The sequence below is a fragment of the Mercenaria mercenaria genome, chromosome 3, assembly GCF_021730395.1.
Source record: "Mercenaria mercenaria strain notata chromosome 3, MADL_Memer_1, whole genome shotgun sequence".
Taxonomy (NCBI): domain Eukaryota; kingdom Metazoa; phylum Mollusca; class Bivalvia; order Venerida; family Veneridae; genus Mercenaria; species Mercenaria mercenaria.
Window position 1 is genome coordinate 14,596,174 of NC_069363.1, and position 144,179 is coordinate 14,740,352.

Sequence of the window (144,179 nt, forward strand, 5' to 3'; positions counted from 1 at the left end):
ATCATTTTATTATAATTAGAACTTATATAAACCCATACCTTTTTGAATTTCTTTACAGATAAAACAAACCTGGTCATAGTTCTCGTCACAAGAAGAAGATATATTTCACAAAGGGAATTAAATGTCGTATCATCAATTTTGCAAGAATTCTTACAGCTAGGGATGAACTCTTCCCGATGCTCCCCCGCCCCCCTCCCACACCGTGTCCAAATGTTTTACAACGTTTTTAAAGTATTCCTTGTATAAAAGAAAGCTGTCACAAAAGTTTTACATATGGTTTCGAATTAGATGTATGCCCTTGTATGTGGCCAATATACTTTCCTAGTCATAAACTCTATGATCAGTTTAATGAATTCAAAGACCTTTCAAGTATGTATAGGTTTATATAATATTTAAAGTGATAAAATGGTTTGAAGATTTAACGACTAAACTTCCATAAAGTTTCATATACCACCTTAAAGCGAAAGTTATTAAACTGAAATCATATATGTAATTAATGTCAAGTATCAAGGGCCATGAAATGAATACATATTGTAGTATAAAAACTGAATGCTTTTAAAATCCCATTTAAACGTTTGATAGATTGCATATTTAAAAATGACTTTTATCTTTTTATAATACCAAATTATTATTATTAGTGTATTCCGACTGCAAATACGACTGTGTATACGACCAATAAATTTCTAGGAATATCCTTTGGAAGCATAAAATGTTTTCTTGTTTTACGGCTTAGCATCACATAAGCATAATTATATGTTATATGGCGGCTTTATTGATAATAGTAGGCCTGGTTTACCATAGACAGCCTAGGAAAAGAGCAACACTCATATTTCCCCAGCATAGCAAAAAAGGTGGAAAACTATTATAAAAGAACCTTGAACGGACACTATGATCGCTAAGCATAAGATATTTTAACATTCATGTGTAACAGTAAGAGGAGACTTTTAAGGCCGCTATATAAAACATAAAGACTGTTGATTTGAGATTTAAATAAATATATTTAATGTGTTGATTGCATAGAATATATTAATTGTACTTGATAGAATATCAGTGAAGGCTGTCATTCTTCTGAAGGTGAGTCAGTGCTCAGTTTAACAGAGTTATGTGACTTTTAAGGAGCTCATAATTTTAATTCATGTATTGATTCCATGAAATTAGCACGAGATTGTTTTCCAAAGATACGATATCTGCATTTACGTGTACATGTACAAAGACTATGTCTCACTCCAATGCTACGACGAGTTCTTTTTGAAAGCGACGACTTGGACAAGACCACTACTTTTTAGAAGAGCCAGGTGTCGTACGTTTTAAAAAAAGCTATTTTAATGACCGAAAGCACAATCATTCCTTGTAAATATAGGATAAAGCGAAAATTACCTTGGGCATAACGTCTTGTTGAACTGTGGTTTGCACACGTCAAAGAAGTTAGGTCTGAGCACACCCATCTTGTTCTTGACGGCGTCAACAACGAGTTCTTGTATGAGGAAGCCAATCATAAACACAATGTAACTCTTTACACAAAATACGATATCCCTTGTCCATTGACATGGTCGTCGGCATTTGGTATCTAAGCAGTTTAAAATTTCGACTGAAACAACCTATGACAAAAAATAACAGATTTTTCAATTAATGTACTCTACATGGGACAGAAATAGCAGAAAAGTTACATTTATTGCCAAAGGTTATTTGCAAACAAGTGTATCCAGATCACTGAAAACAGAAATCTGATGAAAACCAATCAACTGAAATATAACTGAAGGGAACCATAAAAATGTAATTACTATCGCTTCGAAATTAAGTATCCTTCATTAGTTTTATACTTTGTATATGTTTTGGCGTTGTTTTTTTTTCCCACGAACATTTCGTGCATCTGTCAGTATATATAGGCTTTTTCGTGCTTTATCTTCACTCGAGGTTAACATTTGGCAACTAACACAAGTTAATGCCCACCCTCCCTCTCAGTTACATTTGATAATTTGGTAAATTTGTTCGAGGCTTTCAATAAGAGGGAACCGCTTTAATTTTCATTTATTAATCATTATCATTTCCCTATTTTAAAGTGAAATATCTTGCGTTGTTGCACAATAGATGTGAAATAGCTATTTTATTCTATTGCATCTATATTTTAACATGATTTTTACATGCATATTAGTGTCTAGTATCGTTGCAGATTTTAACATTCACAACTGAGTCATGTCAAGAGACAAAGTCGATGACAACAAAAAAAAAAATGACATTTTGTATTGCTGAATATTTACTCCGTGATACATTGTCCGCGATATTTGCTGCCAAATATATACCTAAAGCCACCTATCTATGTTTTTGGTTTTGTTATTAGTTAAAAAGAGATGAGAATATTTAATTTACTCCCAGCTTAAGTGTGAGTAAGTGCATATAAGACTTATAATGTTTCTAAAGTTGTTTATTTAAAAAGTTTATTTACTTTTTTAGAAAGTGTTAAAAAATGTAAACAAGCGATTCACCGTTGGTTTTCATACTGACGTAGTTTGTGAAGGCTTTCCGAGGGACGACTTGAAGGTTGACCACAATTAAATATTGCTACTGCTCTACAATAGAAATACGTACCAGTATTACAGAGAGAGTGAATGCAGCAGCTATCAGAACAGGTGTCGATATGGTTTCTGGTATGGAGGGATAACTTAGAGACCTGTCATCACAGAAAAATCCCGACTTGTAGGGTTTTCCGTACAGAAAAAGGTATATAACGACCAAAGAAACTGAAAATATATGAAACTAACATTATGTTAAATTCAATGTATCCATAATTAAAAGTAATGTGCACTTTAGCATTTCAACAAATAGTACGTACATTATAAAACTTATAGACAGATTGCGAATGCAATTGATTTTATTACCTTTTTCCTTGCCATTCATTTCGATCTTTGCATTCAGTCGAAAAGCTACTAGTATTAGTAATATCTTTACAAAAGACCTTTACAAAAGATATTTCTAATAGTTTTTCAACTGAATGCAACATTTGTACGTTATGTTTTTTTTTATTTGTACGTTCTTAGTATAACCCTAGCCAAACATACTTTAATTATGACTGTATACTTATAACGCATTTCTTTTAAAATGACTTTCAAACTTCCAAAACACGCTTTCAATTTTATGTTAGAATATTTCAGAATGTAACTAAATGGTTAGAAAAAAACACTAATTTCAATACTGAATATGAAATTTTACAGTAAAAGCCATAAGGGATGTATTTTTTATTTATAAATATTCAATTAAAATTCCACTGAAAATATTGCAGCATAAGACAAATATATAAGAAAATAATAATCGAAAATAACATTCAACAAAATATTGATTTTTTTTCTTCTTCATATAAATCATATTCACGAACAAATGTATAGGAAACGATATTTCAGCAGAATATTTAATATCGTGTGAACATGTGTTGTTATTGTTTTTATTTATTATTCTTTTCCTTGTTGCTGTACGTTCAACCGTTACATTTTAACATAGATGGGGAAAATATGGTAAGTAAAGAGAAAGCTAGTGGCCATTGCATTTTACTTATTCAATTTAGCAAGTGAAATATATAAAATCATTAAATGGCATTAGCTGATTCTTTAAACGTACAGATTTAAAGGTATTTGATAGCAAATCAAATACTTCAAAGGGTTTTTTAATTGATTTGACGCATATCCATTGTGTTCCAGTTTATTAAAATGTATACAATACGTAACGATTAAAAGTCATGTAAGATCAGATGAAATAAGACAAGAAATGGTTTATAATACTGGCATGTGCATTTATAATACAATTGTAACAATAATTATAAATACGGAAGAGCACCCGGCCCAATGGGCCTATAAATCACCTTAATTTATTACCAATGTGAAATGTAATTAAAGTATGTAGACCATTTCATAATGATTATGATAATGGAAACATAGCCCACAACACATAAAATGTTAAAACCCTTCAAAACAATACATATATTTACGATATTTTATCAGTCTCTGCGGATAACTTTCAATTGCATTCAATTCTTTCTGTTTCTTTTAATCGTTTAGTTTCATTCCTATTTTGAATTGTAGTTTTATATAATGTACATAAACTTAACTGGAAATAAAATGAAATATATCATATAATTTTGTCAAATGCCATAGGGTTATTGATTTCAAGAAAGTATATACAAAGTATCTAACATTGTACCTGTAAGTGTTTAATTAATTGTTTATTAAAATAAAAAAAGTATGAAATTAACAACAATGGTAGTATTTTCATGCAAGTATGAACATTTAGTGCTTTTAAAAATGTCTATTACACGTTTCCTTTATTGTAAACTGAACGTTTAAATTAATACATGTAATGCTAAAATAAATGCAAATCTGACATTGAATTACAAATCATATAAAATTATACGATTACCTGCAATCCAAATTATAACATCCACAATGATTTGAACTGTAATCCTCCGCCGACTATGCTTTACTCCCGAGTAATTCTTATCCATTGCACTGTTACTACAGGATTCAATTTTCATCACAGCAACTCGATCAGCAGAATACGCTCTTTATATACCTGTGCCACTCTGTATATAATTTGTATACAACGAATTGGGGCTTTACAAATCCTCCTCGATAAACTAAGTTTAAAACTAAAAAAACACCCCACTCTTTCTTCACTGTAGTGTGAATCGGTCCGTATCTCTAACAGGTGATTTTCTAATATTTAACTACATTAATTAGTTCTAAAAAACATCCTCTCGTGAAACATACTTGTTATTTTAACAGCGACTTCGTGCAATAAATTTGACAAATCTGAATACGTATCTATAGAAAATCTGAAAAGATAAGTACCTCAAAACATTACTTCAATCTAAATAACTGTATAGTTTATCCATAATTCCCTCTAAAATCCATTTCCGCAACATGCATTTAATTTATAAGTTAAACGAAATATACTTATTAATATGTCATTGAATGAGTGATACATGAAAGTGTTTCCTCATTTCAAATGTATTTTCTCTTTGATTTGCATATCAATCGGGATTATCTTTAAACAACTAATTCATCATTAAGCCGAAGGTTATACGTTGAAAAACATACCACACTATTAAAATGGCGAGGTATGCGCTTCGAACTTCATTTTTATTTGTAACACTGTGATTAAACAAAGTTTAGGTCGCAATTGTTAAATAAACCTGCTGAATTTAGTTTAACGTATTTCGCAGTCTTTTTATAATAATTCTATAATGCGTGTTATTAATTTCAATAAAGTGAAAAAAAAAGCATACAACATACGTGAAAAATCTTTAATTACTAATTAAGAGAAAAATAATATTTCATTAAAATTGCCTTGAAAAAAAGGAAAAATAAATGGTAATAAATTAATTATGTACCAAATCTAAGCATACGATCAAATCTTTAAATTTGAAATCATGACTGACCTTTAATTTTCAATGTCGCTTGGACCATCTAAGTTCAGACCTATGAAAAACACTATTTGGAATTCAGTTTATATATAAGGGAAGGAGTAAAGTTTTAACCATATAATAATACATTATAAGCAGTTAAGCTACAAGTAGCATTCATATTTACAAAATGTTACAAAAAGCACGCATTACGTTACGCACCGCTTGATCAGATTTCTACCGGTACACATGGGGTATGGGCATGGCTTACAGTGGGATACATTCTAACTATTGAATTCAAATCTCATATTACCGTTTTGTTTTTAATCAACAGTTTATATTTGGTAACTTTGTAAAATACGATATCAGCGTTTATCCTGCTAGCATCACTTGATGCAAACATATATCTTTAAAGCATGCAAAACCCGTCTAATTTCTAAGAGCCTGTAATTTCTGTGTGAGAAACTATAATATTGACAGATGTACTTAGCTGAAACTTCGAAAAGATTCGTTTACAAGACATGGGCATGGGGAATAACAAGAAAGAATACTGACATAGATTCTTGAGTTTTTTACAGTCATTTATCACGGTATTTTGGAATACACGCAGAAGATAACAATAAAATATTTATTAGAATTAAAGTTTCAAAGTTTCAAAGTTTTTATTTTCATTAAACCAGAAGGTCATAGACCCATGTGGTACATGGTACGCTATATATACATGGCAACAGTGAACATTTAATTCATAACACAATAAACAAATGATTCGTATAACAATTGGCAACATCTTCAACAATTCATGTATATTTATGCTTCAATCTGACAAGTCAAAGAGATTCATCAAAGATTTAAATGTTTCCGTATTAACGTATAAAGGCTATCTAATAGTAACTATACTAGATTGTGATATATATATATAACGGTAAAATGATCTTGATTGAAAACAAAAAGAAAACGAAATATCAAGATCATTTTCCTTTCAATACACTACATAATTTATAATATGAATGAATACATGACTAAAGCTATATTTGTATTCCACGGATGACCGTTCTTGTAAGCAAGAAAGCGAAAGGGCCTTACAAGAACCGGCTTGTGGAATCTTCGCCGAAATTGGCAAAACCATTGTAATAACACATTTGTAAAAAATTTGATTCAAATAATGATATTAATACAATGTAGTAATAATAGCGACAACTATAAGTGACAAGCACTTGCATCATTCCTACATTTCAGAAATAAAAATGGTCACTTACATTTTGCTTTAACTTGTCAATTTTATAACTACACAATAACTGTACCAAAACGTTTGATGACCTTTTCTATATGGATATTTATCGGCTATACAAAAGATTTGTTCTTGTTGTAAATGCTTTTTCGATATAATTAGATAAATTCTTTACAATGCGTGGATTTTCTGAATTTACAAGTTCAATAAATTTATACATGCTAGGGCGTCTCCAAAAGTATGGTGGTATCAATCGTTTCCTTAAATCAATATACATATTACATTGTATTACGAAATGATATTCATCCTCTAACAAGTTACAAACATTACATATTCTTTCATTTATAGGTGTACTTACAGGCTGATTCCATCTTTTATTAGAATTATGATTCTACAGGAACAGATATAACAGCGACCGGCGCACGTCGTACCGTTTAATCCATCAGCCACATAATGATATAGCGTCTTGTTCATTCTTATTTATTGCACTTTCTTTGGCACGCAGATACTTGTTGTACAGTTGCAGCATCCTATAATTGATAGATACTCCTTACAGATCTCCTAAAACTTTCGGTTGGCACAAGGGCACGTTTCCTAAACTACCTTTAAAAATTCTGCAATTGCTCTAATAGACTATGGCCCGTGAAGTTATCTGATGCCCTTAAATGTTGCAACTTCTTCAGATTACATGGATGTGTTATTTCGTATTATACACAGAGTCTGATGACTTCCGGTGCGGCGCTGTACATTCCGATGTCGCCATTTTCACAGAGTGCGTTCGATCATTCGTATTCATGAAACGAGTACCGTTCAACAACGTATGATGTCACTTATTTGAAACAGTGCAAAGTGACGTTCAGAATGACGTATGACGTTCAAATTAGTAAAAATACTGACACAATGCATTGTTACAAATGTTCGGTGTACATGTATTGAACCTCAATAAAGAATTAAAAATCATTTGTTTGTAAAGTTACTTTTTGATAAATGACATTTCTAGTTCCTTGGAAGTATACAAATATACATGAGTGTAAAATAATTACAATCGGACGTCAATGAAAATGATTTATTCTAACAGTCTGGGATTTATTGGGATAGCCCTAGTATATGAACAATCGTTATAAAACATTTTGATATATCTGGAAATGATAACATCAACGACAGTTTGCTGATTACAATTGATTTATAGAGATCGTCGAAACAATACACAAACGCACACTTAAAATGCATATACATTTGTATATATATTTTTTCAAAATAACATGATCGCGCACACGTACAAAATTCAGTTACATCAATTACAAAAAAGTGTTCCATATTTTAACATTCTAACTTGGAGTATTAATTGTTCAATTATTATGCTATCAATCGATGTGTTGGAATGTATACTGCATGTTGAGAGCATTTGTATTGAATGATAATAGTGATTCATTAATCGTATGTCAACTTGTCAATAAGTGGAAAAAACGAAAAAACCCAAGACACGCCTAGAACTATATTTTATGATCATGTTTTCGGGGTTATTCATAGCTTCAAAATCATGTCATGTTGCTTGAGATAATTATAGGTTTGTTTCGTATACAAACATTTAATTACCAAAAAAAGGTGGATTAAAATGTTAATGTTATCTTGCGCTGAAGAGCAGTTTTCCTTAATAGGAGGACAATTGTTTTGCTGAAATCAAATGGTATACGCCTTTTTTGTTAGTGTTTTCATAATCGGAATTCATCTTGAAGATCATAGGTCACATCAATATCAGAAATGCAAATCGGGCAAATTTTAGCCAACTTTTGACTTTGAATGCGAGACATAAAATAGTTTTCTAATATCAAATATGAGCTTTACTTTTCTTTAAATTTTTGTTTAGTACGAGTAACTAAAGTATAGGTTCTAGGTGCGCAGCGCGGTGTTTTGAAGTAGATTAATTAATATCGAAATAAAGAAGACCAGCTATTATATTCGTTATAAAACTATAACTCGCATCTTAGTCATATAAAAAAGTTAGTATAGGCATGATTGAGAGATAGTTTTATTTGTTTGTTAGCAAATATTTTATAAATGATGTATATTCGTTATAATCCAAGTAGCTGGAATAAGTGGTTGATAACCTTCGTACCGGGTTTTTATGATATAATACCCCAGTCACACATACGGCGCGGATAGCTACGTCTCGCTACGGATAGAAACGTAGTTATCCATATCGATCCGTACCTGACCCGTTCCTAAGTAGTTATCCGTATCAATCCGTACGGCTCAGGTACGGATTGATACGGATTACTACGTTTCTATCCGTAGCTAGACGTAGCTATCCGCGCCGTATGTGTGACTGGGGTATAAGGTTATATCGCATCTTGTGAGAAAAGAAAATGCACTACAATTTTAAGTGTGTGTTTAGCAATCAAACTTCTCCTTAAATACTTGAACCTTTGCATTTCAATGAAACAAAACGAGAACTCAGGAGCTGTTCAGCACTTGGCACATCGAAATTATTTTAACTGTATGAAAAGATAATCAAATCTTTTACAAGTTGTTTAATACTTTACAGGCGTCAGTGCGAGAAAAATGTGTGCATCAAGCCATGATCTCTAACATAGCTAACTAAGTTTATAACAAAAAGATGTGGAGAATATAAAATGAAAGATGCATTTCGATAATAAAACTGTTGAATCAGAACCATAATGATAAAATTTATCGGTGAAACAAAACCAATATAAGATTATGAGCTTACTGGATGTAGACATCGTTCTTCAAAACTCCCAAATAACACATTGTGCAAGCAGTAATAAGTTAGGTATCAATAGTTCATTTATTTTTATATTTGAATATAGATAAACTCTTTAAGTTATAAGCAAACATTCTCATGATGTACCTACTTTTAGTATTTAAAGCTTTTCTCATTCGTTAAATAAATTATTGCATCTTAGATTTATATAATCCTGGATAGCACTATTTACTCAAGTCTACCTCTTGATACCATCTTAACTGGCTGATAAAATACAAATAAATCTTTTTTTATATGAAAACGCATATTTTAAGTGCAATTTATTATAAACGAACACGTTCGCAAAGCTATCGAGAATGGTTAATATGGCCAACAAAATCATTTGCACAAACGGACAACATTATGGTCTGGTCCTCAATTATTGTTTCGCTATAGATATTTGGTACAAAACATTCTTTGTTGTGTTACGTAAGCACGCTCAGTTGTTTTGTAAGCTGGCCAATTGTCCTTAGTGTTGACAATTATCATTCCGAAGAATCGACTTCAGTGTTGACATTCATTCTGAGTGTTGAATTTTTTTCGACAAACTGGTTCAAGAACATCCAAATCCTTCTTACAGTCGGAAAGTCATGATCTTTCAGTGGTTCTAATTCTTGATATTTAAAAAACATATATTTACAAAATCATGTTCAATTTAATATACGGTTTAAATATATTTCGTGGATGAGTATTTAAAGCATCTCGTTTTCTATATTTTTCCCCTGAAGTGCCCATTTGCCGGTGTTTTGTTTTGCTGTGAGGCTCTGTTGGCGTTGACCATGCTCAATTCTTCGAGGGATTTTTAATTTGTTTTGAAAACAAATTCTGTATGTTTTGTAATAAAACTTTAATGACGAATAAAATTAACAGTTAAAAAATTGCCAAAAGAGCAATCAAATGTTCGTACAATTCTTGCGTTCTCAGCTTGCCAATGCATTTGCAATTTCTTGCACAGAAAGCAAGGTAAACAAGAAATATCTTTAAAAATGATGGTCGGCGAATTGTAATAAGGAAAGAAGTTTATGATTTTTTCATCTAACATTCATCTTTCATCTAACATTTTTCAAATTGCAAAACTAAACACCGCACTTTAACAATTAAAATGGTTCTCTTTAAATTTTTCGCAAAGGTTTCGTAGGGTTGCAATTTTGTTTCGTTTATCCTTAGACGAATAATTACAGCAGTAGTTTGAGCGGTTCATGAGAAGAGGTCATTTAACGTGTTTATATTTTTAGCTAAATTGGTCCCTATCCCCATTTGTAACAAAATAGCAGGAGACCTTACGATATTGTTACACATCGAGTTTGATAAAAATCCATTATATTTTAGTGGATAATGCGAAGAAAGGCATATCTACTTTTAGCTATAGTGGTCCCTAATAGGGCCCAAGTTCCTATATAAATAAATTTGGAAGAGGACTTATAATGATGCTCCAGACTAAGTATGACAAAGATCCACCAAGCTGTTCATGAGACGCTGTATAAAGACATTTCTAGTTTTAGCTCTAGCAGCCCCTAAAAGGGGTCAAATGTCCCAGCTGAACAAAGTTGGCTGCGGGCCTAATAAAGATGCTACAAATCAAGTTTGATTAGAATACATGAAAAAAATCAGTTAAAGGATTTTTTTCATTTATAATTTTTATTTATTTCTAAAATAGGCCAACTGATCCCGCTTTAACAAATGCATATTCGTTATTCATGAATCTTTGGACAATGACGTCACACCTATAAAAAAGTGAAGGTCAAGGAAAACATACAATTGTAATTATTTCAATATTTCTGTTTCATAAGCAAAGTTTGATCGTAGTCATATCACATAGATAAACTGTATGCAGCGAACCTTCATTTCAGTGTAATGAGATTCATTCATTAAATAGCATATATATAATCAAACAGATTTCAACTGAGTTCAATATTTGCATGCCCATACTAAAGAAAAATAGTCATATATAATAAATCAGTTAAATAATTTATAACAAATATATCAAGGCAAACAAGTACTCATTTTAATATGCAATCTGAATAAGTCACAAAATCAAGAAACCTTTTCATATACAGACGACAATTGTAACAAGGAAAATCTTTTAAAAAGCACTTCTCTACATAAAAGACTCTTATCACACTCTTATTCATGTGATACGCAGACCGTATTCAGCTCTTTCTTTAATTTGATATATGTTGGTATTTGAACAGGTTTTTATCATATTTATTAAACTTACTTATCATTTTTAAAGATATATCAATATTCTTGCTAAATATACTGAGCCAAAGTTAGCTTTAAAACTGTGAACAGCGTCGTTTAGGATAAACACTTTGTCTACATTCCACTCAGCGTAGCACAATCAACAGATTGAAAGAAATTGACACTCTCGTCCAATCAGGCAGAGTGTTGCATAAATCTTCCATTTTGATAAATTATCTGTAATGCGTTATCAAGTAGTTTGATTTGCAAACTGAAGTCACGTGGCATAGGTAACGAAAACGAATTTAGACGGCGTTCGCCGAAAAATCCTCGATAGGGTTCGAAAGCTTCGGTCTTTTCCGTTGTTTTTAAACAAAACTCCTTTCGTAATATCGACCCGTCGAGACATCGAGACAAGTCGGAGTAAGGGCGGCTAAGGACAACTGTGACATATTTTGGTTATTGCGAACTACTTGTCTTTTGGCATACATGTATGCTGGTAAAATAATGCAAATGCATGAGAGATGGTAATTGGGTTGATGTTTCTAAATATAAGCATAATATGTCAGTATTCTAAAAGTTTACATTAACCCTTAGCCTGCTGACTGCAAATGATTCTGCCGTTGCGACAAGTGCAGACAAAGATCAGCCTGCACATCCTGATCATGGTCTGCACTGTTCGCTGTTCAGTCAGTTATATTTTCAGAGAACACCCCTTCAAATAATATATGGTACTGCCCAAATTGAATGATGGACCAGTCCATTTTAGAAATTTAGTAGGCTAAAGGTTAGTGAGTACGAAACAACAAAAAATAAATAAATAAAAACAACTAACACGATAGGTATAGAAAAGATATATGCACGTAAACAGACACTTATAAACATGGGATAATAGATTGCCGAAATAATAAAAGAAATTTATATTTTTAGTCTAGTAAAGATTGATGAAGAAGTATGAAAAGAAAGAGCAAGACACAAATATACGATATCTGGTTTGCAATTTATTTTGTAGTTTCAGATAAGGAATCAAGGTACACAACTCACGGAACCAAACCATTGCTTAGTTGGATGTTGGATGAAACAGCCATGGAATACATTCTTTGGTTTTAAAATATGGGAAAACGTTGTGATATGAACACGATTTTCCTAAGAATAAAGATGCATAATTATATAAGTTATCATAAAATCGTATCATGTCAGACTACATCAGTACATACAATTTCTTGCATAAGATAAAAGTGTGACTGTCAAAAACACATAAGCCGCATGCATTGGTAGCTATTAGCTAATGAAAACTTATTAGTCCCCTACTGGTTGAAAACCAGTTTCGGGGACTATAGGAATGCGCTTTTCCGTCATTCCGTCCGTCCGTCTGTCCGTCCGTCCGTCCGCAATTTCGTGTCCGGTCCATACCTCTGTCATCTATGAAGGGATTTCAATATTACTTGGCACAAATATTCCCCATGATGAGACGACGTGTCATGCGCAAAACCCGGACCCCTAGCTCAAAGGTCAAGGTCACAATTGGAGGCCAAATGTCAACAGGGCTTTTTCCCTGTCCGGTCCATAACTCTCCCATCCATGAAGGGATTTTAATATTACTTGGCACAAATGTTCCCCATGATGAGACGACGTGTCATGCGCAAAACCCGGACCCCTAGCTCAAAGGTCAAGGTCACAATTGGAGGTCAAAGGTCAACACGGCTTTTTTTCCTGTCCGGTCCATAACTCTCCCATCCATGAAGGGATTTTAATATTACCTGTCACAAATGTTCCCCATGATGAGACAACGTGTCGTGCATAAAACCTAGACCCCTATCTCAAAGGTCAAGGTCACAATTGGAGGTCAAAGGTCAACAGGGCTTTTTTCCTGTCCGGTCCATAACTCTGCCGTCCAGAAAGGGATTTTAATATTACTTGGCACAAATGTACCTCATAATAAGACACTGTGTCAGGCACATTTTTCAGACCCCTAGCTCAAAGGTCAAGGTCACACTTAGCAGTCAAATGTTAACATAGCATGAACAGGGTCTGTTTCGTGTCCGGTCCATAACTCTGACATTCATTAAGGGATTTTAACATTACTTGGCACAAATGTTTCCCATGATGAGACGACGTGTCATGCGCAAATCCCGGACCCTAGGCTCAAAGGTCAAGGTCACAATTGGAGGTCAAAGGTCAATAAGGTTTTTTTCCTGTCCGATCCAGAACTCTGTCATCTATCAAGGGATTACAATATTGCTTGGCATAAATGTTCCCCATGATGAGATGGCATGTCATGCGCAAAACCCAGTACCCTAGCTTAAAGGTCAAGGTCACACTTTGAGATCAAAGGTCAGTAGGATTTTTTTCCTGTCCAGTCTATAACTTTGTCATGCAAAACAGGATTTAGATATCAGTTGGCACAAATATTCCCCTGGATGAGCAAACATGTTATGCGCAAAACCCAAGCCCAGGGTCTAATGTCAAGGTCACACTTAGAGACCAAAGGTCAGACACGAGAATGACTTTGTCTGGAGCATTTCTTCTTCATGCATGGAGGGATTTTGATGTAACTTGGCACAAATGTTCACCAACATAAGACAGATTGTCATGCGCAAGAACCAGGTCCCTAGGTCTAAGGTCAAGGTCATATTTAGAGGTCAAAGATCAAATTCAAGAATGACTTTGTCCGGAGCATTTTTTCTTCATGATTGAGGGATTTTGATGTAACTTGGACCAAATGTTCACCACCATGAGGCACCCTTGTTTTTAGAATTACGTCCCTTTGTTTTTACTATAAATAGATTTTATTGTAACTTTTTTTATTATTGGCCGTACAGAAAAATCGAGACCACTTTTCTGTGGTACAACATGCATGTTACATACATTTTTTAAGATTAATTTCCCTTTGTTGGTACTACAAATAACTTATATGATAACTTTTTATAATTGGCAAAAACATTTCAATATGAAGACAACTGTGTGTTTTTATATATGCACATTTTAATCCAAGTGTGTTGTTATAACATATTGTATATATAGTACAATATTGTTTATACATCATTGACAGATATCAGTTCATTATGTTATACTGCAGTATAGAAAATTAGATGCCTTCCAGTAGGGGACTTTGTATTGCATGGCAATACTTCATTCACTTGTTTATATTTGATTTGATATAGATTCAGAAGTACTGTAAATGTCATTACACGTATTATGCAAAAACGATAAATACACACATTTACAATAATCTTACTGTATCAAACTGTGCATGTTTTTTATTCACTGTATTTTAGTACTTTTTAAACATTAGCGTTTACACAAAACAAAAAATCGTTAAAACAGAAAGCTGTGAGGTAAAGTGTACATATTGTAGACATACGACAAACAGGTCAATATAACTGCACACTTACTAAAACTGTCAAGTATTACAGCACATGTTCATTATAAAAGCAAAACTGCATTTTGTTCACTATAAAATAGTAAGTAATATTTTGTTTCATTGTCAGCTTGTTAAAATTCTCATTTTTTTAACATAAATAAGCTGACGAAACATCTGAAGCAGTTCTTTATAGGTATATCAAAGAAATATGATTACTGCCTCTATTAAAATTAAATTTATGGAAAGATCCTTTGCAGCATTGAACGCAACCAAACGAAATAATAGCAGACTTAAATGACTGAGTATGTTCATAAGAAGAATTGAAAGGTGCAACACCTCGCACGCACCCTAGCACCGGCAGAATTCATAATAAATGAAAATATTATAATAAAACTGACATGTACTCCATGATCACAAAATACCAGAAAATATAACAAACAGGGAGACTTCTTACAGCCGCCACACGTCATTTAAAGACTGCTGTTGTGATAGTTAGTAAAATCTGTGAAAAAAATATGATAGTGTGTCTGAAACATTTTTCCTTTTCCACTCAAGTGTGTAATTGTAAGGGAATTAAACTAATAGATATCTTTGCTTTTAAATACTTACTTAAATGCAAGAGTTGTCGTTCTTTGTGGTCACAGTGTTAAAATAAACAATAAAACTTCTGTTAATGATATAAACAAAACTTTCATAATTTAAAATTTGTAAAATAATTTTGGTTATCTGAAGAACTTAGAAATCAATGTCTAAACTTTTTTTTAATGCCTTTCTATTTTCAAAAAAAATATGTTCTATCTCTACAAATTGCCAGTAGTCACAATTGCGAATGCGTTAAGTTGCTGTACGAGATTCTCATCCGTCAGAGGTGCGATATAATCCTGTGAGGAACTATGGTAAACAATTGGTTCGCTAGGATGACTCAAGCAAATCCTTAGGATAACTTGTCTGTGAGACTGATAACTGTGACAGTAATCGCCAATGTTGTAGAAGAAGTTAACGGCAAAATTTAGAGCCCACTATTTATTAGTTGTCAGGTGTTTACAGCAGGGTATTCCATCAAACAGTAAAATATTTATACTATCTTTGATATTTGATTTTATTCATCTGAAAGCGAATTTTGATTACATTTCTGCCTATTACACTAAGTTTTTATATGATAGAAATAACTTATAGATAAACCATAGCAAATAATTTTTCTTTATAATTTTTGTAGTTATGATTCAAGACAAAAAAAAAAGAAATTAAAATACATAGCTACTGCTTATGCATGAAGGTCACAAAACTGCACTTAAAAAAAAAATAAAACGATACGTACTCCGATTATTGGTGTTACAAAAAGCACGCATTACGTTACGCACCCCTTGATTAGATAACTACCGGTATACATGAGGTATGGACATGGCTTACACTTCCAGACTCTGTGGGGATATATTATTACTTCAATTCAAATCTCATATCACCATTTTGTTTTTAATCAACAGTTTATATTTGGAAACTTTGTAAAATACGATATCAGTGTTTTATCCTGCTAGCATCACTTGATGCAAACATATACCTTTAAAGCATGCAAAAACCGTCTGATTTCTAAGAGCCTTTAATATCTGTGTGAGAAACTATCATACTGAAAGGTGTACTTAGCTGAAACTGCGAAAAGATTCGTTAATTGTAAATTCTTAAGGTTTACGAGACATGGGCATGGGGAATAACAAGAACAAATACTGACATAGATTCTTGAATTTTTTTACAGTCATTTATCATTTTGGAATACACGCAGAACATAACAATAAAATATTTATTAGAATTATGTTTGCATCAAGTTAAAGTAGAACACATAACGGCGACCGGCGCACGTCGTACTGTTTATACCATCCGCCACGTAATGATATAGCGTCTTGTTCATTCTTATTCATTGCACTTTCTTTGGTACGCTGATTACTTTGACAATGATAAATCGTAATTAGTTATTGTACAGTTATACAGTTGTAGCATCCTTCAATTGACAGATACTCTTTACAGATCTCCTAAAACTTTCGGTCGGATTAAGGGAACGTTTTCTAAACGACCTTTGAAAATTCTGCCATTGCTCTAATCAATTATGTCCCGCGAAGTTAATCCGATGCCTTTAAAGATGTTGAAATTTCTTCAGATTACATGAAGGTGTAATCCCGTATTCTACATAGAGTCTGGTGACTTCCGGTGCGCCGCGGTGTCTTCCAATGTCGCCAATTTCACAGAGTGCGTTTGATCACTCGTATGCATGAAACAAGAACCATTCAATAACGTATGAAGTCCCTTATTTGACACTCGCCACCGTGATGTCAGAATGATTTACGCTGACATATGTATGACGTTTAGCAAAAAGTTATTGTTTGGATAAATGACATTTCTAGTTCCTTGGAAACAGACAAATATACATGAGTGTAAAATAATTATAATCGAATGTCAGTACAAAATGATTTATTCTAAGAGTCTACGATGTATTGAGATAGCCCTAGTATATGAACAATCGTTATAAAACATTTTGATATATCCGGAAATGATAACATTCATCAACGACAGTTTGCTGATTACAATTGATTTATAGAGACCGTCGAAACAATACAAAAACACACGCTTAAAAATGCATATACATTGATATAGATATTATATATAAAATAACTTGATCGTACACACGTACAAAGTTCAGTTACATCAGTAAAAAAAAGTGTTCCATATTTTAACATTCGGACTTTGATTATTTATTGTTCAATTATTATGCTATAAATCAATGTGTTGGAATGTAAACTGCATGTTGAGTGCATTTGTATTGACTGATAACAGTGATTCATTGTTCTTATGTCAATTTGTTTCCAAGAAGTTTTAAATTTGCTTCAAAGCTCAGATAAATATTTAATATTGATACATCAGTTTACATTTATCAGTTCAAAAGAATTGTGCATTTATTCAATCTCGTTGGGGTGTACTATCTGTCTCGAAATCATATTGCTGTGCATTTTCAGCTACTTGACAATAAGTGGAAAAAGGAAACAACCCAAGACACGCCTAGAACTATACTATACGAACATGTTTTAAGGATTGTTGGTAGCTTCAAAATCATATCATGTGCTTGAGATCATTATAGGTTTGTTTCGTATAGAAACACTTAATTATCAAAAAGGTGGATTAAAATGTTAATGCTATCTTGCACTGAAGAGCAGTTTTCCTTAATAGGAGGACAATCTTTTTGCTGAAATCAAATGACAGGGTTACGCCTGATTTTTTTTTGTTAGCGATTCAACTTGAGGATCATAGGTCACATCAATGTCAGAATTGCAAATCGCGTAACATTTTAGCCACCTTTTCACTTTGTTTGTAAGACTTAAAATGGTTTTTCTTACATCAAATATGAGCTCTACTTTTCTTTTAATTTTTAATAGCACTGTTGATCAAGTAACTAAAGTATAGGTTCTAGGTGTGCAGCGCGGTATTTTAAAGTAGATTAATTAATATCGAAATAAAGAAGACCAGCTATTTAACTATAAAATTATGACATAGAACAGAACAGAACAGAACAGAACAGTAATTTATTGATATAACTTGAACATGTACAGTTCATCGTTATAAGAACAAAATATACTAAACATGCATAGCAATGCGAGAGTGAACAAAACAAAAGAACATTCAGTTAAAATTCTTTCAATATTATTTGCAATGTGACCTCCCGTGACAGCCAGAGACATATATGTAATAATTTCTGAATAATATTCCCTCAGGGATAATCTTTATTCAGCGATTGTACAATGTGAGATAATATACGAAGGATACCATGTACGCATTCATTGAATGTAAAAAGCGCGCGAAAAATATTGTCTATCACTTCGTACCGCTGTGGGTCTAGTATAATTATAATTGTATCATAGCTCGGTGTTTTTTCTTAACAAATTTGGTGCAGGTAACTCGTATACTCCAAGTACAGGGTGCGGTAACTAAAAGTGTGCAGGTATATAATACCCGCACGCTAGTTACCGCACTGTTAGATAGGAAAGTATGCCAGCTGTCTGGAACAGTAGACAGCAAGTGTATTTTATTGATTTTCTGCTCTAGCATTGGTTTATTTTACCTGGGCTTTACACATTTGTAAAGCAAGGATTTTAAGTACTCACTGAACTGCTGTATATGGCAATGTGGACCGCCTACAACTACCATATATGGAAGGTTATGATACAAAACAGAAAGAACATTAAAACTCTCGGGTAAACGATTTATACTCGGGGGCTACGCCCCCTTGTACAAATCGTTTACCTTCGAGTTTCAATGCTCTTTCTATTACATATTTAGTATACACATGGTTGAGAGGTAGTTTAATTTGCTTGTTAGTTGAGAGAAGAGAAAATGCTCCACAATTTTAAGTGTGTGTTTAGCAATCGAACTTCTACTTAAATACTTGAACCTTTGCATTTCAATGAATTAAAATGAGAACTCAAGAGCTGTTCAGCACTTGGTACACCGATATTGTTTTAACTGTATGAAAAGATAATCAAATCTTTTAAAAGTTCTTTAATATTTTACAGGCGTCAGTGCGAGAAAAACGTTTGCATCAAGCCATGATCTCTCACATAGCAAACTACCAAGTTTATTACAAAAAGGTTTGGAGAATTTAAAATGAAAGATGCATTTTCGATCATAAAGCTGTTAAATTAGAACCATTTGGATATCGGTGAAATAAACCTATATAAGATTATGAGCTTACTGGATGTAGACATCGTTCTTCAAAACTCCCAAATAACACATTGTACAAGCAGTAATAAGTTATGTATCAATGGCTCATTTATTTTTATATTTGAATATAGATAAACTACTTTAAGTTATAAATAAACATTTCTCATGAAGAGCCTAATTTTAGAATTTAAATCATTTCTCATTCATTAAAATAAATTATTGGCTTTTGCATCTTAGATTTATATCATTACCTGGATAACATTATTTACTCAAGTCTGCCGTGATACCATCTTATCTGGCTGATGAAATACAAATAAATCGTTTTTTTTATGAAAACGCATGTTTTAAGTGCAATTTACTTTAAACAAACACGTTCGAAAAGCTATTGAAAATGGTTAATATGGCCAGCAAAATCATTTGCACAAACGGACAACATTATGGTTCAGTCTTCAAGCATTTTTTCGGTGTAGATATTCTTTGTTGTTTTATGTAAGCACGCCCAGTTGTTTTGTAAGCTGGACAATTGTACTTAGTGTTGACATTATCGTTGCAGAAAGAACCTCTTGAAAAAGATGATGAAGTGTTGACATTCATTCTGAGTGTTGACGTTTTTTTCCGACAAATTGGTCCAACAACATCGTCTTACAGACGGAAAATCCTGATCATTCAGTGGTATTAAGTTCTAATTCTTGATTTCTTAAAAATATATTTACAAAAGCATGTTCCAATGCGCTATCTCTATTTCATATACGTTTAAATATATCTTGTGGATGAGTACTTAAAACATCTCGTTTTCTATATTTTTCCCCTAAGTGCCCATTTGCGGGTGTCTTGTTTTGCTATGTGAGGCTCTGTTGTCGTTGACCGCGCTCAATTCTTCGATGGATTTTAAATTTGTTTTGCGAACAAATTGTGTATGTTTTGTAATAAAACTTAATGACGAATAAAATTAACAAACAGTTAAAATGCTTCTTGAAACTAGAAATCAAATATTACTCGCATGCATATACACAAAATGTAAACAAACTAACTCAATTTTATTGAATAAGTACCATTCTCAAAAAGGATACTGTTTCTTTGCAACAATGATTAATGATCAAAATGACACAGAAATTCGGGACGTGCATTAGACATAAATTACGTTAAATATTTCATAGCATATCGTTGGACTGCAAGACTGCAAGACATATCCAGGGCACAAAGTTGTGTAGAATACAGGTCAGCAAAGAAATTACCATCTCTTTTGGCGACCGTTCGAAACACCATTTAGAAAGAACAGATTATGTTTCATCTTTTCTTTACAACAGTATGTTTTCATTTAGAAGTAGAAAATGAAATACATTTACGGAGAGGGTTTAGACGCTTTTTCTACGGAGTTGAAGGCTCCGGATTCCAATCATGGCAATTTCCAACGCGGTGTGTCCTTGGGCAAGGCACATCGTCATGGACCTAGCTGTAAACAATTTATGGGGGTAATGTTCAGTTGGTTATAACTGTTCAAAAGCTCTACTAAACTCATTTCACAAAGTGACGGTAAATAAAATTCACCTTTACCTTTCGAAGATGCAGTTTCAGTTTTCAGTTTTAATTAATTGAAGTTAACGTTATTTTTTTTATTTCCATAGAAATGTACATTTTTAGTTAAAAGCAAGGACAAATGAAATTATTATGCAAAACAGAAACATTGTTTTTTCATAAATGTCGGTTTTGTGTGGCATTAGATTTACAGTTATACAAAAAGACAGGTATAAATGACTGCAAAAAAGAGCTGCAGAGTTAATTAATGTCAAAGATTATACCTTTTGTCATTTGAATGCATTTTGTAAAGATTTTATCGTTTTCATTTGCAGTCAACAGTTTACACTTAATTTGTCAGCTGTCAGCTTACGGTGAAATAACTAGTGATACACCCCCTTAGATCATAACAAATGTATAACTGACTTTTAGTCGTATTTGTTGTGACTGTATTGGAACTTTTTTCACAGGTTGAAAAATTTTATGAGTAAACCACCAACATTGTTTCGTTTTCCTAACTTTTTCACGTGTTTTTATAATGGCCTCTGTCTGCGATACTTTACATACCCAATGGCAAGATTAGTGTTTGATAAAACTGCGACTTAAAGATCTGTGAAATACATATACTGGTATACCATCTACCTTTTTCACCCCGTTATTGAAGTATTTCCGGGTCGTTTATCCTAAGCAAGTAGTTCTTTGAAATTGTGTAGTTTCGGTTTTGAAGCCATCTCTATTTTGACTGGTTACATTTGAAATGTATTTATTGACATTGTGTAATTCTTGTGTCATTTCTGATGTCTTTAACAGTTGTTTTGTCTGTTTTCTGCAGGACCACATTTCTGTGCGGAAGGATTAAAAAAGTACTCCGGACCAGATGATCGTGACAGATGCGTATGAAGATTTCAACAGTGATTGCAAACATTGAAATGTAGCAAAAAAGTTCATCGTTAATACAAGTTGTTTTTGAGTGAGAAATAACTTGAAAAGCATTTAACTTTAGAAATACAGAGCTGCCATTGCTGTAATTTTGTTGCGAAATTCACAGTTCATGTCCAAAAATGCCTGTTTTACTTTACAACAAAGAAGGGGAAATGATACTGTTCCGATACCGTAATATCGACCCGTCGAGACAGGCCGGAATAAGAGCGGCTAAGGACAAGTGTGACATATCTTGGCCTTTAGATTATAGATGCATAATTATGCAAGTTATCATAAAATCATATCATTTCAGACTACATCAGTACAGACAATCTCTTGAATATGAAAAATGTGTGACTGTGAAAACACATAAGCCGCATGCATTGGTAGCTATTAGCTAATCAAAACTTATTCAATGCATATGTTTTCTTATCTTAATCTGATATAGATACAAAAGTACTGTAAATGTTATTACATGTATTATGCAAAAACGATAAATACACACATTTACAATAATCTATCAGTTCAAAAGAACTGTGCATTTATCAAATCTCGTGGGGGAGTATATCTGTCTCGATATCATTCCGCTGTATTTTTTTCAGCTACTTGTCCATAAGTTGAAAAACGAAACAACCCAAGACATGCCTAGAACTATATTTTTATGATCATGTTTTCGGGGTTGTTCAAAGCTTCAAAATCATATCTTGTTGCTTGAGATCATTATAGGTTTGTTTCGTAAATAAACACTTAATTACCAAAAACAGGTGGATTAAAATGGTAATGCTATCTTGCGCTGAAGAGCAGTTTTCCTTATTACGAGGACAATATGTTTACAGGTATACGTCTGAATTTTTTGTTAGCGTTTTCATAATCGGAATCATCTTGGGGATCATAGGTCACATCAATGTTAGAATTGCAAATTGGGTCAATTTTTAACCACCTTTTCACTTTGAATGTGAGACTTAAAATTTTTCACATCAATTCTTTTAATTTTTGCTTAGTAATAGCACTATTGATAAAGTAACTAACTAAAGCATAGGTTCTAGGTGTGCACGCGGTGTTTTGTAGCAGAATAATTAATATCGAAATAAAGAAGACCAGCTATTACTTTATTATATTCATTATAAAATTCTAATTCGCATCCAGTCATAAAAAAGTTAGTATACATTATTGAGAGGTAGTTTAATTTGCTTGTCAGCATATATTTAGAAATGATGTATATTTGTTTTAATCCAAGTAGCTGGATTCAAGTAATTGATAACCTTCGTACCAGGTTGTTTTGATATCAAGCTGCACTGCAATTTTAAGTGTATGTTTAGCAATCGAACTTCTACTTAAATACTTGAACCTTTGCATTTCAATGAATTAAAATGAAAACTCGAGAGCTATTCAGCACTTGGCACATCAAAATTATTTAACTGTATGAATTTTAAAAGTTGTTTAATATTTTACAGGCGTCAGTGCGAGAACAACGTGTGCATTAAGCCATGATCTCTCACATAGCAAACTTCCAAGTTTATAACAAAAAGGTGTGGAGAATTTAAAATGAAATTTTTGATAATAAAGCTGTTAAATCAGAACCATTTTGATAAATCTTATAGGTGAAACAAAAACTATATAAGATGATGGGTTTACTGTGTGTAGACATCGCTCTTCAAAACTGCCAAATAATACATTATGCAAGCAGTAATAAGTTATGTATCAATGGCTCATTTATTTTTATATTTGGATATAGATAAACTACTTTAAGTTATAAATAAACATTTCTCATGAAGTACCTAATTTTAGAATCTAAAGCTTTTCTCATTCGTTAAGTACATTTTTGGCCTTTGCATCTTAGATTTATATCATTTTCTGGATAGCATTATTTACTCAAGTCTACCTTGATACCATCTTAACTGGCTGATAAAATACAAATAAATCGTTTTAAGTGCAATTTTCTATAAACGAACACTTTCAAAAAGCTATTGAAAATGGTTAATATGGCCAACAAAACCATTTGCACAAACGAAAAACATTATGGTCCAGTCTTTAATCATTGTTTCGCTATAGATATTTGGTACAAAACATTCTTTGTTGTTATGTAAGCTCGCTCAGTTGTTTTGTAAGCTGGCCAGTTGTCCTTAATGTTGACAATTATCATTGCAGAAAGAACCTCCTGAAGAATCGACATCAGTGTTGACATTCATTCTGAGTGTTGACAATGTATTCGACAAATTGGTTCAACAACATCAAAATCCTTCTTACAGACGGAAATTCCTGATCATTCAGTTGTTCTAACACTTGATTTTTTAAAAATACATATTCACAAAAGTGTGTACGAATGAGCTGTCCCTCTTTCTATATTTTCCCCCGAAGTGCCCATTTGCAGGTGTCTTGTTTTGCGTTGTGCGGCTCTGTTGGCGTTGACCATGCTCAATTCTTCGTGGTTTTTTTAAAATTTGTTTTGCAAACAAATTGTGCAAGTTTTGTAATAAGATTTTAATGACAAATAAAATTAACAAACAGTTAAAAATGCCAATATCCTTTGATGATTTTGTATTACCCAGAAGCAATTGTTGTGAGTCTACAAGCAAGAAAATAATCAAATGTTCGTACAATAAACAAAATATAATTAATGCAACTGTTTGTTCTAGTAAATATTAGCATTACAGGCAAAGCTCAGTCCAGTAAAACCAAAACAGTTTTTTCTTTTATTATTTTTTTAGATAAAACATGTATTTCCTAATCGTCAAAATAAAAAAAACGTAGCAAATTATTTTTCTTCATATCTTTTTTGCAGTTAATATCAAAAGCTTCTTGAAACTAGAAATCAAATATTACTCGCATGCATATACACAAAATGTAAACAAACTCAATTTTATTGAATAAGTACCATTCTCTAAAAGGATACTGTTTTTTTTGCAACAGTGATCAATGATCAAAATGACATAGAAATTCGGGACGTGCATTGGGCAAATCTAACACGTTACATATTTCATAGGATAACGTTGGACTGCAAGGCTACAAGACATATCCAGGGCACAAAGTTGTGTAGAATACAGGTCTGCAAAGAAATTACCATCTCTTTTGGCGATCGTTCGAAGCACCGTTTAGAAAGAACAGATTTCCTTTTTAGTATTATGATTCATCTTTTCTTTCGAACAATATGTTTTTGTCTAGAAGTAGAAGGAGAAACACATTGACGGAGAGGGTTACGACGCTTTTCAACGGATTTGTCGGCTCCTGTTAAATCATGGCAATTTCCAATGCGGTGTGTCCTTGGGCAAGGCACTTCGACACGAGTGCCTCAGTGGACCTAGCTGTAAACAATTTATGGGGGTAATGTTCAATTGGTTTTAACTGTTCTTAAAACGTAGTCGTCATTTGAATGCATTTTGTAAAGTTTTTATCGTTTTCATTTGCAGTCAAAAGTTTACACTTAATTTGTCAGCTGTCAGCTTACGGTGAAATAACTAGTGATACACCCCCTTAGATCATCACAAATGTATAACTGACTTTTAGTCGTATTTATTGTGACTATATTGGAACATTTTTCACAGGTTGAATAATTTTATGAGTAAACCACCAACATTGTTTCGTTTTCCTTACCTTTCCACGTGTTTTTATAATGGCCTCATAATAGATCCGCTATATGTCTGCTATACTAACCAAGTGACAAAATTAGCTTTTAGCGGCCCGCTTATTATTCTATTGTTTGATAAAACTGCGACTTAAAGATCTGTCAAATACATATACTGGTATACCATCTATCTATTACGCAAAATAAACTTTCATTTTGCAGTAGCTGGTTTTCAGCTTGCCAATGCATGTGCAATTTCTCGCACAGAAAGCAAAGTAAAAGTCCTAGATAGGGTTCGAAAACGTCGGTATTTTTCGTTGGTTTTAAACAAAATTCCTATCGTAATGTGTCAAGCCGGTATTGAAGTACTTCCGGGCCGTTGTGTCCTAGAAAGTAGTTCTTTGAAAGTGTGAAGTCTCGATTTTTAAGCCATCCCTTTTTTGACTGGTTACATTTGAAATGTATTATTGACATTGTGTAAATCTTGTGTCATTTCCGATGTCTTTAAGATTTGTTTTGTCTGTTTTTTGCAGGACCACATTTCTGTGCGGAAGGATTAAAAAAGTACTCCGGACCAGATGATAGTCACAGATGCGTATGAAAATTTCAACAGTGATTGCAAACATTGAAATGTAGCAAATAAGTTCATCGTTGATACCAGTTGTTTTGAGTGAGAAATAACTTGAAAAGCATTTGACTTTAGAAATACAGAGCTGCCATTGCTGTAATTTTGTTGTGAAATTCACAGTTCATGTCCAAAAATGTCTGTTTTACTATACAGCAAGGAAGGAGAAATGATACCATGCGGACACCGTAATATCGACCCGTCGAGACAGTCCGGAATAAGAGCGGCTAATGACAATTGTGTCATATATTGGCCTTAAGATTTTAGATGCATAATTGTATAACCTATCATAAAATCATATCATGTCAGGCTGCATCAGTACAGACAATCTCTTGTATATGATGAAAGTGTGACTGTGAAAACACATAAGCCGCATGCATTGGTAGCTATTAGCTAATGAAAACTTAATTAAGGTATTAGAGCACTAATAGTAATGTTTACAAAATGGCCTTTGCTTGGTATATTCTGAAAGGTAACCATGTTTTGCACTATTTTGCAATTTTTAAACAACTTTCACCGTGCCGTTTTTTATAAATTGTGTATAACTTAGGCTATCTCCTCAAGCTCAAGTACAAACAAATTTCAAAGTGATAACCACTATCCAAAACGTTTGCAGAGAACTCATTTTACCATTAATTTTAATAAAAGAAACACCAAACTATTGGTAAATAATTATAAAACACAAAATAAAAATGTTAACATCATTTTTTCTATGGTGCCTCAAGTAAACGGATTTAATGAGACAGAATTCATACTTCAACATTGAAAAAATAAGGTCGAATGCTGTGTTTCTGTTTTGAATTTTGCTTACTCCATTTAAAAATAACCTTAGGACAGACGTAAAACCTACCCAAATTTCTTCCACAATATATAATCTAAGAGTGAAAGCAAAATAGAGAACTTTCACCGCGTGTAACTCGATATTTTTGAACATGTGTAGCTCTACCCCTTCTGTTTAAGTAGTAAATTCACTTTGAACACCAAGAAATCGCTTATAAGATTTATCTTTTTCCATTTTTGTACAAGAAATCAATAATAAGTCTTAAAAGAAGTAAAAACATACTAGAAAAAAGGAAAATAAGGGGAAAAAACTTTGGTCCCAGTAGGGCTTGAACCTACGCACCCCTAACAATTGCTGTCAAAGTAGGTTTATGGTAGGAATTGAATACTCTTCAAAAAGGAGGTTCGCTATTAGTGATCTAATACCTTAATGCATATGTTTTCTTATCTTTCACAATAATTCATGTTCATTCACAATAATCGTACTGTATCAAACTGTGCGTGAGCTCACTGTTTCTTATTCGCTGTATTTTAGTACTTTCTTAAACATAAGTATTTACACAAAACAAACAATCGTTGAAAATGAAAATGTAATACCCCCATCACACCAAGCTCGTTTTCAGTACGTTCTAAAAAATGTAGCCGAACGGGCTCAAACTGTGTAGCAACGGAACAGACGTAGTAGCGACGTTCTACAGTCTGTCTAAGAACTTTATGGACTGGCTCGGACGGGGTTGAACGGGAATGGTGCTCCAGAACTTTGAGCCTACTCAAAAATTTCTGCCGATCATTCCGTCCATTGGTCTTCTACTGCTTTAACACTTAACACCCCGTCTCTCTTTGGCTTCACTTTTCTTTGTAGTCATATTGATACTTGCCTATTGCTGTGGATTTTTTTGTGTCTTGAGAGGTTGAAGAGACAAACGAGAATGAGAACTGGGCGAAACGTGATGGCTTTGAATAGCCATCGGGCCAGAACATGATTGCAATTTACGTTCTGAACGTACTAGGGAGAGATGAGGACGTAATCAGAACGAGTTGAACTGTCTGTGAACGAGTTGGCCGAGTTAACAACTAGTTAGAACGTATTTCGACGTACTCGGGACGAAGTAGGACTAGTTACGAACTTCTTTAATCTGTCTACAGACGGACTCGTCTGCCTACAAACGGTGTCCACATGAGGTGAACGGGCATTATTTTCCGAACTGAACTTACTATAAACGGACTTCAGACGGGATAAAGACGCGATGGACGTATCGAAAACTGTTTAAGAACTAACTACGATCGCATTATGGATATTTTCCGGCCAAAGTACAAACGTTCTAGACAGATCGCAGCCCGTTTTACAATATTTTAGGACGGGTTGAGACGTTTTGAGACCTAGTTTGGTGTGATGGGGGCTTAAGGGAAGTAGTACATATTGTAGACATAGAAAGTGCACCTTTACTAATCCTATCTGTCACGTATTACAGCAGCTGTTCATGATACAAGCAAATCGGCATTCACCGTATTTTAGTACTTTCTTAAACATTAGTGTTTACACAAAACAAACAATCGTTGAAAATGAAAATGTGAGGGAAGCTGTACATATTGTAGACATAGGAAATGCACCTTTACTAATCCTATCTGTCACGTATTACAGCAGCTGTTCATGATCTTTATGTATATCAAACAAATATAATTACCTAGTATATTCTTACTACCATTGCTAAATATGTGAAAAGATCCTTTGCAAGCATAGAACGCAACCAAACGAAATAACAGCAGACTCGTTTTGATTGAGTCCGTTCATAAGTGGTAATATAAGGTATAACACCTCCCATGGACCCTAGCATCTACTGAAAGGACTCCGTGATCCAAAAGGACCAGAAAATATAACAACACTAAGTCCAAGAACGGGGAGACCCTTTACAGCCGCCGACTGTTGTTGTGATAGTTAATAAAATCTGTGAAAAAATATGATATTGTGTCTAAAACATTTTTCCTTTTCCATTCAAGTCTGTAATTGCAAGGGAATTAAAGTAGTAAATATCTTTGCTTTTAAATACTTACTTTAATGCAAGAGTTGTCGTTTTTTGTGGTCACAGTGTTAAAATAAGTATTAAAACTGCAGTTATTGATATAAACAAAACTTTCATAACTTTAACATTTTTAAAAATAATTTTGGTTATTTGAAGGACTTCGAAACCAATTTCTAAACTTTATCTAATGCCTTTTTATTTTTTTAAAAAAGATGTTCTATCTCTACTCATTGCCAGAAGTCACAATTGCGAATAAGTTAAGGTGCTGTACGCGATTCTCATCCGTCAGAGGTGCTACATAATCCTGTGAGGAACCATGGTAGACAATTGGTTCGCTAGGGTGATACTAGCAAATCCTTAAGATAACTTGTCTGTGAGACTGATAACTGTGACAGTAATTGCCAATGTTGTAGAAGAAGTTAACGGCAAAATTTTTTATTAGTTGTCAGGTGTTTATTTCGACTGACAGTATGTCAGGGTAGCATTAAATAAGCATTCCATCAACAATAAAGTATTTATATTATCTTTCATATTTGATTTTATTCATTTATAAGCGCATTTTGATTATATTTCTGTCATTACATTCAATTTTTATCTGATAGAAATGACAATTGAAAGCCAAAAAGCTATTTGTATTACAGTAACTGCGATCCATGTAATAGGACTTTAACCATTGGAATATATTGAGACTGGAAAATTGACTCACTTTTAACTTGGAAGTTTTTTTCAAAACGTAAGTCGCCTAAGTAATTGCAAATTATCAAGTCTGACTTCCGTACATCGAAAACTCATCAAAATTGGCATGTTTGGTTATACACCTCTGCTTTTTTCTTTGATTGTGCCCGATGGAACTGGCGACGAAAACTCTATAATAGGATGATCATAAAGCCCACGTGACAGTGCTGCTTTAAAACATGTCTTTTGTGTTGTTCTCTGGGATATCAATGGTGTTTCCTTGTTTCTTTGACTTCAGCAGTGTATAATTCTTTAGGTGTGCTTTTACATACATGCGTTCATTTTAAGCAACACAAAACTCCTCCTTCTTGGACCCACAGAAAGGACACTAATCTCCAACCTAGATAACAACGAGGCATCAGTATCTAAGTTCAAGACGTGTATTTCTTTAAAGAAATCGTTTTCACATGTATGATCTACATTTTTGCATACAAAAACAATTATAACTATAAAAATTCGACCAAATGGAGCATAGAGATACTTCAGCTAAAAGATATAATTTTCTTAAAAGGAATGCTGCTATTTGAAGAATGAGTATCGCTAAAATTTCGTACATTTTGCAAAGGCAATCTGCTGATCATTTGGCAGGTTTTGACATGATGTTCTTTTTTCTGCATCCTAGTATGCAAAATGGATCATTTTATCGGCTGTAACTTTATAGATAATCGTTTAAATATTTCAAAGTCTAAGCTGTCAAAATGATAAATTATTATCAATCAAATCTAGCATATACAGACACCGTATACCATAATATTTGTTGGGTGGTGCTGTTCAATATCATGTCTGTCAGTTAGAAGATAAAATTAAATCATTTTGAATCTTTATGATTTTAGGAATTTTTTGTCATATACAACTATAATTTGCGCTTTTCAAATGCAATTTAAAATTTACGCAATAAATTTAAAACGCACACAAATTCAATAGCGTCCTTGTTAGTGTCTATGCAAACACTTTTCTGTTTGGGGGTGGGGCTATTTATGCCATGTTTATCTTTAAACTGTTTCATTCAAATATGTTTCTTCATTCTGTTTTGCATTTTGTGTTTGTGCAACTGATTTTGGTTGATGTAAAATATACTTGTACTCTATTTCACGTTTCTAATTGATTTTTATAACGTTTCTCGAAAAAAAATAATCTGTACGCCACTGATATGAACTTTATTTGCCCCTTTAAAAAGTTAGAAGCAGATATCAAAATAGTTCAGCCCTACTGGGACTCAGTTCTAAGTCCTGGGACATTGCTGGAAAAAATAAAGCTTAGCTTCAAAGTTACAAAATAAGTTGCCAGTGTCAACTTTTTAATATACATATTCCATGTAACAAAAGTTTTTTCCACGTAAATGGACCCAGTGTTGCTATATTTTCTGATTCTCTGGGATAATTCTGAACTAATAGAATTCCGGTTAAGTCGAGGGTCGTACCTCTTATGAAGAGATTCATTCAAACGGAATCTGCTGTTATTTTTCCTTGGTTGCGTTCTATGCTTCCATAGGATCCGTTTACATATTTTATTACAATATTGCAATACAAGATAATTTCTTAGTTGTTTAGTAAGTGTATATTTTCGCATTTACGGGGAAACGAACATAATTATCATTGGAAGACGGAAGTGTTTGCGTTTAGAAAGTGTTATATTAACTGAGATTATTTGTTCAGCTGAAGTGTTTCTATTAAGTAAAACAATAACATGTCTACCCTGTCGATGATGTTGGGCGGTCGACACTATTTACAGCAAACATCTGTATGATAGCAACACTTTCAGAAATAACTTAAACGTAAATCTATTGTTTTAACGACCTATACCGTTACGAGGGTTTCCTCGATTTCACCTCACATATTGATATCATACAAAGGTACTCTGTATATTTTCTTAATATCTCACTTGTTTTTGAACTTATCGTTAAATATTTTCGGAAGAGTGCAAATTTGAGCAATTTGGGCCAAATGAGGTAAAAAGTACACTTACATAATAAAAGCATATCAAATATTTAGCAAATTTTAGTTCGCAAAATAACAATATGCTTACGTTACATTAATTTGACAGGGATCTTCTTATGAAAAAAAAGATACATATTTGATATTTGAGTTCCTACTACCAACCTATGGAAATCTGTAGAATGATGCATAACTTGTAGATCTTGCGAGGAAAGAAGAAATTCTCGAAAACCTCTGTTGCAGATTTGGTGAATAAAACAGTAGATTTTATACTCAGCTGGCATCATTCACAGTTCGTTCTCTTGACATAATTATTTGATGGATACTTTTCTACCAGAGTAACACTGATTAAATACGATGTACACAAACAAATAAAATGTCATCCAAAGCATGGCTTATATCACTTTTTATTTATTGTGTGGGTTGTTGACAAGAAATCAGTGTGTGGTACATGTCACTACAATAAATTCTTATTTCTTCAATGAAAAAAAAAATCAGCTGTACTTCACAAGACAATAAATAAGCTTCCTTCCATCATTAGTCTGGTTCTTTTGCTGAAGTGGTGTCAGTATCTTGGACAGTATCCAGCCTATCCTAATAAATGTATTTTGTTTTTAAATCTAAAACTTCTTTTTCCAAAGTTACAAGTAACTATTAGTACTTATTTTAAAAAATGGTTAGGAGTTGTATATTGTGGCTGATTTCTGCCATTTCGTGTTGGTGTTGGCGCGGCGAAATCACGACAACACGAAAACTCGACAAAAACCTAATTTGTCGAATTTTCATGTCGGCGGGGCGAGAACACGACACATTTTACGCGAAAACTCGACGTTTAGAGGGTGCCGACACGACAAATTTATCTGTCGAGTTTTTGTGTTGGCGGATATAAAAATGTCGTGTTGGTGCCTTTTATTTGTCGTGTTTTCGCCCGCCGACAGGAAAACTCGACAAATGCCTTATTTGCCGAGTTTTCGTGTTTTCTCCCCGCCAACATTACTTGTCGAGGTTTCGTATTTTCACCCCACCGACATGAAAATACGAAAACTCGACAAATAAGGTATTTGTCGAGTTTTCGTTTTGTCGTGTTTTCGCCCCGCCGACACGACAACACGAAAACACGACAAATACTTTTCAGACATCTCTTACAAAGAGTTATTCTGAAACCAGCGGCATTTTTCTTTCTATTCGAACGAACCGTCAATTCAGAATTTATCTATATTCACTAAAGCTGCATTAGGAGATCTGAGATTATTAAAAATACAATAATATGTCAGATGTCAGTTATCGCTTTAAGAAAACCAAGTGTATGTAAAACAGACCCGGTTCCAGAAACATTTCATTTGTGTGCGGTGAGCGGTAACAGTTAAAGAATGAAGGCGGTATCGGCGAGCCGAGTGGGGTTATAGGTAAGGAAGGTGTTAACCCCTCATGTTAGGTAGGTCAGTGCGTGTCCGCCTGGAAATGCTTGAAATATATGAATAAAATGGTGGCCCCTGCTGCATTTTTTAGTCCAAATTTTGAGGTACGGGGTTAACCCCTCTCCTGACAGTGGAATCACAGTGTCTCTCCCTTGTTATTTTTGAAATATAGGTATGAAATGGTGGTCCCTGCTGCCTTTTTGTCCAAAATTTGAGGTACGTAAGGGGGTCATGCCCTCCTATTTTAGGGGGTCAGATGGTATTCCCACGGACATTTTTGAAATATAGGAACCCAATGGTGGCCTCTGGTGCATTTTTGGGTTTAAATTGTGAGAAAATATTATTTTGATATTCGACCTTCGTCTTTCGATATCTTTTTATGTAACAAAATAGTATTCGGTCGAAATATACATAGAACATAAGTCAATTTTTATTCTTAAACTTATATTTTCTAGCATGCAGTTATGTTGTGTTCAGTTCAGTAATTGTTGTGCGCATGTCTAACGGAAAGTGCCAAAGCGAAAACACGAAAACTCGACAAATAAGATATTTGTCGTGTTTTCGTGTGTTCGTGCCGGCGGGGCGAAAACACGAAAACTCGACAAATAATGTATTTGTCGTGTTTTCGTGTCGGCGGGGCGAAAACACGAAAACTCGACAAATAAGGTATTTGTCGTGTTTTCATGTTGGCGGGGCGAAAACACGACAAATACCTAATTTGTTGTGTTTTCGTGTCGGCGGGGCGAAAATACTAAAACATGACAGCACGACAAATAAAGGGCGCCAATACGACATATTCATACCCGCCGACACGAAAACTCGCCAAATTAATATGTCGTGTCGGTGCCCTCTAAACGTCGTGTTTTCGTGTAAAATCTATCGTGTTTTCGTGTTGTGTTTTCGCCCGCCAACACAAAAACACGAAATGGCAGAAATCAGCCACCATAGAAAATGATGAAGTTATTAATTTTTGTACAGTCTCTTGCCTATTCAAGTTATTCTAATACAGAAGAGTTGTTGGGTTTCAATTTTGTATCTGCCGATAAAAGAATTACACATTAAAACGTTGTATCCGGAATTACCATTTATAATTAGGTTTTTTAAAACATGCATGGCCTGACACAGTTCTATATACAGCGAACACAAAAACTTCACTCATTTCTTTTTTAACATCAACAAACAAGATAACAAAACAACAAACAAAAAGGTTGAGCTATATAATAAAAGGGTCATTAAATCAGTAGCTGGATCTGGGATTTTGTATTCGGCTCTCGTGGATTTTGCAAGGACGTGCGCGCCTCGTGTGTTCCAATCTTGCAAAATCCACTCGAGCCGAATACAGCATCCAGATCGAGCTACTATTATAATAACACTATTGTATTTGGAATAGTACCCATCTGAGAAACTTACTGAACGAGCAACATGCGAGAGCAAGATTTTTTTCCGAAGTGGTACGAGTTCAAATATGTTCTGTAGAGTAAAGAAAAATGTTAAATAATCTTTTTATTGTATGCTTAATCTTCTCTTTAACAATGACAACTTCTGTATATTGCAGGTGATCGAATAGACTGATAATGAAAATGTACTACTAAATCAAACGTAAGCCTTGCCAGGTCTATTCACAAGTACTCCGAATATGAACACTAATAGTCCTTCTTACCTTTCTCGTGGCAGGTTATATAGCTAGAAATAATGCCAGAACCTTAAATTAATTCCAACCGTCGTTACTTCAGAATTCCAGACGCAATATCTCAAAAATGTGCCACGACATGTTTAAGGACTTTTTATGTGAGTTTCTTTTCCTTCAATACCACATATTACACACCAAAAGTTGAAACAAAAAAATTTGTGTTGGAATTAGTCCCCCCCCCCCCCCCCCCCCCCCCCCCCCCCCCCCCAAAAAAAAAATGACAGGCCTATAATAGCATCGTGTTTTTTTTCCCCTCTGCGTTGCAGTAAGTACTTGTAACATTGTTTCGAATTATGCATGGCTCTATTGCATGCTAGATAAAAATGGCGGCGTAAGAACTTTGTTTTGAAGATGCGAAAACGAGTAAATTCGGAGAAGCGAAACTTTCATCTATAAAAGGTAACGCTCCCATTTGTTTTTCTTTTTTGTAGCATTATAGATCGTTATGGGAATACAAGTCATGGAAAATCTGATATTCAAGAAAACATTGAAATGACGTTATTAAATCTAAGTAGATCTTTTTTTTTTTTTTTTTAAAAAAATCAAGTGATGCTTAGCATATACGACAAACGTTTGTTGATGTTGAATTCTATGCGAATATTTGTATCGGTCAACAGCCTTTATCATTCCGTAAACACGGGGATTTGTAAAAAAATTACAACGAAATATATTTGACGGTCACGTGTTACAATTGAATCGGAAGACAAAAAAAATGTTTAAAATGAATTGCACATTAAATGACATTTAAAATTAAATTGTTAGTTTTGTGGAACTTTTAATTCTAATGCACACAGAGCTATATACTACTGATAAATGCCGAAAAATCTCATGCGACTCACACACATTGTTCTTACAGATGTAATAACTAGCAATGTGTTGACGGCTGGGTTTTACTTGTAATCTTTAGTATGAAGTGTTTTTTTTTTTTGTGGTGAGGGCCGGTGGAATTTCAAAATAAATTTAATGAGAGTTGAAAACTTGACCTGTTTGTTCGACTTCCAAGACAAAAAGGAAGAGCCCTGCACGCGTCTCCTTGATGACGTAGATCTTGACCGCGTGCTTGTCAACCAACATAACCGGAGGAGTTACCTTCCATAACATCTCCAGAAATGAGATAAATACATTTATTTGCAGACAAGCCCCAAATAACTGTACTTATTTAACTATTCCAGTTTCAGTCTTTGACTTGTCTTACGCCTTTTCATATATTCGAACGCTTTATAACCTATATAATATTGATTTGACGCATAAAAAACTTATTGTAGAAGTTAACGAATATCCATGTGTTCATGAAGGCAAATAGTATGACTAAATGGAAGTGCAATCATATGCAATAGGTTAAAAGGTACAAAATGTCTTCGCTACTATTTTCTTTGTAAAAAGAACAACGAATGACACCTTTTCATTTCCAGTCTTCACTTCTTGCGAGACTAGTACCATTGTCTTGAAGGTTTAACTTCAGGCAATAAAAATACCAGGATATATGGGGTTGATCATTATGCGATAAAATCATGGTCAATTGACTGAGACGCGTTATATAATGCTAATAATAAATAGGTAGACATCAAGATATACCTATTTTCATTTTTCCTAGCATCTCGGACACAAACTTGGGAGCATATAACGTAGATTAGTATCAGCATAAGACATTCCACTTTCCATTACATGAAAATGGCATTTACTAGGCGGGAAAATGGCACTATGTACTGATATGGACTACATTCGAGTTACCTTTAGGTGGCAGAGGCGTATCCGGCGGATTACTGCCATGGTACCAATACGCCATTTTCTACTACATTTGCTGTCCATATCTGCTTCCGGTACTGAGACATGTTCACGTTGAAATATTAGGTGACACTTTCTTTTCAATCGAAACCTTTTAATATTTTGAATAGTCAAATCACAGAGAGCAATAAAATGTTATTCAAACCAATAAAACAGAAAATTGTAACATTGTTAAAAAGCAATTTGATCTTCTATTCATTTAAAATTTCAAACTGCTTGCGTGTTTCTTCGATTTTAACTAAAACAAAAGTAATGCATTATATTCTCTGATTATATAAGTTTCTTTAAACACGTGTGCAGTAAAAATAATAGAATAGTTTCAAACATTTGATACATGAGTTCACTGACAACAATAGATTCAGCAGCAACAACGACAATAAAACTACAGTTATAATGATAATGACGAATATTGTTTTTTTAGTAAAACATACTGCGGAACAATACTTCTATCAGCAATTCCGCCCAAATTGTGAAATGCAACAAAAAGAGATTTTGTCGAAAATGATGCTGCACATGTAAGCAATATAATGGCAATTTAGATAAGTTTTAAAAAAGGTTATCAATCATTTTATTAAGGGGAAATGATTTCGTGATAAATTTGCATTATGTCGATCATAAATTGTATCAAATGTTAAACGTTTAATTATGGTTTAAATATGTGCTGATAATTTTCTTTTGTTAATATGAATTTTAAAAATTCCTGAAAAATAAAAGTACCCTTTCTTCGTAAGCATGTTTTTTTTTATATATATCTGCTCAACATTCTCGAACACCAGAAGTCTACAAAACCATCGTTCCCTGGTTGAACGTCTCGTGCTTTAGTCTATAGAAAGCCGTAGTTCACCCCCGGAGTACTATTCAGTTTTCTCTATATAACCATATATGCCTGTTCTACTTCCCTTATCCATTGTTGCAGAAGGAGACAGAGAAGTATGGCGTTGAAAAGTTGTTCTTCGTCTCAATTTTAAATTTAACAACCGACGGAGAAGAACACAACATAGTTCAAAGTATCGAAACAAATTCGAGGAAGTTTTTATAACATGCAGTTGGTTGTTCTACATTTCCTTACAAAACTAGACAGAACACAGCATAGTTTAGATAAAACCTATGATGAATGATTGCGCCATGTTATGACAGTGCGATAGTAGGATAGTAAGGGGGTGATGATAGAATAGTAGGATAACAATACTAGGGTTAAAGGATAGCATTTTTAGGATTGCACTATTATCCTACTAGATTTTTAGATTTAATAATAGTTTATTTAACAAATAATCTAGGTCTTCGAGTGGTTTAGCGTCTGATTTACCACGGTTCAAGAGTTCGATGCGTAGGAATTGAACCACGAGGGCGTTAGCCCGAGTGGTTAAATACTGAAGCATCTGAAACGATGAACGTGGTAAATTAGACGATTAAATCACAAGAAGGCCTAGATTTGGTATTCATCTGACATTGCTCATTGATTATATTTTAATAAATATTATGTGGACTTCATTTACGCTGGAGAATGTATCAGACGTCATGCGGCAATTGACGTCATAATTGACATCATAATGCTCTCGTGCGTCACCGTTGTTTATCGCATAATTACAGAGCTTGATTCTTCTTGTTTAATGGAAATCAAACCGGTCTGTAGAATGCTATTTACATGTAACGCGTAACATTGAAAGACAGATTCGAAAAACTAAAGAAAATGGTATGGGCCAAAGGTTTTTCCCGTCGAGCCTCCCCAAAAATGTTACACGAGTTTAACTTATTGTAATAAGTTTGTATATGTTACATGCATATATCTAAGGCAAAATAATTTTGTTTGAAATAATGGTGTAACCGATTACCAAACCCCACCCTCTGAGTCACAGGTAAGGTTAAAGCCGACATTTATGTAAATGGTGGTAAAGCAGAGTTCTGTATATAATGTTACGCGATGCTAGGTATAAGTTTTCTGTATTTTGTATTATTCTGCTGTCGCTATTCCACAGTCCTGCTATCGCTGTCCTATCATTCTACTATCCTATCGTCCTAATATCCTACCATTGCTATCCTACCATCGCCGTCCGATCTTGCTAAATGTCTCCCGCGGTAGGATGGTAGGAAAATAGGATGATAAGTTGATAGGATAGGTATGATAAAATGATAAACTGATAGCGATGCCAGGATGGTAGGGTAGTACTAGTAGAATCGTGGTAGGATAATAATAGTAACATTATATGAGGACACTAATATCATCCTGCCATCCTACTATCGCTAGACTACCATTCCTATCCTACCATCGCATTATCGCTCTCCTTCTATCCTACCATCACCATCATATCATCCTACTTTAGTACTATCCTATCATCTCGTTTTGGTAATTGAGCGATAGGCGATGACATGGCAGTCGGTATCTTTCAAGTAGCAATTTAAAAGCCTTTGGAAACATTTTCACAAGTGTTGAAAAAAACTGTTGAGATATCAAAAGATATAACCTCGACATTATATCAACGTCTCTAAACACGACGTAGAACCAACTATATTAATTTAAGACAAAAAACGATTCGCTGTCAGCGGGGTTCGAACCTGTGAATATCTGCGCAAACAATGCCCATTTGACTTTAACCATTCGGCCATCACAGGGATGTAAAAGAGGACACAGCTGTGATGAATGGTAGATGTAAATTATCTCTACTATCATGTACTACTTGCCTGTACACAAATTTGTCCTAATCAAAACCAACTATGACAAATGGATTCTATACTTATTAGTGGAATAACGAGTAGAATTATGATTTTAAGCCTTTTGACTTTTATAAATATCACACTCTCATTTTTTATGTTACAATCCGTTATATTATACCAGATTTACATAGCACCATTTTCATGGTAAGCATGTTCAAAGGTGCGTTACATACAAATTGCGTTACTTATAAAGACGGCCACTCAGGTTTTCTACACGGACAGATACAGTGTGATCTGACCAGAGGAACAGAGCGAAAGTTAACCGCAAGAAAACATGAAAAATGATGTCCGGTGAACTAAGCCTAGCTCTTTCCGAAAAGAAAGTCTGGCTCTTTAATAAATCCGGTGTGTAGCACCGATACACATGAACCTAAAGTACCAGTACTGGGCTCTAAGTTAGATGGAAGACACCCAAGAGCATCCCAGAAATTTTGGGAGTCAGACCAGAGATATCTGGATTTACAGTCAAACGTTATAGCATTTAGACCTCTAGACCACCGGACCACCTATGAATGTAAATCATTAAGTTCAGTGGTGCAACGGTTGCCTATCAGAAGGTTGCATGTTCGAATCATGTCGGAGTCAAATTTTTTTCTTATATATTATTTTATCTTAGGCTGATGTAGAATAACTATTGTTTAAAAGTTCTGTTATAGATAGAAAATATTTCTTTCTTACTGAACTTTTTTATTTCATTATTTTGAAATTTAGACATATTTAACAGTCATAGAGATTGGTCTTCATCAACGTTATCTTTATGTGCTGATTATTTCAGGTTTTTTTCTTTTTTTATAGACCAGTTATCAGCACACACTAAAACAGCAATTAAATTTGTTTTGAATTTGATACAGTTTATATTGTGTTGATATTGCAAATTTATCAAAAATTATTTCTCCTTCACTCAAAATGATTGATGATAAAATGTTTAACTTTTCTAAATTGCCAGTTTTATGTTGCATTTTTTGAAGGCACCTGAGGATAGAATTATTCAAAGAATTCCGTATCACTGAAAAAATTATTTACGACGGAAACAAATGACCTCCAGTCACCTTGGTTCATATTTTGCTATACAGAATTAAAATCAACATCATCACCTAATATCGATGATCATCGTCGTTATCGTCATCGTCATCATCATCATCTCATCATCATCATCATTTTATTATCGTTCATTTTATTACTATCATCATCATTTTAATACCATCATCATCATCATCTTCTTCAGCAAACGGTATTTTACCTGTTCAAATGTTTTGTTGTAATGATGTTGATAACATATTCTCCTATAATTGAAAACTTATCTTTAACCTTTTTTTGGGTGAAGAAATTATTAACGAGACTCTATACTCAGTTCCAAAAGAAAGTGTGCACTTTTTAAGTTTAAATATTTCAAAAAATTTTCCGACGTTTTTTGTTTCATTTTTTCATACACTAACTCTCAGGTATACTTCAAAATCTAAAATGCCCACCATTTTCTTTACGAACTGATTTAAATTTTGGTACCAAACATTATAAGTTTTCATGAAAATAACCGAGAAAAAATAACAGAAAACTAAGTGCACACTTTCTTTTGGAACTGAGTGTATGTGATTTCTGTGTAACGTTATTAACTTATTGTTCAGTATAACTACATGCATTTCTTAAGGCACATTTGTACTGTACGTAAGGAATAACTGATCAAACGATGACCTGTCCTTCAAATGTCATTCCTTAATGGTTCCATGAACGTCCTGCGCGGCTTCTGTGCTAAATGGCGGCAAACAAGCATTTCGCGGTTTCATTACGGAACTGACGTCATTGCCCGCCATCGTAGCGTCTTTGGTAAGTTTTTTTTATCATTGTTTTCAACCAAACGATATGAATAACATAATCATGAGAAAAACCAAATAACGCACATGCAAGAATATTGAACAACGCAAAGTTTTCCTTTTAAAAAAGAAGGCTATATTACTCCTAGGCAGAGGGGCAGACTTTTTGTAATATGGTTTATTACAGGACTCCGTATATACATCTCCGTTTCAGGGTTTTTGTTATTGACCGTTCTATAGTTCAACAGTAAAGTTTACTGTGCTGGAGTTAAAACTTAAGGAAAAACTATGATTTTTTTTTCTGAATTCATGTGATAAAATGCTTATTGAATGGCTTATCGGTCAATAGTCAAAACTATTGCACGAGGTCCATTAAATGAATGGGTGTGTGTTTGGTCTAAGAAAATCAAATACAAATATTTTTTTTGTAATTTACTCTTTATTTTGCTAGATATAAGTTTCTACAAGTCTTCAGGGGTAGAAGTTGGACCAATATAAATTTGGGAGATATTCATTTAAATTGAATAAACAAAACTGTAATATTCATAATAAAGTCACTATGCAAATTTCGGCAAAAATTCGAAAAACAACTTAAAAGAATCAGTAATTCAGCAAGTTTGTTGCTGTTATTGTAGCAAAGATATTCTGAATGTTCCACATAGATCCGGCATTATGTTGTCAAAACTGCCAATTTCCAAAATATTATGACACAAAATGACTGAAATTTTCAGAGTACTGTAAGAAAATTGGCTCGGTGGTTCAGTTTACCAGCACTGGCTTCCTTTGTCTAATGCTTTTATCTACTAGATGTATTTAAAGAAAAATCAACGAGAAACGTTGTTAAAGAAATGTTTTAACACACTGTGATTATAAACTTCCTACCACTTTGGAAATAAATGTAGGGAAAACGCATGTTTTTTCGTGTTATAACATCTGCAGAATCCAGAGGGATTGGTTGGTACCAGAGCCCGTTAGGGCGAAGGTACCAACGATTCCCAAGGGATTCTGAAGATGTTATAACACGAAAAGAACATGTGCTAACGCTATTCTAGCAGAAAACGCGTAAAAAACAGGTGAATTAATATATGGTCCCTCAACGTCATTGAATTTCCATGAAATGCGCGGTAAAGTCTACGTTGTTTTGTCACGTTGACGTCATTTCATTTTGAATTATCCGTTTTCGGGCCGTAATGCGTTTACGTTTTGCCACGGAACGTGGATATATAAAAAAGTGTTATAACAGCACGTGAGCGCGAGAATCTCTCTGTTAACACACGTTTTCTCTCCTGTTAAAACACCCCCGAAAAGTGACAATAACAGCAGTTTTATGCTAGAATAAAAAAAAAGTATGAAGTCGTGGTGACATAATGAGAAATCGGAACCAAAATCTTGTAAAGCTGATAATTAATTGAAGTGCATACACTTAAAACAAGAGCACACTTCACTTCAATAAAAATGATTACTCACAAGAAGTTTGACACATTGTGGATGATTAAAGCTATAAAAGCACGTGCATGACTGATAAAAGCTTTTCCGTGATACGGAAATATTACATTGTAAAGATTATAACAAGAATTGTTTTAAATTGTTTTAAGAGAAGGTTATTTAGTTCGTTACGAAGGAAATTTAATATTTTTGTGAAAGTTCTTAACAATAATTCATACAATATCTACTTTAATAACCTGAACATCGACTCTGAATAACTGCAATAACCGTGTTAATCTACACATGTGATACTAATTTGTTCAGTGTACACAAAATTAAGCAACGTAGTGTTGCTGAAATAATGTGTTTATATTTATCTGTTAATACTTTCCTGTTATTTTGGTTCTTCAGAATTTAAAGACACTCTAAAATGGAAAGTTTTTCTACAAACAAGGAGTGGAAGTCAAGGATGCTACCCGTAACAGTGCAAGTGTTTATTGATGTCATTCTGTGGATCTCAGGTAAATGGCTTTTTATTTCTGAAATGTTCGAGTTTGATTTAAGGAATTTTCTAGATAAACAAGCTATGTTTTTTTTTCCAAAATCTACTTTAAAGCTAAGAAACAAATCCGTCATATTTGAGTGAGACGCTACTTCATCTTTCCATCCCCTAATCTTTTTATTTGAAAATCGGTGTCAAAATTCGAGCGTCTCACTAACTCTGGCCAGTGACAGAATTGCTGTCTGTGTCTGGTCTCCAAATTTAATTATTTTTTTTACAAACTTGAGGCAAGCTACCCAAAATACATTGAAAAACACTTCTTTACTTAAATCATTTATTAATTTATATTCATTTATCAGAAAGCATAAATGTTTCATAGACTTCCTCCCGACACTCATTCCTCATTGAGGGTCTTCGGAGACCCACAGTTAACCAGAACTCGAACCCGTGATCACCGTATCTGTAATCCGACCCTAAAGCACTACGCTACTGCTTCCTCGGTAATATTTGTTTACATAAAACAAAATGAAATAGAATTACGTATCATTACTAAAGGCTTTATTTATATATGTTATATGTCAATTTTGACTGTTTTTCGTAAATTTAATTAATCAACTGTGTGCCTTCTAAATATATAGAATGGCTATGCAAAGCCGTTAAGGCTACAAGTCATAGGTACTTTGCTCCGATATCAACTGTGCTAAACATGTTAAATACTTTTGATATTGATGGCAAAATATGAAAAAAAAATATATGATAAAAGTACATGATTTTAGTATTTGTCATTATTATTAAACAAAAAAATGCAAGTTTGCGATGGAGAGTTATTGTACAAAAAATGCTGTAATTTTGGTATTTTAAATAATGCAGGTTTAAAACTTTGAATTTATGTTAAGGACACATCTACTGGGTTCCCAGTAGTTTCCGGACCGAAATCGCTATTTTTTGCCAATAACTTTCGAACAAAACATAGTAGAAACATAAAATTTTCACTGAAAAAAAGCTGGGTTCTTCGTTAACACCATGCAGTTTTTCGTATTACGTCATTGTTCGCGGCACGAATGTAGATGAGGCCTCAAAGGGGCAATTAATTCTATTAATATCACAGTTAGTCCGAGTAGTTTTCCGGACCTTCCATTGTAGCAGTTGTAACCTTTCTGTAAGCGAAAATATTTCAAATTTTGTTATATATATTCAAAATTAAAACATAATCCTGAAGCGTGATGATGATTTGAAAAGTCTGTTTCAAGAGTTTATCAAATACTAGATTCATAAATCGCTCAGTACAAATACGCAAAATCACGTTTGAATGACGTTTGCAACGTCACGCTAAAATGATATCGGTGGTTGGGTTTTGAAGATCTGTAGATTTGTAAACAGATTATGTATTTGACTCGAATTTTCAGGAACTGATCATAAAAATCTAATCATTCTAATTTTACATTTATTATTACATTAAGACTGGTTTTCCTGGAGACTACCTGTATACACACTTTGTCCCCATAAAAATCCTGCAGACTGCTATAATTAAGAAAGAAAATGAGTTGGTATCTAATTAAAATGAGGACCTGTTGGAAATACAAAAAAGGAAACACAGGTTAAAATTTATATTCATATGATATCATTAAAACTGGCTCAAACTGAATATCACAGATATGGAATTCAACAATCAAGTCTACTCCTCGTAAAGCCACGGCTTACACCTGTGGCAAAACCACTCCTCCCCATTTTCTAAACTTTCCCAAAGATATTCCTTGGCCTGTTGTGTCAGACAATGCTCATGAAACCATAATCCACATGTCTCTTCGTCGCAGCCGAACCAAAGAATGCCGTTAATCTCATCATCTGGCCTCCCCTTCTCTTTACAGTCGCCACATACATACATGCTCGCTGACATGATCTGCTCCTCAGTAAATAGACGTTTTCTCTTAAGGTCCACCTTAGACAGACGAATATAAAGAATTTGATTATTCATAAAAAAGTATTGAAAAAGTATTGATTTGGTATATCTTTTGTTTTTGCCCAATTAAAGACCACTTGCACTAGATAAAACTTAAGAAAATGAATGAATGGATTTGATAAACATGTAATATACCGTCCTAGTAGTAAAATTAGTATTTAAAAACGTAAATTTGTTATGTAAGTTACGCATATATCACACAACATGTAATTTAGAAGTCCCTTTAGAAAAAAGTCAATACCAAGCAAATCATACCTTCTCCTTCTGTTTTCGTTCTTGCTCTTCCTTTTTTTTCTGTTTCCTAATACTTTTCATTTCTTTGTCCTTTAGCTTTCTAGCTTCTCTTTCTTCTTTTTCTTTCATTCTCTTTATCTTTTTCATCCTATCATCTTCTTCTTTCAGTTTTCTTTTCATTTCCATTTCCGTTTTCCTTTTTTCTGATTCACTCTTCTTTTTTTCAGCAAGTTCTTCCTTCTCCTTGAATATCATAAAGTACAGTTTTTATCCGTATTGATGCTTCTAATATTTTATTTAAATCCTTAGTTAATAGGGAGAAAGGTACGTATGTTTTAAAAATTGCAACTACACTAATTACAGTGGGATTGATGATATGAGTAACAAATTACTAAATACTTTCAAACATGTTTACCTTTAGCTGACTCAGCATATCATTGCCGCTGATAAGTCTGCCCTCGGCTACAACCCGTGTTCTTTTCTGCTGTTTATTCTGTGGTTTTGTGGGAGGGGGTACCAGAATGTTTGCCAGTGAATTTGAAATGAGTCCTCTTCTCACCAATGGGTTAGTAATGTAAGACCCACAGGTACCACAGGTCCTCACCTCGGGCTCATCTGGTCCTACAAATCATATAAATATAACTGCATAGCTAAACTTAAGAGGATTGACATAAATTCTCAATGTATTTCAAATGACGATATGGTTTATTTTCACCGTGAATATGTGTTTTGATTGTGGAGCTAAAAAGGCATTTAGAATTAGCTCTCATTGTACAGATACATAAAACTTAGCATTACAATTAGTACCTCCGTTTGCGTCGTCTCTGAAAGTCGGTTCTACTATCTGTGACGTGTCTATCACAGAAGGACTGAACGGACAGATGCCAGTTTTAGCGAAACCGTTGACTATGGTAGCTGGCGCAATCTTGTCCATTGCATGCTTTAAGACGACCGGAAACTTGGCTTTCCCAACACTGACAGCGGTATTTATGTAGCCAAGACCGGCTGCCACTTTCGTGTACGCGTCTTTCAGCGGTGATATAATCTGAAATAGAATATCATTAATTACAAAACAAATCATAATACAGCTGTCTTAGATTAAATGAGCAGTTTTATAGCATTTATCTGGAATAAATGTTTCGGCATTTTCAATACATTTTTGTATTAATTAATTTACCAGGAACTAGAGGAATTGACGTAGATTAATCGTGCGAGTTTATGTCATTGAATCAAAGAAGTATTTATTTTTTTATAGCAGACAATAAGTTAGCCCACAGATAAAACATTAACTTACATTGACGTCTAAAGGTTGCAGGATATGAGTGGAATGCCCAGGCAGACCAAGAAGCACAATACCTTCTGATATTGCCTTCTCAATGACAGCGATACTTATATGAGAGTCATGGTTGTCCATTACAAGTATTACGGGTCTCTCTCTGCCGCAGTTAGGGACAAACACGTTGACAAACCATTTGTGAAAAAGATCACGGTCCATATAGCCATTTTCACTGTGACCGAAGTGCCATGAGGATGGGACGCTGTCTTTGTAGTGCTGATGTGGTAATGATCCCTGCGAGAGAAAGTATGCCATATTTTTCAAAACATTTTGACCACTTGCATAAATTACACATATTTTTTTCTTTTGAATCAATACAAATTTAAGTGAAAAAAATACTTGTACGATATTAACTGACTGAACATTCTTATATGAAAATATTACAACATTATTAGCACCTTGTAAATTATTGCAGGTGGTAAAAAATGTCCATCTGCTGAAACGCATAGGTGAGCTGTCACATGGTCAGCAGAAACTGTTTTACGTCTGAACAGGTGTCCTCCGCGGGGTCCGATTACTTTTGCCCGTGGAGCTTCTTTCCCTGTGAATCCTGTTTCATCACAGTTGAAAATCTACAAATGTTTAGCATAGCAGAATAGAACAGACAGATATTTATTACAGTAACTGGTTAAATTTAGCAGTTAAAACTGTTATTCTAGAAGAACGCACGGACAAATATTTAGGTTATGCCCCCTTTTATCAATCAAAGTCATACTATCGTTCCTGTGTAAACTCCAGTCTTCCGTACGAAACTGCTTACTTTCTCTCATAAAGAGACATGGTCTGTAACGGGGCTCGAACCCACAACCCTGTATCAGTGAGACGTTACAGTGATTTGAATTTAACAACCTTGACAACTGGACGGTGTTGGAGTGTCAAAATGGTGAAAATCTTATATTGTGTAAGTCTATATTTTTCAAACAGTCCTAGCTGAAAAATAACCCGAACAATAAAATAGGGTGAGTGGATTTTGCCAGATCGGATCTCACGAGGCGCGCAAGCGCCGAGTGTGATCCGACCTTGCAAAATCCACGAGGGCGGAATACAAAGTCCCAGAACTGGCTACTGTTATAATGACCCTTTTATTATATACCTTTACCATTTTGATTCTTGTTTTGTTCTTGAACGAAATCTTCAATGTTTATCGATATTAGATGGGACTTAGTGAAGTTTTTTATGTGCGCTATTTATAGTAATGTATCGGATCATGCATATTAATGAAAATAGTCCGGCAGCATGCAATACGGAAGGTACAATACGGAATTTAAAAGGTACAATACGGATTTTTTGTCTGTCTCTTCATATTTAATTGTGAAATACAAGCCGATTTTTTACAGAATTTATATAGGTATATAATAAAAGTCTATACCCTGTGAGGTTTGTCTCGTATTCCATATTTATCCAGTACACCTTCTAGAAAGGGAAAGAACTCGTCAAGCATCTTTTTTGAAGACATGGACACTCTAGCTTTATCCATATTCTCCGGTTTCCTTTGTGCTAGGTTTGGATGGCGACTAAAAAACTTCACAAACCAGTCATCAGATGGGCCCTTCTGTATATTGAATAACGTTTCTCGACCTGAAATTTCATTTAGTCATACAACAATTTGGTATTTTTTTACTTTTGTATGACAAATTCAACTCTATAAAATCAGTTTTCTTTTAAGACTCTGAACTATTATAAAACATTAGATTAGCCTACTTTTAGGTAGTGTATAGTTCGAACATTAAACTGATTTTGCTTCTATTATAAACAGTAACCTGAGTGAAGAACTATTTCTTGAATATAACATCTCATCATGGCCCTTGTCAACGGGAACCCCTGATTAGCCATGTACAGTAAGTACTGAACCAGAGACTCTTCTTCATCAGGGAGAAGCTGCCTCGCCGGTCCCCGCTGTTTGCCGATGTATGTTCCCTTCACCTTATCAAATAAAGTAGATTTCGGCACATTGTAAAGCCGAGCAGCCGTCTTTATTTTCATTTTCTTTTGCCGGACTGCTGACAATGCCAGCTTAAGTTGGTCCTCGGTGTATTGCTTTGGCATGTTCTTGACCTAAGATTAAGATAAGAATTCAACAGATAGGAGTTTTCAGCTCATTCGTAGGAACGTTTGCAAAACCTTAAAAAAAAGAAAATAATGTGTCCAACGGGACGTTCTGAGCCGACTGAAAAAATGTTTTTAAAAAGGAAATTAACAACTTTCAGTTTAATTAACAAGTTTAAAAAATAACAACTTTCAGTTGCAGTTTAATTAACAAGTTTAAAAAATAACAACTTTCAGTTTAATTAACAAATTAAAAAAAAAAATGACGTGAGTAGGAATCGATCCCGCACTTTAAAATTGCAAGTCCAACGCCTTAACCACTCGAACACCATATCTACTGTCTTTCTCTTTGTGCTAAATATGTATTAACAATAGATACGTACTGTATACGGTATAGGAGGTAAATCTCCGTTCATTTTGGTTCCTATTTTTAATCGATAATTTAAGGTCGTGTAATTGTTGGTCGTTAATTGGACATGGTGATTTTTTCCTGACTTTCACTGTTTTATTTTATTACTCTGTGGATATTTTTAAAACATCGTCTGCAAATACGAGTATCATTTAACTGATAGTTACCTTCAAGGGGCCTCAATTGCTGCGCATGCGCGCTGTAAATGGAATTCCCCAGCTGATGCGAGTCTCTATGTAAACAATTGCACCGAAGTGAGTTGAAACAACCGGGATATTCAAATAATGAATAAAGTCGGTAACGCTAGGTTTTCGCTGCTGTGTAAAGACAACAAACGCCTAGATGATGTGATATTGTTACCCAAATGCTTTACGACGGTGTAAAGTTTATACGGCACGAAATGTAAAAGGTCCGGAAAACTACTTGGGTCCGGAAACTACTGGGAACCCAGTACTGTTTAGAATATGTGAAAAACTCAGTTTCCATAAAAATGTCATTTGGGACCATTTTGTCATGGCTTGTCACATTTATCTATACTGCAATCCAACATATTCAATGCACTAAATCCCCACCAGCGCCGAAAATCTTTCTTTTAAATATATTTCTTGATATTTCGTTTCTAAAGCTTTAGATGACAAAACAGAACATGTGCATCTAAACGTAGGAGGAAGGAGGAGCATGATATATTCAATTTGTGTGTCAAATAAACGCAAGTACATCTGAATGATATCTCGATAATACAGGTGAAAACTTGTGCGAATCGTCGGCCGCCGGTGTGTTTTCCTCCTTGGTAGAAAACAATTGTAACAACGTAAACTGATCTGTTTCGTCTATGTTTTTTCTTGACGTAAGACACTTTTGAAAAGTACCAAAGTATCATTAAATGTTTGTTAATTGAACAATGACAGAAGCAAAAGGAATTTTTTAAAGTCTGGAATGATATTTCTGTGCTTTTATCTTTCTTTTTGGAGGTTGCAAGTAAACTATAAGATAAACAGTAACGTTTCAGTTGAATGTTTAATTCTTCGGTTACACTTGTTAGAAATAATAAATGTAAAATATCAACGGATGATAAGTATCATGACTGATTGCACTTACCAAATAATCACGGTCTTTGAGTGGTGTGTCGCCTGATTTATCACGGCTCAGAGTTCAGATGCGCAGGAATTGAAGTACGAGGGCGTCATCACGAGGGGCAACCGAGTAAGGAACCGTTATAAATCAGGCGACAAACCATTCCAAGGCCTTGATTGTTTTCATTCTTACATACTCATTGTAACATTTTGATAAAATTTATACTGGACTTCATATATTGGAGGAGTATTGAACCGGTGTCAATTGACGTCATAACTGATGTCAAAATGCTCTGTTACCGATTCGAGCGTCAGCCGTTGTTTATCGCAAAATATACACAGTGTACGTTATTTAAGAAATAATTTATAGCAAAAGAGTGCTTTAACACTATTTATGCACGATGGATGGTTATACGTCGGGCGTAATAATTATTGAACGACGTATCACCACCTGAGTGTATAAATAGTGTTAAAACACGCTTGTGCTATAAATTATTTCGTTTCTAATATGCCCTTAATTTAAAACAGTGGATGAAATATAGAAGCGCTCTTTCTTGGTCGCAACAAAAACGTTGACGTCACTGCACGTTAATGTGACGTCATTCTAGCGTAAGAGTGTTTTAACAGAGGCAAGTATATTAGAAAGCTTGGTCTCAAATCTAGCCATGATTATTAGAATCGTAGGTCACATATTAGTTCAAATACACGTACTAAAACACAATCATCAAAAGCACTGGTAATTGATAGAAAACAGTAGCGGGCCTTGTAGTTTTAATGCTGAATATGAAACTACAATGGCTGGTATCTAATTTTCGGGCAATAGACTGAATATATATATAAAAAAAACTGTATTATATTAATGTTAGCCCAGCAATAGAGTTAATAGATCCAGGAACTGACAACTGCATTGTGTTTGTATTACACAAAGACATACAGACATAATACCTGACAGTTGAACAATCGTGCACGAAACTAAAAACTGCTCACTTTATTCCAAAAATAAAGGAATTGTATTACTTGATCCTTTTCTCCTTGGTTTAAAAATTAAGTTTCGTTAACACCCCAATAGCTAGCTCTTGTATTTCACAAAAACTACTGAAACTTATGGTGGCTGATGTCTGTCATTTCGTGTCGGCGTGTTGGCGGGGCGAAAACACGACAACACGAAAACACGAAGACCCGACAAAACCCTAATTTGTCGAGTTTTCGTGTTGTCGTGTCGACGGGGCGAAAACACGAAAACACGTCACATTATACGCGAAAACTCGACGTTTAGAGGGCGCCAACTCGGCAAATTTATCTGTCGAGTTTTCGTGTTGGCGGGTATAAATATGTCGTGCTGGCGCCCTTTATTTGTCGTGTTTTCGTGTTTTTGCCCCGCCGACACGAAAAGACGACAAATACCTTATCTGTTGAGTTTTCGTGTTTTCTCCCAGCCAACACGAAAATACGACAAATACATTACATGTTATTAGGTATTGGTCGAGTTTTCGTGTTGTCGTGTCGGCGGGGCGAAATCACAAAAACACGACAGCACGACAAATAAAGGGCACCAATACGACGTAATCGTATAGACATGTCGTGTTTCATGTTGTCGTATTTTTGTATTGTCATGTTTTCGCCCCGAAAACACGAAATGGCAGAAATCAGCCGCCATAGAAACTATATAAATTATCTCTAATTGGAATTAGGCGTCGCCTTTATTTGGTAAACATGCATTATTTTATCTGAGATTTTGTCATGAACTTCACCAATTAAACGCATTGTGGAAGATGGAAAAACTTGTTACCAAATTGTACTGAGTACAATCCCTGGCGCGGCAGTTGTGATAATTGTTGTTGAATATCTTATAATGATCGAGCCGTAATGTCAATTGCTTGTGGCTTTAATTACTTCCGAATGCCAGTTGTACTGCCTTATGGCACGTGCTTTTTTTTGTGCCATGGGAAAGCTGTAAAATCAAGACTTAATAATGTCATTCGGTACAAACAGTTTGGACCAGTGTCAAATAATTGTGTTTTAAACCAATTTTAATTAACACTGTCCAAAAGTATATAAATATTGAATATGGAAAGATAAACGAATACATGATCGAATGAATGGAAAAACATTTCGTGTAACGGCACAAAACAAATCCGTGATATTTAAATAGTAAAACCAGTGTTCCCAGAAACCCCCAAATGGGAGTTTTTCACCCCGGAATGGTACATTGCACACCCAGTTTTGGAGACAGTTGTTATATGAGCCGTGCCATGGGAAAACCAACATAGTGGCTTTGCGACCAGCATGGATCCAGACCAGCCTGCGCATCCGCGCAGTCTGGTCAGGATCCATGCTGTTCGCTAACAGTTTCTCCAATTCCAATAGGCTTTAAAAGCGAACAGCATGGAGCCTGACCAGACTGCGCGGATGCGCAGGCTGGTCTGGATCCATGCTGGTCGCAAACTCACTATGTTGGTTTTCCCATGGCACGGCTCATATATCTCCAAGTGATGGGTTGCAAAGGTGCAAGAAAAACTCAGTTTTCACCCCCAACTTTAAATGCCAGTGGGAACACTGAAAACAGATCCACCGAAAGCAATGTAATTTAACAAAAATGTTAAGGCCTAACGTAAACTACACTGAAACTTTTTAAATACGAACAGTTTTTGCGGTTCTGTCCATTTTTGTGAACATTTTAAATTCAACATTTGATAACAAGATACTTTTAGACTTATTTACGTAGCAGTTCTTATGTACAATTTTAAACGATTTGACCTAATAGCCATTTAACGTAGTCTATGACAGAAACAAACTTTGAATGTTAGAAACTTTTTAATGTGAAAACAATATTTCCTTTACTAAGTGTAAGAAATAATACTTTTTTTCGCATCCTGAGTGATACAATAATACGCATCTGAACAACAAAAATGATTTTATTCAAGAGAGAAATGGATGTTTGAAATATCTTTTTCCGATTCAAACAAAATATCAAGAGCGATCCTTGACGATATCCACTAAATATTTGCCTATACTGCGACGTTTGGCGTAGTAAGTACGACATACAAGCAGTGATTTTGTGACATTATATCAAACAGCTTCGGTATTCCATGTTAAATAGGAAAATAAATCGATTCGTGTTAGAATTATTTTTTAAAATGTGTGCACGACACAATTTTGAAATTGCAACATCTTTCTTAGGTTCAAATTACACCGACCGCCTTTTTAAAAGATATATTTGTCTGTGTTCCATTGAAAAAATAAACAGTAATGTATGTTGTTTAGTGTATATACCTTTTTATACACATGTAGCTTTAATTATTCTCGAATAGTATTCAAAGTACCATAAGGCTTTATTTTCTTATGTTCAAATCATGAAACAGACAGCTGTCCAAATAGATGTTATACATAATTATATGGTTAGAATAACACTACTTTCATTACTGCATTTGAACTTATTCCATTAGAACCATAAAGGGAGGCAATAAAAAAACAATGAGTTTAATAAAACTTCCTATTGTGTTTATCAATATTCGAACCTTTAACAATTATTAGAGAAACAAATTATCGAAAACAGGATGTTGAACAAATCAATATATTTGATGTTCATAACAAAAAATGCGACAGACCCATTAAAACAAATGCATTATGAGCCTTTAAACTACTGTAATGTAATCTAAACGTAAAATATATGGTTTGAAACATATCAGTGTATGAAACACAACTTGTTTCATTATTATGAAAAGTAAAGCACCTTAGAAACAGCTAAATAACTGAATGGTAGTGAGTAGAGTGTTCGCTTTGAGTGCGGGGGTTGTGGGGTGGGGGAGGCGGACCGGGTCTGGGATTTTAGCCCTGGAAGAGTCATACCAATATAGCCATACTTGTAGTTCTGTTTTAAGAATGGCTAGGTGCAATACTGTTTTATTGTTCCTTCTCTTGAGAAGGAATATTTCAATTTGGTAAGTCACACTTGACTGAGCTACTGATATCGAAAGCTGTTGTCATTACAAGCTGACCAATTAAACTCCGTGACCTTAGAAATAACATCTGACGTTAAACTATTCTTTCCTAATTGAGGCGACTCTCTGACTAAACGCGTTCCGTGGAATACATATTACTAAACCCGAGGATGATTGATTGATTCTTTTATTTCCTCCATTTTTGAAGAATATAACATGTGTACATTCAGTCGACCAGACAGACATATATCAGCAAATTTACATGTAAACAACTAAAGATTATCGTCACCTTCAAATACATGGTTAATATGTGAAAACATCGCGACCCTCTAATTATGCGCAACAAATCCACGCATCGAATCGTAATAGATTGACCGGGTCAATGTCTTATTGCCGTATTTACTCTACTGAAAGTGGTAACAGATTTAACAATTTATGTTAAATAACTAGCGTAAATACGTACTTGACATTTTTGGCAGTATAAAACAGACATTGCAACCAAAGGTTAACAAGATGATCATTTTATATTTATATAGATGTGCCCTAGAAGGAACTTTTGCTATGCTTTAACTTGTATTACCATGCATTTGCTTAACCATTTCTAATCACGAACTACATGTGCTACCTCCTTTAACCATTCGTCACGTGTAAATTCCGTTCAAAAATGTCAAACTATGATAAATTCTATTCTATTTTAAATTATGTCATACATTATTTTTAAGACGTCTTTACACTATAAATGGCCTATACTATGGCGACCATGAAATTTCAAGTGGATAAAACCTAATTTTTTATTTACATTTAGATAACTGTAATGTCAGTCAGTCTGCCTGTGTCAATGATTTATATTAAATACATGACTGAATAAATGTTTCTTCAAATTCTTTATCTACAATATTTTCAAACTTGATTGAAACAAGAATAGTGAGGTAAATTTAAATCTTTGATCTTTGCTAAGGGAGGCCACGCTGGTCCAGATATCGCTAGTTTCATTTATTTCGGCGGTGTCTCTATTCTGCGGCCAAGGACATCCTCTGTAAAAGACTAGTTTTTGGCGCTTCAAAGGTTTATATTCGAATTATCGTCCAATGTGCAATGTTGTATAATCTAAGTATAAGCTGGAAAGATGACCACTGACTTAATTGCAAAAGGGCATAATTGAGGGATGGAGACTGGGAGAGAGGGGTGGAGACCGGGAGAGAGAGAGAGAGAGTGTGTGTGTGTGTGTGTGCGGGTTCAACGTCTTTATAGTGCTGCCTCACTGGAATATCACGTCGTAGACACGCGGCATGATACCCCACCCAGTCACATTATACTGACACCGGGCTGACCAGTCCTAGTACTATCCCCTTAATGCTGAGCGCCAAGCGAGGAAGCTGCTAGGTACCATTTTTTACGTCTTTGGTATGACGCGGCCCGGGATCGAACCCACGACCTCCCGCACTCGAAGCGGACGCTCTACCACTAGGCCACCGAGGGGGAGAGAGGGGTGGGAATTGAATGTAGGCGGAAGAGATGAGATTTGAATATATTTAATATGGAATGGACTGAATGTAATGCGGAGAGGAGAATGTTAACCATGAACAGGCTCAATCAAACCGAGCCTGCAACATTTTCGTTTTTGTCGTGTTGAGCGACCTGTGAAGTTTCCACTTTTCTCTATTTTAAATGCGAAAGAATGAATTTAAGGTTTTAGAACTCAATGAACATAATGCGGCAGTAAAATGTAAAAGAAATGGGGAATGTAATATTAATGCGAAAGAAAAAAAGTGCTGCATGTAAGTAAGGAAGAGAAGACGTGGTGGGGGCGGGATGAGCTTCTGATGATAGCTGAACACTTAATGAACTATTGAAAATATTTTATGTGAAGGAGAAACAATGATAACTTGAAGGGGGTTACATTGTGTTTGATAGACCGCTTAAGGTGAAGGACCGTACTAAGGAGACCCATCCTTATTTTGATCTGTCATCAGTACATGTATTGCTGACCACCATTGTTATCAAATAGTACATCTGTTGTATTTTCATTTGTACGTACGCGGTTATCTCGCTCAAATCATATGTTATCATCAGCTTCAATGTTTTTGTCAATAAACGTCACGACACTTTCATAAGGAAGTTATTTACCTTTTGATACAATATGTTAAGCAATTAACATTTTTGTTGACTTGAGGGCTATAAATATTATTACAAGATTTATATTTAATAATTCGTATGTGTTTAAAATAAAAGCATAGAAGTCGTGACATTAAATTAAGTGATAAAACTTTCATAAGGGACTCACACAATGAAATGCATTTAAGCTTTGACGCTTTAAAAGAACAATAAACACCGATATCCTCTTATAGTGTATTACATGTAATTTGAAATGTTCTTCTACGTGCCAGTTGATAACAGTGCTCTTCGATTTATTTCTAACGTCTTTTAATAAATAACTTTAAATAACCGGATTGTTTTCGTCATTATTTTTCAAACCTTAAGTAAACTTTTTTATAGAGCTTTAGGAATTTACGCTCGTTAAGATTATGTGTACTGATTGTAAGTAACGCAGCTATATAATAGTCTGTCATCTTAATAGTGTGGTTAAAACAAGTGGTTATTAACATGGAAAAGAAGTCTGAAGACGTGCTGCCAATACGGCAGCGAATTACAGCTCAGATAATAGTGGATTTTATTCTATGGCTTTCAGGTGACATTATATTTCTTTCTATTTTTATGCTTTATGATCATTAGCAAGATAGTTTACTTATATGAGACTACACATAAAAACGTATATAAAATAGTAGGACTGCAATTATAATATAAATATAGCGAAGCCATGAACTTTTGTTTTAAAGTGATCTAACTAAAATTTAGTTCTAATTATGTTCTGTACTAAAATTACTAACTCTACTTAATGATACAATTGAAAAATTACTTGAGTGACCTAGACTTAATTGTTCTTTGCAAACATCAAAGGGACTGTCATACAAAGAGAATGTATAATTATATCCATAAAGCATTTTTAAAGAACAAAGTATTGTTAGAGCACTACATGAAACAGTGTTAGTAATATTGTTTTTCAATTATATTTCCGCAGTTTTATTATCATTATTTTAATTTCAGACTTACACAATATATTGTAAAGATGTTTCTCGATGTTTATGTAAATTTGAATTAAAGCCATCTGTATCTCTACAACTATTTGACTCGTTCGTTGGTTCAGTTCTTGAAATAGGGATTCTCCAAGTCCAAAGAAATAGAACGTGTGCATTTAAAGTATTGTAAGGCAATTTTGGGAATCAGACAAAGCCGTATACAGTGAATTGGCACGGTATCCATTGTTTATCTCGACACATTTTCAAATTATTAAATACTGGTTACAACTTCTATCGTCCAATAACATACTACTAAAATACACTTATAATGATTCTTTTAACAAATGCTTAAATCGTAAAAGTAACTGGGCCAGTAAAGTTAAGTATTTACTATGTCAGTATGGCTTTTCTGACGTCTGGAATTATCAGGCCCCGTGTTCACAAAACAATTTTCGGTCTCAGCTGAGTTTGAGTTTGAAATTTTAATATCAATTTTACTAAAACTAAAAGGTTAAATTCCAACTTAGAATGACCATCATTACGGAATAGCCACTTCATCATAGTTATTAACTTAAAAATTAGTTTAAAATATGCTATTAAGACATAAATGACAAATAAAGTTTTATTATCAAACTCAGCTGAGACTGAAAATGTTTTGTGAACACGGGGCCAGGACAGTGTAGATTCCAAAACATTCTAGCCCATATTTAAGCAAAGGCTGATGGACTGTTACGTGCAACAATGGCGGACAGATTTACAAAGTAACAATGCTCTTAACAATTTATATTTTTATGTCAAGGACGAATTAGTCCCAAGTGACTATCTTCTGGTTCTTAATACAAAAACCTTACGTCAGGCACTAGCCAGATTGCGTATTTCAACGCATAAGTTGCGAACTGAAACAGGTAGGTACGGTAGAAATCGTATTGAAAGGGTCGGACGAATCTGTCAGCTATGTGAGCCTCGTATCGAAAGGGTCGGACGAATCTGTCAGCTATGTGAGCCTCGTGACATAGGAGACGAGTACCACTTTGTCATTAAGTGTAAAGTATATGAGCAGTTACGACACCAATTCATAAAACCGTATTTTATAGACATCCTAGTATGCACAAATTCATTCAATTACTCAAGTCAAAAAATAAAGTTATTAGAAATCTTGCTAAATACATTCTTCAAGCTGATAAGAAGAGAAATGAATTATTGAATCAAAAAGCGTAGTACGTAATATGTTTATGTGTGCATGAGTTTTATACTTACACGAGTCAGTAGTAATAGCTTTTAAAACGAGAAAATACTCTTTAGTAATTTTTGACCTTACAGTTCATTCTCCAAATCCTAACAATTTTACTTTAAATTTGCAGTTTAATTATTTTCTTTTCACTGTGCTTGTTACAACAAGAGGCATTTAACTATTTAAACAAGTACTGAAATGATGAAAGATCTTACATGTAATAGAGAAAATATTGTTTGTAAAGACTTATCGATGACACATCTATTTTGAAATGACCAAGTATATTATGAATATTGTATGAATGTTTTGTACAACGAGGTACCTGTATATGTTTACAAGTTGAATAAACTATGTTCTGTTCTGTTCTGTTTATTTCAGTTAAACAAATCCGTTAAAGAAATAAAAAGGAATAAAATTGGATTAATGTTTCATTTTAGTAATGTTATATATACAAAGTTGTAAATCGCTTGATAGTACAGTATAAGCATATTCCGATATCATTTTTATTTCATAAATTTTATTTTGTATGCTAAATTACCGTACTAGATGCTTTCAAAAATTCAGGTGCGCAGAAAAATGAAAGAAAATATACAAACATAATGTATCTGAGCAACATGTTTGTTTGATATTTACGTAAATATATCGTTTACACAAATTTACGTTTCCTAAATCTGCAATGTTTTATTCATTTGTCCTTAACATTTCAAGATTCCTCAAAGTTTATCTAGCAAGTGCTACAACCTCACGCAATTCTGTTACCGTAGCGAAATCTTAATGTAGTGCTGTAAAGAAGCTCTATTTAATTTTTCCGTAATTAAAGATTTGCGCAATAAAGAGTATCATTATTAAACGTGCGCACGACTAAAGATTCAGCAATAAATAGAAATAATTCTGTTCATAAAACGGTCATTTGGCACAAACCTGATATACCGTCAGCTGCAATAAACACCTGGCAGCTCGCAGATTTGTTAACTGAATGTTCTTCTGTCGGCGTCGAACGATTCCAAAAATCTGAATAATTACTGCTATTATTATAATTGTTGCTGACAACTTGCTGTTTTTTACAAGGTATAATATATACGCTATGATTACTGTTGTTCATTTTACTTCACTAGTCAGAGTGTGTCTGTGAACTGATGGGTATACTTTATGGCACATTTCATTACTTCTCATAATTAGACTCAGTTAAACAGATTTCATTAACTATCACAACAGAAGTATTTACGCTGTAAAATTTAATGTTAGGGATGCACATTTCATTACCTCGCATAAACATACTCAATCAAACTGATTTTCTTATTATTTTGCTATTTTGCGTTGTATCTTGCGACAGATTTAATTCAATACGTTTTTTTTTTCAGTTATCGTAAATAGTTCGAAAGATTCGCATACATTTCTTATTCTAAACAGGTATTTAATTAACCTGCATGAAATACTACAGTTGGTCGATTTAAGAAATAATAAGTTCTCAAACGTTGTTTATCGTAGAATAACCCGAGTTTTGAGTTCTTATGCGTAAGAATATATCACGAAGGCCGTAGGCCTGAGTGATACATTGTTTCGCATAAGAACGAAAAACTCGGGTTATTCTATGATAAATCACACTTGGGAACTTATTATTTCGATTCAAACACGACATACTAGTATCAACAGTGTTAGAAAAAAATTGTAACTACTTTTTACGACCGCGCTACGCACCTGGATCGGATGACGTCATTGCACGCGAGTGGTATATTGCAGAATAACCCGAGATAGATTTTGCTCTACATGTATGTAGGTTATTTACAATATTTGCAATATAATATAATATAATAATTTGCATTTTTCAATGTCTCCCGCAGTAAATAATTTAGCATCAATATGGGTCTCAATTTCTAAAAAGCTCGATCTTTCTACACTGAAATAAAGCTAAACCAGTATAGCAAAGTACTAGTCCTAGAGGATTCCAGTCTACACACAGTCTGGGGAAAATGTTCAAAACATCTAAGATGTAACTTACGATAACAAAACATTTAGACCTAATTAGATGCAATAACAGACGTTTGCGGACTAAGTAATTGTTTGGCACAGTTATATTTAAACTTTTGTTTTGGGTGTAGCCACGTTTTTTAACAGCATTTCAGTTATGCAATGGCGGCAATAAATTTAAGATGATGAAAACATTATTATGTATGAAGAACCAAAATTATGGAATTTTAAAATACCGTTGAAGCTAACATCTAAAACAAATTTCAGTTTCTAGACTCCAGGAAACAAAAAATATAAAGCTTTTTTATCATTGTTAACACCGCAAAATATAGAATGAATTAGGTTGAATATTTTTCTAAATATGCACTGTTCAGTAATTCGCTGTCCTGTTTTTGTCAGAATGTGCAATAGAAATTTAATCACATGCAGAAATAATATCAGGACGTGTTAAAACAAATAAAGCTATAAAAATGTCAAACCTTTAACCTTTCCTAATACACAATAAAATCTTTAGAGGTTGGCAAATATTTTGTATCAGTCATATTATGAAAGCATGTTTAACAGTAGATGAGCAAATTTGGTCATTAAATATCATTAAAAAAGATGTTTACAGTCATTGTGGAGCCTGATGTCAATGGTAATTGGTTTATTGTCAACAATTTTATCAAAGAGGTACTAGAATTCGACATTGTCAGCAGTTCAGAACATTTAATACCTTATAAAAAGTATCTAGTTGGATGTGTAATATAATTTTCACTGGTTGTAGCTGCAGATGGGAATAGGTGGTAACGAGGCTCAATCTAGTTAGCGCGTTAACACTTATCCGAGAGCAGGATATTCCCATCCGCACATACATGTGATTGATTTTTTCTTGTATGCCATTTTCAACAAACATAATGAATGAAAGTAATGAAAGTAATGACATTCTTTGTTTTTTATCCACAGCAATATGTTTAAAGAAGAATTGTTATTCAATTGTTAAATCAGTATACGATAATCATCTGATAAAACACATTACAATAATCTAAAGTGATGCATAAAAAACTTCTTAATTTATTAAGAAGAACGAAATTAAAAAAAAAATCCTTTCCAGTATTTTGCTTACTTGTTAAAGGTCAACCTGGAAGGTAAATCTACCTGCTTTGTGTTTGACTATTTCAGGGCTCCATTATGAGGTATCATGTTCAAAAAAAAAAGCGATCTTACTTTTAACTTACTTTCAAGTATGCTGTCCTATAAGTAGAGCAAATTGCACATGGCAGCCACCATGTTGAATAGCACAATCATTGTCTCATCTATGTAAGGAAATGTGTCTTTTGTTTACTTTCCCATAATCGTTTTAAAGTAAACACACGTACCCTAAACAATGTTTATTGTAAATAAGTCCCATCAATTTACATATACACGTTTCAGACTCCAATGATCTACAAGAACGGTATATTACACTAAGTCTTAATCGGTGAATATAGTTTGTTACCTCCCGTATTTTAATACTGTTTATACCCCCACAAAACGAAGTTTCTTTTCTTTTTTTTTTTGGGTGGGGGGTGTGGGTGGGGTGGGGAAGGTATATAGGAGTGAGCTTGGCGGTTGGTCGGTCGGTTGGTCGGTCCGTTTGTTTTCATGGTTTCCGGATGATAACTCTTGAAAGGCTTGACTGATTTAAATAATTTTTGGTACACAGGTGCAACATCAGAAAATACAGGTCAAGTTCGAATTTGGGGTCAGTAGGTCAAAGGTCACAGTGACCCTGAACAGTAAAACGGTTTCCGGATGATAACTCATGAAAGGCTTGACCGATTTAAATAACTTTTGGTACACAGGTGTAACATCATAAAATACAGGTCAAGTTCGACTTTGAGGTCTATAGGTCAAAGGTCACAGTGACTCGGAACAGTTAAATGGTTTCCGGATGATTACTTGAGAACGCTTGGGCCTAGGATCATAAACTTTAGTACACATGTGTAACATTATGAAATACAGGTCAAGTTCTACTTTGAGATCAATAGGTCAAAGGTCAAGGTCACAGTAACTCGGAACAGTAAAATGGTTTCGGGATGATAATTTGAGAAAGTTTGGGTCTAGGATCATAAATTTTTACACAGGTGTAACATGATTGAATACAGGTCACGTTCGACTTTGAGGCTAGTAGGTCAAAGGTCAAGGTCACAATAATACAAAACAGTTAAACGTTTTCCGGATGATAGCTTGAGAATGCTTAGGCCTAGGATCATAAAAATTGATAAGGAGTTTGGTTATGACCAGCAGATGACCCCTAATTATTTTGAGGTCAGTAGGTCAAAGGTCAAGGTCACAGTGACCCGGAACATTTAAACTGTTTTCGGACAATAACTTCAGAATGCTTGGGACTAGGATCACGAAACTTAATAGGGAGGTTGGTCATGACCAGCAGATGACCTATAATGATTTTGAGTTCCAAAGGTCAAAGGTCAGAGTGACCCGGAACATTTAAACCTTTTTTGGACAATAACTTGAGAACTCTTGGGCCGAGGATCTTGAAACTTCATAGGGAGGTTGATCATGACCAGCAGATGACATCTATTGATTCTGAGGTCAGTAGGTCAAAGGTCAAGTAAGATCAGCTTTGACATTGACTTAGTTCTGTGACAAGGCCATATTGTGGGGGTATAATTCGTCACTCCTGTGACAGCTGTAGTTTAACCTGCTATTACGAAGTATGTCGCGTCCACCTACTATATTTATGAATATGGAAATTTATTATATGATAAAATATAACAGGGCTATATTTAAATATATCTAAATACCCCGAATCGGTTGTACACCGCGTTTTGTAACCGTAGTGCTATTATTCCGCAGGCGTATAAGCTCTTTGTATATATATAAACATGTTTCTACTATATATAATTTCGTAAATATAACATATTATAACATCCTGACAATATCCACTCTTTACGAAGGTTTTTATAATTAACATAAGTCGTCAGGATTTTGTTTCTATACAAAACTATGTTGTTGTTTGCAAATTTGGTGGTTTACTCAAACCAAAATTGTTTAAGAAATAATATATCTTTTTAGTGATTTGTCGTTCAATAAAATCATTGTTTGGAGTTCAGATGCAAATGAATTAGACCACGAGGGCTGCGCTTTCGTGATAAAATAATACACATCTGAACAATTAAACACCGATTTCATTCAAGAGCAATTTGAGATATATTAATTCGATTCTAACACGTTATCAATGTATATTATCTTCATAACTGTGTGTGTGCTGCATAATATTACATATTTTCAGTTTTCTTTGTTTAATAGGAACATGAATCAGTCCGTGTTAGAAATTGACACTGGTCTTCCGTCAACAAAAAATATGTATCTTTGAAAACCATACTGCACATTTAACTTTCTGTATATGCTCGTTTATTTACATAATCTGCCATATTTTTAACATTTAACTTTATCTAGTTTAGAAATTATTATAAAGGAGATACTAAAACATAAAAACCATTGACATGTTTTCTCCAGTCAGAATGAATCGAATATTCATGTAATTTGTCCATTTTTTTCAGCTGTTGCACGGGCCTTCTTTTTTAAATTCATATAATCACTCAGCATATTTAAATATTCCTAGGATTACTGAACAAAGCGTACGTATCATCTAACTGAATAAGGTTCAATTGATTTGTTGTACTTTAAACCTTATTTAATGTTTTGCAGTAGGTTAAGTGCGTGTGGGAAAATAGCATAACAGTGACACAGCAGTTATAAAAGTCTCGTAGGTCACAAAGCAAGAAAAATATTAATATTGAAGAAAATTCTGAATGCGGGCTACCAAATTAATTATATTAATCATTTTATTTGCCATGTTTAAAACTTTCATACGCCATTCATGGTTCATAAGCAACACTTGTTATTTTGAAGACATAAAACCAGTAATACAGACAATTTACACTCAGTTCTAAAAGAAAGTGTGCTCTTAGTTTTCTGTTACTTTTCCTCGGTTATTTTCATGAAAACTTATAATGTTTGGTACCAAAATTTAAATCAGTTCGTAAACAAATTGGTGAGCATTTTAGATTTTGAGTTATACCCGAGAGTTAGTGTATGAAAAATGAAACAAAAACGTCGGGGAACTTTTTGAAATATTTAAACTTAAAAAGTGAACACTTTCTTTTGGAACCGAGTTAACAACTTGTTACATTAAAATGAATTTCCAACTATGATAATTAACAAAGCCTTTTAGAGCCAGTCTCGAAGCCGTACAAGGAAAAATAATCAGATTATTACAAAGGTTATCTTTGAGCTGTCTCTTAGTGCCCACATATATATTCCTTCCTGAAAACGATTTTTTTATTGGAACAGGCAGTGGCTGCAGTCACTTGTCAATACCATTAACTGTTTACCGAATGTTTTGTACATATTTTAAAGTCAGCTGTACTTTACGCCACGTTCTACAGACTGCATCACATTGCTTAATAATCTTAAATGACAGAAAATGAATATTTATCAACCAACACAATGTCTTGTATATGCGTTTTGTATATTAGTATGTTTATTATAGACCTTAATCACTTTTGCAGTTGCACTACCCACGCTGTTCCTGTTTCTACAAGGTACACCATATGAGAGAGGATTTCTCTGTGACGACAAAAGTCTTAGCTATCCTTACAAACCAGATACCGTGTCCACGACCGTGTTGATAGTAGCGGGCTGCATCATTTCAATTTTGATAGTAAGTAAACTTTGAAATGTAATTTACAATGTAATATTTATATAATAAAAGCTGCCTTATATTTATCGCTCTTCTATACACGTTTAATTTTTTTATGCTAGGCACATTATATTGAAATACACTAATTAGGTAACAAATTAACAAATCGTGGGTAGTATTTATCCTTAAAACTTTTAAACATTCAGTAAGTTATCGGTCATCTGACAAATTGAATGTATGCACGTCAAAAAGGTGAACCTGCTTAAATTCATTCATAATTATTTTTGTTGTTTAGGAAATTATGTTTTCAGGCATACATGTTTGAATGTACGCTTGAACAAATAATACCATAAACCTGATACTTATAGGAATACAATTAACCAGTTTTATAACGGCTGAAAATGAAAACATAGAGATGTTAAATGAGAATATGTGAAATTTTACAAAATAAAACATACTACAAAACTCATTAAGCAATCAATAAATCTGAAATTTGTAAAGTAAAGCTGTAATAATATAAACATTGAACAATAATACGACATTCCAAGATGAAAACAACTTCCAGTGCAAACTGGAAAGAATCATACATTGGATTCTTACATTGGAAGGAGTCGTGCACATATTGAAGTTGTATCTGAATGTACATATCCGCTCTAATATAATGTTATCTACCCATACAGTTTGTGCTGACGGAAGTTTTGAACTGTGTAGATAGCAAGTGCCGACGACCATGTCAACCTGTAGGGGATATAATGTTTTGTGTGAAGAGTTGTGCGGTATTTCTTGTCGGTTTCGTAATGCAGGAATTACTTGTAGATGTCGTCAAAAATAAGATGGGAGTGCTTCGACCAAACTTTTTTGATGTTTGCAGGCCAAACTTCAACAGGACTTTGTGTCCTGGGTAATTATTTATTTACTTCCGTTTCAATGCTTACACGAAACAGTGTAGCATCTAGTTATCTGAAACATATTTCTTAAAAATAAAGTTGGTAAACTTTCAAACCAATGTAGATTCACTTTCTTGTCACCTTTATTTCTTATAACTAGAACTAAAACATTTTCTTACATTTTGTAAGACTTTAACATTACTATTTCATTCTAGATATATATCTGAGTACACATGTGAAGGAAGCGAGTTTGGAGATCACGCTGTGCGAGGCAGTCGGCAATCGTTCCCTTCAGGACACTCGGCTTTCTCTATGTACATTGCAACTTTCTTTTGTGTGAGTACGTCTTGCTAGACCTTGTTGCTGTTGCATAAGTTCCAAAGTTATTCACTCGGCTTCATGCAGGTTTAATGCTATTTCATTGAGAAATCTGGGAATAATTAAAAAATAACCGGTCCACTGCTTTTAGATATACATGTATGTATAACTGTATACAAATTCCATTTTCCTTCAGCCATGGAATCCACATTTGTTATTTATTTGAAAGGTGTTGTTATATTTTCAGATATATATTCAAAGTCGGCTGCAGATAAAATTTTCTCGGATACTGAAAGTGTTTCTACAATCAGGTTTTATATTCCTTGCTATTCTCTGTGGCCTAGGACGTATCAAAGACAACAAGCACCATCCATCTGACGTCATAGCTGGATTCATTGTAGGGATCACTGTCGCAGTTTTTGTGGTAAGTACTGCATTGTTGGTGGCTTCCAGAAACAGCATAAATTTGAATTTCTAAATAGTTAAACTTATAGTGTATCCTCTTTTTGTATTACAAAATGTATACTTTGGTACATAAAAACTGCAATGTGTACTTCTTTTTTTAAACAGTGCAGCACCATTGGACGAAATATATCTAAGTCACCGAATGCGGACAATCTTCCCACACATACCACAAATACATTACGTGACTGTTGTTCGTCTAGTGAACAGACACCAGATACGGAGCCACAGACACCATCTCCATTATTACCAAATGAATATTTTCATCGCATTAGTAGTGGATTGGAAACATCTCCGCCTACACTTAAACCCATTCAAAATAAAAACATTCGGACTTTACCCATACCAACGAAGCTAGTTCGGCAAGTTGAAGATGATTGAAGCAACTCATCGTAGCGTTTGGTGTGGTCTTAGTTTCGCATCATTGGAATGCAAAAGTCATCGATATTTCAACCTACATATTTTATCAATGTATGTTGTAAACCAAATAGATCTGTGATTTGTATATGTGCAAATTGTATTGAATATCTCAGAATGTCCAAAGGTATACATTTTTACGTGTAACTATATCTTTCTGATGATATATAAATTAAAAAAAACCTCCCACTATCTATTCTCCTAAATCTTTGTTTTGTGAACGGTTTCGTAAGTGCTTTTTGAAAAATGTTTAGTAACACTGGTTGTATATTTTTAGTTTCATTTTGTATTGGTATCGCCGTATTTTCGTAAAAGTATTTTCATACATGTTTGAATGTTTAACAAATACAATAACAACATTATAAACAACAGATTGTCATGTGATTTGTTTACCCATTTTCCGTGTGCAATTGTTTTCTCTGTCTTCTGAAAAGGCATTGAGTACATACGTTTTTGGTTCTAAAGGTTTGCTTATTAGCTCACCTGTCACATAGTGATAAGGTGAGCTTTTGTGATCACCCGTCGTCCGTCGTCTGTGCGTGCGTGCGTGCGTGCGTCCGTCCGTCCGTCCGTAAACTTTTGCTTGTGACCACTCTAGAGGTCACATTTTTTGTGGGATCTTTATGAAAGTTGGTCAGAATGTTTATCTTGATGCTATCTAGGTCAAGTTCGAAACTGGGTTACGTGCCCTCAAAAACTAGGTCAGTAGATCTAAAAATAGAAAAAACATTGTGACCCTTCTAGAGGCCATATATTTCACAAGATCTTCATGAAAATTAGTCGGAATGTTCATCTTGATGATATCTAGGTCAAGTTCGAAACTGGGTCACGTGCCTTCAAAAACTAGGTCAGTAGGTCTAAAAATAGAAAAACCTTGTGACCTCTCTAGAGGCCATATATTTCAAAAGATCTTCATGAAAATTGGTCAGAACGTTTACTTTGATGATAGCTAGATCACGTTCGAAACTGGGTCACGTGCCGTCAAAAAATAGGTCAGTAGGTCAAATAATAGAAAAACCTTGTGACCTCTCTAGAGGCCATATTTTTCATGGGAACTGTATGAAAGTTGGTCTGAATATTCATCTTGATGATATCTAGGTTAGGTTCGAAACTGAGTCACATGCGGTAAAAAACTAGGTCAATAGGTCTAAAAATAGAAAAACCTTGTGACCTCTCTAGAGGCCATATATTTCATGAGAACTTCATGAAAAGTGATCTGAATGTTCATCTTGATGATATCTAGGTCAAGTTCGAAAGTGGGTCACGTGCCCTCAAAAACTAGGTCATTAGGTCAAATAATAGAAAAACCTTGTGACCTCTCTAGAGGCCATATTTTTCATGGGATCTGTATGAAAGTTGGTCTGAATGTTCATCGCGATGATATCTAGTTCAAGTTTGAAAGTGGGTCCTGTGCCGTCAAAAACTAGGTCAGTAGGTCAAACAATAGAAAAACCTTGTGACCTCTCTAAAGGCCATATTTTTCATGGGATCTGTATGAAAATTGGTCTGAATGTTCATCTTGATGATATCTAGGTCAAGTTCGAAACTGGGTCACGTGCCATCAAAAACTAGGTCAGTAGGTCTAAAAATAGAAAAACCTTGTGACCTCTCAAGAGGCCATATATTTCACAAGATCTTCATGAAAATTGGTCGGAATGTTCATCTTGATGATATCTAGGTCAAGTTCGAAAGTGGGTCACGTGCCTTCAAAAAATAGGTCAATAGATCAAATGATGAGAAAACGTTGTGACCTCTCTAGAGGCCATATTTTTCATGGGATCTGTATGAAAGTTGGTCTGAATGTTTATCTTGATGATATATAGGTCCAGTTTGAAACTGGATCAACTGCGATCAAAAACTAGGTCAGTAGGTCTTGAAATAAATAACCTTGTGACGTCTCTAGAGGCCATACCCTTGAATGGATCTTAATGAAAATTGGTCAGAATGTTGTCCTTGATGATATCTAGGTCAAGTTTGAAACTGGGTCACGTGCCGTAAAATACTAGGTCAGTAGGTCAAATAATATAAAAACCTTGTGACCTCTTTAGAGGCCATACTTTTCATGGGATCTGTATGAAAGTTGGTCTGAATGTTCATCTTGATGATTGATATCTAGATCAAGTTTTGAAACTGGGTCAACTGCGGTCAAAAACTAGGTCAGTAGGTCTAAAATTATTAAATTCTTTTGACCTCTCTAGAGTGTTATATCTAATATCTAGGTAAAGTTCAAAACAGGGCCACGTACCTTCAAAAACTAGGTCAATAGGTCAAATAATAGAAAAACCTTGTGACCTCTCTAGAGACCATATTTTTCAATGGATCTTCATGAAAATTGGTCAGAATTTTTATCTTGATAATATCTAAGTCAGTTTCAAAAATGGGTCACATGAGCTCAAAAACTAGGTCACTATGTCAAATAATAGAAAAAACGACGTCATACTCAAAACTGGGTCATGTGGGAAGAGGTGAGCGATTCAGGACCATCATGGTCCTCTTGATATATATTTATACACGAGCATTTTTGTGTTTTACATGCCACGCCTTTTTGTTTCCATTACGTGTGTTAGAGATTCACCTGGAGGGGATTACTTTTATTTACACTGCCCGTGCCTTTGGAACATGGTGGGGGTAAGAGTGAGGTTGGGTGCGCACCATAAACCGGTTTAAGCACCCCAGTGGTGTTTTTGCCACTGACCGTTCCAAGGCGGTGCCCCACTGTGTTCCTTTGTTTGTTCGTTTTGTCCTCTTGTGTTGGCTTTGTGCGTGTGCGCGCGTGTGTGTATGTGTGTGTGTTTGTGGTGTGGGTTTCGTTTTGGGGAGGCTGCGTTTTTGGTACGTGGCATTCCCTGTTTGATATTTGTCTTTGTTTTTTTAATAAGCAATTGTTATAATAGTATGTTATAATAGTATATAAGTCAAAAACGCACTAGTAAAATGATAAAATCTATCAGAAGATCCTTTTAAAGCATAGTATGCATCCAGTGAAAACAACAGTAGACTGTGTTTACTTGTGTCTTGTTATTGGAGGTTAGAGAAAGTTTATTTATAGAAAAATACCTTTCACGCCCAGCGCAGATAATGAATTGACTCCATGATCCCAAAGGACAAGAAAATATCATAACACACCATTCGCATTTAAATACAACATGCAAATGTTGATGTGTTTCATTTAATACAAAGAAAATGAAACACTGAACAGTTAAATTGATTTTTGGCTAAAATTAGATTTCATGTGTATTCACTCTAAGGGTTGTATGTCTCGCGAAGAAATGGTTTCAGACAAGTCTTGGTAACAGATTTCTGAGCAAAGTGTCAAGGATTTCAGAACGATTTCTGTGTTATTTGCTGTTATCAAAAATGAAAGTAGGTCGGCATTTCACAGTTCAATATTTAACCTTTTTATGATAAAATGTTATGTCACTTAAAAAGTGATATCGAACAATATGTAAACAGGACAATAATCCTAATGCTATTTTGTCTCTTAAATGTCATGGATTTGTTGATGACCTACAGATTACTTAAGACATAAAGACATCAAGCATAACTATGTTTTAACATATCGTAGCCGTACGAAAAGGTTTTACGCAAGTTTAATAATTATACAAACGGCGTAACCGATTCGTATTGTTGAGATATGTTAAAACATGGTTCTGTTATAATATATTTCGATTCTGAAGTGTCTTTTAAGTAAAGAAGTATATAAAATAGGGAAGCACTCTTTCACGGCGCATGTATGGCGCCAGATATAGTACGTCGAATTGACTTCAACGTGTAAGCGTGTTTTAACGTTTTTAAATACAGGAAGTAACACGTTCCACGGAATAACTAAGGTGTGCGCAGACGTCTTCGCGCACAATTATCGATTCAGAATGTGTGAATTAAGACGTAACACAGTTCTGTTATATGGTTTTTATGTAAAATAGTGTATGAAATGTGTAGCACTTTTTCTCGGCGCCTGCATGGCGCCATATAATATGCAGACGTGACATCAAATTTCCTTGAAATGTGCATCGACATGATAGAGCGTTATAGGACAATATGCTAATAACAAAGGTAATAGCGATTGGCTGATTCTATAATTGGAATAAGATAAAAGTTGTATAATATGAATAGCATGAATTTATTCTTAAAAAGTTTGTCATTGGAATGAATTTATGCATGCAAGCATAACTTTTACTTTATATGTCCTGAAGAAAAGGTTGTTTTTTTTTTTTAAAAAAAATAGTTAATATAGAAACACAAATAGCTGCGCTATTAATAAGCCAATAATACAGTACATTTTCGCAGGGAATTTTATAAGTGCTGAAAAGGCTTAGAGCTAAGAATGCATTAAATGTTAATCAATTTTACAATATATTGAATTGTGAAATAATATATCAAAAACAGTGGTTTGTCGCTGAATAAAATCATTCTTTGGAGTTTAGATGAGAAGGAATTACATCAGGAGGGGGCAGCTAAACAGCACACGGTGATTTTATTCAAGAGCAAATCACTGTTTGAGATATATTATTTCGATTCTAACACGTTATTAATGATTATTATGTATATCCTTGACGACAACCATTAAACATTTGCTCGTGTTCTGTTGGTTTCTTTTCCAGCGGGCCGCTATGCCTTTTAGCGTTTTACGCTATGACTTAATAATTGTGACGTCAGAAAAATGAATTGTTGCATATTCTAACACGACCTGCAAATAACCTACATACATGTAGAGCAAAATCTATCTCGGATTATTCTGCAATAAACCACGCGCGTGCAATGGCGTCATTCGATCCAGGCGCGTAGCAGTGTCGTAAAAAGTAGTTACCATTTTTCTAACACTTTTGTTACTAGTTTGTCGTGTTAGAATCGAAATAATGAGTTCCCAAGTGTGATTTAGTGTAGAATAACCCGAGTTTTTCGTTCTTATGCGAAACAATATATCACTCAGGCCTACGACCTTAATGATATATTCTTACGCATAAGAACTCAAAACTCGGGTTATTCTACGATAAACCACGTTTGGGAACTTGTTATGTCTTAAATAACACACACTTTTCAGCCTTCTTTGTTTAATAGGAAAACAAACGGGTCATGTTAGAATTCACATTTTTTGTTGCACATCATCAGAAAACTGTCAAATTTCTATCAAGAATGTCAAGATAACAGCGAGATATATGAAGAATCTACTTGCCCTTTGTTAATGGAAGTATGTGCCTTGTCAAGTAAAAAGTTTATCAATACTAAAATCTTGAACAGTTTTTGCTTAAAATTTACATATAAACTGATTTTCGGCTTCACGCTTTTTTCTACGACGTTTTCTATTTAAACACAATTTCAAAGGTGATGAAATGAAACACCCACTTCTTGCAGCGAACATAAAAACGTTATATGAGGTATGCGTTTTACATTTTAAATAACGAAATTGACGATAGATACTCACCAAAAGCTTCTTGGCAGTCTCTGTTAGAATATTTCGATGTTGGTGGTCAACGCACTTATACATTTTCTGTTTAATCTGACAATAAACGCGAACAAAAATTTTACGATTTTATTTTGATTTAGACGTCTCATTTATCGAATATAAAATGGCAAATTATATTCGTTTTAAACATTTTGTTATTTATGATACGTTGATGATAAGTGTATCTTAAGGCCAAATTGCTGCCTATAATTTATAGTAAACTTAATCTACCTACTCGCAGTACGTTAGTTGTTACAGGGTTAATTTCTATGTCATTTAACAAATGAAATGTTATTATTGAAGGTTTTAGGTTTCAAACAGTATACGTGTCGAATATCAAAATAAAGCGACTTTAAATCTCAGTATCTAACAAACATACAGCTAAAGTTATCGCAATGTTTTAAATATCTTGTAAGATGGACTTTAAATATTTTGTTACACCGTGTTGAAATTTTATGATTTTCATGGTTATTTGGAATTGTTTATGGTGTAGATTTTGGATATTTTCCCTCCCTAAACTTAACTTGCTTGTTTATCATTTGTCTAGAAGAAATGACCAACACGTCATGTCTAAAATGGTCCGACATTTATTAAAATCATAGATGAAGGGTTATCAGAGAATAACAATTTGGCTTTCATATTTGAGATATTTTGTTGTTGTTTGGACAACGCAAGTACAAAATAACCACAATTTTTTTGCACTTCGACTGATGATTAATTAATATACGTACATTATACACGTAACAGCCATGTCATTCATGTGATCGATAAGTTATTTTGAGACAATCCCGATCAACACAAACATCAAAAGTGAGACAGGAAAGAGATACTTCTATATTATTAGCCGAGCAATTTCGTCACTAAAGCATATTTATTTATAGCCATCTTGATTTTATCTTGGCTGAACGATAACACCTTTATTCTCATTAATAACAATGTAGTAAATACATTGTAGTAAATATAACAAAGTATAAACCCCGCACGATAACGATAACATGTTTGATAATTATGATTTTTCATTGAAACGTTTCAATACAGAAAATAATCTTGTATAACATTACAGTATGAACTTAACTTCTCTCATTGACAACTTTTTTGAGTTTAACGATGCATGGAAACCATAACAATCGAACGATAATATGAACATACTGTCGTTTAAATTATCGTGCGGGAGTAGTAAATATAATATAGTATAAACACACGCTATAAATTTTCAAGGGGCCTCCGTTGTCGTGTGGAAATGGTCGCCAACTTTGAGTCACTTGCTCTCATCGCTTTGGGTTCAAAACCTCACCCAGGGTGTAGAATGATTTCTTTCATGTGACTAAGTCCTTATGGACAGTCGGTGGTTCTACCTTGTTGCCAGCCCGTAATGGAATAATGTCCTAGGAAAGTCTCCATATCACCTATGATTGTGAAGGTATGACATTTAACACAATACATTAAATTAGATTAGAGTAAGTTTTGTAAAAATAAATGTTTAAAATGGATACATAGTCAACTGTTTCATTATCAGCGATGGTGTTGTTTTCAAACATTCTTTAAGAGTGGTATTCAATACAATCACATTATCTGTTTCCTTATTTTGTGATCCAAATTATCACATTCGAAGAAAATCTAGAAAGGTAACAGCAAAATGTGTATACGAAAGTGCATACTGACATAATATTAAAGGAAGCCATTTTCATAACACAAACTATTTACACTGCGTTGTGCGACATCAGAGACCACACGTTTTTAGAGTATGAAAAACTCTCCATTAGAAGACACTTTGATTACAGTAATTTTTAAACATATATCTGGTAAGAGTAAACCGTTTGCATGCTTTCTAATTCGTTGAATACAGGCTATGTACAATGATAGAGGTATAAATAAAGACCGTAGTCGCATTTCAGTGGATGTCTGTGCTGGTATTAAAATCGGATACTGCAGGTATTCTGAAATGGAAAAGAATTCTGTGGGAGAGAATCACTGTCGGCGGAGGATTACAATTCAAATTATAGTGGATTTTATCATTTGGCTTGCAGGTGATATTTATTTTTACAGCGAATATTTTTACTTTAATCAGTCAAATAACGTAAGATTTTCTTTTTTTAGTTTTGTACATAGATTTTAAAGATAAAACTTTACATACTGAATTTACTTCAGACAACTGTGAATGTATTCAAAATGTTCAAATTGTTTTTGATGCTGGCAATCCCTATTTCCATTATTTTAGCTTTTATTTGTTTTATTCGTAGTATAAATATTTTTTTTATTGAAGTACACATCATTTCACCAGTTTGAGTCATTTGTATGACGATGTTTGACATTTTTGAACATTGTAGGATTGTACATTGATTTGTCTATTGTGGTGCTTTATTTAGCACATTTCACCTTATGCTGTCACCACGTTTGACAGACACTTCGAACTATTTAGTTGCGCCATGATCTGGAGGCAACTTGGTCTTCGCAGGGCTTCAGACCTAGGCTGAGTTGAGGTTAATTTTTTTTTATCATAATACTACTCTGACCGAGAAACAATATCGACTATGTAATTTACATTCTGGGAAATCAAAATTGTCTTTCTGTTGTCTGTCTTTTAGGTGTACATCACAATTTAATAACCATTTACTACAAACATTTAAATAAATGTTATAAAGTTTTGTAATTAAACAATCATTATGATTTTATTTTGGGGCACTTGACTGCCATACACAAAAGTCAGTATAAATCTCCTAATAATAAGATATTTACGGAAAGACAATATCGTGATATCTTTGTGTTCTCATTAGCTTACTACACAGACATTCAAATGTTTTCAGAATTTTTTGATCAGCTTACTTCTTTATTTAAAAGGAATAAATCTGTAGTGATAAAAAATGGCAGTTGATCTTCTGGAGAGGACTTCGTTTCAGCAAATAACATTTCGTTAAACTCGTTGAGTGCCAAGTAAATTGTTCATACATGTCAGTAAAGTATTTCGTTTTAAATTGATAGTTTATAATGCTTCAGAGAATTAAAATTAAACAATATCACTTACCGTTACGGTTTAAGATTTAAGGCTAAATTTTACTCAAACGTAAAATATCAAAAACTATATTATAGACATTTTCTGTTCATACTAATTTATCCCATAAAGCTACATAGAAAACGATTCAGTGCACATCAATCAACTAAAAAGTATTTTAAAAAGATGACAGCACCTATTAATAAGATTTTATCAAGGTCAATATGAAATGTTAACAAAATAGTTTTTTAAAAAAATGTGAAAACATCTTAAAAGCCGTTTCAGATGAAATCAGACTCAGTCAGTTTTTTTTCTTGAATGCCAGTAAAGTTAATACTAATGTCAAATCTAAACACTATTCGTAAAATCTAAACACTATTCATAAAATCTAAACACTATTTCGTAAAAGGGAACAGGTGTTTGGTTGATTCCTTATGTTATAAATGTGCTTTTAAGTCCATATAATCTGTAAAATTTTCATTTGTTTGTAACAAAATTATTTGAAACAAAAATGAAACCATTTTTGCTGTAAGTCCTATTGACCTAAAATCCACATTCAGTCATCCATATACTGGTCTCAAGTCACAATAATGTTATTCCACTTTATATTAACGAGGGTTTGGCTAGTAATCATTAATACACGTAACCGTTAAGTTTTCAGAATGCACGTTATCTTCACAGTTGTACTTTGTTCACCCATACGTGCCAAAATACAACAGATAACGATGATTGCAAAACAAAACCAGTAAATTTATATCACAGTTCTGCAAGATACCATCAGTAATTTGGTAATGATATGTGATAAATTATTGTAATTTACATAACACATTAATATAAATCAGCAAGAAGCAAGTTATCATTGGGTTTAACGTATTTATCAACGTACATCTTTTGTGATGAGAATAGATTATACTTTCGTTGTATTTTAAAGATTTTCAAGGACTTGGTTTTATCAAGAAAGTACCTAAAAGTCCCGACTTTATACAGAGGTAGATTAAATGATAAGCAACAACGTTTGATATGTGTAATAAAGGTTGCTGAAAAAAGTTTTCAGACGAGTTTTAAAAAGTGCCACGTATAAAAGGAACACGCAGAGCAATGTCATTTTTTTTTTCTGCGAACGAGATTATTTTACAAATATATTCTAAAGAAAGAGACAAAAAGTGCAGACTTGTTTTTACAGTTAGAAGGCTCCCAAGTATTACTATTCAGCTTTTTTTTTATAATTTTCATTGTGAAATCGTTATGGCTAGTCATAAATGTTGGAAAGATGTTACTTTACACCAAATTTTCATGAACATTCACAAACAGGAATCGAATAAATCACACAATTTAGTCTTATTATTTTCTATTATACATAATTAATACATAATAAATGCTTTATGATAAATTAACTATCATTATCGTTCACTTCTATTTCAGTATCTTTGCCAGTTGTATACCTATTTCTGAATGGGAAACCTTATCAGACTGGATTTTTCTGTGACGATGAAGCTCTCAGTTATCCTTCTAGACCAGACAGCGTTTCAACACCCGTACTAATAGCTGCCGGGTTAACACTGTCAGTTTTACTGGTTCGTTTTTCCTGTAACTAGAATTCAAGTAATTTATTTGCGATTAGTCATATTTAATATTAGATCCTTCGGAAGCATAGAACACAACCAAGCAACACATACAACACTATCATGGTAAAAATGAAGAATTCTGTCTGAACTGAAAGCCGTACTTAAATACAGTAGCTATTAAAACTAAAATAGAATCTCTGCCGGTTTTGCTCGCATTATAAAGTTCTTCATTTTTTGACAGGTTTATGATAATACAGCTACAGTGTGTCGGTTGAAATATCGATTTTATTAAAAATGCGAATTTATTTGATTGGCTGAACAAAATTCGTTGTAATAATTGTAATAATTGCAATCATTGCCATTTTAAACTTACATATTATTAGGACGTTCATTGCATTTAGCACTATGTATGTTGGTCTGAAATACAAACGTAAATTAGATAGCAGTAAGACTTGTAGTGCATGATATCTTTCATTATAGGTGGCTCTTGTCGAAGTTTTAAATTTTCTGGACAACGAATGTCGACGACCATGCCAGCGTACAAGCGATATTTTATTCTGTGTGAAAAGTTACTTAGTATTCATGGTTGGAATTCTCGTTCAAGAATTAGTTGTCGATGTTGTGAAAAACAAAATGGGTGTGTTAAGACCTAACTTTTTTGACGTTTGCAAGCCACAGTTTAACAGGACCTTATGCCCTGGGTAATATATGTTTTCAAGATTCATTTTAATGTATTTTTTTGCTCGCAAAAGTCCGATCATTGAGCCTATATTTGAGTCGGCTAAAGGCTGAAAGCCTTTTGATGAGTCCTTGCTATCCAACGATTCTCTAAATGGACCAAATAACACAGTGAAGGGATGTAGTTCCATTAGATTTCTCAAACTTCAAACAGTTCACTGCATGAATGAAGTTAAGTTGTGTCAATTCCCTTTGCTATGACCAATATACGATGTAATCTGTCATATTTATGACTTGTAATTGTGCAATTCTCGAATGTAACTCATTAAGCATAAATGTGCATTTTAAGAATTGCGCAGGCTTACAAAGCTTCGGTAACATCCAGCGAAAGACAAAAAATAGTTCCAGCAGGGCTCCATATAAGATGCGTATTAGCGTAAATTACGTATAGAAATAATGCAAATACGCATGTCTAATAATTTCTAAGCGTATAAAAACGTATATAAAATTACAGAAACGCACACAATGCTTTTTAAAAACAAAATCTGAATCGTCTGGATGCGTTAGGTAACATAGCCGATCAGCCTTAATTCTCCCACATTGAACGTAAACACGCATCGTATGATTTCTATAAACTTTGCGTGGGTTGAATTTTGCAGTCAGTAAACGGATAAATTATCGGAAGAAGAAGCTCTTACTGGTTTGTTTAGTTACTACTGATATTAAAAATGATTTTAATTCTTATTTTTCGAGAAATAAACAAATCGGCGAAACATTAAATTGTATTTTCTTGTAGTTTTTGAAATCGAAAGTAGATCGTCTATGTTTGGCGAAACGAAACAACTTTTTTATGAAAAGATTTAAATAAGAGGTAATTTAACCGTAAACTTCAATGTCAGATACTGCCAATTGCTGCTAAATGTCTTCGTATCATCACAATTTGTAAAATATATTGTTCAAACTGGAGAAAAGTGTAATCGTATCCGGATATAATATTTTGGGTAAATATCGAGCTGTGTTATGAAATTTTAAGAAAAAAACTAAAAACAAACTGAAACTGACAGACTAATCTCTCAGTACATCAATCATTAGCCGACTCAGGCCATTCAGGCCTTTGATTCCTACCTGCAAACATCGCATTTGCACTGCTACGATGTAAGATTGCAGAATTCTACCGCCTATTTGTAAAAGCATTAAATATTTAACATTGTATATTTGTAGCCAATATTGTATGTAATAGATAAATCATTCGTTGGCATTTGAAAGAAAGATAATGTTTTTTTTGCATTTAATGTCTAATTCGTTTGTAATGAAGTTAATGTAATTATCATCCTTTCAGTTAATATGTCTGTCAGTAATAAAACATATATAGGATGTGTAAATAATTGCATTTAAAGCAGTAAGATTATTGCCACAGCACGTGCATCGTGTCATTAAAGACATCAGGTACTTCAATATTCTATTTTAGCTTCCCAGTCGTGATCTATTGTCGTGATTTATTGTAATTCAGTCAACGGTCTTTTACATTCAAATATTATAACCTGCAAACGTAAAATATATCTCATGAATGTACACCTGAATTATTTAACTTTTGACCTAAAAGCACTTTTAAAGGCAAATTCATACTACTTCCTTTAGTTTTGAGCAGTACCACTTTGATCCAACTAAAAATATTTTACTCTATGTAATGTGAATGATAAGGTAAACTTCAATAATTGAAATGTCATTTATTTTTCAAAACGTCCGTTATGTTTTCATCAGGAAAATAAAACCTGGTACACATTCATGACACATGTTTATGAATGTATATCTTAAAATACAAGCGTTGTATAAAATGTATATGATTTAATGTCTATGGTCGTTATAAATAAAATCTGTAAGAATGTCCTTTGGAAGCATAGAATGCAAACAAGCAAAATAATAGCAGACTCGGTTTGATTGAGTCTGTTCATGAGAGGTAATGAAAGGTGCAACACCCCTCACGCCCCCTAGCACCGGCTTAAGCGAAACTCTATTTTAAATGTATTGAATGGACTCCATGATCCCAAAGGACCGGAAAATATAACAACACTAAAGACTTACTAGAGATGACCTAAAACTGTTTCAAAAAGATGCTTCAGTAGTTTTAGATGTTGACCACTCCAGTATATATTAATCATCAAATGTTAAAAAGTAATAATTTATAAACGTTTTAAATGTTGCAGGTACATACTTGAATATAAGTGTACAGGAAATGAGCAGCACGATAAGGAACTTAGAAGCAGCCGACAGTCTTTTCCTTCCGGTCACTCAGCATTTTCAATGTATATAGCTATTTATTTTTGTGTAAGTTGCTCTCAAACTTATTAGTATACACCTAATTATTTCGAAATAGATTGCACACCTGACCGTATCTTTGTAGCGATAAAGTAAATGTAAAAAATGAAATATTTCTAAAGTAGCGAAACAATACAAATATACCGAATATAAATATGGCGTTTAGACTATGCCAAACTGTTCTTCAAACTGTATGAGACGCGTTAATTAAACAGTTGAGTGGCATGGAAACTCCAGCTACGTAACCTGCAAAACTGTCTCTGAGATACAGGCGCATTACATTTATAGTTTTATATATCTGACGTAAAGGCAACCAATGGAAAGCTTACACGAACAGCTTTTTGACATGTTCCAGCTTATTGCCATGTTTTCTTCTAAATTATTTGACATTAGGATATATTTAGCATAGTTTTCTTACACCTGTGCCTTGTTAACATGCAGTAATTCTGTTTATGAGAAGAAATAACATTGAAATTTAATAGAAACGTCGCAAATATTTTTGTTGCAGTTCAAGCGAGCAATATTATTTCATTCGATTTAGTGTTCCTCATTCCTTCTTTTTTTCAGATTTACATACAAAATCGTTTGCAGATAAGATTTTCAAGCATATTTAAATTCTTTCTGCAATCTGGTCTTATATTTATGGCATTGCTCTGTGGGCTTGGGCGTATCAAAGACAACAAGCATCATCCTTCGGACATCATTGCAGGGTTTATGTTGGGAGTTATTGTTGCTGTATTCGTGGTGAGTTTTGAATAGCTACGCTACTACACTAAAGAAATGCTTCAATATAAAATGAATAGGTATGGTCTCCTTTCCTATGCTTCTATACGCATATCCGCAAAATAAGATTTGAGGGATGAACGTTTTGTTAATGTTATCGCCACTGGTATGTATCTATGACTTACAGATTTAGATATTGTTGCAAAGTTTATACATGTATACTTATTTTAGATTTCTTTGTTTGTACTTTATCTATATTTGAGCAACATTGTATCTTAAAGCGTGTTTACTGTTCGAAGAAACTATTGCTTGTTTCGAATATCACTATGGAACAGTTGGCAGGACTATTGTAACAATATTTTATCTCAAAACATTCTACTGTCTGCTATTGTAAAAATACAGTAATAAAACCATTTCTTACTCATAAGTTGTCTCGTTAAATTGATGAATATAAGAAATAAGATAATCTCTATAAAATTGAAGCATAAAGAACATTGACTTTTTATACGAAATACTATTTTGTTTACATCCTTCAATCGCCCATCGCGTAATTATTTAAACGCTATAGTAGGATGACAGGGTGTAGAATGGACGATGAAAGGCTGATATATGCCATCCTACTGTCCTACTATCGCCATCCTACCATCTTACAAACGCTGCTCTATCATCCTACGGTCTACCATTGCCATCCTAATATCCTACCATCATATCATCCTACTAACCTACCATCGCCATCCTATTATCTATCCTTCAATCATACCATCGCGCTTAAAGTTATATACAAAGGCGGAGGGCGATGGTAGGATATGAACAAAAAGCATTCCATAAGAATCAGCAGATTGAAAATGCAATTTTGAATTACATTATTTATTTACTATAACTCCACCTTTATTACCGGATCACTGATCGAGTGTTTTAAGCTCGGTTTTAAAAGTATTTATATGTTTTTCTTGTAATTACTAAAGCCTACTATCTTACAATCGTACTATCCTACCATCCTAACCTACTGTGGACGGTAGGATAGTAGGATGGTAGAGTTGTAAGATTGCGATGATAGAATGGTCGGATAGTGATAGTAGGATTGCATTATATCATCCTGTCAGCCTACTATCACTATCCTACAATCTAAGTCCTACAGTCCTGCCATCCTACTATCCTACCACTGTAGCTCTGCCATCCTATTATCTAACTATTCTGCCGTACAATAATCGCGCTTTGATTACTAAATGATGGGCGGTGGTAGGATATGAACAAAAAAAAAAACATTCAGCTTTTTATATGTAAATTTGAATAACATAATACTTGAATCGTTACAGCACCTAATGATTGGGATGAAAATTGTGACAACAGATAAGAATTCATTACAAGAGCTGAATAAATCACCCGACTGTTGTTGCACTTGTGAACAGTCTCCTGACATCGATCAACATACTCCAGCACCATTGTTACAAAATGAGTTCTTCCAGGAAAGTGCACGTAATTCATCTTCTTCAAAACTTCTAATGCTTCAAATTAATAGCGGACATATGCCAGAGTCAATGACGTCAGAAATAGTTTGACGGAGTTGGTTTTAGTAGCTCCGCGAGATACAAGCTTCAAAATAAAAGGCGACGTGGGAACAGTACATGTGATTGATTATTGAGGACGTTCTTGTTGTTCTTGAAATAAAATTTTGAAATGTGGAGTATGTCGATTTTTTTTTTCTTTTGTTACAGCCCTACATGGTGATTTGTGAATACATTGGATTCCAATTTTGGGTTTCGATCAATGTTACAGTTTAACGTTAATTAAATATGCAATTTACACAATATTATGAGCATTCTATTCAAAATCTGGCCTGATGTGATTGTTTACTTTACGTCGCACCTAGCTTAAAGATAAACTACAGGTGAACTGGTATAAGGGCAATATGCTTGCTGATATGAAAAGATTTCTTCCATTACTATAACTTAAAATAAAGAAAAATCCACTCTGTCAGCTCTGTGTCGGGACTTTAGAAAGCATGGACCATTTTGGAAATAAAATCATACTGTACTATGTTCAGACCAACGGTTGCCCGATATCTCTTAACTGCTTTGTTTGTCCAGTTAAGAACAGATCTGCTCAGTTCTTTTGCTAATCACAAATATATAGCAATCTTATATGTTGAATATCTACAAAGCTGCTTCTCCTTATTCAACATTTTGCAATTCCAGTCAGTAAACTTTGAAATTATTTAAAATTCTGCACGTCTCATGCATGGAAACTTAAGAATTACCTATGAAGTTTTGTTATCTCAGTTTAAGTAAACGAAATAACAGTAATTAATAAATGCATTGATACAATGTATTTATATGCGGCTATTTGGAAACAAGCCAGTGTTCTACATTATAAGAATCTTTCACTGGTTTAAGAGCGGATAGATATATCTGGCTCGAGGGAAATTGTTGAGGCGGTAACAAGCTTCTGCCGAGTTACCGCAAAATAGTTATCCAAGAGGCTGGTATTTCCATCCAAACCTTAAACTAGCATATCGTTTTCTTCAATAAATAGAAGAAATAAAGTAAAACGCATACGTTTCTTTTAAGCACTATTTCTGTATAGTAGCATATGAATTTACGCATTCATTACACCCCGGGGTGTTAGATGTGTTTTTCGAGCTATGGCAAAACACGGGAAAATCCTGTCTGGTAAAAATGCAAGAATATGTGCTTCAAGTCCTTAACTTTGCTGAATGTAAGAATCTGACACACATTTTAACACTTGTATGTTTGGTACAAATACCTATTGCTTTCCGGGCACGATCATGTGTTTTACTCGATAAATATTTGCGCCTCAGCGTTGGAACGAGAAAAAATCACAAGGACTGATATCATCTGAATACGTGGGATGAATGATTTGTACCCCTTTTTCGTCTCTCAGAAACCTTTAAACGAAAGCACTTTTTTAGCCGTTGCATTGTCATTGATCAACTGGAAACCGCGGAGACCAGCCCTTGGACGCATTTTTCGTATTTTCGTTTAACTGCTTTCAGTACATTGTCTCTATAAAACTTTCGAGTGATAGTCTTTCCTGACAGTGTATGAATTTGTACATCAGAACACTTGAGTTTAAGAAGATAGAATACAAAACCTTTATGACACTTTAAGTTCTTTTCGCAATTACTGGTATACGATCACCTTTTAGCAGTCTGTTGTAAACGCGACGCTGTGGCTCATGAAAATATATCCAGGTCTCATCTTACGTTGGGAGCTGCGATATTATGCGATCATCTAAAGCTGAGAACCTTTTCAGCGTTTTCTTAGTAAAGCGTCTTCATCAATCATACGTCTTTTCGCAGCAATGTTTTAACGTCACTGCTGTTTTTGGCCTGTCAGGACGAGCCATGTCTTCAAAGACTGCATGGCCATTTTGAAATTTACGTAACTAACATTAAACAGTTTTCTCTTCTATGTATGTGCAGTTTGTCATTCCATATTGTAAAAACAAAGGAAAATGAATAAAACTTGGTTAGGCTATTTACCTTTTTTAAAATTCTTTTTCTTAATTATATATGTCTGTATTCCCAAAAAAGCTTCTGGTGAAGCTGATAGATTTTGTTAACTATCAAAACAGCAGATTTTGAATGCCGTGTGGCTGTCGTGAAAAGTCTCCTCGTCTTTAGACTCATAGCTGTTTTCTAATGACATGAGATCATGGAGCCCGTTTCATGTTCGAGGGTCATTCCAAAGCATACGTAGACTGATGTCATAACTTCGAAACTAGTCAACAAAGAAAACCTTCCGAATGAATTACTTTCGGTAGCAACACGAATTTAAAAACGCATAAAAGAAAATGTAAAATCAACCCTTTCCGAAGTCTTCACGGCCAGAACTAGCACTAGTAGGCAATCTAAACAATGTATAAACACGTATAAAAACGTATAAGTGATAAAAAATGCTACAAAGAATATATAAACTGTACAGAAGTATGTTATAAAATCCATGAATGAAAAGCATCCAATCCAAATTCGAAGATGAACTTGAGGACACTTGAATATAAAATAGTGAACTAACAATCCCAGATCAAATGAATTGCAAAATGATTCGTTAATTGACATTATGAGACACTGTGAGTAATACAGTAACACGTTCTTCAAAGAAACCAAAAAGTATTACAGAGGTGAAACATAGAAGAAGATCAACATCAGTAAAAAGAAAATTTACCTCCCTTGATATAAACACAAACATAGAAAAGAAACACAAACAGATAAAGAAAAACAAGGGTAAATATCCTGAAGTTACTAAAGTAGACAATAAGACAAAAGATACAAAGAGTCACAAAGTGGCAGCAGTAGAACAAAGTGCTGATAAAACTGAAACAAGTGAGACTGACCATATGACTGATAAGACAATGGTTGAACCGATGTCTCTACATGGTGGTTGCACAATGAAAATGAGTTCTCCCCATACAGCCCACCACACGCCAGTCTTTTCACATGCATATATGTTTGGATCACCCATGGGCCTTATGCCACCCATGGCTACACAGGGTTTTGTCTCAGTCAGCATCCCAGATCATGAGCTTGTGAAACTAGCAGCAATAGTAAAGACATCTGTGTAGGAAGAAATCAGAGCAGAACTTCCCTGTTGCAGCAAAAATTGGAGAAGCCACTGAAAAGATGGCTACAGAAATTTCTGAGCTGAAGGATGAAATTAAGAAGTTGAAAAGCAAAGACTCTGAATTAGAGCAGAGACAGAATGAATCTGAGCAGTATAGCAGAAAAATGTACAAAAACGAAAAATATAGAAGAAAAAAAAGAAGAAAAGCCGGCTGGTATATTATAGAAGTAGCTAAGAAGAGTGGAGCAAATATAAACATTAGTGATATTGATAACTGTCTAGGTCAGAAAAAGAAGGGCAAAATAGAGACATCATTTTGAAGTTTACAACTTAAACAGCCAGAACAGAATGTATCAAAGGAAGAAAAGTTCTGAAAGATAAGAAAGAAAATATTTACTTGACAGATGATGTGACAAAGAAAAGAGGTAAAATTGCCTATCAAGCAAGGCTGCTGAAAAATAAAGATGGCACAGATGTCAAAAGTATTTAGATATTTAGTTGAAATGTATATATCCTCCGCAAGTCAGATGAAACAATTAGAATAAACTGTATAACTGAACTAGAAAATTATAAAATAAAAAGGTGGAAAACAACAGGTCGCCCAACACGACAAAAAGGAAAATGTTGCAGGCTCGGTTTGATTGAGCCTGTTAATGGACGGTAGTTTTAGTGCAAATTATCGTCCACGCCCTCTAGCCCCGGGCTGAGCAGAACTTAAAACATTTATTAATGTTATAAGTACCAGAATGTAATTTAGAGACATCCGCAGATGTATTCATACGGCGGTACACATGGAACATTCAATAATGCACAGAGTGCAGTTCCATGAAAAGCGGCATATGGTCCCCAGATAAAATAATGGCTTTGCCCTAAAAACAATGGGCAGAACTAAACAAACTAGAATTTAGAGAGGGTATCTGTGGTTATAGAGCCTGCATATCACAGAAACTGCCAAAAAGACAAAAAAAAGCAGGCACCTCCAAGGGGTGATGTAACTATACCCAAAGCTTTTAAAGCGGAAGTATTGTAACCACCCAGGCCGAAATATTCAAGCTGAAAAATTAAACAGTATACTAACACAACATAAATGTTGTGCTGAACAATCTGAAGAGATCGAAATATAACAGCTCTGATTGAAGGTACTGGGAGACTTTTTACGGCCGCCACACGGCACAAACAAGCTGCTGTGATAAAAAAAATGGAAAACCACAGATCGCCGAACACGACAAAAACGAAAATGTTACAGGCTCGGTTTGATTGAGCCTGTTCATGGACGGTAGTGGAAATGCAAGCTATCGTCCACGCACTCTAGTTCCGGGTTGAGCAGAACTCGACATTTACACATGTTATAAGTACCAGAATGTAATTTATAGACATCCGCAGATGTATTCATACGGCGGTACACATGGAACCTTCAATGATGCACAGAGTGCAATATGACACAAGTAATTACTGAACCTACTCAAATCTTCTCTTTCATCGATCCTTTTCTTGTCTCTTCTTCATGTAATGTATACACGTCTGGAGTAGGTGATCCTGTCAGATTCCACTGTCCAATAATCTGTTGTCTGAATTGCTCTAAAGCTAAATCTCGATCTTATAAGCGAATGGTATGGAAATTTGACCAGGGTGACTATGCCAGTCTAAGACAAGAGGCTGCATCTACAGACTGAGACTCGTTTGAACACAATTACATTGATACACATGCACACAATCTCACTGAACACATACTATCTATTTCGAAGAAACATATACCTAATCAAATAGCCACAATAAGACAAACAGATCCTCCATGGATGCATAACGACATACGCAAACACATCAGAAAAAGAAAACGAGCATATGATAAAGCAAAACAAACGCAAAATAACCAATATTGGCACAAATACAAACAATTATGTAATAAAACAACCCAGCCACTCAGAAACGCAAAATCACATCTCTTACAAAAACTGTTAGATATGTTGAAAAACGAAAACCTTATAACATCAGACTACTTGAAAATTCTAAAAAAAAAACATTGCACTAACAACGCCAAATACAAAGGTACAAACTCTGAACTACAACTGTAATCTTATCACCTCTGACACAGAAAAGGCTAACATATTAAACAACTTCTTCCAATCACAAACTATCTTAAATGACACCAACAAAACACTGCCACACATACAACGCATCAAACTATCGGCAAATCAGATCAATCACAATAACAGAAGATGAAATAACTACTACACTCAAATCATTATCAATTGGAAAAGCTTCTGGACCAGACAATGTAAACAATAGAATTCTAAAGGAACTATCACTCCATTTATCAAAGCCACTTTGCAAACTTTTCAACAAATCACTAAGCAACAGCAGAGTACCGTCACAATGGAAACTCGCATATGTCAGCGCTGTTTTAAAAAGAATGACCCTCAATTACTTTCAAATTATAGACCACTATCATTACTTAGCACCATTAACAAAGCACTAGAAAAAATATTCACAAGCGCGTTTTCAATTTCTTCTTACAAAATAACTCAATTTCTTCTTTCCATTCTGGATTTGTACCTAATGATTCAACAACAAACCAACTAGTATCTATATTCAATACATTCAGTCAAGCTCTAGATGAAGGGAAAAAGGTCTGTGCAGTCTTTTGCGATATCTCCAAAGCTTTTGATCGTGTATGGCATAGAGGTCTTCTCCATAAACTCGAGTCTAAATGAATATCGGGAAGCCTTTTGGAATGGTTCCATAACTATTTATCAAATAGAAGTCAGAAAGTGGTTCTTCCTGGTGGCTATTCCGACACAGTTACAATTTCTGCTGGTGCCCCTCAAAGTTCTATTCTTGGTCCTCTTCTCTTCATTGTATTCATCAACTACATTGTTCAGGACATTATTTCTACTATCAAACTGTTTGCTGACGTCACAAACCTGTACATCATTGTTAATAATCCAATTACTGCAGCTGGTATTCTTAATTCCAATCTTCTGAAAATCACCAACTGGGCGAATGATTGGCTGGTCGATTTTAACCCAAGAAAAACAGACTCTTCTTATATCATGTAAACCCAACAAACCTATCCATCCTCCTCTCTCTAAGAATGGTATCCAAAAAAAAAGTTGAGTCCCACAAGCATCTTGAAATTACATTTTCGAACGACGGAAGTTGACATGAACATGTAGAAAGCATCACAGAGAAGGCCTGGAAAACGAATCAACGTCATGAGATACCTGAAATTCATTATAGATAGAAAAGCACTTGAAACTATATATCTGTCATTCGTAAGGCCACTTCTGGAGTATTCGGATGTATTGTGGAGCAATATTACCCAACAATTGGGAAAATTCATTTAGAAGCCTGTCGAATCATCACCGGTGCAACCAAACTAGTCTCCTTTGAAAAGCTGTATACAGACACTGGATTTGAGCCTCTTAAAACCAGAAGATATAAACACAAACTCATTCTATTCTATAAAATGTCTAATCTTCTATCTCTAGAGTATATCTCTACACTAGTTCCGCTCACTGTTGGTCAGGCCTCTGCATACGCTCTTAGAAATGCCAGCAACACCAGAAACTTTCAATGTAATACTCAACTTTATGCTAACGCCTTCCTTCCATCAACTATAACTGACTGGAATTAATTACCACCGGACCTTTGAAACTCTCCAGCTTTGGTAACCTTCAAAAGAAGACCCTTCGCTGACATACACAAACCTCCTTGTCATTACTATGTTGAAGATCGCAAATATCAAATACTGCACGGAAGGCTTCGGACTCACTGTAGCTCTCTTCATGAACACGTCTTTTCACAGTCCACTGTGTACATGCGGTGAGGTTGAAAACACCTACCAATATTTCTTTCTTTGTCCAAAATATATCAAAGAACGCACTGAACTCTTCAACGATATCAGACCACTAACAACTGTTACTTTACACACATTGCTTTATGGTGATACCTGGATTACAAACACACACAGCAACTCAATATTCCTGCAAATACAAAAATACATACAAAAATACATACAAAAAAACAGAGATTCGAAACATAATTATTATGCACTGCCATACTAACCTATACAGATTTACACACATAATTTAGTCCAAATCTATGCTAGTCTGTAAAGCGACCACTCAATCATTTCTTCTCTAATTCCCTATCTTTTGCCTCCTATCTCCGTTCTTTGCCATATAGACATACATATCTTAGTAATACTAACAAATCAGTTACCTATTACTTTAATGTTATATTATTTAAGGAGGTAGGTTACCTTGTTACAAGGGTAAATTCAAATTAGTTGAACCGCAGCACATTTTTGTATTTCGTGTAATATGAAGTTTTAACTGCTACAATCTCAATTTCGTTTGTCTCTGTCCCTTCAAGTTCAATTTTTATCCAGGTTTGAAGAACATGACCCTCCAAAGGTATTTCATATTGAAAGAAGAAGGAAAATACGGATATTTAACACTTTTCAGTGTATTTTAGTTACATTGATATCCGTTGAAAATCTGCATAATTGATAATTTTACTAGTATGCCGTTATCTTTCTAATATGAGCTAAAATGTATATGTCGCGGGCTCATGTTTCCATGGTAACACATTTTTCTCTCCCTTTTTAAACAACTATGAATAAAAATAGGGGTTTTCGACGGCTTCAGGGTCATTCTGTTAATGACCATCATGGAATATTTGGGTAATATTATTAGCAAATACCAAGCACTTTACATGGTACCCTATTTTTCTTAAAGTTTGAAGTAGCCATGGCAACAGAGATGTTTAAAAATAGCTTATATCTTGCTTTTTGTCGTAGTTTCTTATAAAAAATATTGAATAAGATTATCTTCTAGTTAATGTAGCTATAAATCATATTATTTCTAACGTAAGTTATATTTTCGTGTTATTTGCATTTAAATTTAAAACAAATTTCACAGCTTAGAATACTTACAGCAGTACCCCTCGTCTGGCATTTTTCATGGAAAAATCGTTCAGTATGCTGCTATTATTCTCATGGATATTGTTGAAATGAAAATAAAAGGCCGAAGCTGTGTTTCTTAAATAGACCAGTGTCAACGCTTTTAAATTTTACATTTAGATACATAGGTCACGGCTTCGTTTCCATGGTAACATCAATTCAATTCAAGAAACCACATTTTTCTACCGAAATTTGAACAATTTTAGATTCTTAGTTTTGTATATAAGTAACAATTATCAACGGAACCTGAAAAATAGTATTACAAATCAAACTGCTAGATTTTTTATTTGAAAATGGCCGTAACAAGTAACCTTACCCCAACTATATTCCCAAATAACATTGGTTACCATCATCCATTTTCTTACATTCCGCATAACATTTCAATATAACTACAAAAAAAGAAGCAAAATATTGATTTTTATTCAGAGCAAAAGACTCATAAAAATATTTCAGCAGATAATGGTTATTTGAAAATAGTTAAAATAAAAAAAATGCACAGAATTACGTACTTTCAAGATAAAAACTATTAATTTTGCGCGGTAACTGACACGTAACGTCATGACGTCAGTGACGGGCATTTTAAGGCAACATTGTTTGAAGCGTTTTCTGTGGCAATTTATTCATTATTTCTGAATTATTAAACCATAAAGCATCAGATCGAAAACAGGTTCATGATTTGTTTTCAGAAGAATGAATATACAAACACATTTAGTTTGTCGTAAACGTCGTCGTAAATCGTCACGTTAGCTTCCGGTTGGACATGCGCACATACAAATATGAAGGTAACCTACCTCCTTAAGTAATAATAAGTTTCCAAGTGTGGTTTATCGTAGAATAACCCGTGTTTTGAGTTCTTATGCGTAAGAATATATCACGAACGCCGTAGGCCTTGTCAATTCTAACACGACATACTAGTATTAACAGTGTTAGAAAAAATGGTAACTACTTTTTACGACCGTGTTACGCACCTGGATCGAATGACATCATTACACGCGAGTGGTTTATTGCAGAATAACCCGTGAGATAGATTTTGCTCTACAGGTATGTAGGTTATTCGCTGGTCGTGATCGTGATAGAATTTCTATTTTGTTTTTGGCGTTCGTGCGTGTAACATGGTTACTACTTAAAAACCTGTAGTAAGAATAAAACAATTTGTTTGTTTTGGGTTTAACGCCATTTTTCAACAGTATTTCAGTCATGTAACGGCGGGCAGTTAACCCAACTAGTGTTCCTGGATTCTGTACCAGTACAAACCTGTTCTCCGCAAGTAATTGCCAACTTTTCCACATGAATCAGAGGTGGAGGACTAATGATGTCAGACACAATGTCCTTTATCAAATAGTCACGGAGAACATACGCCCCGCCCGAGGATCGAACTCGCGACCTCTCGATCCGTAGACCAACGCTCTACCTACTGAGCTAAGCGGGCGGGTTAAGAATAAAACAAATGTAAATGCATAAACTGCAAGCAGTTCATATTATCAATCACTTTATAAGTTACCGTGATTAACATGATAAACGTAAATATTTAAGGAGAGAGTTTCAAATAAGTTTACAGCTTCCTACTCAATCCTGTATGGCTTTTTAATATATGTACATGTTGTAAGTGAATTGTGATTAATAAATATTGTTTTAACCAAACCAAAGACGGCTTAAGTTTGCACCATTTTGAAACATAGTGTCACTTCTACGTATGTACCAAATCTGCGTCATCGATGTCTTCATAACGTCAACATTATGTACAAAAATTCCGTACGCCGAATCCAGGCTTTATTCTACGTTATCCGGATAAATGACGTCGCTTCTGGTTTATCAAACGTGCAGAACTACCTTAACATAAAACGTTTCAGGTTTATCAAACGTGCAGAACTACCTTAACATAAAAGTAAATTAAACAGAAGTATGTTGTTATTGTCTTTCATTTGCCATTTATTTCACTGGAAATTAGAAACAATCTTTTTATATCTGTATGATAATAGATTTTTGATAAAACTTTTAACACAGGTCAACTAAAACGCTTGTTTTCTACAGATTTCAAAAGTTTCTGTCGGGATTTCACCAGCCCAAATTATTGCACTACTTAATGTTTTGCTCAGATTTCTAGACTATTTTTTGACGTTATTTCAATGTCAGAACATGTATGACTGTCCTAGACAAAAATGTTTATTTTAAACTCGAAAGAACGATTGACTTTAAATTTTACGGAGACATTATTTTAATGTTATAAAATACATTCACGAGGAGAATTTGATTTCCTATTGCAGAAATTTATGTAATTTTACTTGCAGTTTTGATGTTTTTACATTTAAAACGTATACTTGGCCGCTAGCGTGCTTCTATGTATACATGTTACATGGTATAACGGTACCACTTATACTACATTGCACGAAACAGGAACAAAGTTGTAGAGTCAGTCTACGTATCTATTGAACAACCCTCGTTTATGTATAGAAGAATATTAAGCCAGTACAGCTGAGGAATGTTGCATATTTCAAAACCTCTCATGAACCGATTCAGTGAAACTGAGTCTGCATTTGTTTGTTTTTTTTGGTTACGTTCTTAGGGATCTTCTGATAGATTTTAGACTTTCAAAGTAGAAGGTTTATTTGTTCTGCTCCAGCCGAAAAATGTCTCTCCATTTTGGACTTAGTGTTATTTCATTTTTTGATTGTTTTTGGTTCACGGAGCTAGTCCATTCAATGTATAGTTTAACTGGTGCTTTAGGGCGTACATTTCATTACCTTTATTTACAGACTGTATCAAACTGTTGCAGTTTCCATGATTCCAATGATGTCATAAATCTGGTGTTCATATTGAAACCAAAACGAGCCAGCTGTTTTGTTTTCGCACACCTGATAAACACCGCTCAAATTTTCAGACCACCGGCTTACAAATGACTGAATTTTCTATAAATTTAAATTGCAATTGTTAGAAGAATGTAAACAGTTTATAATAAAGAGCAAGAAGCAATGCATGCACACCTTTCAGCAAAACCTAACTTAGCACTAAATATATCATAAAAACGCAATCCGAAATCCGGGTTTGATATGCTATCGCTTTTGATGATCCAAAAACTAAAGAATACATGGTAAGTTTCAATAAATAACTGCAGATAAAAATTTGGGCCTCCATGGCCGATTTGTTAAGGTTGCCTGGCATCGCTTGTGTTGTAGCGTTTCATTTGAGGCAGTCATCCAGCTGGCTTACGGAAGGTCCGCGGTTCTTCCCTGGGTCCTGCCCATGCTTGAAATAACGTCTGAATATGTTTCTCGGGTATTCCTCCATCATCAAAAGCTGGGAAGTTGCCATATAATTGTGTTGATGTGACGTTAAATCCAACACAAACAAAACAAAACAAAACGATTAAAACAGACGAAAAGGTTCTTATCTCTCCTTATCAATCTAAAACGGATGCACTAGTTTGGTTGTGGCTAGTATCTCTACCTACCTATACATTAGCAATCTGTCCAGCAAATGAATTATTAATTTTGTCAAGAAAAAGTAAATAATTAAGCTAACAGTAAGTCTTTATAGAAATTGTTATGCATGTTCTACTCTCGTTTCGGTTATCCAAGGAAGTAATCAATATAAGTCAAAGCCCCTAGTTTGCATTACAAGTGCCCGTTTGATAAAATAATATTATGTCTGAGAGGAAACGTTTTCTATTTCCTTGTTATTTCCAAGAGAATGTCATAGATTATGGCAGATAAGTAACAACGCTATAATATTCTATTCCACATCAGTGCGTGCGCAGGACTGTTGAAATAACTCTGCAATTTCTTAGATACGCTAAGAGAACATCAGGTTGTAGATAGTTCTAATTAGGAGTTTACTGGCCTGATTAAGGTTAATTAATAGTTTTGACAGCTGTAATGTTATGTAACAGAAAGTTTATCTGAACTGATGCAAGATAATCGCAGCTGCCTCCCATGATATATATTTATGATAACATATATATTGATATGTAATCGAAGAAAAACATGTTTATTTTAGAATTCTAAGGTTATTTAGGTGTGTCTACCTCACAACGAACAGTGTGACCATTGTTCCACCTAGTCGTATATGTTGAAGGAAAATTTCAAATTCGTTTACGTGATATGTATATTGACAATATTTCTTTCAATCATTTCGCACATAGTACTATCTATATTTCTATGATGAAAATTGTTGCATGTTCGTGTATATGAACCGAAGGGTTGTACATTTTAATGTGGTTTAGTTGTATTATTTTTTTACAAATAATTGTCTTACGAAACGAATTTATCTTTCCCAGAGTTACTGCGGTGGAATGAACGACAGAACATGACCAATAGACTTGCACTATCGTTTCATGGTTTATTTGCCGTTCATTCTGCATAAATTCCGAAAACAATAATTTCTGATATTAACATCAATTTTACTTTCAATATTTCAAAACAGATATTTTTTTGTTGAAAAACTGAACATATTTTATTGCTTAGTTCACCAGACATAAAAACTGCGACGTCAACGTTAAGAAACGTTTACCCTGATTACATCACTAAACGGTGTTATCTTAACTTTGGCGCCTTCCATTTTACAAACGCCATAATTTTCAGTGGAATGAATAGGGAATGTAACTATCACTACCTATTTTACACATATTGTATTACGAAATTCTATTTATCTAGATGTAATAAATCATAATTACATAATGCGGATAAAGCCATAAAATATATCGTGATGAAAAAATTACATTAAGCATTTAAATATGTTTCAAACGTACACTGCATTTATATCAGTCTCTGTAAGGCAAATTAACAGTGTGCACAGATTAGATTACTAAAGATAAAAACTTCTAAAACATGAAAGATGAATTACACTTGTGTCATACATTTGTTGTACAACTGCCTTTGTTGTCACTAGTTTATATTTTAAATGTAAAATCGCCAGTTTCAAAAGATTTGTTTCACGGTGAAATTTGCACAGGATGTTATCTATTTAATTTGCATTTACCAGCAATTCTATTGCTTTCCATCAGTTTAGTGCTAGTAAAAGACAACACAAGCGTTTGTTCTAAATGAGAAGTTCTATTGTATTTAGTACTGGTTACGTTTCAAAGAGAGAGTCTCAGCGATTGGCGACGAATTTGTATTCAAAGTTAATGGGTATTGGTTGTAGACTTTCTTTCTTCTCTTGAAACTGGAAAGCGAAAGCTCTCTATAAACAGCAAGTGTGTTTTTAACCATGTGACTTTGAACGGTTAAATGAACTACATATTTCTTTGAAAACGGTATTAAAACAACACGTATATCATAAGTATCATTTAAAATACATGCTCTTTTACATGTACATGTATTGATTATTACGAAAACCCCATTCAACCGTCTACATTTTTACCATCCTGTCAACTGACGTATGTGACCTACATTTCCTCCATGTATGCATTTGATTCTGAATCATCTACACTAGTCTCTAACTAAATGCCTGCTTCAGTTTTAGTTTGTTCATCGGTTTTAAGTACTATAATTGAAATACCCCATTATATCAGGAACGATTACTGGCCAAAAGTAGGGAACATAACTTGTTCCTCTAGAATCGATGTAAACAAATAGATGGAAAGTTACTCCTGGACAAGTATATAATAAATAAAAAAGAAAAACATCCAATGGGTTTCCTCTATCTGTATTTCTGTCCACCTACCGGTTTCATATCATAATCATCAGGGCAGACATATAAAAAATGTGTAGTTGCTACGCAACGTCACATGTGTACACATGTGTACGCAACGTTATTTTATGACGTCATCAATATATATATATATATATAAAATGCGTGTGGCAAATTATAGCTATGCAATAATCACGTGACTGCGGTAAAACTCCGCATTCGGAACGCTTTTGATATATTTGACATCTACCGCCCAAAATGGAGGTCAAAGTGACGTTTATACTGGTAAACACGATCAATTTACAGATATATTCAAAGTATTGTCATATTATCTGCCTAAAAGTGTATATTTTTGTTTATTTATTTCTTTTCTACTGTTTAGTTATCATTTAATCAAATTAAACGAGTAGTTAAGCAAAAACTTCAAATAAATTCCCAGTGCAGCTAGCTTGTTTACACTCCCCACCCACCAAAGGCCTGGCTCCCCTCCCGGGCTCCCCCCACCCCACCCATGCAGAATACCCCCTCCCTACCTCAGAATACCCCCATCACAACGGGAACCGCCGCATATCCTCTCCCAACACCCATCTATGTAAAATACCCCCTCCCCTGCCTCAGAACCCCCCATCTCAACAGAATCCACATCATATCCTCTCCCATCCCCTACCATGTAAAATACCCCCTCCCCTACCTCAGATCTCCCCATCACAATGGGAACCGTCCTCATCCCCCAATTTACAGCCCCATCCCCTCTCCTCCCACTATAAAACTGAAATTCCTTAAAAGATCTAGATATGCTCCCCCAATCCCCCATTTGGAAACATTTTTTTAACAAATATTCCCCCTACATAACCACACCAACACAAAATTGATCCCCTTGCACATCCCATTAACGTTCAAATCCACCCCCCCCCCCCCCCCCACCTCCTCCTTCTGGTCCACTATCCAGTATCCCACCCCCTCTGGAGCCTCCATTGATCAATTATCTGTAATTGTAAGTAGCTCCCCATGGGGCAAGTAATCAATATTGATTATTGTAACCCACACACTAGGGCTAGACACTAACCATTTTGGGCGACTGGTCCGAAGAGCAGTTTCCACTAATATTTTACTGGTCCTTGTTGCTTTTCACTGGCCTCGGACCAGTGTTAGTGTCGAGCCCTGGTCACACCTGTATATAAATCCCCTCCTTCCAAACAATTGACCCCTTTCACACCCTGTTAACCTCCAATTACCCCCCTCCCACCCCCTTAAAATTCCTTGTCGGGTCCATCAAACTAATCCCCCACAATCTATGTTTATGTATAGGGCGGCTTGACACATAAAGAATGTGCTCTTCACCACTGTACCTATGAGTCGTGCAACATCAAGTTGTAATAATGAAATGAATGAACTAGCACACAGAAAAGTGCCATTCAAATATTCCACATGAAAATGCAAACACAACTAGCCGTATAACTGTATAAGAACATTTTGGTTAATTCCGACTAGATACTGAAATAGTTTAATACAATAATTTAGCACAACCATTCTAAAGCATCAAATACCACCACAATCCGATAATGTAGCAATATGTAATTAATTCAGAATTAACAGTTCCATCAATTCAGTATTCAATATAATATTCAAAATTTATAAAATTATAAAGGTTTACCTACAGCGATATGCATATATTTAAAGTATTGAAAGTAATATTTAAAGTAGCAGTCCTAAGGCAGTGAGTTTCATATATTTTTTAAAGTATTAATTGAATAGGAAACAAAAATAAAGCAAAATAAGGTGTCATGCATCCTTAGCCAGCACTACAGACACTATCTTTCGGTTCAGCCTGTGCTGATAAAAAGACCCAAGAATATATGACATTATACATTCCTTGTGAAAATGTAGTGGTGCCTTAAACATGTTTTACTCAGCTGAAACACTCGGCACTCTAATGTCACACATTCAAAATGCAATCAGCACAACAGACATTACTGACTAAGGAGAAGACACAAACACAGGATAATGGAATATTCAATAAAGTAAAGATTCTATTTATATTGTTTAATTTTTTTAGTGAAGAATGTGCACATCTTTAATTTAAATTCCCAGTTGTATGGGCAATAAAAGTTGAAATTATCATCTCTAGTTACCACTCCATTGGGCCCCTACATAGAACCACAGACCTTTAGTAAGGCAGTTGGATGGCTTCATCACAGGCCAAGTGAGGTTCAAACTTAATCAATGAGTGGCATGTGAGTCAGCATCTGTAACCACTCTTGTCACGGATACCCTGGTGTATACCACCTATGTTGTCGTCAATCTCTACAACATGACATAGACACTTTTTGCACAGGATATAATACTCTTATCAGGTTATAAAATTATATAGAGTTACCGTGTAGTTGACATAAAATTGGACATTGTTCTCTTGCAGATGGTAGCTGCTTTCATTGCCGGACCGGCAAGCTGTACTATTGAAGAGGCTGTTCTGCCAGGCATGCTAGTAAGTTTGTTGAAATAATATATTGCTTTTTTCCTGTTTACTGGATTCAGTTAATTCAATGTATAATATGATATAAATGTCTCGGCTTACTTTACATGTAATTTTTTCAAAAATAACAGGTATGTAAGCGTCTTATTGATATCCCAAATTGCTGAAGGCAAGTCATTGGATCTTACTGGACAAATGAAATATGCACTGAAACCACAAAATATCATGTGCTCAAAATGCTTTCCTTTAAATGTATGTGCTCATTCCATACGAAAGACGCCACAGTATTTAAATGTTACTGTTGTGTTTATATTATATCGGTGTTCCCAGAAACCCCCCATATGGGGGTTTTTCACCCGCAGAATGGTACTTTGCACCCCCACTTTTAGAGACAGCTGTTATATATCTCATAGTGAGGGGGTGCAAAAGTGCAAGAAAAACTCAGTTTTTACACCCAAATTTAAATGCCAGTGGAAACACTATATATGCCAATAAATGTATCAAAATATTATATTTAAGGTTTGAATTTCATTTGTATAATATTACAGGATGCCCAACTGAGGACAGCGATGGAAAATTCACTGCAGATGGTATGCAGCACTTATATTGACACTATTGTTGTAATGAATGTATTAATTATATATTTCATTGAGTTACTTCATACTAAATATAACTTTAATGTTAAAGTAATGAAGATTAATGTTATTTATTTATTTCATTTTTCAAATGTAAGAATTGCTTAAGAAATAGTATATCTCTTCCAGTGATTTGTTGTTGAATAAATCATTGTTTGGAGTTCTGATGCGAAGGAATTATATCACGATGGCGCAGCACGAGTGATATGATAATACGCATCTGAACGACAATGATTTATTCAACAACAAATCAATAAATGAGATATACTATTTTGATTCTAACACGTTATCAAAGGATTTTTAAATACATCCTCGATGCTATTTATTTTCAGTCGGTTTCTTTTTCAGCGTGCCGCTATGCCGTTTGATGCCATTATGTAATAATTTTGACGTCAGAGCAGTAATTTGTTGTATAATAATTCACTGTTTTCTGCCTTCTTTGTTTAATAGGAAAATGAATCAGATCGTGTTAGAATTGTCCTTTTAAAAGTTTTTACTAGATGACTGTATATGCATGCTTCATTTTGCAGAATATGCAGGTAAGAGATAAGTATGCTGTAAGGGTGAATATGTTGAATAATTTTAGCTGAAGAGGTAATACATTTCCACATGGCCATGACTTGAGATAGGTATTCAGACTAAATAGCAAAAGCATTACAGATGAAAAGCATTTTGCAATTTAAAGTTTCATGTTCTTTTTTATCCAGAAGTTAACTTGAACTTAAATACTTGTAATATGTATAATATTAATTTAAACTTGTAAGCATTGTTCACAAGTTATATTATCAAATTACTGTCTATTCACTTTGTCTAATGCCAGCAAATCATTAAATCATACCTTAACAACCTTTGAAATTTCTCTTTCTTTAGGTGACCTTTGGTCTGTCTCAAACTATTCAAAAAGAGGAACATGGCATTTACAAATGATTAGAAGACATATAAACTAAAGTTACCCATATCAACTTCCACTAGTACACTGACAATAAGTGAATAACAGACTGAAGCTTATTACTCTTTAAAAATCAACACAGATTTCTTCAAATTTAGCATTAAATTTAGAAAAAATGTCACATGTTAATATATATGAAAAATATTTGTAGAAATATAATGGCTGTTCCTGTTCAGAGTGCAATCTGATGTGGTTTGAATCCCTAGTGACTCAAAATAATATGTAAATCTAGTGCTTATTTAATGGTTGTACCAGGGAGTAAAACAAACTGAAATATGTGTTACTGCATATGAAACTGAAGGGATTTAAGTTGACTATTTAATTAGAAGATAAAATTCTATCCTATATCCTTCAACATCCTTTGATCCTTCAGTACTTCACCGACAGATTAAATTTTGACCTCAAGCAGTCACCATACCACACAAATCTGTAAAGATCATTACATGTACACCATTACCTGCTTACTGGGATATTGACCTGAAAATAAACAAACCACAACAATAAATAAGTTATAAAAATACATTCTCATACTGGTAAACAAACATTTATGTATGTATTTTAGGTCTAGATACATTACAGAATTAAAATTATAATACACGTTCAATTGAAACTTATTTCCAGTTCTCTGTGTATGCAGTGCTGTATTCAATTAATAACAACGCTGAAATATGATGACCTAAAATTCTATTTTTATAGTAAAAGACATCACCAAATCATCACATGCTTACATTGTTTTAATTCTGTAACTAAAGAATAGGAAAAATACAAAAATACATGGATGTCACGCAATTCTTTACATTACAACTTAAGTAAACATTCCATGTCCAATATGAAAGCCTTCCGCGTCATTATGGAAAAATATTGCATGATGGCAGTCCATTGAAACTCAATAAAAAATTTTTTTAGGTATGTAATAAGACAGATAATTTGTTGCACAAAATACCATGCAATTCATATTAGGTATATCTCTTATTCAAGTATATTTCAAGCTCAAACATATACCTATGTTTGTAGTGGCGTATTACAGCAAAAATACATATCCTTCAGGTAGTGTGTAAACTACACATACATAGTTATGCTAATAATTACAAGTTGCAAATACAAATTATACTTACCAGGTTGCGGACCTAAATACACCTGTTCATATGTCACAGCAGGAATATGATCTGGTTAGAGGTCTGTAAATGATTAAACGGTTTAAAGTGCAAACAGAGAATGAGACAGTGATATACAAGACTGCCATTTTTTAAAGACGTAACTACTCAAAATATTAACAAACTGTATAAACAGAATGTGCCAAAATTATAAGAGATAAAATCATTACAGAACACTTTACGAGACCTTTGAATTGGTAATTACAAACTGTAATGACAGAATTAAACAAACCTGTATTTAATCCAATATTAATTAATCCAGCTGTTTTTTTTAAAAACCCAATACATGTATTCACTTACATGGATATCCAGATAATTAACAGGTATATTATCAAAGCATAACCCATAAAATTGAAGCATTTCTTGGGGAAAATTCTGACCTATTGTCAATGCACATGGATGCACACTAAACAAAATAAAGGGAGATAAATCTGATTTAAAATATTACTATCCAAACCCTAAACTCAGGACTGACACATATGCAAAATTTTTGGCTTTTTTCCCCATAAAAACAAAGACTAGCTAGGTGTCTCATACATACATACCATTATTTTTCAGGATATTTCAGGGATTATGAGCTAAACTTCCCAAATTTTTACCCTTTGTCCAGGACATACATGGTGAATGGACCCAATGGGGAGGGTGGTTATTTTGACAAAGGTTCAGGAGGTACTTAGAGGTAACCGGGTGTGGAAGAGGAGTTAAATGTCTTCAGGTATTTGTGTGTGTGTGTGTGGGGGGGGGGGGGGGAGGGGATTTCTCTTTTAGTCTTGTTTATAGTCTCTGTAACATTTTTCATTATGAAAACAAGCCTTTAGTGATAATAGGTATATAGGCCACCCTTTTGGGACAGCGTTAGTGTCCGCCTACAGATCTCGAGGTCCGGGGTTCAAGCCCCTATAGCGACCCCGAGTACTTTATCTCCCAGGGTTTACTTTAAGCCTAAAAACAAGATATTAAATAATGTGTGGGCATATTTGTACAAGCTATTTTTGTGGAAAAGGGGATTAACAGGTACATAGAGCAATGGGTTGTCTATATGGACGGAGGGTTTCAATTTTGTCTGTGCACTGTGTAAGCAGTTCCGAAGCAGGGGACGGGGTATTTCACTGATAAATGGTAAAGGAATGAACCCAATGGGGAGGGTGGTAATTTCTGGGACAGGAAAGAAGGTATCAAGACGGAACAGGGTGTGGAAGCGGGGTTAAATGTCTGCAGGAGGTAGGGGGGGGGGGGGGGGGGGGGGGATTTCTCTTTTAAATAACTGCTTCAACACGGTGGAGGGGATATAATAATACATGTTTCTGGAATTAGCCTAGTTAACTGGGTCTTGTTTTTACAAGTTTCTCTGTAACATTTTTCGTTGTAAAAACAAGCCTAAACACAGAAGTTCAATACCGTGCGGGCATATCTGCACAAAAAAAAAACCTTGAGCCAACACAAAACTCCTATAATTTCAAGAACAGAGTTACAAATATGAAATTATTCATTAAAATTATGGGTGGGGTACATATGTACGATTTAGGTTCTTGGATTGCGCCAATGGCAATTAATTTAACACCTTCTTCCATATTCATTAAAAAATCAATTAGTGATTTAAATCTATTACTTCCTTACCACATTTACGCATCAAACACAGTTTAACTTACAATAAAAGCCAGTTACGCTTAATCTCTGCAGCCGGCAAAGGGGCAATATGGCGGCCAAAATATCCCATGTGCTACCGAGGGTATCCGAATGTAAATTTTGTCCGAGGAGCGCCGAAGCTAGAAAACTGCATAGCTATCAAATGTTAATCCGATATAAAATATGCAGCTACATGATATCCAATTTCCTCATACACAGAAGCGCAAATATTAATAGTAATGATGATCATGTTATATTAATAGATGCTTTATTTATCTAAATGCAGTGTGATAAAAAATAGCCTCCATAGCTCAGTGGTTAGAGCACTGGTCTTGTAAACCAGGGGTCGTGAGTTCGATCCTCACTGGGGGCTTTATTTTGTATTTTGTAACAAAGGACAGTTAGCGACTGGACCAACTTCATTGCTCATAGGCACTTCTCTTGGTCATAGGGGCCTCCGCGGACCAGTGGTTAAGGCCGCTGACTTCAAATTACTTGCCCCTCACCGATGTGGGTTCGACCCTCACTCAGGGCGTTGAATTCTTCATGTGAGGAAGCCATCCAGCTGGCTTACGGAAGGTCGGTGGTTCTACCCAGGTGCCCGCTCATGATGAAATAATGCACGGAAGGGCACCTGGGGTCTTCCTCCACGATCAAAGCTGGAAAGTCACCATATGACCTATAATTGTGTCGGTGCGACGTTAAATCTAACAAAATAAATAATAAATATCTTGGTCATATAACCAATATCTTGACTATGCCGGTGGTTCTGTCCAGATGCTCGCCCGTTAAAGCCAATACAAAAAGGGCGGCGTGAGGGGTTTCTGTACATTTCATTTATAAACTCAATCAAACCGAGTCTATTAATATTAAGTATTACTGCGTTCAATGCTTTATAGAACAAAACAGAACAGATATTATAGATTTTATTTGCTTATGTACATCTTGTGTTTGTTAAATAAACACACCTTGTTGAATATCAATTTATCGCGGACACCATTGCCAACAATAGTTGGGTTGAAAATATCATATGTCTTATCATTTTACAGGTTGAAAGTTCATACGTGAAGGATATGAGCTGAAGTTCATTGACCTCTTTATATGATACTTATTTATAATAATACTGGCATTAAATAAATTTAATTTTCGTCTACCGCATCGATAGTACTTGTGGCTTTACCGACATTTTATTTTTTTATGAAAATAAATCAATATCTTTTATTTCTTTTGTTCCAAAAATTTATTATGAAATGAATAGAAAGTTAAGAAACGTAGATTATCATTGCTTGAAAACAAATATAGTAAAAAAAATATGATATTACCTAAATATGATGTTTGTTTGATTTTTACCTTATAAACTACTAAACAACGGTGGTAGAGGCATAGTTATTTTGCAATCTTGCTGTTACAAATTTCTAGATACGTATATCTTTATGTATTTTCATATTTTGAAAATGAAAATAAAAATATTTCATCTAGTTTCCCGAAAAGTCATTGGCTTAAAAGAAACATGATTAAAGATGTACGTGTTGTTTTCAAAATAAAGTTATTGACATTATGCCTTGTCTGCATTATTGATATTTTTGTCTGCACGCAAACACCTCATTTTACTTTTATTTGTTATAAGATCTGCAACTAGCAATCGGATTTCAATATAAAGAAAATATAAAAAGTCTGAAGCGGCGGCCTAAGAGTCCTTGAAGACATATAGATTAGCGAGCAATGAAATTTCTCTATTCGCCAGACGAATTTATATGCACTTAATATATAGTTTACATTCCGTTACACTGTTTATATTATCATAGACAGACGTGCAATGCAAGAAATGTAAAAAAATAAATTGCATGAAGCAAGACCTATGTCAAGATTCTCAAAAAATAAAAGTCACACACACACAAAAAAAAAAACACTTTAATTTGAGAATGTCATCACTTTGAATGAATTTACATATTCTTAGGAAAACAAGAAGAATTGGTAAAAAGAAACGTGCGTGCATTTCAATTACCTGAATGGATTATAGATTAGGCGGCTGATATCGAAGATTTCTTACGAGAAATATGTAAATCTCTGTGCTGTTGAAACATTATAGACTGTGAACAAATCAACTTTCCCATTTTCGTATCTATAGACTATCACCCAACATCACGATTAACTGACATCATCAGAACTTCGAAATCATAACTCCAAATTTTAAGTAGAGATAATGTCATTTTAATTTAAGTAAGATGAAGATAATCTTTTAAAGATATGTCAATTTGCGTACTTTCACAGTTTTTATTTTAATATCACCATGTGATCAGTTTATCTGTCATGTTACAGGTTCTAGCAATCTAGAAATGTTTTAGGTTTGCAATTTTTATATATTTATTTGAAGGTGATAGCATCCAAACGGATTTTACAGACATATTTTAGACTTTAAACCACACTTCCAGTTCAATGTAACGTGAGAACAAAGTTGCTGTGTAAGCATTGTCAGTGATTACTTTCTTCAGAAAGTAGACAGTATAAAATAAAAAGACTAGTTGATAACAAACAGTATTCCAATGCTAAAATGAGTTTTTGCTGTTCGTGACCAACTACAAAATGTCATATTAATAAAAAGAGCTGTCACTATTAGTAACAAATGCCCCCGAAGCGTGCCTAAGAATGCTACAGTTGTCTGCGCAAAATATGCCAGAATAGTTTAAGTATGAATCATTTTGAGACCATGACCTGACTGAGAGACCCGGGTCATAAGCTCATCACACCTTCTTAATATGGTTAACTTTTTTGTCAAATTATTTAAAAATTCCTTGATAGATGGCAGAGGTATGGCCAGATAAGAAAAAGACCATGTTAACCCTTGACTTCAAAGTGTGACCTTGACCTTGGAGTTAGGGATCTGGGCTTTGCGCATGACACATCGACTCATGATGATAAACATGTAATCCGAGTTATTTCAAAATCATGGATGGCAGAGTTATGGACCGAACGCAAAACAAACCCTGTTAACCTTTGGCCTCTAAGTGTGACATTGACCTTAGGGGTAAGGGTCTGGGTCTTGCGCAAGACACGTCGCCTTATTACGGTAAACATTTATGCCAAGTTATTTCAAAATCCCTTTATGGATGACAGAGTTACAGCCCGGACAAGAATTCGGACGCATACACGGACTGACAGACGGCAGTGCGATTTTAATATGCCCACCTTCGGGGCATAAAAAACATGGACACTGTGTCTGCACCTTTCTTGATCCGCATGCAAAACAGTTCTTGCTTTATATCATTAAATGGTCTGAACCGACTTTAAGACTGAAGACAACAGACTCGCAATGAATATTTTTTTCGCTCAACATACATTTTACATTTAATTAATAATAGTACGAATATGCTATGCACTAATGGTAAAAATGTAACATTCTAAAAGGCTAAATTATCATAACCCAAGCTTACATCAGTTGGAAGAAGCATATTTTCACGTTTCTACAAAACGTTTTTTTTTCTACAAAGTTCGGGTAGACACAGTTGTGAATGTTTTTGAACATCGACAAATATTCTTAGGGAAAGTCATTAGTACTGACAGGGCTAAGAGGTAAAATTGCATTCATAGTGCAAAAAAAACAAAAAAAAAAAAAAAAATACAACATAACGTTTTTGTATATCTACAAACTATTAACCAACTTCATGATTAACTGACACCGACAACACTATTTTCTTTTTTTGTTGGAGATACTATCATCTATATTTTCCAGAACTTTGTCAAATTTCTATTAGGAATGTCAAGATAATAATGAAAGATATGCGGCTCAACAGATCTGTTGCAGCTAAAAACTAGTCTAAGTATTAGACTTGTTTATTTAACAGTTTATCTGCATGAAGATTTACATATACATTCATTATCAGCCGAAGAAAGCACAAATCTTTATTGTCATTTTATATATTTTTAAATTTTGAAACAAGATTTGATTAGAAACAAAGTTTCAATGGTAGTAAAAACGGCATCTACTTCTAATTGGAAACATATCTGTTAAATCTTTACATGAGTTATGCGTTTTACATTTAATTTCGTTTTCTTAGCTAGATAGGTGTATGGGGTTAACTTAATGAAATGAACAAGAGATACAAACCCTCTAGCTTCTTAGCAACCTAATTAACGGCGCAAAAGACAGTTCTCAGAGCAGTATAGCTATCGATCGTAACACAGCGACTCAAAATAGTCATAAAAACTAAAATTGATAATTATTGCAACTGCAGGTGATTTTGTGTTTTTCTCTAACATGTCACTTTACAACTAGTTACACTTAATGTGGTTGGGTTTTGGACCCCCAACCCCGTATCACATTACGAATAGTATTGATATTTTTTTTAAAGTGACTGGCAGAAAATCACCATATGTCATGCATTTCTGGTGAATAAATAGTCCGAAGCATCTTCGAACTATTTTTACAGTAGATGTATTCAGCAAATTTCATCGAAAATTCCTGTATAGATCATCTTTCGCTCAGCGAGCAGAGCTATGCCATTTCAATCGGAATATATTTTCTTATTTTGAAAGCCATCATTCAATATATATGCACAAATGTGCACTTTTTATAGCCACAGACATTACCATTTAATTCAATAGGTCCACAAAAATATACGAAACTAAGCAAATTTAAAATCTTTAATTTCATTCTAATATCGATGTTGAGCGCATTAATATATTTTCAGTGTCATCTGACAATAAACGGGAACCATAAAGCTAAAACAATGTTGATTTATATTTGGAGTGTCTCATTTTTCGAATACAAAATGATCAATTATATTTCTATTAAATATACAATAAACTATACATCTGTTTTATAAAAGTGAAAATTGTATCTTGAGGTTAAGCATCCCGCGATCAAGGAGACACCCACACGCAGCAGGTTAAATGATGCAGTGGTGGTTTCTATATCATTAAACAAATGAGATTTTAATGTTGGAGGTACTCAGTTTCAAATAGTGTTGTTGTCAAATGTTAAAATAATGCTACATTTGCCTTCGGACTTACATATACACTAATTTTATCTTCATTTTGTTTCAAATCATTTAAAATGGACTTTATAGGAAAAACATAATAACCGTTTGAAGTTTTATAAAGTTGAAAATGATTTGTTAATTCTTTAATGTCTGGATATTAGATATAATTTGCTCATTGAATTAATCCAAACTCAAAGATGGTGGTACCTGGCTCTCGTTTTTAAATCATGTACGAAACTGTTACGATATTTATGAACTAAACTAATAAATGGTCGTTAATTTGTGTATTTATAAGCGATTGCGTCTTAAGCTGACATTTTTGAGAGAATAATTTTGTTATAATAAGTTGTTGTGTCATCATTTTGTAAACCATATTTGTCACAATTGTAGCCGTAAAGATATATATATATATACTTCATCTACTTCTATTTTATTTGCCTAAGTGGATTGAAGGAATACTATATATTAAACTTGACTTGACTTAGTCTATATTAAACTTGATCTTCTACGGGGAGTTATGAGGGACCCTTTATTGTAAAAGATGGTGCTTTACAGTTAACGGATGATGGTATACGTAATCAAGTAACCAGTGGACAGAACATTGGCATTGTTGACAACTGAAAACTACCTTGGCTTTATACTGAACAGTGAAGGTTAATTTCGTACAGGAATAAAGTCCTCTACATATTAACTTTAATCTATTTGATGCATATGTAACGTCTATAATGTCATATTGCTCTGAACTTTGGGGATTTCCCAAGCAGACAAACTGGACAGACTTCATAGAAAATATTTGATGTGGACATTGAATGTGCTTGTTTGTTTTGGGTTTAACGCCGTTTTTCAACAGTATTTCAGTCATGTAACGGCGGGCAGTTAACCTAACCAGTGTTTCTGGATTCTGTACCAGTACAAACCTGTTCTCCGCAAGTAAGTGCCAACTTCATCACATGAATCAGAGGTGGAGGACTAATGATTAAAATGAGTACAAACAGTTATGCAATATATGGCGAGACTGGTATCTTTCCATTAATCTTGGGATAGAAAAGTAAAAATAATAAAATACTGATTCAAATTGTTAAATTGTCATAGTACAAAATGTATTTTATATATTTTTTTCATGATCTATTTGAATCACACGAAGTAGTAAATAATTGGTTATCGAATGTTAAGACTACGTTGCAAGAGACAGGGTTCAATGTGATGTGTGGACTTTTCGTACATCAGTTGTTAACGTAAATTGTTCATAATACAGTTTAGAAATTAAAGAAATTTATATAGGACGATGAAGAGAAACAGTGAATACTTCAACGTCATTGCTGTTGTACAAGGAAATGGAAATAAAACATACTTTTTAGATGTCAGAATACCTACGAACACTTGACTCTTAGACTAATAAATTCAGAAACGCATTTGCAAAACTGAGACTTTCGTTGCACTGTTTAGCCATAGAGCAAGGTGAACACAGGAATCAAATAAAAAGTGAGCGAAATTGTGTATTATGTAATAAGAACGAAATAGAAGATGAATATCATTTTGTGTGTATATGTGATTCATACAAAGAGTTGCGAGAGTCATACATTCCCGCCTATTACAGAAATCGACCAAATATGTTAAAGTTTGTTAAGCCTTTAAAAGTAATAATCATAAAATATTGTATAAGCTATCAATTTTTATTGTAAGAGCCCTTAAAATAAAAAAAAATGACCTGATAAATGCTGACGTTTAATGTGTCTGATGTGTGCCTTCTATGTAAACTTAAATATGTTGACATTTTCATGCCATTTTAATACTTCTGTGTATGGACGATAAACTGTATATGCTTAAGTCAAAATAAGTATTCTGTTATGTTATCTTCTATTCTGTACTGTTCTTTAAGAGGGAGAGAGTAAAATTAAATATGATTAAAGGCACAGTAAGTTTGATCCAGGGAAACGTAAGTAATTGTCAAAGTGGAATAATCTGCAATCTTTCTTATCCGTTATGTACGGAATCCTGTTTCCACCATCGACTTTTCGACCAGATAGATACGCGACAACTTGAAATTAAGCATTTAATTTCAACTTGTCGCACTATAGATTTTCCGCGAAAAGTCGAAAACTTGAAGCTTTTAACACTACAATTGGCTCACAACTTTCAACTTCTTGGCCAAACATTTACCACGAAAAGTAGAAATTAGGAGAGCTAATTTCAACTTCTCGCGCTAAGATTTTTCCGCGAAAAGTTGAAAAGTCGAAGTTTTTGATAACATACAGTGTCTCTTGTACTTTGTTGAATTTTTGTCGATACTGACACATATTTTTGATGATGTTATATACAATTTTAAAGACAAACAGAAAGGAGAAATGCAAAACACTATTCTTGAATTTGAGTTGTATAATAGCTCGAATATTACTTTGACAGTCATTTGGTGATATACGTACTCGCTAAGGTTTCACAATGTACAAACGGAAAGATGTCTTAGAAATAATGATAATGATGATCCATAACCTTACCAAATTATTTATTGCATATTTAAGCATTATACCATCAGTAATTTTAAATGTGGTTTACATAATATAGTAAAAAATCGTTATATGCATTTTATCATTGAATTTAGTGCCTTTATCAACCAACATCTCAATGTGCATCTTTGATGATGAGCAGAGATGCGTTGTAAAGATTTCTCTGCAACGGACATGCTTTTGTAAGCAAAATACTTAAAGACCAGACTAGTCTATATTTATAAATATAAATTAACGTTTTTATGTAGCAAAGGTTGCTCGTAAACAGTACAACATCTACAGGGAACTTGTTTATAAGTATTTAGTAGTTTTTGTTTCTACGAACGAGACTACATGTACTTTATATATTTCTTCTACAAGAAGATAACAGGAAAAATGTTTTAAAGTCTGAAGGTACTTATTCTGTATTTATATTATTTGTTTAAACAATGGCCGTAATGGCAAGTTGAAATTAAATTAAGTCATAACAGATTTTCACAACTTTGAAACGGCTTACCAATAAATCACACAATTAAGTCTTATCAATTTTCTAATAAGCATAAGTAGTTTACGGCAACAGTATTAACTATTTATATAGTTTCTACTCATCGCGAGTTAAAACAATCTAGATGCCTTTAAATTGTTCAATTTCACGAAACAATATGTAGTCATTTCTATTTACTTTAGAATCTGATTGGGATGTGCGCATAACGAACCGATTTAAGCTCTCTAGGTCTCTTTCGCTACCGACAAAGTCATTTCCACACCATGCTCATTTCTGTGTTTGTTTTGTTCCTGTCTATTTGCTTAACTTCGTCTATGTAATTGTTTATCGTATAATATCCATACGTACACTACGGTACGTGTTTGTTTTGGGGAGACTGTGGTCTTAGATCATGGCTGTTCCTAATGGATCTTTGTCCATTTTTTATCAAATAAACTGTCACGTGTTTTTGGCCGGAATCCTTAGGCGGTGTTCGATTGTTGTTTTTTCCTACTTATGTGTGTTCGTGTGTGTGCTTGATCGTCTGTGTGTCTTGGGCGGTGCCCTTACTTGTCTGTTTGTTTATCTATGTAAGCTAGTTATGTGTGTTTGTGTTTGTGTCTTTTGTATGTGAGTGTCTGCGCTGCTGTGGTTTACGTTGTAGGGTAACTGTGATTAAGGAACATATCATTCCCTTTTTAATATTCATCCTTGTTCCGTTTTCCCTTTTACCCTTACCTTTTATCTTTTGTCAGTGTCTTTACTAGATTAATCTTTTCGTTATCCGTTCCGATAAGACAGAATAATGATACTTATTCTTATTATGAAAACACAGGCAGTTCTCTGTGACGATACATGTTAAAATTTTAGATATTTCACCTATACTGTAAAATCCTGTTTGTGATATTTGATAGCTTTTAAATGCATATTCTATTTTCAAAACAGACAAAAAGTTTTAAAACCAGATACTTTTACTCATTTGAGACTTGCAATTGCAAGTACGTTGATATGAAAGGGTTTTAATCATATTCAATGTCTTATTCGGTAATAAAATAAACTTGAACGTACTTTACGCGCTAAGAATCAATTAATCCGTCAGTTATGTAATATATCTATGATGAGTAAATCATTGCATTTAAAACAATACAACAACTCTCATAAATTCTCATTACATTATTCATCGTGTCATAAAAGACATTCTCAAAATGAGACGAATTTGACATAAACATTATTTAATATTCTGCTGTGAGCTGTTTAAGTGTGGTTTATCAATGTGATTTATTTTGATGCAGTCAACAGTCTGTAACATGCACATATCTTACTGACTGCTTTACTAAAGAATGTAATATACATCAATTTTATTCTAACGGATTTGCATATATATATGCAAATATAAAACTTTTGTTTAGGTCAACTGTTTTCCAAAACCTATAAAAGCTACAGCTTTGAAGCTTTGTACAATTGGTTAACATTATTAGATAAATAAGACCACCAAGACCCATAACTCTAATATGCACTTTATCAGAATTATGGCCCTTTTTGTACTTAGAAAATTTGACTTTTTTTGTTAAAATTTTGTTTAGGGCCACGTTAATTGAATACTACAAGAACACTAGCTTTGAAACTTTGCACACTTGTTTATTATCCTTAGATAAGTCAAGAACCATAACTCTCTCTTGCATTTTGTCAGGTTTTCTTGCATATTATCTAGCACTTACAGACAAGTGATGGCATCAGCGGTGCCCTTGTTTGATATGATATGACAATATTTCTTTAAATCATTTCGAACACAGAACTAACTGTATTTTCTATTCATGTTCACGTATATGTGAAGGGTTGTGACAATTTAATGTATACTAGTTATGTTTATTTTACGCCCATACAACTGCTTTAAGAAAACGAATTTGTCCTGCAGCAAAATGAACGACAGAATATGATCGGTAAATACATAAACTGCGATACAGATTCATGGCTTATTTTCTGGCCATATTCTGTCGTCTATTTTTGCATTAACTCCAAAAAGATATTTCTTATATTAGTTTTACAAAATGTACATACTCTTTCTGCTCAGTTCCGCTCTTAAGTTCATCAGATAGAAAAACTGCGACGTCAACTAAAGACGTTTCCCTGACTACATGCGGGCATTGTCAATAAAGCTGTTCATTATCACTAAATGATGCTTTCGTAAATTTGATGCCTTTGCTTTTACGGTTATAGCAAAATGAACGTCATAATTTTAAATGGAACAAATAGGGAAATGTAACTCTCACTACCTTTGTTCAAAATTCCATTTATTTAGATTTAACCATAATTACATAAAGAGACCAAAGCCATAAAATATATCGTGACTAAAAACACCATACATATTTAAACATGGTTAAAAAACTGCTGTGCATTTTATTTCAGTCTCAAGGCAAATTAGCAGTGTGCACAGATTACTAAAGACAAAAACTTCTGGGAGTTTCGTTTTGAGGAGGCTGCGTTTTTGGTGCGTGGCATTCCCTTTTTGATATTTTTCTTTGTTTTTTTCTAAAACATGAAAGATGAATTACACTTCTGACATACATTTGTTGAACCGTTGCCTTTGTTGTCACTACTTTAAGTGTGTATTTGTAAATCCAACATGACATTTATGGAATACAAAATACCGTTCTGATTTGTATGCAAACCAAACAGGTCCAATTAGTGTTGTTATATTTTCTGGTCCTTCGGGATCATTGATTTCAACTCATTTAGATTTGAAGATTGAATACTGCTTAAGCGGTTGCTAGGGCGTGAGCAGTGTTGCATATTCCATTACTGCTCATAGAACAGACTCAATAAAACCGAGTCTGCATTTTCGCTGTTTGCATTGTTCTCGGTGTTCCCCGAGGGATCTACTTTCAAGATTTTATTTTATTCACAACAGCGGGTGTTAAGTGCTGTGTGGCGGCCGTAAAAAGTCGCCCCGACTTCATCTCAGTGTTGTTATATTTTCTGGTCCTTCGGGATCATTTATTTCAACTCATTTAGATTTGAACATTAAATACTGCTTAAAGCCGGTGCTAGGAGCGTGAGCAGTGTTGATATTCCATTTAGCTCATGAACCAGACTCATAAAACCGAGTCTGCAATTAGTCGCTGTTTGCTTGTTCTCGGTGCTCGAGGGATCTACTTTCCTGTTTTATTACTTCACAACACCGGTGTTACGTGCGTGTGGCGGCCGTGAAAAGTCGCCCCGACTTCATCTCAGTGTTGTTATATTTTCTGGTCCTTCGGGATCAATGATTTCAACTAATTTAGATTTGAAGATTGAATACTGCTTAAGCCGGTGCTAGGGGATCTACTTTCCAGATTTTATTCAAGTTGAATTTTAAACTATCTTCGGATGACGAACAATATTTTTATCAAATATTTTCAGAAATAAATAGGTTTTTAGCATACACGTAGAGGATTCAAATTATTAAACTTAACAGTTTCATACAGATGTAAAACGGCGATTTCAATAGACTTGTTTGACATTCAGAAAGATGTTATCTATTTAAATGTTTTTGACAACACAGAAAATGACGTCACTAGACCTACAGCTGTTTCCGGAAGTAAATAAAATGAAAGTAGAAATGCTAAACTTGAAAACGAAAGCCGCATTTTGATTCGTAGATAGTCAGGGGTCACGCGCAGGGGTCACCCCGTCTAAATGTATGCGCGTGGACTTCTCTTTTTTTCTATTGGGGAGCCAATTTTCAGCACTTTATTACGAATTGAAATTACCTGGGGTTTAGTACAGCATGTCAGCTTTTAATCTATGAAAAAGTATTTGAGCTCTGGATAAACACAAATCCCACAGGGATCCGTAACGGACCAAGGGTTACACTTGATAATTTTGGAACTTCATTAAATCGTCAAAATGTCTTTTTGATGATTGTCTTGAGAGTGTCAGTAATATGCTCAAGATGTAAGATATAACCGTATTTGAGAGCTGCAGACCTAGACATTTCAGAATATTTTCAAAATAAGTTTTGTGTAATAAATGTTGTTTCTACGGAAGCGTGAAAGGGCCATCAGACGTTAATACGTTTTAGTACGTTAAGGCTGCGGAAAGAATATACAACAAAGCGTTTGTTTCAAATGATAAGTTCTATACAGCAAGTGTGTTTGTAACCATTTGACATTAAACGGTTACATGAACCATATTAGATGTCTTTGCAGAATGGTATAAGACAACACATATATCATAAATATCATTAAAACAACATTGTTCTTATACATGTACATGTACTGATTTTACCGAAAACCCATATTTATACCATCCTGTCTTTGACGTTTGTGACCTACATTTCCTCCTTGCTCCTTGCAAAAACAAACAATCAACACTAGCCTTTAAATAAAATGCCTGCCTCATGTATGTCACATTGAATTTAATTCTAGTTTTTGTCATTGGTTTTAGTTCTAACAAGGCGCGATTGCTGGCCAGAACTGGTGAACTCTAGAACCAATGTAAATAAGTATGTTTACACTAACCCACGGACAGAAGTTCCTGTACAATTGTCATAGTCTTCCAAAACAAGTCCATGGACGCAGCCTACATATGGACCTCCTTTTTCCCACGGTATAATTATGGATATATGTCAATACGCGGTTACACGATATCCAATTTCCTTTTACAAAGAGGCACAACGATCGAATCATTACTAGGCAAATATTGACATGATAATGGGATAATAATACCTTTATTTATTTAAATGCAGTGTGGTAATAATATTAACAGCCTCCATAGCTCAGTGGTTAGAGCACTGGTCTTGTAAACCAGGGGTCGTGAGTTCGATCCTCACTGGGGGCTTATTTCTTTTGTAACATTGAGTGTATTGTACGCAAAACATTTGGTAGAATGCTTTTGTTAGATAATACAAAATAGCATCAAAATGTAATATATATTATTACATTATACGTAAGTGATTATTTACGGTCATGTTTAAATAAATAAGGTATAGCTAAATATGTTTAATAACCTTTTGCTAAGAATATACTGAGATGAAAGTCCTCGTCAAAGAAAGCCAGTTAAATTTACTGAATTACACGATATAATACTTAAGAATAGTTCACGCAAAATGTCTATCGCTTCTTTATACAGAACACTTGAAAACGTTAGATCGATGTAACAAGAATACATAATCACATGAAAAGGGTTGCAATCTCCTGTGCAATAAAAGAGTTCTTTGACCGGCTTATCTTTAAGAAGCTAAAGGATCTGCTTGCACAAATAGTGAGGTACAAAATTGCAGCAAAAAATCTCAATTATAGTATAACTGTCGGGATAAGAGCGGAAGTTTAGAAGAGGTGATTAAATTAATGTCGCTGATTTCAAACCAATTGCCCCTTACTGATGTTGCATTCTAACTTTGCTTTTGATGTAGAATTCTTTCATGTGAAGAAGCCATCAAGCTAGCTTGTGTATTGTCTATCAGAATAATTTGTATTTTTATGTAGTAATACCATTATACATAAGCATAGACAGTTATTGTTCCTTCTCATGAGAAGGAACGCTTATGGTGAACATGTCACACTTGACTGAGCAGGTAATGGATACAAGGGTATCATCAAAGGCATCCGAATTCCAGTAGGCGCCGCCATTTTGTACTCATGCATATTCATTACAAATAGCCTCTTTGCCAATGTGTTTTACGCATCTTTAAGTCAATCTCTTAGTGAAATACAACTACGTAATAAACAGACCTATAAAAACAATAATTTAGTTTAAACTATCTAACTCCTAAATCTTACATGTCATATTGTAGAATCGAGATTAACTAAATGAATATTCATCATCTAAAAATAGATTATTCTTCTCGGTTTCATTCTTTGCTGCTTCCAGAGGTTCTTTTTACGATTTTATTTCATACCAACTTTAATATTTTAACATTTTAAGTATAACCATCAAAACATACTGTACTAATAAAGTTATTCGAGATTTTTTATTTGTCTGTGAACGCTATTGCACGATACATACAGTCACCGGATAACAACATTTCAATTACTTCCCTTGTTTTATCTAGAACTGTATAATGTATTTCTTCGCTTTACTGAGCTATAAATATTTCGAACTAATTTCATAATTTTGAATTGAATTGTATTTGTAATTTTTCAACGTTGTGCGACTATACTTTTTCGTACTTTTGCAACTTTTATCAAATTTTTCCATTCAGTTCTTGGGAACTTTTTAGATTTACGAACCTGTTGTGCCGACTTATATAAAAAGCCCTTTTTACTCCTGGTTTAGTCGTTTGGAGCTGTAAGTATCCATTCATCCATTGCAATAACTGGCATATAACAGAACTTTTTTTCCATTGTATTGCTAATTAAAAGGCAAACATACGACCAAATTCTGATCTGTGCCACTAGGACAGGTGTCGACATTGGTTCCCCAAATTTTGACATAGTGATGGTATTTATTTTTCCGCTAATAATATTTAGGTAGGATCGCTCATCTAAAGGTGTTTGTTTATTTTTTTAAGTTAAATAAATGTTTGTGTGTTATAACTTTAAGTATTCTTAAAATAAATAGATAAGAATGCACGTAAACTAGCAAAAAACATAGTTAATAATTATTTTATTAAAGATCCCTTAAAAAGAATATTTAATGTGCGCTAGAAGGAACCTTTTGGTAAGCTTTATCTTGTGATTTCAGTATAATTTAGACCAATCAGCAACGACCTCTATAAAAATCACATATCAGAGCGAACTTCTATAGGACGCATAGGAGTGTTAGGGTATAAGTAATGGAGATAACTCGGTATAGTTCGACCGCGTGTTTTTTTAGCCATGACGGAATGATACACTTTTTCAATTGGGTTATATCGATATTCGGTCCATACCTGGCTGAAAAATCTCTAAGTAAGTTGATATGCATGTTTTGTTTACCATAAATGATTATGTCGCTGGCGCAGTTGGTAGAGCGCAATGATTACAAACCGTGAGGTGCGAGTTTAACCTAGATTACGGCCGTATTTTTCCTCTAGTATACATTATTTTATATTTTATTTTAGTCAAGAATCTTTGAAGAATCTTTTTAAAAACAAGTTTATATATTTTAATAATAATGTTTGACTTATTTGTTTTTTTTTCATTGTTTCTATATTTTTAATATATTTTGCTACTTTTATTTCAATTTAGTTCATGTCGTGTAATTTCAACTTCACTTGCTGTGTCTGTTGACGACCCTTCAGCTGTATCTGTCCCTTGAGTCGGATGTATCAGAATCGAGTTAAGCTCGATGATCACCGGTGCTGGAAGATCGTCTATAACAATATCTAACTCCCAGTATTTCTGTAAAACTGACAGTACATGGTCAATACAACTAGACCAATCTGAAGATGAGACTGTTTGCAAAACCTTCGTAATAAAGTCTTTCACATGCGCCATCTTAAACGTGCAATGTTTATTGAAACAAACGATTAAAAAGAAATAAAACAATATGAACTTTCCAGGGCTCGAACCTCGAAAAGCAAGTTTGTTAAGCCAACGCTATATCCTTTGGGCCATTCATTCGTTTACATTCATCGATAACTTATTACGCTTTACTATGTATTACATATACGTTCCTACCCTTTTTTGATAATTTGAAGACGCGCCACAGAATAACTGTATTCTATTGTATTTCCATGATGGTAATTACACATGCTTGCATGAAAATAGTGAGAAATACAAGTATCTACTAACAAATTGACAGTGACATATGTTAGGCCAAGACAATGTGTTTAATGACTCATGTTCAAACATTTTATTGAATGAATGTAGCATTATGCGCAGTATTTAGTATATCAAGCTGAGTTTAGACCACACTTTATTTCTACAAGGTAAGACAGTTATTTATCAATGTGGAAGGAAAAACTAGGTCACTAGGTTGTGATGGGTCTTTAAAGACCCACCACAACCTAGTGAAATACTTTTTCCTCCCACTTGAACTTCGTGAAAATCGTTCTAATAATACAGGTATAACACAGCTATTCAACAAGATGCCAGATGGACAATTTAGACCCTTCCTGAATTAATGTGCTTTTACAACTTCAACTGCAAACTTATTCAGTCAATCAATCCTTTTTCAGCATAGTTTTAAAAACATAGAAACTTTGTCAAAATTCTGTTAGGAATGTCAAGATAACGTTGAAATACAAAATGTATATGCAGCTCAATTGATCTGTTGCAGCTAAAGTCTAGTCTTAAGTATCAGCCTTGCCAAGTTTGTTACAAGACATTGGCTGAAGATGCACACATAAATTGATTCTCAACTAGGAGAAAGCTAAATTCCTTAATTCGTTACATTTTTAGAACCAAAAAACCAATGACCTACTTCTGTCCGGAATCAGGCATATGAAATCTTTATATGAGTGACGTGTTTAACATTTGATTTTGCTGTAAACTTGAAAATTATTGTAACTCCTGGTGTTTTGAGTTGTTTTTTATTTCTCTAAACCGGCACGGTAATCTATTCTATTAGTAACGATTCAAGTGGTTAGGTGTTTGACACCAACGCCCTGTATCAAATTACTAATGAATCCGCCCGCTTAGCTCAGTAGGTAGAGCGTCGGTCTACGGATCGCGGGGTCGCGAGTTCGATCCTCGGGCGGGGCGTATGTTCTCCGTGACTATTTGATAAACGACATTGTGTCTGAAATCATTAGTCCTCCACCTCTGATTCATGAAGTTGGCAGTTACTTGCGGAGAACAGGTTTGTACTGGTACAGAATCCAGTAACACAGGTTATGTTAACTGCCCGCCGTTACATGACTGAAATACTGTTGAAAAACGGCGTTAAACCCAAAAACAAAACAAAACAAACAAATATTACTAATGTTATTTTACCCACCCCTTTGTTTCAAATGTACAGACATTACATTTATACAAAGTTTGCAGAAAATCGCTGTATGTCTTCAATTTCTGGTGAATAAACAATTCGAAGCACATGCAGATCAGTAGAACAGTAGCCCTCTTCTTTGCTGATTTTATACGCTAAAAAGTAAGTAAAGCTAACATTTTTGATTTGATTCAACAAAAATATATTTTCCGTGTCATCTGACATTAAATGCGTACAAAAACTATAAAAAAAATGTGAATTTATACTTATAAACTTTGATAATGTGGCAGTTGAGTCCAATAAGTCCAGGGGTGTTCAGAGGTAATCCGTCATAGATCTATTGCAAAGCAATTATTGGATTTACCTGTATTGGACAATAAACAGTATCGATTGTATTCAGGTCAACTGCCACATAATCAAAGTTTATTAGTATTTTTTTTACCTCATTTTCTGAATACAAAATTATCAGTTGTATTTCTATTCAATATACAATGAACTTTTGATCTGTGACATAAAGATGAAAATTGAATCTTCAGGTTAAACTGGTGGTGGTCATAGGCAGCAGTTAAAATGATGCAGTGGTGGTTTCTGTATCATTAAACAAATGAGATTTTAATGATGGAGATGCTCAGTTTCAAATAGTCTTGGTGTCAAGTGTTAAAATAATGCTACATTCGCCTTCGGATTTTGAAATCCAGGGTCTGATATTACACACTAATTTTAATTTCATTTTGTTTCAGTTTTTAAGTTGGTTGGTTGATTGGTTGTTTTTGGTTTAACGCCGTTTTTCAACAGTATTACAGTAATGTAACGACAGGCAGTTAACCTAACCAGTGTTCCTGGATTCTGTACTAGTATAAACCTGTTCTCCGTAAGTAACTGCCAACTTCCCCACATGAATATGAGGTGGAAGAGGAATGATTTCAGACACACTGTCTTTTATCAAATCGCCACGGAAAACATACGCCTCGCCCGGGGCTCGAACTCGTGACCCCGCGATCCGTAGATCTGCACTCTCCCTATTAAGATCAGCTAGCGGGCGGGCTCTCGTTTTTAAATTTTGTAAGAAACTGTTCTAAAGTAATAAACGTGCGTTTATTTGTGTATTTATAACCGATTGCGTCTTTTAATAGCTGACATGTTGAAGAGAATTAATTTGCAATTGTAGCTGTAAAAATATAGACTTCAAATACTTCTATTTTTAAATTAATTGCTGAAATGGATTAAAGGAATTCTATATATTAAACTTGATCTTTTACGGGGAGTAATTTTAAACATCGGTGTGGGTGAGTGGGGAAGAGAGAGAGAGAGAGAGAGAGAGAGAGAGAGTAAAATTAAATATGATTAAAGACACAGTAAGTTTGATCCAGGGAAACATAAACAATTGATCGATTGGAATAAACTGCAAGCTCTCTTATCTGTTATGTACAAATTATGTACTGCAGTATGGTTAAAGTGGTTAATATAAAGCTCTCGATAGAAATCAAATGTTGCAGGTATTTTGCAATGGAAAAGTGTTCAACATTAAAACAAGAGGGCCGTGATTGCCCTATATCGCTCACCATAGTTAGTTTATACATAATCTATTTTAGGTCGACTGTGAAGGAAGTTCTACAACTTATATTAATCACTCTCGACACCTCATTCCTGATGGAATCCACCGCCACGAGGGTATGTAGTTGATCTGGCCTACTGACCTAGTTTTGACTCCACATGAACCAGATTCGAACTTGACCTAGAGGTCATCTAGACAAACATTCTGACTAAGTCCCATGTGTTTCAAACATAAAATGTGGACTCTAGATGTTAACGAGATTTTCCTTTGATTTGGCCTACTAACCTAGTTTTTGAGTCCACATTAACCCAGTTTCAACCTCGACCTAGAGATCATCAAGACAAACATTCTTACTAAGTTTCATAAAGATTGGGACACAACTGTTGATTTGACCGGGTGACCTAGTTTTTAACCCCATATAACCCAGATTCGAACTTGACCTAGAAGTCATCAATACAAACATTCTGACCAGTTCATATGAACTGTGGACTCTAGAGTGTTAACAAAATTTTCCTTTGATCTGGCCTACTGACCTAGGTTTTGACCCCACATAACCCAGTTGCAAACTTGACCAAGAGATCATCTATACAAACATTTTGACTAAGTTTCATAACGAGTGGGTTACAGTTGTGGCCTCTAGAGTGTTAACAAGCTTTTCTTTTGATTTCACCGGGTGACCTAGCTTTTGATCCCACATAACCAAGATTCCAAAATGACCTAGAAGTCAGCAAGATAAACATTCTGACTAATCCTCATGAGTTTAAAACTTAAACTGTGGATTCTGGTGTGTTAACAAGATTTTCCTTTGATCTGGCTCACTGACCTAGTTTTTGACCCTAAATGACCCAGTTTCAAACTCGACCTAGAGATTATCAAGACACACATTCTTACTGAGTTTCATAAATATTAGGTCACAAATGTGGCCTCTAGAGTGTTAACAACGCAAATGTTGACGGACAACGCACTACACACGACGGACGACGCACAACGACGGACGCCGGACAATGACCGGTCACAATAGCTCACCTTGAGCAATTTGTGCTCTGGTGAGCTTAAAATGAAACAAATACAATACTGATATATTCTTTTAAATCTCAAAGGAGGTCACTCTTACGTGCAAACATGGTAGTATAGCTAACGCTGTCACTTCTATTAAGAAAGAAAAAAAAATAAAATGCAAACGTTTAAGAAAAAAGGTAGGGACAATGTAAAGGATCTATGTACGTATTTTCGCAATTTCTATAAAATTGTCGTGTAAGAGATATTGTTGCAGATTTATAAAAGTTTAATAACTTAAAATAGCTCTTGTACTTTGTTGAATCATGTCGATACTAACATATTTTTGAACATGTTATATACTTATAGAAAATTTTAAAGACAAGCAGAAAGGAGAAAGGCCAAACACTATTCTTGAATTTGAGTTGTATAGTACGTCGAACAAACTAGCCATGATAATAACGTTTGCAGTCATTGGCTACACGCACTCACTAAGGTTTCACAATGAACAATAACTGTCATAATATTACTTTGCCCTCCTACAAGCGCAAAGATGTCTTAGAAATAATGATACCTATAAAACTATATATGATGTATAACCTTACCACACATAAGCGTTAATTAGTGGTTAACATAATATAATAAAAAAATCGTTATCTGCATTAGCGCCTTTATCAACCAACATCTCAATGTGCATCTTTGATGGTGAGCAGAGACGAATTGTAAAAATTTATCTGTCAGGGACATGCTCTTACGGACCACACTAGTACAGACAGAGAAATGTATTTATTAGGTTTCTCAGATTTTAAGACGAGCTGAAGCATTACAACGTCTACAGGGAACATGTATATGAATATTTAGCAATTTTTGTTTCTACGAGCGAGACTAATTTATACATTTACTCTACAAGAAAAACAGGCAAAATATTTTAAAGTATTATTCTGTATTTATATTATCTGACTATAGAATGTAATACGGCTACCGGTAAATGCTGAAAATAAAATTAGTCATAACAGATTTTCACGAGCCATCACAACTCTTAAACGCTATAAGAGTAAATACAATGTATTTTACATAATTTCCTAATAAGCATAAATATTTTACAGCAACATTATAAACTATTTACATACAATGTATTGCTACATACCATGTATTGCTACTCATTCATTGCGAGGTAAAACAATCTAACTTGTTCAAGCATGATGTGTCATAGGATAAGCAGCTCGAAACAATGTTATTTATTTTATATATATAGAGTGGGTTGGCAACTTGTCACTTCACTATCTGGTTTAAGCTCACTAGTTGTGTTTTGCCACTTCCACACTATGGTTCTTGATGTGTTTGCACGGTTTTGTTCAAATACAATGACCTCTTATTCAGGCAACTTTTTACAATGTTACATTGTAACATTTTTGTGATATCTGATAGCTTTTAAATGCATATTTTATACTTAAAATAGACAAATAGTTTTAAAACCAAATACTTTTACACACTTTAGACTTGAAATTGCAAGTAGGATTTTCATCATATTCAATGTCTTATTAGGTAATGAAATAAACATGAAAGTAATTTGCATGCTAAGAATCAATTAATTTGTCAAATATGTTTTATATCTATGATGAGTAAATGATTGCATTTTAAACAATACAACAACTGTCATAAATCCTCATTACATTATTCATCTTCATCACAAAAAATCAGACGAAATTGACATAAATATTATTTAATATTCTGCTGCGAGCTGTTAAGTGATTCCAAAGGATCTCTTTACATACTTTATTTTTATCAATGTGATTGATCGTGATACAGTCAATGGTCTATAACATGCACATAACTTACAGACTGAAAAATTCGTTTAACTTCTACAGCTATTTAACGGAAGTCTCTACTCTACACATATTTAATTTAAGTGGTGTTTATGCAAAAATATCACATATATTTCAAAATTTGATTTGAAGACTATTAAATAAACTTAAATATAGATTACAATCAATACCAACAAAGAATATTGATACGCTGATAATTCAGTATATAATTCTTTCTAATTGACAATGATTTAAATTTCAGTAGTAACAAATGTTTTCAATGTTATCTGATTTCCAAATAGACGTGTACGGAAAATGAACTCGATGAAAGTCTTAAAAGCAGCCTATATTCCTTCCGGTCACACAATGTATAAAGCTGCTTATTTTTTGTAAGTATATATTTGCATCCAGAGTTAAGATGTGTGAAGGCAAATGCAAAACAGCCTGCATGGGAGCTAAATAACTCACCCGACAGCTTTTGAAACTGCAAACAGACTACCAACTTTGAACACCTAAAGCTAGCACCATTGTTATAAAATAATTATTTCCAGGAAAATGTATGTAATTTCTTAATCTACAACACTTTTAACGCTTCAAAATAATAAACGAAATATGTCGGAAAAGTGACGTTCCAAATCGTTTTAATGGCACGTCTTTAATCAAATAATATTATACTTTTTCTTATTACAATATTATATTTATATTATTATATTATAATTATACTTGGTTATTTGTTAGTGCATCTAAATTGACTTCATTGGTCTCAATATTTTGATAAATATTTGCGAAATGGACCGCTACCTGACAATTATGAAGTCGCGAAAATATATGACAGACCGTCCAACATTAACATGTAATTGCTTTATTTAATTGTTGGTAAAAACTACTGTAATATGATGTTGAATAAATATTCATCTTTTCGTATCAATATTAGTTTTAGAAATAATGCTTCTGTAAAAATCAGAGGAGTTTTAATTTTTCTTTAAAATGCTTGTCTTTAACCAACCTGTGTATTCTGATACGTTTCATTATTAACTACATTACATATGTATATATATATCTTGAAACTGTTAACAAAAATGTTTATGTCTGATATATTTATATAATGTATCGATCTAATCAATACAGCCAAATGTATTTTACACTTTTCTTCCTTCTCATGTGGAACATTACATTTTCAGACTTTAAGACAACACAACATCTATGTAAGTGGCTCTCATTTTTCAAGATTTTAAACTTAATTAATATTTACGCTTTTAAATTAATCTTAGTCCCTGAATGCTCACATGTCTCGCATTACGCGATCCATGCAGTGTTTATCTTGAATCAAATGCGGGACACATGCAGTGCCAATCTTGAAACACATACATGTTATGATATGAAAAATAACACGCACTATATTTTGATACTTTGAACGAGGAGCGCGCGCATACAATATTGTATAACGAGAAGAAGATTAAAGTTTTATTAGTTTCATATTTCCAATTATGCATATTCCTTATAATATTTTGGAAGATTTGGAAACAAAACGAGTTTCATAAGACATGGAGTTTTCCGTCTCTCATTTTCAGAAAAACGGTAAATTGCAACTGTCAGCAAGAATTTCAACATGCAACAAGCACAAAACATGCATATCTTCAACCCACCCAAACATATTATCAAAAACGCAATCCAGCATCCGGTTTTGATATACTAACTATTGTAATGATCCTAAAAACTAAACAATCATTATTCATTTCCGTTATTTAAAAATATAGTACAAAATATTTTGAAGCAAGTATAAACAAAATATTTAATCACCAGTATATTCAATCAGACTGAAAAGGTACATAAATTATACATAAACTGCTGTAAAGTTCTGTTATTTTGAGACTGCGTTCTTAAAACGTAGCTATTCTTATTGGATGTTTGTGCTTGTTTATAAACTATAAAAGCCTCACTCTTTAACCTCATACATGTTCCTATGGTAATAAAGTAACTCCCCGCCCACCAATAACAGTACTCACAGCAACGATAATGAAAGTAAAATATACTCATGAAAAGATATATCAAATAAAATGACAAAGAACCGTAAACGCATGTACTTAATATGCAGAAGCCAGAGCATCAAGAGAAACACCGTTACAGGCAGCCGAAGCAGGACAGGGAACAATATCAAAGCAACTGATGATGTTGTTCCCATGCTTTGGATTTAACATTATGATGAAGAAATTCCATACTCAGAGCAAACTTTTACCTAGTGTTATTTTCGGCAGTGTCTCACTGCCTTCTTCAGCACTGACTGACCGGTGTTATGGTAGGTCAAGTGACGTCTACGGACCTCTCGTCAGATCACGTGACCTTCCTACGTCACGTGACCTACCATAACACCGGTCAGTTAGTGCTGAAGAATGCAGTGACACACTGCCGAAAATTACATTAGGTAAAAGTTTGTTCCGAGTATTGAATTTCTTCATCATAATATCAGAGCAGTCTTGAATGACTTGATATGTAATTGTCTTGTCCCGTTATCGTGTATTCAAGGAAAGAGTTATGAGTAGTGTCTAATTATAAAAAGGTAGTGGTCAAGAACACCTGGTTTTACAACGAAAATTTGTATCAAAGCTACCTGTTCTTTAATGGTATTATGTCGTAGAAAGATTTATACACAATGGAAGCAACCCGTTTACTATAAGGTCAAGAAAAGGGGTGGGATCAACACGAACATTTTAAGTAACAGTTACAATTTTGGAGTGTTGTTAATAACTATTATAAATGTCTTCGTCTTACGCAGGTCTACATTCATTTTAAATGAATACGATGCAAAGCAGAAATAATTTGGCCATACTCTATAAAATACAAAACTCAATACCCCTTGTTAACATTAATAAAACTTGAAAATACCTTTATATTCAGCTTCTTCCCTAGAGAATCTATAATATCAAGATTAAAACTTATAATAATAATAATGATAATAATAATAATAATAATAATGTCAGCCCCTTTCCAAAGCACAATTAATGCCCAGAAAAAATAGTCATAAGACGAAGTACAGCGATTATAATTTTCATATACAAGCCCACAAACACAGTCTCCATATGTCACCATACTCAAGGATCTATAGTTGTCATTTTCCGATATATTTTTATTCAATATGTCCATGCAAAGCTGCATGTTAAATGTTCTCGCGTGCACAGGCAACTATTCAATATTTAGGACATAATAGATGCTTAATTAATAAAATGAAGTGGTGTTTAAGCAACTAACAGCGGCCTCCATAGCTCAGTGGTTAGAGCACTGGTCTTGTAAACCAGGGGTCGTGAGTTCGATCCTCGCTGGGGGCTTTTTTTTTACAATTTTTGAAAGAAAAAATTCAATTGAACGTTGTAACATTCGACTATTATACAAATATTATACAAATATGTTTTTGAAACTTGTACAATACTGAAGTGCTTTGCAGTAGCTTTGTCTGATATATAAAGCTGAAGATGTCAGCTGCTAAAGAATCAATTTAAGTCTGAAACAAACGCAAATCAAATAAGACGTGTTAGATTAGAATCGACAACCTTTCTTATTTAACTCTAACATGCAATTTGGCGACTGGTTCTAATCATCCCCTAGGATAGTTAGCATTAAGAAACATGAGCTTGTAGCAAACGTGTAGGATGACATGATAATTTACGGTGTTCAAATGTATCTACTTTACCTAGAAAACACAAAATCACATATTTTCCTGAATTTAAATTATACAGGCATAATTCTAATATTACCACCAATACTGGTGTTAGACGCAACATGTTGCAATATGTGGTACAAAAAGTAACATATTTGGACACATTCCTGTCATATTGGATATTCTTACAGAAAGAGGATGCAGTTCAACTAATGATAACCAATATAGTGAATACTGGTGCATGTGGACGAGTATATCTGAAACTCCATTCCGTTCATTGTCGCTCAAACTATGTTTTAAAACTAACTACCTGACACTTTAACACTTACATCAACGGAATGTGTTGAGAAGAAATATAGCAAAGCAATAAACTTCGCCGAAATACGTACCAGCTCTCCGTCCATGTAAAAACGAAACTAATTGCAAAGCAAACGTTACAAGAAAATAAAAAAAAAGCCGATGAAATATATTGAAAGTATTTACATGTATTCTAAACGCATAAATTAATTTGCATGTCCTTTATGCATATTTTTGGTATGTCAAGGGTCATAGGTCTGGACCTACTTAGAGAAACCTAAAAAAGAAAATTTATTCAGTAGTTTCTACGAAGATACTTACACGCATCTCATCTATTGCATGCAGATACGTACACGTTCTTTCTATTCATTTTACAATGCTATACAGCGGAGAATAATTTGTTTTAAGTTAAATGTTATCATTTGCAGTTTTCGTTTTGAGCTTATGACATTGATCTATGAAATTTTACAATAATTTGTAATATGCATTAAGCCTTGATTAGGTCAGTAACTTACAACAGAAAACTTGATTATTGATAATTTGTCACATTCTCATATACTTTCTCATATGATATGGTTTTTTTTGGGACTATTTCAAACCACTAATGAATGAGAAAATAAACTATGAAGACTTGAAAAGAGATATATAGGAAAAACTTCTAAATGCTGTCTTGTGATTCGTTGAGAATGGGTGGACTTTAATTTCAGTTTACTATATTATGCGCATTCCACCTTAATCATAGCTATTATATGATAAAATGTATAAAACATATAAAAATAACAATTAATATAAATTTATCAGCGTATATACATTATCAATGTACAAAGTGAAGTCATTTAAATGTGATTAAGGCACTTTTCAGAATGTAATAAAAATAGTTCATGTATGCAAAAAAAAAATGAAATATGAAAATTAAACTTTTGTATGGAAATAACAAATTACTATAAATGCAATCTTGCTTAAAAATGTTGTTATTTTTTCATGGACCCCCGCTATTCTTATGGAGGGTCGTGATGATAACGATGCACATATCTAAACTTTCATGCAAAGATCTGTCATTTCATTCTTTGACAGCGTGAGAACACCATCATTTCTCTTCAAATAATTCTTAAATACTCCGCGTAACATTGGTTTCGTTCATAAATTAGTCGCCCAATGTCAGGTATCAGCTTCTACAAATATTTTAATAATTTAGTCCTTTTCTTTCAGTTGAAATATTTATGCATTGCAGAAATCTTGTGCTTTGTCTACTGTCTAGGGAAGTGCGTAGACGGTTAAGGGCTATGGTCGGGGTCCTTCAGAAAATCATTTGTACCCAGACTTAAACTCTAGTCTAATCGGTGTAAATAAGATCTTTCCTCATTTCAAATAATTTCTGACAGAGAAATGATCAATCTGATAAACGACCGGGCATGTTCCCAAATTCCAGTGCAAATACGTGAAACAATTTGAGCTTGAAAGTATATAAATTTGCCATTATTGCTTAAACCAGCATCAGATTTGAATGATAATTTCCAAGGCTCTCATTTTTTTCAATTTCAAAAGGGATTTCTTGAAACAAGAAATAAATTCATTCCTCGAATGCAAAGGTCTTTTTTTGAGTAATGGACTGATGCTTTCGTCATTTTATTGGATATCTGTTTAATCCGCAGTCCTAAATCTGCAACCGAGTTGATAGAGTACATCTCTACAATTCGTCAGGCGGCATCACGTAGAACTGATTATGCTTGGCGAACATTAGACTAGCCACTAGACTGATAATAACTGTATTTCTATATTTTTTTCCTTTTTTGACGAATTCAATTTCATAGAGACAAAAGCCAGTCTATTTTAGAGATTTTCACACAGGACTGATGTTGTAATATGATATTGGACATAGGATATAGACTGGCTCAGTTCACTACATTCAATCATAAAAATGTAAAAAGATATATCATAGTCTAGGAGCTAGTCTAGGCGAACATATAAGAAACAATTTCGTATGGGTCAAGAAAATGTATTGCAACCATTGTCTAAACTAAATTATGATTTATGGCTAAAAGGTATGTCACCAGCATTATCCATAACGAAGGACACTGGCTATAACACGCCCTTGTAAACCTAGGCCTGGAAGTGACGGTTAACTAGAAACGGATGAAGTGGAAGGAAGTTTTACCGCTCGTAGAATCAAACCTTCGCAGAGCAGCAGACTGACCAGGCGTTGTTTTGATACCTCATTAGTCAGAACACTGAAGGCAACGCTAATTTCAAAGAATTCTTTTGATATTAAAAATTGTGTGCGTTAGCTAACAAGTCGGTACCAACTGTATCGTCTAACATCTTGCCCCGTCTATGCTAGGGTTCTTCCCGGTTAGTCTGTGGACTGGAACGAACAACAAAGGCCGTAAACCATGCAGCTATTCACGCATCCTTTACTGCGGCGGTGCCTGGCAAAATAATATTGAGTTCACCATGGACTGCCCGGGACTGTTCCGCCTCAGTAGCCTACTAAGTGCTTAGCAGCCTCATGTTGGCGGTGTCGATGCGTTTGCGGGAAATTTATCCTGGAGAATATTATAAATCAATGAAGTATATTGATTGAATTTTGCTAAGTAATGGCTCTGTTTACAACTTCGCAAATTTATGCATACCTGCTATCCATTTACGGTTATTACCAATGCGAGGAAATTATCAGCTACTTGCAGAGAATAGGCCAGTATTGGTACGGACTCCAGGAACAGTTAGTTGTCTGAGTGCAGTTTGCAGTAAGAAACAATATACTTACTTGTCCTTGATAAAATAAGTACATTTAAAAGCAATATCAACTGAAGAGATTCAAAGTCAGTATTTCAAGGTATTCATTAATACAATATACAAAATTATAATAGCATCGCTTTTTAGTGGAAATACTAAAATTTGATTTAATTAATTCATATTGTAGTTGCGATGCACTAAGGACTTTTGTCAACTAATGTGTCTCCTGTAACTACAAGAAATTTTATTTGTTCAAGAAAAGAACTAAAGAATTATTTTAAGTATGTAGATGACGCAAGTAAGCCTGTTTAATTGATCTATTTTTCAGTTTTTGCAGCAGCAAGCATTAATTTAATTACTAAGTATGAATCACTACTGTAAAAACAGCTTTCATCAGACAAATAAGCTCGAACAGCCAAATCTATCAAAACTTCAGCATCGCGAACTGGTTCTGCAATTTTGCTGATTATGTAAAAGATTATTCAGAATTTGTAAAAATGATAAATTGATTAGACGTCTCATTCATTCAATAAAATTATCCAATTAGGAAAGAAAACATTCGTTAGGCGGGTTAGCTGCCTGAAAGGAATAACGAGATAATGAGATATCAGATAATCTTATAGGATATCATCAGGTGGCAATGAGTAAATTTGCAAGTTTGCCTAAACTCTGCATACTCTGAGAGTTCAAAAGGCCAACAGATTTGACTGCCTTTATATTGTAAGAAAGTTCAAAAGGGAATACATTCTGAACTGATAAGAGGTTAGGAGGGAAGATGTGTCAAAGAATGGACGTGCTGTTATTAATTGTAAGTCCCATAGTTATAACTGAATACAAATTAAAAGTTAAAATATCTAAAGTTATACAATTACCTAAAACTGATACATGATAAACAACTTGATAACAAAATACATTACCAAAGCAATTTGAATCCCTATTTCCAACATAGTTCTACGGTTCTAATCGCTTGTCGTATTTCAATGAATTTCATAGCAATGATCATTAGGAAATGTCGTCGGCACGTTCATTGTTTTCAATTTGGAGTTAAGCTTTTTAGAAGTATTTTTCAAATAAAAAGTACTTCTCCTATATTATTGGTTTTTATTGAAACGTCATAACATTAATCAATACTATAAGTCTTGTTGTGTATATTTAACGCATTTACGGAATTAATTGAATAACTTTTACTGAGCTAGTTCGCTTCAGTTTCAGTTTCATACACACAATATACCTAGAGATTCCTGTCTGGACTTCAGCTACTTAAGTACAAGGGGAAACATTCATTTTGAAAAGATAACTTTCTAGTTTTTAAAACGTTTTTCGTACTGTTGTTGTGAAAACTAACTAATTTTTCAATATATGCCGTTGCGTTGCCAATGAAAATTATTACGTTGCTTGGTTGCGTTCTATGTTTCCAAAGAATCTTTTCACAGATTTTATTAGGACACAATTTGTGGAAATCAAAAATACGAATTTGACAAAAGCCAAGCTCAACATAGACCCAGAAAAACTTATTGATTAAATTATTGATAAAATCGTTTATTGTAACTCTGATTTATAAAATGGGAACAAAACCCACAAATGCTCAGGATGGCCATGAATTAAGTAAACGCATTTCACTTACATTTGAGAAAAAATAATACCCGCTGCCATGAAACTTTTGAAAACTGAGTCTTAAACTTAAGACTTCGCATCAACGGAAGAAGTTACTGAGATATGCGCACATATATATATATGCGAAAAATGGTAATGTCATCAACATTTCTGCTATTACTTCTATTTAAAAGTGTACTTCATTCACCTTTCAATCTCTGCTGACATTGATAAAATTCTTTGCATGCCAGTTTGCTCAAATGATTCATAATTGATTTTGCGTTTATATTTTCTGTAACTTATATCAAAAGTATAAGCATGTGGACATCTATGAATGGAAACAGAAACAATGTCTGTTCGTTAGTAACTTGTGGCGTCAACTGTATGCTGTACCCAGTGATATAAGAAAAACCGTAAATTTATGTCTGTGATCCACTTATATATCCATGCTATGTAACAAACATCTTTCTAATAGAAATTTCACGAAACTGTATTTATCTAGTAGCTGCTTCTGCACAAAATGCATTTGTCTCAAATACATTGCATACCAAGAGTGCACTAACCTTAGAATTTGAAGCATGATTTGAAAGTTAGACAGTTATATCGTATACAAAATATGTTTGATTACCTCTAACACTTAGTTTTTGTTTTGTAATTAAAATTTCCATTTGGATCGAATTGTTACTTTCTTTTTTCTTAGGTTATCGACACAAATATTGTCATACAGTGACTTTTCATGCTTGGGGAGGAAGACTATGGTGCCTCTTCGGGCAAATTTTTAGGCAGCCTGAGCCGGGGGTAGAACCAGAGACCTTCCGGATGTCAGCAGAATAGCTTTTTCACATGCAGAATTCTACATCCAAAGCGAGTTATCGAACTCACAAGTCTTATTTTGTAAAAAAAAAAACATGAATGCAGTAAAGAATCAATTTGAATTATGTGAAAAGGGAGAAAGCAAACAAGTAAATATAATCTATTTTATCTGATTTAAAAAAAAGCTTACTTATCATGCTTATTAGAAATATATTACGATCAGGAAATCTCAGTTTGCGTGTAGAACTTAAATTCGGCTTTGAAATACAGTCGAAACTCGGTATCTCGAATTTCGAGGGACCGTGCTTTTATTTCGATGAGATAACCGAAATTCGAGTTATGAGGAGGGGCGTATATAGACGAAATAAGTACACAGTTCGAAAAGATTTGATAAAAAATAAAAACTGTTTCCTTGATGCAGTGTATACTCTGTCGGCACTTTACGCGTACAAGTTTTCAGTTTTCCGAAGAATAAAAATGATACTAACCTCAAATGTTTTTGAGTCAAGCTTACTTTTTGTACCACGTTTCTCTCCCGGAGGATTGACAAATTTTCAACCTGACATTTTGAACGAATGATGCTTTCCCAAAGAAGTTAGTTTTTATACAGTCTCATCGCGATTACCTCTAATTAATTCTTACTAAAGATCCCAACTGTTCAGACTAATTCACTCATTAGTTTAGATTAAAAGCAATTTTCATAACGTCTCGAAAACAAATGACTGCTGATTAGAGAAATCTAATGTTTACATCAATCATCATTATGGCACGTGCAAACAAGTATGACATCATTTCACTTTGATAATCGCCGCGCCTTTGATATGTCGACATCACGGCTTTTTGGTTTAGGGAATAAACATGTACATGTGTTAAAAACCAACCGCATTTCACAATGACATGTGTGAAATTTTATCGCATATTTTTCTCACTTCGACTTACCGAGTTCACAATGCACTTGAATTTTATTGACGGGATTGAAAATCCCTTTCGACACATCCGGAGTCTCGGTAAGTCAAATTTTGACGTAACCGAAGTTGAATTACATATATATAGAAGGAAAATTGACGGAACTTGAAAATCTTTTCGACTTAAGCGGAATTTCGAGGTAAGCGAGTTTGAGATACCGAGTTTCGACTGTATTTCAACGCAGCAGTATATTTCAAATACAAGCGTAAACAACGAAATCGCGATTAATTTCTCAATTTTTTCTTTTCATATAAGTAGAGATGGTACCTACCCGAATAAATCAAAGGGGGACAACTCTGAATTGATCAATAAACCGAAGCCAACATTAAACATTGATCAAAAGTGAAAGAAAAATCAGATAGGTCCTTTTTCAAACAATTTATCAGGCAGACAAAATATGACCTACATTTGTTTAAATCCCTTTGTATTCAATATACAATATGCACGCTTTTCTCATGACTTACACTGACAGTTATTTTGTAAGTTGTAGTGAGGCCCTGATAGAAAGTTTAGTAATGCATGAATATTATATAGAATAATGCATACATTCCTTTGAAGAAAATTAACGACATTAAGAAACGTTATTAAATTTTGATCTTTTAGCCAAAGTTGTTTATTTATTGTTCTCAATGGTGATACATTGGTTTACACAACATTTACATATCAACATGTAAAATGTATATATCCAACAATGAGAAATAACAAAAAACGTTAAATTGGTAACACAAAAATTTATTGTCGTCAAATATAATTACGATGTTTAAAGGTAGTGGTTGTAATTACTACATGTTAAGGTAGCTGACAGGTAATGACTCTATGTAATGTATTTTAAGCAATTCTCAATTTAAACATTCTCTGGAGGGAACTAGCACGATCATTTGCTTTCTTTGAAAAACGAATAAATGCTAAAAAAGCATATGGAGATTACTCTATTTGATGATTTTCGTTACAGGTCAACTACCAAAACAAACTAAAAGGTGTTTTATTTATTGTTGAAAACAAAGTAATCGGATAATTTCAGATATCAACATTAATTTAAAACTTATACTGTTTACACAACTTGAAAAAAGGTTTTTGTTGGGGCCTCTCATTTACAAATATATCAACAATTATCACCTGAATTGAGTGCATTCATGAGTGGAAAATATTGATAGTAAAATGGTGTAGGGGTTTGTTTACAATATAAAATCTTTAATAACTTCTTTAAGGTACATTTTTGGTATGGTTTTGGTAAGCTTATAATAAAGAGCATGTCATTCTCTTTCACTCAGAATTTTTTCAAGCGTTTTAGACTCTTGGCTAGTCTTGGAATTTGACTTTATTAAAAGACAAAAGGAAGTTCAGTATAGGCTCTTTCAAAATGTTGAAAGTAGAGTAAACTTACCTTATACTCTATTGAATTTATTTAGCTGTGGGAGCTTTTGATATAGACCATAATTGGGGAAGTCCTAAAATCTTTGAAAAACGGTCAATACAAGAGTTGTCCATTTTGCTTCAGATATTTTGAGAAAGTAATTTTTTAGATATCAAATATTTCTATTTTTGAAATGGAGAAGAGGAAAACCATAAATATATTTAGAAAATTGGTGCACTTAGCTATCATTTCACTCTGAAAAAAAACTATAAAGATGAATTTGAATTTTTTAGGTACCATCTCTAATATAAGATAACTGATTTATGTATTACGTTCCAATCTATGTACAATTTTGAAAGCCTTAGGAACAATTTGATTCAATTAATTGTTCACCATGATAAGCATTTAAATTAATACCAAAGCATGGTGTAGCCAAATAATTTTATATTGACGTATGTGTCATTTGTTCATGACAATGATAATTTGCCAAATACTTGAAGTAGTTTTAATTTCAGTTTTATGATTATCTATTCACTAATACATGTTGACAGATGGAGAAATCTGTCGAAAGTACTAAAATAAATACAACATTTTCTAAAATTGTAATTATAAATGTAAGTAAGATGAATACTAAGAGAATCTTAAAGCAACCCAAATCATGTCGTCATAATATTGTGCATGTCAAACTTTAGCATATAACTATCGTTTGGCCATATGTGGTGTTATTGACTTGTTTACATTTCAAAACATGTTAGCTTTAGGCAAAAGTCAAATTTTGAGAAATACATTTAATAAATCACTTAATGAATGACTTAACGATCAATAGTCAAAATCATTACATGATTTCTTATATAAATAACATGTCCATAGTTAGTACTACATGACTTATTAACATACAACACATGTTTATTGGGCGAACAAGTCAAACATTTAAGAACAAAATGTAAAAAGTAATTCCTGATGTCATGTAATAAGACACTTTCGGGTCTCGTGTAATAATGTTGACAATTGATCGGTAAGCAATTCAATATATAGCCCGCCCGCTTAGCTCAGTAGGTAAGAGCGTTTTTCTACGGATCGCGGGGCCGCGAGTTCGATCCTCGGGCGAGGCGTATGTTCTCCGTGACTATTTGATAAACGACATTGTGTCTGAAATCATTAGTCCTCCACCTCTGATAATTCATGTGGGGAAGTTGGCAGTTACTTGCGGAGAACAGGTTTGTACTGGTACAGAATCCAGGAACACTGGTTAGGTTAACTGCCCGCCGTTACATGACTGAAATACTGCTGAAAAACGGCGTTAAACCCAAAACAAACAAACAAACAAACAAAAATTCAATATATGCTGGTCACGTTTATCAAGCCAGTTTTTTCCGCTCAGCTGAAAGTGAAAATTAGCACAAGATTAATTTATCGACTTTATTTGCATGATTCGTTACCTGATTACTGGTACTATGCCCCAACGATAACTTGATATTTACAAACATGACTATAAATAGATTAAAATGGAACATAAGGATTTCAACATTTTCCTGCAATCTGACTGAAGTACTTGATCTTCTAAACGAAGATCTGAGAACGACCCATTCACATTCGTCTTCTGTATATTTTGGATTTCCAGTATTGCTATTTTTATTTTATCCAATCAGACGACTTGTTTGAATGTCAAAGAGTAAGAAAAATGTGCAATCATTCCAGGGCTCGAACCCGGGACCCCTCGCTTACAAAGCAAGTGGCCTACCGACTGAGCTAACCGGCTATCTGATAAATTACGACATAAGAATTATAAATATCAAAAGTCAAGGCTACAGGTAGATTTGCAAGATGTTGTAAGTTAGGCACTGATTGGCTAGCGGAAGGGTCGTCAGAACGAGGCAATGAATAGGTCGTTCTCAGATCCTATGCGTAGCGTAATAGGATATGTACTTTAGTCAGATTGCATTTTCCTGTTATGTTACAATCTAGATATTTCCAGGTTTTATACCAGTTACGAATTAGCTCAGTGGTAAAGCATACAGTCCATGTTCAACAGATTTTTTGCCGTGTTGGTTCGAAACTCAGCATCAACATTTAATATTTTTTTAATTTTTATTTCACTTTTGCATAAAAATCAAGATTCCTTCATGAGCTCTGTGACAACACGACAGAGGTATCTAAAGGCGAGATGGCAGATCAGAATAGTTTATTACATAACAAAGAAGATATTGATTAAATGCATGCACTAAGTCATGCAAATAATGAACATACTAGTGTGTTATATAAAGACATACATGTATATACAAATACAAGTATGCCCACGGACAGAATGTCGAGCCCACCAGCATCTTTGACCTCTAAGTGTGACCTAGACCTTGGACCTAGGGACCTGCTTCTTACGCATGACACTCCGTCTTATAATGGTGAACATTCATGCCAAGTTACATCAAAATCCTACCATGCATGAAGGAGAAATGCTACGGACAAACTTTAATTTGACCTTTGAGACAGAAATATGGGGTTTGTGCATGACACGCATTCTCATTGAGTTAAACATTAATGCGAAATATGAAACAAGATTGGTCCATGCATGTCAAAGTTATGGTCCGGACAAAATCGGACGAACGCACGCACGCACATACACCGAAAATGGCGTGCTCGACAACAAACCACCAAGAAAGAAACAAAAATACGGAAGCAAAAATGAAAACAAAAAAAATCTGAAAAAAAAAAAAAACCCTCGTGAGGATTCGAACCCACAAAACGATCTGCTTACACCCAATTATTATCTGCATTTTACCCAACTGAGCTATGTTGCCATATACTTAGTGGGTATTTGAAATGAAAGAAATACTAATATTTACTTGTCAAGTAATGTGCAAGCATTATGAACGGTTATTTCACCAGTTATCATGAATTAGGCTCGTCCTCGCGTTTCGGCGGGAACCACATTATCATTGGGGATTAATACTGTAAAAATCTTTCCGTACTTTGATTCAGTATTGTTATATTTTCTGGTCCTTGGGATCATGGAGTCCATTCAACATATGTTTAATAGAGTTCCGCTTAAGCCGGTGCTAGGGGGCGTGAGAGGTGTTGCACATTTCATTACCTCTCATGAACAGACTCAATCAATCCGAGTCTGCTATTATTCTTCTTGGTTGCATTTTTGGCTTCCAAAGGATCCTTTTACAAATTTTATTAACTATCACAACAGCAATATTTAAGTGCCGCGTGGCGGCTGTAAAAACTCTTCGTACTTGGATTCAGTGTTGTTATATTTTCTGGTCCTTTGGGATCATGGAGTCCATTCAACATATGTGTAATAGAGTTCCGTTTAAGCCGGTGCTAGGGGACGTGAGAGGTGTTGCACATTTCATTACGTCTCATGAACAGACTCAATCAATCCGAGTCTGCTATTATTCTTCTTAGATGCATTATTTGCTTCCAAAGGATCTTTTTACATATTTTATTAGTCTTTTAATTTAGGAAATAGAAACTAAGTACAAAGATAATAGCTACTTCATAATATCATCAATATTTTTTCAAGCTTTGGGTAATACAGTTTCATAGTAAACTGGTGACATTTTGACAATTCTTAAGCTTAGAATTCTTTGATATCGGATAAAACCATCAGTGTCACATTTAGGTATACATTTATTGGTGTGATTCCACACTGTGTCTACAGCCTGAAGAGCTGGGAGAAAATTTGTCGAATTCTTTGGAAATTATGCCAAAAAACTGTACAAATCTTACTTTTGTATACACACGCGGCTAATGAATAATATAAGTTGTACGCGTGTACCTTTTGTTACAGTGAAAAATAACAATAATTAATTAGTAACAAGTGTATGTCAGTTGTAAGTTAGTATCTTAGAGCATGTTAAACGCATTTATTCCGCTGCAGTAAACATCAATATCAGTGATTTCTTTTATAACTTTAAACAATTTTATAGAAATTTTATGTCTTTGATATGTTGTTTATACAAGACATAGTTTATAATAAAATATAACGGACGTAAAACATGCCTAAATGTGCTGGACAATTGCGACGCCATGCTGCAGTACAAATTATTCTGGATATTCTTATTTGGCTTGCTGGTAAGTAAGGTGGCTATTGTTAATTGATATATAATTATGTGGACTTTACTTTATTATTTGATGAAAAGGTGTCGTCTTTTATGGTGGTACTACTAATTTAAAAATGAAATAATATTAAGTAAAAAGTAAAATAGTTCATTTACTCACACTTTTTAAAGCAGTAAAAGAGGATGGTTTATTATTTTTTTGCTTGCGTATTTCAGCAGAAATCATTTGTTTAGCAACTTAACGAAATGTTAATACGCAATTAGTTCATGTTATGTTTTGTCAAAGTGATTTTTCATGTAAACAAAGCCAGTTGTCTGATCATTCACAGCTAAATGGTAAATGTATTGCGTTTTTTGTTTGTTTTACAAACGAAATTTTAATACAAGTTTAATGTAAAGCAAAATACAAAATATGCTTCCGTCTTTTGCAAGAAAAATGCAAAGGATACCGATAGAGCAGAGGATCCATATTAACGTAATACATGTACCATACAAATTGAGATCAGCATATAAACTTGCAGGCAGAAAGTAATTAATTTGTCTATTTAGATTTTAGAAGGTATATCATATAATTGGTAAATAGACGTAAGAGTTACTGATATATCACCAGATACAATGTGTGACAATTTAGCTTAATAATAATTACATATAAACTGAGGGCAGTTTGTAATAATTTTTGATTGTGTCGGTATTTATTATGAAAATTTGCGCAACTTGTAAAATGTTTAATACAGGTAATAGTTATGGGTACTGTACAAATTGAAATAAAGCATGAATCAAAAGACAAAAGAAGAGATAATACGTGTACATTTGTCATTTATGATGTTTCTGCCCATTAATGTCATTGCCTATGTGTGGTCAACTGACACGTTTTGTGTGAATATGACCTCAAATATGACAACTGACCTGTCATATAATTATTATTGTTTTGCCGTTTCAGGCCTTAATGAAAACTTAATGGGTCTTGAAATGGGATTGAGATCAAGGACTAGCGTAGCGTAAAAGATTTTATTAATTATTAGTATCTTATCAATGTATTTAAGAACAGAAATTAAAAAAAAAACAACTTATTATTCTGTACACAAGCATACATTGTCACTCTCTGAATAGTTATAGGATGTACGTTTTTCGCTCTACGAAGAGTAATAAAATGCACGTTTATCTTTACGAGGAGTTAAAAAATCAAAGTTTGCACTCAACTAAGTATTATAAAATGTAAATATTCAAGTCCGGAAATTTATAAAAAGATTATATTTTGACTTTACGAAGAGTTAAAAAATACAAGTTTTATTTTTAAAGAAGATTTATTAAATGTACATTATTGCTCTGTAAAGAGTTATAAGTGATAATCTGAAATGACAAACGTAGTATCATAACGCAAACGAGAGTTAGACGACTTATAGAATTGCCTTAAGATAATGATAATATATAGAATTTGTTCATGTGTACCTGCAGCAAGACTGAATTACCTAAATTATTATTATTATTATTATTATTATTATTATATTGGAATATGAAGGAACACGTACATTTGTATAAGTCGTCCATATGTTATGAGAAACAATAACACATAGATTTTATGCGACTTATATTCCTTTATTATACATGTATGTTATCGTAAACAGGGAGATTTCGAAATGGATTGTTTCCTAAATTTCCTAATTGTGGTTTCTTTTCAGTTGCAGTGTCTGTGTTGTTCCTTTTCCTACATGGGACGCCATACAAAAGAGGGTTTTACTGTGGTGATGTAACCTTAAGTTTTCCGTTTAAACAAGACACACTTTCTACACCCTTGCTCTTAATGTCGGGAGTTATCGTTTCTGTAGTGGTGGTTTGTATTGCAAAATTTTATTGTTAACGTTTTGTGCTTTAGTAGCTGTCTTATTATCGAAAATGTCATGTTATGATAACTTTAATCTTAAGAGATGGTGATATGATATTGTATAATTTTATTCATGTGTTGAAGTATTAAAGATAAATACTGATTTAAATGTGCAGATATATTTTCTATTTCATTTGTCTGTGCTTGAAGGTTGTGATAACAGAGGTTTTAAACCATATTGACACAAAATGCCGACAACAATGTGTATCAGCTGCGAGTGTTGTGTATTGTGTTAAGAGCTATGCTATTTTCCTGGCTGGATTCATTTTACAACAGTTGGTGGTAGAGGTCGTCAAGAACAGGACTGGTGTATTAAGACCCAATTTTTTTGATGTGTGCAAACCACAGTTCAACACGTCATTATGTCCAAGGTAAGACGTAACTTTCATGAAGTATACTTTGCTCTTAGGAAAAAATGAATATGTTAATTATCTTATTATTTGTGTAACAGTAAATACAATAACAATTGAATGAAGTTTTGAATTTAATTGTTTCAACAGTGAATAGAACGGTTTTCAATAAAATACATTCTGGTTTTCAATTTATAATCATTTTTGCATTGAAGTTGCATGACGTTTGTTAAACAAGGTATTGGTAAACCTGATAGCACTGATAAACCTTGTCAGTGCCCATAATAAGCAATATCGAATAGAATTTTGTTTTCTAACCAAGCTAAAAACTTTTTTCAGTTATATTACGAGATATACATGTACAGGCGATGATCAAAAGGAGATACGGAATAGCCGATTATCCTTCCCGTCCGGTCACTCCTCCTTATCCATGTATATTGCAGTTTTCTTCTGCGTGAGTGTTTTTGAAACGAGCTTATTCTAAATTTTCCATTTATTAATAAGTATCAAATATAACATCCTTTAAGATAACAAATACCACTACTATAAAATGTTATGAGCTATATTCGTAACATATTGTCCCGTCCGTCCATCCGTCCGTCCACACGAGCAAACGAGTAACTATCCATGTAATGCATAATGTAAAAAAGATTGTGCGTAGGATCCGTGAAAAATGAACGCTCTAGACAGCAAATTTTGACGTTAAAATGTCTTCAATCTGAAAAGATTTTAGAAAAAAAAACTTTAAAAAATACGATGTGAATTTTTATTAGCCATTATTGTAGTATGGATATGAATCATCATTAGGGAAACTGTATTAGAATTTATGTGGGTTTTTGTAAGGAATACAATTGTAGAAATGGTTTTGCAGTAAGTATTGAACGAGAAAATATAACAATTAATGATATACTTATTATATAATATATTATTTTCAGATGTACATCGAAAATCGTTTACAGATCAGTTTTTCCCGCATATTAAAGCTGTTTCTACAAGCAAGCCTTATTCTTATGGCTATTCTGTGCGGTGTTGATCGCATCATAGACAATAAACACCATCCATCCGATGTTGCTGCAGGATTTCTGTTGGGAGTTATTGTTGCGGTGGTTATGGTGAAATATTATATTCTTATTATTTTAAAAACAGTTACCAAGCTAGTCAGTAGAAGTCATTTTACATAAAATAACTTAATGCAGAGCAGTAAAATTTCAAAGCTTCTAGTTATACGATTAACATGTGTGTCAACATTCCTTGAATTTCCATTTGCTATGATATTTTTACGTCTAGTAAAAATTTCAAAAGCTAAGGGTCTGTAAATGGTCGAATTACCATTGTATAATTCTTGTCTTAAAGTTACCATGTAAAAGCGTATGGAAACATGACCAATTTATAAAAAGAGAATAACAAATAATGCAGCATAAGTCATTTGTAACGTTATTTGTTTTGCATAACAACATATTAACTTTTTCATTTCAGTATCATCAGGTATGTTGGAAATATTACAAAACAACAGAAGAAATGCAATTACATTGCAATGAAAACAGATCGTGTGGCTGTTGTGGCTTCTTGCAATCTCCGAACATAGAAGTTCAGACATCGACAAATGATGACGTAGATGGTTTAACAAACTCAAACAACACTACAGTATCAACAAAACAACTTATAGCTTCCCCTTTCAATATTCGACGCCATTTCTCGACACCAGTAACACCAACTAGATGGGAGGATGTAGTATAAAAGTCACAGTTATGACATAAAATGACTTTCTATAGATCATTTGTACGTGCCACAGTGGTGACCAATGATTTTGTTAAAAGGTGCTCTCGCAGTGGTGACTACAGGACACTGATGTCTGTTACATATTAAAATTACCTCAGCATGTCATTTTGGTTTTTCAAAGTGAAATTCTTTATGTGACTGTTCATTAAAAGTCAAAATTGTTACATTCCTCTTTCATATCAGTGCTTGTATGCGAATAATCGTAAAACCATTTATTTTCATAACCAATAAGTGATTTACATGCTGAAAGTTATAGAAATAGTTTGTATCATCAGTAAATGGTTGCATATACTTCAGCAAATGGTTGCATATACTTAACATACTGGAAGTTTTAAAACTATTTTATAACACATTTTGAAAATAGATATTATTACAGCACATCCGGAGAATCTTATTTTCCCGTGCTTCGGAATGTCTATGAATATTTATATATCACATGATCAAACAAATATTAATGAGAGACTTGATACTACCTGGTATTCATCTTCATGTTTATAGTACATCTTGTATAGAGATGGCTTTGCTGTTCGATTTCCCGCGGTTCGCCAATATTTTTTTCAATTTGAATGCAAGGAAAATTTCCGTTAATCATACAGCGTCTTTAACTTGGGTGCTGAGTAGTCAAATAAGCGCCGAAAGGCCAACTAAACCGTTGACATGTAATGTGTTTATATTTTCTCCTCCCAAAACAAAAACAGGAAAACACTTTTAATGGAAAACGACATGTTTGTTTCTAAAAT

At 34.0% G+C, this 144,179-nt stretch overlaps 5 protein-coding genes, 1 long non-coding RNA gene and 3 other non-coding genes across 12 annotated transcripts in view; 6 read left to right on the forward strand and 3 right to left on the reverse strand.

The window, feature by feature from the left end:
* The window catches only part of LOC123525394 (phospholipid phosphatase 2-like), a 6,706-nt gene extending 2,098 nt beyond the window's left edge, over positions 1–4,608 (reverse strand). Inside the window, exons 1-3 of the mRNA XM_045304413.2 lie at positions 4,405–4,608; positions 2,587–2,738; positions 1,378–1,598 (exon numbers count right to left, since the gene is read on the reverse strand). Of these exons, the coding sequence (XP_045160348.2) occupies positions 1,378–1,598; positions 2,587–2,738; positions 4,405–4,519 (488 nt within the window). The 5' untranslated portion in view covers positions 4,520–4,608. The remainder of the gene's footprint in view (positions 1–1,377; positions 1,599–2,586; positions 2,739–4,404) is intronic.
* Positions 4,609–41,126: 36,518 nt separating this feature from the next.
* On the forward strand, positions 41,127–67,472 carry LOC123525393 (phospholipid phosphatase 1-like). 3 transcript variants are annotated; one of them, XM_045304412.2, is made up of 7 exons: positions 41,127–41,143; positions 42,967–43,076; positions 64,889–65,040; positions 65,700–65,920; positions 66,122–66,242; positions 66,472–66,648; positions 66,795–67,472. In XM_045304412.2, the coding sequence occupies exons 2-7, from the start codon at positions 42,986–42,988 to the stop codon at positions 67,065–67,067; spliced, it is 1,035 nt and encodes a 344-aa protein (XP_045160347.2). In that variant the 5' UTR covers positions 41,127–41,143; positions 42,967–42,985; the 3' UTR covers positions 67,068–67,472. The 3 variants fall into 3 exon arrangements, with proteins under 3 accessions (XP_045160347.2, XP_045160346.2, XP_053393874.1); XM_045304411.2 differs by lacking the exon at positions 41,127–41,143 and adding an exon at positions 42,562–42,686; XM_053537899.1 differs by lacking the exons at positions 41,127–41,143; positions 42,967–43,076 and adding an exon at positions 56,176–56,745.
* Positions 44,650–49,428, reverse strand: LOC123537512 (uncharacterized). Of its 2 annotated transcripts, XM_045321250.2 has the most exons (8): positions 48,348–49,423; positions 47,957–48,165; positions 46,986–47,159; positions 46,546–46,821; positions 46,059–46,296; positions 45,667–45,872; positions 45,273–45,494; positions 44,650–44,996 (listed from the first exon to the last, which is right to left on the reverse strand). In XM_045321250.2, the coding sequence occupies exons 1-8, from the start codon at positions 48,631–48,633 to the stop codon at positions 44,733–44,735; spliced, it is 1,875 nt and encodes a 624-aa protein (XP_045177185.2). In that variant the 5' UTR covers positions 48,634–49,423; the 3' UTR covers positions 44,650–44,732. The 2 variants fall into 2 exon arrangements, with proteins under 2 accessions (XP_045177185.2, XP_053393873.1); XM_053537898.1 differs by lacking the exon at positions 46,986–47,159 and having other exon boundaries at positions 48,348–49,428.
* Positions 67,473–74,415: 6,943 nt separating the features above from the next.
* On the forward strand, positions 74,416–82,499 carry LOC123525392 (phospholipid phosphatase 1-like). Its single transcript, XM_045304410.2, has 6 exons — positions 74,416–74,573; positions 76,958–77,109; positions 77,581–77,801; positions 79,983–80,103; positions 80,662–80,838; positions 82,134–82,499. Exons 1-6 carry the CDS (start codon positions 74,489–74,491, stop codon positions 82,374–82,376), a joined length of 999 nt encoding a protein of 332 aa, XP_045160345.2. The 5' UTR covers positions 74,416–74,488; the 3' UTR covers positions 82,377–82,499.
* A 17,434-nt stretch (positions 82,500–99,933) lies between these two features.
* On the reverse strand, positions 99,934–102,993 carry LOC123523647 (uncharacterized). The gene is made up of 4 exons (XR_006681151.2): positions 102,849–102,993; positions 101,161–101,223; positions 100,503–100,522; positions 99,934–99,988 (listed from the first exon to the last, which is right to left on the reverse strand). It is a non-coding gene; the product is annotated as an uncharacterized LOC123523647 (long non-coding RNA).
* A 132-nt stretch (positions 102,994–103,125) lies between these two features.
* On the forward strand, positions 103,126–103,198 carry Trnat-ugu (transfer RNA threonine (anticodon UGU)). Its single transcript has one exon. It is a non-coding gene; the product is annotated as a tRNA-Thr (tRNA).
* Positions 103,199–115,516: 12,318 nt separating this feature from the next.
* Positions 115,517–115,589, forward strand: Trnat-ugu (transfer RNA threonine (anticodon UGU)). The gene has a single exon. It is a non-coding gene; the product is annotated as a tRNA-Thr (tRNA).
* Positions 115,590–127,206: 11,617 nt separating this feature from the next.
* On the forward strand, positions 127,207–127,279 carry Trnat-ugu (transfer RNA threonine (anticodon UGU)). Its single transcript has one exon. It is a non-coding gene; the product is annotated as a tRNA-Thr (tRNA).
* An 11,855-nt stretch (positions 127,280–139,134) lies between these two features.
* Positions 139,135–143,774, forward strand: LOC123523646 (phospholipid phosphatase 1-like). Its single transcript, XM_045301307.2, has 6 exons — positions 139,135–139,441; positions 141,108–141,259; positions 141,461–141,681; positions 142,000–142,114; positions 142,596–142,772; positions 143,137–143,774. The coding sequence occupies exons 1-6, from the start codon at positions 139,366–139,368 to the stop codon at positions 143,395–143,397; spliced, it is 1,002 nt and encodes a 333-aa protein (XP_045157242.2). The 5' UTR covers positions 139,135–139,365; the 3' UTR covers positions 143,398–143,774.
* Positions 143,775–144,179: the final 405 nt, after the last annotated feature.

Coding starts and splice junctions, on each gene's coding strand:
- LOC123525393 (XM_045304412.2), top strand. CDS start 42,986: ATGGAAAGTTTTTCTACAAACAAGGAGTGGAAGTCAAGGATGCTACCC. Junction 65,041..65,699: donor GCATCATTTCAATTTTGATA/GTAAGTAAACTT, acceptor CTACCCATACAG/TTTGTGCTGACGGAAGTTTT. Junction 65,921..66,121: donor AACAGGACTTTGTGTCCTGG/GTAATTATTTAT, acceptor ATTTCATTCTAG/ATATATATCTGAGTACACAT.
- LOC123537512 (XM_045321250.2), bottom strand. CDS start 48,633: ATGCCAAAGCAATACACCGAGGACCAACTTAAGCTGGCATTGTCAGCA. Junction 45,873..46,058: donor CAGAGACGACGCAAACGGAG/GTACTAATTGTA, acceptor TATGATTTGTAG/GACCAGATGAGCCCGAGGTG. Junction 45,495..45,666: donor ATATGCTGAGTCAGCTAAAG/GTAAACATGTTT, acceptor ATGATATTCAAG/GAGAAGGAAGAACTTGCTGA.
- LOC123525392 (XM_045304410.2), top strand. CDS start 74,489: ATGGAAAAGAATTCTGTGGGAGAGAATCACTGTCGGCGGAGGATTACA. Junction 77,802..79,982: donor AACAGGACCTTATGCCCTGG/GTAATATATGTT, acceptor TAAATGTTGCAG/GTACATACTTGAATATAAGT. Junction 80,104..80,661: donor ATATAGCTATTTATTTTTGT/GTAAGTTGCTCT, acceptor TCTTTTTTTCAG/ATTTACATACAAAATCGTTT.
- LOC123523646 (XM_045301307.2), top strand. CDS start 139,366: ATGCCTAAATGTGCTGGACAATTGCGACGCCATGCTGCAGTACAAATT. Junction 139,442..141,107: donor TATTCTTATTTGGCTTGCTG/GTAAGTAAGGTG, acceptor GTTTCTTTTCAG/TTGCAGTGTCTGTGTTGTTC. Junction 141,260..141,460: donor TTATCGTTTCTGTAGTGGTG/GTTTGTATTGCA, acceptor CTGTGCTTGAAG/GTTGTGATAACAGAGGTTTT.